Source organism: Hetaerina americana, unplaced genomic scaffold, assembly GCF_022747635.1.
Source record: "Hetaerina americana unplaced genomic scaffold, ioHetAmer1.1.p SCAF_2, whole genome shotgun sequence".
Taxonomy (NCBI): domain Eukaryota; kingdom Metazoa; phylum Arthropoda; class Insecta; order Odonata; family Calopterygidae; genus Hetaerina; species Hetaerina americana.
In genome coordinates, this window is record NW_027286763.1 from 63414935 (window position 1) to 63559113 (window position 144179).

Here is a 144179-nt window from a genome sequence, read left to right on the forward strand (position 1 = left end):
CCCAAAACTCGCTCCTACCCCCGTCCTTCACTCGGAGCCCTCCACCTTTTTGTCCAATTTAATCGCTTCATTCCATTATAAAAAGGCGCGACAGACAGGGGAGGTATTATATGCCGCCCGTTTTAACCTCCTTGGTCCGAATCCAAGTAAGTAGTCGTCCAGAGAGTGAGAGAGGGCCTGGTGGGGGGGGGAAATGGGCGGGTGTGCGTGTGTGTGGGGGGGCACAGGGGAGGGATAGGTTCGGTGGGTGGGCGGGCAAGGGTTGGGGTTGAGGGGGATGAGGAGTAGAAGGGAGGGGACAACAGCGGGGTCTCGGGGGAGGTATTAAAAATGTGTCTCGACTCAACGGGAGGGAGGCGAGAGAGGCGGGGGTTCATTTTTTGGAATGAGGAGAGGAATGAGAGAAAGGACTCTCAAAAAGGGGCTTTGTTTTGAAACAGATTTACGGAGGTATTCTCAAATAAATCCATTTATTCGGGAGGGAAATTTCTTCGTTGAAGGCGGGGGCGCGCTTCACGGTGTGGATTTCCTTTGGGTACCGCATGAATGTGGCTTGTGGGTCCACCGCCATTGAGAACCGAAAAAACACAGGGATGCTTTATTCGAGAGCGAGACGACGCGATTCCCTAAGGGCGCCTGAGAAAAACAATTAAAAAAATAAACGGCTTGCCTCGCCACAACTCGGGGTTCGTCTAACCCAAATTTATTCTGTTCGGAAGCCGTTTGTCGTGTCATCTATTTTCTACCCTCCCAAGTTTTGAAGCTCACGAATGGAAGGGAGCTTCCTTTTCCTCCCACATTGAAAACAAATGGCGAATGTGGCTTATTCAGTTATTTATTTTCTAGAATGCGGATCATTTTCTCTTTTACCTGGGCGGATATGCTCATGGACTGAGAAAAATAAAAGTATTATTTCAACGCGGATTACGAGAAGGCTTGGCCTAAAGGATAAAGTTGGATTTTTCCCGTTCATACCTGATCCTTTTACATCAATGAATAATTCCTTGGATTGGAGTGAAATCAAATAAATACAAGTATTTTACACATATATGGAAAATAAATTAGCTTCAGGTAGAAATGTATAAAGGATTTATATGCAAGTCTAATGAGTTTCGAAAAATTAATTGTTATCAAAAGATGGAACCGATATTTTCTCTTCAACATCGTTTAACAGCAACAAATACCTTGTAGAACTAGTCTCGTATTTCACAAAGTTAAAGAGCAAAATTGAATTTTGTGTGCTCATATTTTTTAAATGAGCCTGCCATCAAAATTAACTAACATAAATGTATAGGGTTATATTTGTAAAATTGACGAAAATGTTTCCACTGATTTTTGAAGAATTTATTTTGCGAATATTGAACGGCAGGGATTTGTGTAATATGAACTAAAATATATGAATAAGCTTGAATAAATGTCGAATTATTTCATGGAAAATATTAAGTATTAAAAAACTTGATGTTTTTGGGGATATTACCTGACACTGCCAACAATGCACAGTAGGATATTAGCGCATAGTAAGGATGAGTCATAAAGGAAGTAAATACTAATAAAAGCAAAGGCAAAATTTTTATGAATTTTACCATATGAAATACTTAAATATTAAAGCCTCTTTGATGCTTTATCCAGCTAGATTTACATTTCTAAATATGCACTCATTTTATTTCATATTACAATTTTGTTGAATAGTTTTAGTTGTCCGTCTTCATGATTAAAAATAAATATTACAAACCATTGATTTGAAATTTCCTTATATTTTTAAATTGAGCTACACAATGAAATCTATATGTAAAAAGCTCAACTTATAATTAACAGTAGCGCACATGATGCAAGTACCTATAAAAACATTTAAGCAATAAATGAATAACTTCTGATTAACAGAAACGTGTACATATTTTATAAACGGCATCATTATTTTAAAATCACTTCCATTTTATGTTTTCTCCGTGGCAAAATTTTTTATTGCAAGAAGGGTAATAACAACAGCAGTACTTATTAATTATGAAAACAATAAATTACTTAATACCATATTTCATCTTTCTTGAGAATAAATCAATTAGCTCAGCATAACAGAGCAATTTGTTACTGAGTACACAGTCCGACTGCTGACGGAGCGGCGGCTTTTAGGCCTCAAAATGTCTTTATTTTTTCTTTGTTTGTGCTTCTTTCTTTAAAATCTAAAACACGCTGAGTTTTATTGCCTTAATAAAAACATTTATCACTCGGTTATATTCGCACTGTACGTACACACCCACTCTTACATATATAAGGCTTAAATTAATTCTCATCGGTAAATAACTTAAATTTTTATATTTAAACCTATTAAATCATAAAAATTACTCTCTCCTACGACTAACTAATACGTGAATGAATATAAGAAAATACGGAAACCTCCCGAATTTAAAGTCTTCTATGTCATACTAATACTTTCTATTTAGTTATTATTCACACGGCGAGCCAGAAATTTCCTTTCATTTATGGCAAAAAATAGGTAAAATATCTTTTCAGGGATATATTTTTTAATGTTCCTACTGCGGTAATGGCAACCAAAAGCTCTTAAATTAAATATTATAATTATAAAATGCTAAGTAAAATATACTAAGATCTTTTTGCTCTTATTATTTTACTAAGTCTACACTTTTTTAATTCATGTTAACTACAGGCTGTATGACATTCGGAGTGGCTCGAGCTATTTTCGAAAAGGCAGAGGATGACAAGAAAAGGGAGATTCATTTAAGGTTGAATGAAGACTATTTTGTTCGAGCAAATATTCACCCAACTTCACAACTAACAGGAACGAATTTATTGAACACAATTCATGCCCACCATTACGATGCCCGGAAGTAATAAAAATGAGAATTTTCAGTCGCCTATTCCAATCCGAACCTCCTAAAAATCGGTCCATTAGCTTTATAATTAGCTAGCCATTAGGGAGAGGATGTAGGAAATATCCGAAAGATATATTTCGGAATACTACGAAAGATGGTCATTAATCAGTTGACTTCTTTTCCTTTTCCCTTGGTCCTCGTCGACAGATGCCGCGTCCAGGGAGTCGACGTGTGTAAAAATTTTGTCACACGGTTGTCAATTGCATGTAAAGATTTCAACACGAACCACGACGCCCGAGTGTCAGCGCGTGTCTTACTCGTGGCGAATGGCCCGTGAAATTGCTGATGGGGAATCCAGCTTTATTTATTCTTCCTCCCACTCATTTAGTGGGACAAGATGGCGTCACCTTCCTCGACGGACGTGGAAAGAGATTGAGTCTGAGGAGAGAAAGGATAAGTGGAGTGGTGGAGAGATTGACAGTGAGGTAAAGAGAAGGGAAGTCGCAGACGATAAAGGGTGGCGTGATAGGGAAACGAAGACAAGTAGGGAGTAGGAAGAGTAGAGCTGGATGATGTGGAACCGAGAGGTGACAGTCACTACGAGAGTCGGCGTCGAAGGTTTGTAACGACGACTTGAATGGCATAAGTTGAATGCTGTACTGCAAGTAAAGAAAGCAACTAGGAGTATCAAGTAAGTAAATCCTACATTTAAAACCGAATATAAAAGTTCATATTCAGCCAGATAAATTTTGTATTTTGCAGTAGATTTGCATACTTAAAATATGTTGTAATCTGTAATTTTCCATTTTATTTCTTCAATTATGCACCTCAACCGGTTTCAACACTTACTCGTCATCTTCAAGAAGGTTATAACAGATTGAAATCGATATTAAGTTCTGAAACAGATTGAGGAGTATAAACAAATAAAAAATATGTTGAACCGCATTATTTAAATTTAATATGAACTGAGAAAGTTCAATTACCTTTGATTAATTTCCAATCTGGCATGTCTTGTTTTTTAATAAAGTTTTACAGAACAATGGAATACTTGATTCTACAGAAAGGTTCCTTCATTACTATGGGGAATGTTACGCATACCACAATAGACATCGCAATAATACACAAATAAGTTAACGCACATCGTAAAGTAGCACTCATTCACGAGCACCAGAGTAATTGTTGAAATAGCATGTAAAATGGCAGTTCAAATATCAATACTTAGTTCAATATCTAATAGACTATACAGTATGCACGAGTACTCTTATCTTTATTAGATATTCGAAATGATAGTACAGAAATTACATAGCATTTTCCGCGAGAATATATTTTTCATTTCTGTCAATCAAAGAATATTTTCTCGTAGAACATACAATATCATTACAGCAACTACAGTACATTTCTGCATGACTGAACCATAAACAGTTTCTTTTATAAGATATTTGGGATTTAAGTTTACCATTTCTTTTGTTGCTCTCATTGTCCTCAAAGTTTCTGGAAATTCGTATAGAAAATCAAAGATAAATAATACTATACGAAGTTAAATTCTACAGAATAACTCCTTTGAATGTTGGTCGCCAAATTTTAGTAGTATATCAATCACATTATTAATTATTGCACTATACGTGCCACTCCAACAGGAACGATTCCCCACCCTAAGTAACACTAAGCAAGTGGTGTTCAAAGTCGGTACAAAGCATTGAAAACGAGCTCTCATACTTTTTTTGCGCATCACATCAACCACAGCCGAGATGTAAAAGTTAAGGAAGGCAACAATCTAACAGAGTTAAAACTAAATGGCAGTAAAGTACTGGTTGCATCACTGTTGGTTTCATTTTTTCGTGGCTGGTTTATTTTTCGGATTTTTTTTTCATCCTAGTGCGGTGCAACGATATCCCTACAACAATATCTCTCTGCTACTCTGACTTTCTTTATCTCATTTCTTTATGTTGTTGACAAAGCAACATAAGATGATTGCACCACGAAGGACTGAAAAATTGGTGACATTCAAGCAATCGAATGGAAATACATAGAGGCAAGGAGAAAATACGAGGATACAAGGAATAAAACTGAGGAAACCCGTTATAAAGTGTTGCGGAACCAAGTCAAGCGAAATGGCCTATAAAACTGGTGAATAAACATTTCTAAGAAAGAAATCGAAAATTCTTCAACGTCAAGATGCTAATGAAAGATTCTGATTTATTATGCAAGAGATGGAAGGAACACATTAAAGTGCCCTACCAAGAGTCCAAAACACTCTTAAAGTGACATAATTAAAGTAAAAATCTTGATTGAAGAAGACAATTTAGGCCCGTAATCACTAAGAAGCAAATTCGACAGGGCCGTTAAAAACTTGAGGAAAAAAAAGTCACCAGTTCACAAAATAAACGGGAGGCATAATCAAGGGGTCGGGGTCAAAGTGAAGGACGCCCTTTTTGGAGTAATCAAAGACAGCTAAGATAGTAGAAAAGTACCAGAGGAATATGATAGGAGTGTCGTGATTGTAATACCGAAGAATAGATAAATGTGAGGAGCACAAAATATTAAGCCTGTGATTTCATACGTCGAAAATACTTCCTCAGATAATTTTCTGAGAAATAGAAGGAAAGATAAAAGAAAGCCAGCCGTGGAAAAGCAATCGAAATTCAGAATAAAACCGAGGAATGAGAGAGTTGATACTTGGCTTGAAACTGTTGGCCTAAAAAATAAAACGTTAAATAACCCATTATATATGGTAATCGTGGACTTCGAGAAAGCTTTCGACAAACGCCAATTGGGACAAGAAGATCAAAATACTAGAAGCGCTCGAAATAAACTAAAACGACAGAATAATTATCCATTATCTCTGCAAAGGTGAATGGTGAAGTCATTAACATTTTCAGATCCACAGATGACATCGCAATAGTATCATAAATACGAGGAGGATCTGCAAGCTAATCTTAATGATTTGGACCGAAAACTTTGGAAATATAACATCAGCACGTATCAGAACCAAAAAATTAACTTCCTTGCATATGGAAGGGAGAAACTGAAGGTAAGTATCAAAATCCGAGGAATGGAACTAGAGAAAATGAATCCTTTATCTGCATGTACCTTGGCAGCAGTATAACTTGAGGTGGAAGCAGTTTAACCTACAACCAGCGAAGAATATTTCAAGATAGGAAAGCTTTCAAGAAAAAAGGCAATTACTAGGCTCAAAAAATCTAGGTTGCAAAAAAGGAAGCATTTCCTCATATTTATCGTATGGAGCATATGATTCCCCGGGTTTGAGGTGTGGAATACTGGAAAAGTGGAACGGCGAAGAATAGAAGCTTTTGAAATAAGGTGCTGGAGGAGAATGCTAATGATAAAATCGATTAAGTGAGGAACGAGGAGGTATATAAAAGAGCAAAAGATAAATAGACCATATGGAAACAAAGAAAAACTAGATTGGACACACCTTGAGGCAGCATTGATTACTTAGAAACATAATGGAAGAAGAAATAATGTGGATATCCCAGGAGGGATACCAAGAGACGAGTGCATAGGACAAATTAAGAAGGACGGGAAACACAAAAGCTATCAGGGGATGAGGGAATTAAAGCTGAATAGAAAAGAATGGAGGGCTGCAGTAAACAAATCTTTGGTTTGAAATACTGATGGTCATGGGTTTTCCATTGGCGTTCATACAAATATGTCTTGGTAAGTTTGTGATATTTATTAAAAAATGAAATGAGGCAAGAAAGGGGATAAAATAGGTCCTTTTTCAATCTAAATAACACCTAGTTTCAAGTTTTAGCCGAAAGATTTTGTTGGTAACTAGGTTTAGCTAAAACCATCTCAACCAGCTGAAAATATGTAGTAAGGCTGCACAAATAGGATTGCAATAAACGCTTTATTAAAGAAATAGAAGAGTAGAAGAGAAACAAGGAAATGAAGAATTTAATGGAGAAGCAATGACAAGTAAAAATTGCAGGTTATTTCCTGCAAAATATAACTGTATGGTAAATAGTAGAATTGTCAGGTAAATGATTCAATATTATTAAAAATTTAATGCGAAATATTCATATGTAAAAGCCAGCCGCATTCCAAATAATTAAAATACTTTTAGCACTATCGAAGTGTCAGCTTAGCGGTTGAAGTTTCGGCAGTGGTTTGCCAAGATAAAAGATTTGAGGGGAAATAAATGAACGAAAAACTTACCTGTTTGTTGGTACGAGCTAGTTCTTACAATAGAAATCCTCTCGGGTCTTTCAAAGGGTTAGTGCCTCCATTGCTGCCGACATTTCGATGAACGACACGGACACCGTCCTTAGGACTTCTGAATGCCGTATCGTCAATTTTCGTCCAATATATAGCATACAATCTTCGGTATCTTTTATACTCTTTCAATTTTACGACCATCTTTATTTTAACAGGCGACCGAGGAGAAATCTATTTTCCCCACAGGCTGCCTGCTATCTTCACATTATCTGCCTGACATATCCACAATATCCGGAAAAATCTCCAAAATAGTACGGAGATTCAGCATATTATTCGAAATACACGGTCGCGTTTGGTGGTATTCAATTGAAACGCTCAGTTCTTGCCGTGAGTGGCCATTGTTTCATGATACTCACCTAAACGCAAGGTCTGGGAAGCAAAAGGAGTGATCAAATAACGCATAGTTAACTTATGGTGGAGATATTAGCTTGCCATGCTCCCGCGTAGGTTCTCGTTGACCAGGAGAAAAAAGGAATTGGAGCTTATAAACTCACCCGCATGCAAAGCAAGAAAGTGAGCCCAGTATTTGCTGAGCAATCATCATTAACCATAACGGCTCCTTGATGGATTTCAATCAGTTTCTGTCACAGAGCTACAAAAAATGTTTGGGTTCCCTTAATTGGTTTTGTATTAAAAGGAAAAAAAGATGAAGGCATTGAAAATATAAAAATTAACAGTAATAATATTTTTTTAATGCCGATTGAAACTCAGATGATATTTTATAAGCAAAAGGTGTATTCTTCTTTTTAATACATTTATTTCTTTAAACTCATGAAAATACCATTTTTTTCATTAAACATAAAACATTTCTTTGGTACGTTATAGAAATTAAAGGCACCATAGCATTACTTCGTGTAATACAGGGCGTTTCTTATTGAGATAGATAAGGCATTACCTACAAACAAGTGACTGAGTCCAAGAATTTACTCAGTTTTAATTATTTACCGTCAAATTATGACCGTTGAAAATTGTTCACTGGTGTCCAACACTTTGAATGCATCTCGTTCACCTTTGTGTTTTTGACACCTGCTCCCCGCAAGCAAATCTTCATCCAATCAAGTAAAAGATACATGAAGCGGAGAAGAGGAAATATGAAAATTAATATCATCCTTCAATTTGTTAGCATAGGTGATGCAATCAGTAGTTCTCTTTACATGTAATGATACCTAAAATGTCACTACTTTTCCACTCTTTCACAATTTTATTCACCTCATACAATTTTAACCTACTCTATTGCACATGAACTTGGATCGGGATTACTTCCGACCTCTGGTATGTCTTAACGATTGACTCGTCGAAAGGATGCACAAGACACATTCAAATTTCAGTTCAGAATCCTGCACCCTATTCCTAAATTAGTTTCGTCGATTCCATTATGAAGAAACGTCATTAGCCTCGTGGTTCCATCAAAAACAAAACGATAGTTTTTTTGCGCCGGACTGGCAAGACGGCTCGTGGTCCACCCGCTTGTGTTGGTCCCTCCATTCCTCTGCGAAGGGGCTACCGTGGCGGGGTGTCCGCGTGGTGCCGCTGTGATCCCAAGGACGCCGAGGAAGCGGGGCTCCCGACGCCGCCGCCGCTTCCTCCAGACACTCCGCCCCCGCCGCTCCCACCCCCACTGATGCTCTCCACTATGAGGCTGAGACAGTCGAGGCTGGAGGCGGCGAGGGACGCAGACACCCCGCTATCGCCGTACTCCGCCGAAGACCTCCCGCCTGGGCTCCCGTCCTGCCCTTCGTCGCCACCACCTTGGGAAAGAGGAAAGAATGCCTGGTGTTAGAAGCAACGTATGCGGCGTGAAAACCTATATTTCACTGTGAAAATGAGGAGTAGATCAACAGCATGGGCAAATATCTGCGATGGTTTCAATGAATCCGTATAATAGTCTAAAATGTATAATGTTATAAAGTCACCAATTATACCCTTTTCCAATTCATTTCTATTCAATAACAGAAAAACTGTTACACTGCAGGATATGTATATGCATCTTGGAAAGCTTTAAATCCGATTAATTGGTAAATAGCGGTTTCTTAAGATTTTTTGCATGAACGCTATATCTTATGGATATTAACCTTTTCCATTTCCAAAAGAAAGAATTCCTAATTCATTAACTTAACGTCCCATTGACGTGACAGAAGAGCGGCGGTCATTTTAATTGCAATATCAAATTTTATATTAAGCACCTTATGTATCATATTCCTTAAGATATCATTTCCGTTCAACGTTTGCAATTTATCTCCTTTTCATTATTGTTAAATGCTTGTAATGTTTTCATTTGATTAATACTGATTGTCATCCGCAGTATGCAAAATAACACTCTTGTTATGCGGTTTATTTCATTTGACTAATTAATGAATATTGCGTGTGAAGATCATTTATGCCTAAAATTGCCATTTATTCCTAAATTGTAAAAAGAATACTCTGAAGAAAACAGAGAAGAAACATATATAAACCCATCGTCCTTCAGAAGCTCAATATGCCATCTCATTTGAATTTGAAGGGAGAATAATTTGAAGCATAATAAACCATGTTTCGCTATTTCGCTGGGTTTGAAGCTGAGAAACCAGGTTGAAAGTCCTTGTTTTTACTAATGCGTGCTTACACGCGTAATTTAGGAAATGTGAAACTTTACTAACTCGTATTGCTACCATTCTATTTCAATATGTTTATTTAATATGCACTAAAGTATACTATAGCAGATAACCTATTCACTTCCACTTGTGAGTCACGGTAGATGGTGTGGATTTACCCTATCCTCGGAAACCATAATTCAACCACCAACCTTTTTCCCAAATATCCCTCCGTTACTTTCAGACGTCCCGCGTAACTTATCAGATCTTCTCTTATCAACCAATCCACTCATTCATTATCTCCCCGCCCCGTTCCAAAGACACTCCCATGCCCTGCAATAAACTTAGATGCAAAAAAATGCCCAATTTTCAAAAACCAAATCCCATCCCTCTCCCACCCGCTGTTTAACCAACCACAATAAACGGCTAACATGCTACCTTAATGTTCTTCCGTCATTTTTCAACGAACCGCCAATCTATAATATGCATAAACTGATATCCACTAAACCCTTATCTAAACCTTCCGAAACCAACAAGTCCACACCAACAGCCTGCAATTGACCCAAATGTGAAGCATGTCCTATCTTCACCAACACTTATTTCTCATCTAAACTCACCATCTTTCTCCCATCTTATTCTACTTATCTATTCACCTCCCGCAATGCATTTTACCAACAGAATTACATGCTCGACCCCTCCTACGTTGGCAGACGGCGTATGCATGGCATATGCATCACACTTCTCAACATTCGCATTTAAATCACCGCGCCTACTGCAACCCTTCTTCCGCATCTGTCTCTCTGGCAGCCCACAGACATGATACCCACTATCAAAACTCTCGTGAACATATAATGTCAGTTACATTGCAGGTCTTATGGACAGGGGATGTTTACGCTTTTATTTAGAGAAGATTGGGTTTCAATAATTTGAAATTGCAGCTAATCTCCTGTAAATTGGCGGGAAAATGCTGGAGGTTGGCCGAATGCTTGTAAAAATATGATGAAAGTTGGAGGAAAGATGGAAAGTATATTTAATAACAAAAATCGGAGCGTTTGTGAAAATTGTGCCACACATTTTTCTTGTATAATCTGATTTCGCTTTTTCGACTTTTATCGAAATCTTTGGAGTTTGTTACTCTGGAGACTGTCTGAAGCTAAAGCAGCGTACCGATGGATGCAGTCCGGTGACATCACTTGGGCAACATCCCAGCATTCGTAGTTCCTCGCGGTGATTTCGTACTAGTGAAATTTTTCAGCAAGAAATGAATTCTAACATATATATTTTTCGTCTACCGTTGGAGCGACTTCAGATTTATCATCCAGGCCCTGCATTTCTTGGATTAAGACAATTATTAAATTTAGACAACGTCCCACGTTCACTATTTCTGTAAACTAAAGTTCTGTTTGATAGGAAATAGTAAAAATCATAAATTATACCTTTATGTAAATGGTCGGCGAATCAGATGGGACATAAGAGTTTCGGATAATTTATTTTTTCTAGCATAACGGGGAAAATACTGGGTTAAACACTGTCAGACAGGCTTTAAAGTTAAAATTGAACAAAACATATGGGTGGGCATTGAGAATTATTATTGCCTGGAAGGATATATAAGTAATTTAGAAACAAGAGTATGATAGACGAAAGTCTATCATGTTTACGTATGTTGTTTTGGAGTAGACACTAGACAGGGTAAGGAAAGCTAGAAAAGGTTTTAGGGAAAATGCATTAATGAAAGCTTACTAAATTCCATAAAATCGCTGTATGAAAATGAAAGTAGTAGATAAAAAGATAGATAGAGGTCTTTATTTGGGCGAAATAAGGACCATATGGAGCCTTATTCCATCTAACCCAACGTCATATACGTGAATATAAGAATTAATGAGGGTTTGAATAACTATTTGGTCATGAAAAATGATGCGAAGCAAGGTCGAATAATGTACATATGGATGATACATTGGGTTAATGGATAAATATTTGAAATTTTGCTGGCTCAAGAGGTGAGTGATGGGGTGGTGGCGGCAGGGTAACGTACTCGCCTGCCAATCTAGAGGTCGTGCCAATCTAGAGGTTCAATTCCTTGGATTTGGGTGTTTATAATTTTGTCTATTGTGATATGCATAAACTAAAAACTCCAATGCAAGGGCCAAAAAGTGCTATTTTTCGGATTAATATCAAAATAAATTAAAAGCAATAAATAAAAAAGGGGGGGAACAGAACGAGAATGACATGGAAAGTAAATACGTCTAAATGAAATTCCACATGCTTTTAAAAACTTATCGAGTTTACGTTATTCTAAAAATCACGAGGTTAGCCTATCACTTCACTACGCTGAAGCTGGGTGAGGTATTACTTCGAAAGTTAAATAATGGAATAATGTATGCCATTATGCGCGCCGAAAGTCTAAATTTAGCGCATATAAGTAGAAGATAGCTTTCAGAACTGAATGTAGGTCAGCCGGGCGACTATCATTGGAAAGACGTGTAGAATGTTTCATCAGTGATTTGAATTTATATCTCTATGAAGCTCATATCGGAGATTAACGAAAGTCATTCTTAGATCCTAGGGTCTATCTTTCATTTTTTTAAGCGTGAGAAACTTTTCTTACCTCTCGCAAATTAGAGAAACACTCTCCTACGCTCCGTTTCATCGTCTCCACATAATACAGGTAATTTTGAGGTAATTATTTCCCGACTAGGTCGCTGGTGGGCGCCATCGCAATGGCCGGCGGCAACACCGGAATCCTCCGCTCTGACCGGGCGAAGTCATCGACAATTTGCGCGGGAGCACCAGAGGATGTGAATGATGGGGGTGGTGGCGGTTTGAGTTGACAGAGTGGAGGGGAGAGAGAGGACTGGCAGACAGGGAGTGGGGATGAAATCGCGATACCGTGAGGGAAGGAAATTGAGGGGAAGGGAGGAAAGGAGGCGAGAGTGACGGATGAGAGGAGAGAGGGAACGGGAAGGGGTCGAGGCCAAGTCTTCACTCACCCTTAATAACGTGAGCCGAAATCCGAAACTCAAGATGTCGTTAAGAGAGAGAGGGAGGGGGAAAAGGGAAGGAAGAGGTGGATGAGGACTATCTTAAAATAAACATGACCGCGCCTCATGGCTTTTCCCTCGAGAAAAAGAGAATTAGGGCCTACATTTCTTTCCAGCTCTCTTTAAAAAAACAAAATCACTCCCAGCCCAACTCTATCATCACCCCATCCACTTGTATAATTATTTCATTCAGATCTTCCTCAAAATAATTGCAGTTCAACAGATAAGCGGCTAGATATCTTCGGTGAATTGAAAATTGAAGTGGAACTTCCCTCAATCAGATCGGCTTGGAGATACGTGTATATTATATTGTTGGTGCGATGATTCGGACACTAATGAAAATGGAAGTTTCTAGAAACGGTTACATTATTGCTGATATGCTGATGTAATGTGAGTTGACAAAGAACAGAGCTCCATGGAGCGGAGTGTGTTGAAAATTCGGACATGTTAATAATAAATTGCCACCTGTACGCAGGATATCTTTCCATTTATTAACCTCTCTTCCAAACATGAAATAATTTTTCACTGATGTAAAAAACTTTGTACACGTATTACTAGGACATAAAAATGCCAAAATGCGGACAAAGTTAACCTACTGGATATAAAGCCCTCTTACCCGCCGAGAGCTTGTACTCGTTAAAATACATGAGCGCTCTCTGGAGTGGCTGTGCGCCTGACACCAACCCTTCAAGCTAAGCTTCCTTTGAAGCTCCCACTCTTGCATCTCCTTGATCTCATTTCATGATAATCGACCCTGGATCCTCCCCGGTCAACCATATTTTGAATAAAATCACCGAAAAAATACTACCCTCATCCCTCTTTCGAACCCTGCCCACCCCGCCTAATTCCCATTCTCCCGGCCATAATCCATTTTCATCTCCGACCCTCTCGGCCAATAACAGCCCCCATTCACCGCAACTCCCGTATTCATTCCGGCGTCTCCGCCCGCCTTTCAACAATTTCCCTTTCCACCACCACCTTCCCCAAACCACTTCCCTCAATCTTTTGGCTCCTTATCCGTCCTTCCCTAAATATTCAGCCTCGTCCTCTGGCCATTGTGGCATTCAATATCTTTCCCCTGCCATGGAAACAGACTCACCTTTCATCTCCCCTGATGCATCTCTCTCTCTTCCCCTTCATGTTCTCTTCCCCTTCATGCTCCATCTCATAAATCCCTTCCTTTCGTCATTTCTTGCTCTCTCTGTCAACCTCAGCCTCTTCCCTCCCAATCTCTCGTGCCTCAATATCCCCTCCTACTCGTTTACGTCGCGGCCGATCTTCTCAGAGACTGCCGTCTTACGGATCGATTGGCCAACATCTCGCTCTCGCACTCATGGTAGCTTTGAAGTTTTTCTACGCGTGGGGCATTTTGTCAATCATCGTTTCTCTGAGGATGCTGCAAGGTCTTCAGAAATGATCTCGTAAATCCTAGTCCCTCCCAGTTTCCGCAGGGGGTGATAAATGTTGAACAACAAAATGCTGTATACACAAAAATGTAAACTCAAACGGTACCCAAATATATATGCAATGTCATCTTAGCGAAAACCCTCGATTAAAGGTAGCTATGCATGGGATTTTCATAGGCCGTCCTCCCCAAGCGTCTTTATATATTTTTCACACCTATTAGTTATCATGAAAAATCATTCGTCAAACTTTCGTACAGCTTTATGGCGGGTAACTCCCATATACTTAAAAGAAAACGGCAATTCATCATTGTAGCAGTAGCGTTTTTAATTACGTAATGATTTCATGTATAAGTTATTACGTAGCGTATTTTTTCCTACCTCGGTTTGGGCAAGTTTCGCGCAGGGGATAATTAGATCACAGGTCAAAAACAGCTGATTAACATATCCGCATTAATCAATAGGAATTAAAGAAGAACGTGTTGATTAGAGAAGCCAGTGGGTTTAGCGGAATTATCACTACGCTGCAAGCAACGCGGGATTCAAAACATAGTCGCGTTTGAAAACAGTTCCTTGCGGAGTGCGGAGGGGTACCTCCTGAGGTTGCCAAGTTTCTAGATTGCAGGATTAGTTGGCCGTACGGACTGAACGATAGCGTGCTTGCCACTTACGCAATTTTTTGTCGAGGACGTCACCGGGATGTTGGGCGAGAGAGGTGTAACGGAGAAGGAAGGGATTTCATTTCGACTAGAAACCGCCGCACGACAAGAGTCTAAAACCGAAAATAGGCGTATAAATCACCTCCTCAATACGTACTCGATTTTGGCCGCGAATTCTCGTCATGTCATCGCCCTCGATGCAAGCCCTCCCGTGAAGGACTGGATGGATGGACGGACGCGTCACACCCAAGCTCTTGCATGGAAACGGTCCCGCGTATTCCGTGTCCCCTCCATTCCATGTTCCTTTTATTTTCTCTCACCAAACTTCTCCGAATAATACTCAACGGTTCCTTCGAAATGAAAAACATGCGGGATAACTCGCCCGGGCTCGGTTCCTCCCTTTTCCATCCCGCGACATCTTTTCCCTCTCCTTCATTCTCGTCTTTCCTCGAGCTCTCTCGCTCCACATCACTTCCGTGCCCTTTCTCTAAAACCCTCCTACTCCGCACCGGCTACCTTTTCTTCTCCCCATTCGTTCTTTTTTCTTTTTTTTCCTCCAACGGCCAAGGATTCAAACGCCCACACTCACATGTGCACGAGGATATTTTGATCTGAAAGCTATTTTATTTAGTTATTTTTTTAAATTTGCTTTCCCACCTCCGCTGAATTTTTTTCCATCCTCAGACCCGAATCCAATGGATTCAGAGATTTAACGCATCTGTGACACTCGTTACAACGCCGCCAAGGTTGTCTCGTCTACCCTTGAGCCCGTCTGTCAGAGCGGAGTTGCATCAAATTGTATTGAATTACTCAGAGAAGAATTTCTCTTTGGTCTTGAGATGTTTCGGTGTGTCGCTCCCGTTGCCAATTTTATCCAATTGTAAATACTCCTCGGCGAATCTATGCATGGATTGGAAATTAAATGTCTCTTCCTCAGAGGATAATTGTTCTATTAGATAATGAATGAAGAGGATTCATTTCATCAATCTAATGAAAAATATGCGTAATAAACAATCATAAATATAGAGAAGCTGGAGTATTTTTTATTGTGGAAGTAATATTAAAACATTACATCTCCTGAGGGTGAAACCAAACAAACATGCAGGTTTGTTAAAATAAATGTGGGTAGTTTGCTAATTACTAAATTAGAAAAATACAATTTAAAGGTAGTTACAACTTATTATTTGCTCCGAATATCAAGTATACTTACCACTGACTTTTGTATATCGGTTGACCATAGTTCAACGAAGAACGTTCAAGAAAAATGCTAAAAATATTTTGGATATTTAGACAGGTGTTTAGCTGATGAATCCATAGAAAGTTAAGTATTGGTAAATTGGAATACTTCCGAAAACTTATTTTTTAATGTGCATATTTTACGGAAACTTTGATTCATTCCTTTTCATTGTAAATGTTTGTATTTAGTTACAATTTTAAACTCGATCAATAATCGTTGGCTTCAAAATCAGATTCAGCCGGCAGTTCTTATAATTTATATTTAATGAACTCACTCGTAACGTACTACAACCACAAACTGTGGGATTACACACTTTATTTCTTACATTTAAGATTGTTTACCATTTTTGAAACTCCTGAAATTTAAAATTTGTGTTCTTACTGAGGGCATCCGCAAATGTAACGTTGGGCAGCTATTAAAACTACGAAGGTTTTTCTATTCATAAAAGTAAGGCAAATTCACTATTGTTATTCATCAAAGAATGGCCGATCCTTGAAATGAGGTAATTTGCGACGTTGATAGCAGAATAAGAAATATACTCATAATTTCACATTAAGTGTAATGAATATATTTCCTTGCGACCAGTGTGGAGAAAATTAAATGAAGCACATTTTTCGACTCGCAGCACAATATCCCGAAAGATTTTCAAACGAGTTGACTAATTAGTGGTGCAGTCATGGAAGCACAGGTGAGAGTAAAGAATAGTGACCAAATATATGCTGACGGGATTCCTTCTTTTATGTAAGTAGCCAAAAGTATATTTGGGACTATAATTTTATACCATTCACTTTAATCGAAGGCACGAGCCGAGCGAGAAAGAGAGAGAGAGAGGGTAGCAAAAAACATTCCCTACTGACGCGCCTAAAATATTTATTAATAGACGTGGTGAGCGGATTAATTCACCCACTCGATTCGCTTTTGTAATTCCCCCGGAACGCTCCGGGGGACATTAATGGAGGGGGACAAGTGAAAACCGGAAGCATATTTTGCACTCGCCTCATCGCTCTCATCCGAGGTTATCAATCGAAGACCGAAGGGTCACCTGTTACAAATCCTTCCTCAGCATTCTCCTAACCCTCCTCCTTCCTTTATTTCAAATCTTTCACCACCTATTCATCCCACCCTTTCTCTCTCCAACCTCTCTTTTGCGTGTGTTTTACCCTTATCACGTCTTCTTCCACGGAAATCTAAACCACCCCATCGTCCGTCGCGCCTAAAATAATTTTAAAATATCTTCGACATCGACCGATGGCTTATGCATATACGAGCTCGTAAATCCATTTTAGCAGTGCATTGGTACGATATGAACAAAAAGGACTGGTCAAAGTATTTGAAAGCCCAATAATAACAGAGGCACACAGCGAAACACAATAGGGGTATTCTGCAGTAGAACTACTCTCCTGCTGTAAAGTATTACCCTGAGGTGAAAAATGGAGTTTCTCAATTCAGCATGTTACAAAAGAAAGCTGCTTGTTCCCTTGAAAATTGTAATTAAAGAGATGAGAGCGTCGTAATATTTTTGGAAATATTTGTTTGAAATTCTTTAGAAACGGTGAGTTCACAATCATAGCGTGATGAGTCCAATTAATAAAGGACATACTGTATGACTAAATGCTGATACTTAGAGAAAATGATAATTTTACTGAGGAGTTGGCAGGCAAAAATAAGTCAATGGCAGTAGAATGCCGGGCGAGACTACACGTAGGAATAGGAAATTGATGTCACCTCGCTCAGTCCTCGATCATTAGCATTAGAAAATAACAAGTACAACCACTACGGCTGCTTGAATGTAAAATGCACTTAATGCTCTTGAATGATGTAATCAACAGCAATATTAATGACATATGAAGGAAATCTCCAGCAACATGATCCTGTGGTGATTAGCGGAGTGTTTATGTATATATTTGTGTATCTCTTTAAAAACATTTCTTGAATACAATGATTCATTATAATGTACATACAGTACCTTAACACTTCCTTTTATCTCCATCGTTTTTCAATTTTAATTTGAGTCATTATCAAGTATTGGTGGGTCGCGGTAGTCCAGTGGGCAGAGCGTTGGACTACTGACCGGAGGGTCCCGTGTTCGATTTCCGGGCAAGGCACTCTGGGCACCTGCAGCTCCACCCAAGCTAAAGTGATTTTTCGGGTACCAGGTCTTCTTGGGAAACCATAACCGGCACAGGGAAAGGAACTGGCCCCCCTACCCTGATGTGTGAATTTTCACACGCCATATAGGGCTTAGTACTGGGTGATCTCTACCATCACCTACTAAACCGACCTTCGGGTTGATTACGGTGTTTATGGTTTTTTATCAAGTATTGAATACACATTTGTATGACTTTAAATAGCATAAACCTCTCTTAAAACTTCACTCTAGGCGTAGAAATTCCACAAAAGAAAATGTTTTATTGCATGCTTGTCAAACAGCTAAAACTTGAAAAATAGCAGGAAAACCACAAGGAAAACCAAACCCTGGCTAGGGGTGTAAAGTGTAGAAGAGTCATGATCAAATTTTAAGCGGTGAGATATATGACCGAAACTTTTAATGTGAAAATGAAAAAGTGATGTAAACCGTTCTTAAAGATTAATAAAAACCCCACCGATTAATGATTATTTTGAGTAAAATTGTGAACCCAGTTATAACCGAGCTCCTATTCATTTCGATTTTATTGTTTAGTTTTTTAAGTGTTGCTAGAGCTAGAAAGAGAAATTATGAAAGTGTTTCGAAGCGACACCGACATTTCCTTCTTTCTCGTGAAGGTATTTTGTGAAGTGTAAGAAATAACAGTTGGATATTAATGGAAAAACGATAATACGGCAAATCTATTTTTTGGTGACTTTGGTAACTTTTTTCATTTGACATATTCTACTTTACGCATAAAAATGTCATACATCATTTTCCTTCCTCCACCACATTATGCTTTACTCACGCGCCAAGTCGCATCGTCATGGCAAACATCGGGTGTGTCCTTACTTCTTTGGCATACGGAGATGAGGCCACGTTTTTCCCCCACCTTTGTAGTACGCAGTACTGGTTTATTGAGAAAATCTATATAATCCAGAAAATTGAATGAAAGACAATGATTTCACCTGTTAAATTGAAAAAAATGAGGCACGGTTAATTGAGTTTGGTATTCTTCCCACATAAGAGTAACGGTTTTTTTGACCCACATTAGATGGTGATTACAATTCAACATTATAGGCGTGTAATATTAAACCAAAGATACAGTCGTTACGAAAGATATGTAAAAAACAGTGGAGTGTATTTCACATGGAGAAGAGAAACTTGGGTCTTGTGAAAAACCTTTTATATCAATGTATGTAGACCGCATGATGCCTCAAAAACTTTCAAATTAAGAAAAAATGATTAATCTTTTCCATGTTAATTTCAAGATAGAATGAGTGTTGGCACGAAAGAATTTTAGGAAATATTGTCCCTCTTATTAAATATCACTTTGATAATGAGTATTAATCATTAATATTACAGTACGAAGATTGGTTGTTTGCCGCCTACTAATGATTCCTTTTTAATGCTGAATGTCTTAGCCTAGTTCATGACAGAAATTCTGTCTAATATCCTTAAATAAAAAAGTGATATCTCCAGATATGATTAAGCTGTCTGATTTTTTCTCTAATCATGCTCAGTGGTCACTTCTTCCACTGTTAATCTCTGTACTAATTCAATTCTTATTTTACATCCATTTCATCTCCAGCACCCACCTCCTTATGAATAAAGTTAGTTAAATAAAATTGATGTTCAGTTGGTTTATCATAATGAATTTATTTTATAACACAATTTTGAGATTCTAGAATCCTATGCGAATGCCAAAAATAAATTAAATCTCCTTATTCATAGTTTATCTTCAGCAAATACTTTATGCTTAAAGAGATTTATTCATTTTTGCAATCGTGGAAATGTACGGAACAACAACTGTCTGGTGACATAATGAGCAGGTAAGAAGCAAGCATATGCCGGTTTATTATATCCTGGATTTTAATAACGAAGTATATATATGAATAATACAGTGTTAATATCTCTCAAAAATGATGAAAATAATTTGGAAATTAATGCATGTAATAGGTAAGACGGTCACCAGGAATAATTTTAAAAGGAATTATATACTTAGAGAATATTTTATGAGCATAGAATTTTTCAGGACACATTGAAAATATAATTCATGAGGTTACAAAACATTTCATTATTTTACTCATGGAGCGCATCTTATGGCCCGCGAGGCACTTGGACCGCGATTAGCCTCTGTTGGCTTATTTCCAGGTGCCATAGAGGCCGAACCACTAGATTATACCCAGCAATAATATCCTAGGTGGGACTTGAACCCACTACCTATAGTTTAACACGCTGAAACGTTCGTCATCCGACTGAATCGTGCGGAAATATCAAAATAAAATGGACTGTAAATTATCATTCATACGGATGATTCGACAGAAAAGTTTATTTCTGGCACTACTGTTGGTACTTGTGTTCCAACGGTTCCACACGATTCCTTCTGTGATGTCTAACTCGCTCAGTTTCCTTCTATTTTATTGCCGTTCCATTCACCTCTATCTTACTCCCAGGCCCACCGCGCCCCCGCGTTAGGAATGACGAAATGAGGTTGAAACGGATCTATTTTTTTCAAGAATGTAGTCTCTTCCTATCTCATTCCTCTCCTACACACACGCACACACACACACACACACATTTACACGCTTTCATCCGTCGACTCTTTCCACCCTCGGCCATCTCTCCCTCGTTCCATCCTCTCGCGCCGAATTTTCGTCCTCACCCTCCTTCCCGCCCCTGCCCACTCCGCCTCGGCCAGGGAGTCGAAAAATTCCCCCTCTTCCCCTCCCCGACCTTTATGCCCGCGGAGACAGATTTAGAAGGGGAGAGGAGACCGTTGCCTTCCGTCCGTGGGTGGTCGTCGTACCTCTGTGCGATACGCTTTTGATTATCTCCTTCGGAGCTCCTCTCTCGCCCTCTGCCTGTCACTGTGGGTCCCAGTGCCTGTTACATTATCCTAAATTCCCGCGTAATCCTCTTATCGACTCTTCTTGCCCCCCCTTCAGATACCCCTTAATCACTCTATCCTGTAACCCTCACCTCCATTCCTCTGAAGCCCGTTTCTTTCGCAACTGCTCCCTTCGAATTCTCGATCCGTAAGTTGTCATCGGGAGTAATAATGAGAGAATGTTTTATGGGATGGAGCTGGAAGCAGTGAGACTGGGCCCAAAGGGAAAGCACAAATGCTCTCTCTGGAGGAGCTGTTATTTAACCTAACGCTAATCCAAAAGTAATTCCGTTTTACTGATTATAATTATAAGCAGGTATTAAAAATAAGAAAAAAAATTTATTGTTACATAATAATAATAATAATTGTTATGTGACCTTTTAAGGTAGGTTTGTAGATGGCCATATACTGAACATCGCTGCACTCCTTAATTGCGCCTAACAGGACAACCTGACAACCCAATGTGTTTAAATTCCTAACCCCAAACTCTTCTGTAACTCGTATTTCCTACATAATTTTATTATTGAAGATAAATTATTTGATAAATATATATTTTACAGCAAAAGTCAAAAAAGTCAATTTTTATTGAAATAAGCATTAATTCCACGAACTTGCGCAAAAAGGGCCCTAAGGATTTTCTGACTTAATGAAAAAAAACGGTTTTTTAATTCATTCCGCCCGTAATAATTTACGGCGCCATGGATTCGGTTCCGCGGTTAGCAAATGAAATTATATTTTCCATAGTATATGATATTATTATATCCATCTCGATTTTAATGGTTGAAAAACATTTTCAGTGACACTTCTCTGTTTTTAATTTATCAATAGAAGGGAGTGATTTATTCATTGACCAGGACGCCGTTTCCCGTACTAAGAATCTAGAATGCTTTGCCGGGCATTAGCCGATTCCCTATTAATTTCAAGTTCATTTAAAACCGAAAGAATTATTTAGGATTTTACTATTACGATAACTATGAAAACCATGGCGAGAAATTTATTCGAATATTACTCTTAAAATATATCTTTCCAATCAATACATAGTTCATTAATTCGCTTAATTGAAAATATATATTTTGAAGCATACGAGGTTTATATGATATGTATCGGCGACAATTTTTTCCTGACGTGTGCATTAAGTCCTGAATTCAGACCGTCGGTTAAGAGTGCGCATGATCACTGATCGCATTGATATTGATAAGATGACAGTGCACACCATTATCACTGAACATTGGTGATGCGAAAGATATGCGATACATTCGTCCCAAAGGACTTGACGGACGACCAAGAGCAGAGTAGTGTGTCTGCTAGAGAAGACCTTCTGCAACGTCATCGCGACGATTCCCGATCCCCCTTACATGTATTTTACAGTCCTTATTCTCCCCCTTACAGTCCCGACAGTCCTCCCCGTTACAGTCCCGACTTGGCACCAGAATACTATTTCCTGCTTCGAAAAGTGAAATCCTCCTTCAAAGAGCACCGCCAATGGACCTTAAGTGCCCTCAAAGAAGCTTGCACGCTTACCCTTAAGGACCTTCCGGAATCCGCCTGCCAGGAATCCTTCCGAGTCGTGGAAAAGCCACTGGCAGAAGTGTATCAGCGCTGAAGGGATGTACTTAAAAGATTTTTTTTCGAATCATGAAACTTGTCCCGGGAATTATTATACAAACCACGTACAGGTATTCAAAAGTCAAGGCCATCCTCCAGTCCTGGCTTGATACAGTTCATACACCTTTACATTCCATATCCCTTCATTCAAATTCCGACGACACTGATGGCAAACATGTACTTCGCAAGTCCGTATTCAACTGATTTAGCATATCATCATTCTTCTAAGTTTTTAATAAACATAGTTTTGTTTTTAAACTAAACGGTCCTTAGACCGTTTAGCTTAAACACTAGCTCCCAGTTGGACGATAAAGACGTTTTGTGATATTTTGTAGTTTTCATTTTCTCGATTTATTTTTTTGAAATGAGATCGCCTGTTAAAACTAACATTAAATTTCTCATGCTTAACGCAGTAATCAATGTAGAAAACTACGAGCAGAAACATAATGCATCTACCATTATAGTATATGATTACAAGTATATTTAAGCTGAAGGAATCGTACTAAAAAATAAATAAAGAAAGACAAATAAGTTTCAGTTACAAGGTATAGAGAATTTATTTCTAAGCGCATGATTCTCGAGGTGATGTAGCAGAAGGAAACTTGTCCGAATAAAATGACGCAGTTTCCGTGAGACAAGTAAATTTGTCGCTCTCTTGCCTGCGAAGAAAGAGCATGACAACCAACGCTAGTTTTAAGCGAAGAAACGGATGCCGCCGAGGTTATCTTTGGATAGGGATAAGTAAGCCATTTAGCATTGGATTAACGAAGGATAAAGTCAAATAAAAAACATTCTTTTTGGAATCACTTCTTAGACTATGAGCAGAATTATTCAGGGTAAGATAATGTGCACTTAAACAGACAATTTTCAATATAAATTGAAGAGTTTTACGGTCAAATATAATTGAATATAGATACAACAGAATCTATTGAGTAAATAGAGCCAAAATAAAATACGGAAAATTTAGTGGTCACTATTTCCTGAAAAAGTGATGAAAAACATTCTAGAAATTCAGACTGAGCACTTCAAGTTTAGTGATGGACTAACTTTTATTTATGTATATATGTGTATACGTCTAAATATATAAAAACCACAAACTCAATAATCAACCAGAAGTTCGGTTCGGTAGGCGTGTTCACCCAGGACTAAGCCCATTGGCGTGTGAAATTCATACATTAGGGAAGGTGGACCAGTTCCTTTCCGTGCCGGCTATGGTTTTCCAAGAAGATCTAGTATCCGAAAAATCATACAGCTTGGGTGGAGCTCAGGGTGCCCAGAGTGCCGTGCCCGGGAATCGAACCCGGGCCTTCCAGTAGTAATCCAACTCCAGGCGTGTAATCAAACGCTCTACCCCTGACTACCTCGTCCCCCATATATATACATACATATATATATACATATATATATATATATATATATATATATATATATATACCATTCTTCTAACACCTGGGTCGTGGTAGTCCAGGGGTAGAGCGTTGGACTGCTGACCGGAGGGGCCCAGGCCGGATTCCGGGTTCTCCGGTTCAAGGCACTCTGGGCACCTGTAATTCCACCCAAGCTCAGTAATTTTTCGGGTACCAGATCTTTCTGGGAAACCATAACTGGCACAGGGAAAGGAACTGGCCGCCCTACCCTTATGTGATGTTTTTATAGTTATTATATAAATATATATTATTAATTATTATATATAATTCCTACCCTACCCTGATGTGATGTTTTTATAGTTATTATATAATTACATATTATTAATTATAATATATAATATAATTACATATATACAAACACACATATATATATATTTTTTATGAGGGAGAGAGCCGACTTCTATTTCTTGTGAAAGGTTGCTTGGACCACCGAAAATTCGAAACCGAGTGTCCCTTTTCTCTCTTGGTATGTTTCTGTGTTTTTGTCTTTGTTCACTAGGGCTTACTTCATACACACACACACACACACACACACACACACACACACATATATATATATATATATATATATATATATATATATATATATATATATATATATATATATATATATATATATATGTATATATATATACATACATACATATATACACACATGAATGCTTCATGTTTGTTGAAAACAATTAAAATAAATTTTTATAAAATAAACAATATAGATTTTCTCTAGGCAATCACTGTTTCTTGATTTATACGAAAGCTATTCCTTCTCATTTTTGATAATCAAATTTTAACGGTAATATACCATTACTACTTTCATTTTCTTATTTTAAAACTTATTTCACCTTTTATTCATATAAATAAAAAAATATTAACAAATTTAATCACTATCGATTTCAAGGGAGATTAGAGTGATTTTCTCCTTCGTCCCATTCATAATTTTTTTTCCTATTCATTATTATATTATTTCTATTCATTATTATATTATTGCTATTCATCATAATAATATTCAAAATATACATTGTATCTACAATAGTTTTAATGTACAGACATTATTTTCTCAAAGGTAAGTAACTGAAACCCATTTATTAAGGTCAAGCATTGCTTTTCGGTACAGCCAGCCTCACTGTAATATTCATGGACAACAGCCAATACTTCGTTTTATTTTTTTATCAAAAAGCATTGTAGCTCTTAAAATTTTAAGACGAAGATAAATGTTTGCAGTTGCTTCGAAAGCTTTCCTTTGACTTTATTGTTTTTTCGTTGAAAATGGATTAAAATTTCTCTCAAACCTATCAACTTGTGAGAACAGTATTAGTATTGTGCTCCTCCAATTACTCTTTTCCATTTCGAGTTTCTGGCTCTCATTTACCTCCAAAGAAACCCACTCCGCTCTCATTAGTATTTCTTTTCAAACCGATTCAATTTTTCGTTCATCTCCCCGACGAGAAATCTCTTGCACACATATCCAGCCTTCAGAAAAAAATCCCACGCTCTGAAAGCGAACGAGGTCGCACACGGCGTAATGGGGTCTGGAAATAATTTTTGAGCAGTGCCAAGTGATTCCAGATATTTCTCTCCCCGCTCCTCTTCGGATGGGAATAAAATAACGCCAGCATAACTGTCAAAAGCAAATTGCGCTGTTGTAATGTTCCTCCTCGTTCCCTCCCGCCAGTTCACTTCCTTAACAACATTCTTCTACCGCCTCATTAGCAAAGACTAAATCGGATGCACTTAGCCTCAGGCAAATATATGTACTTCGAGCTCAAGTAAATCTGTCCGATGTGCGTCTTAGGATGTTGCTTTGAGATAAATTCAGTCCCTAGTTACCTTGTACAACCAAACACGCTAAATTCTAACGCCGTAATTTGAATGCATACGGAGGAAGAATATTAATGTTAGTTCTGTTATTCATTATTAAAAATACATCTTCGTTACCTTAATGAAGCACCCTCGAATTTTCTCATAAAGGTAATGAAATCTAGGGAGTTTATTAGAGCTTAAGTTACATGGAGATTGATACCCATTTCCACCTTATTTTTATTAATTAATTCCATTTAAACTTTTCACATGATAAATTATTTAAATATATGCTGATTAACAATGAAAAACGATGGATTCAAAGCATTAAATGTTGAATTTAATTCTTTGAACATCAGCAAAAGAAGTAACATCAATTTTCTTGTCACTCAAAATTATCTCATGCTCTAAGTTTAAACGCAACTTCACAAGCATCGGGAATGGAATTAAACCAAAGTATGGATGCACGAAAACTAAATGATGAGAGTATTTGGCTTATCGGAATATCATGCTTAGGATAATATGCATTATAAATCGTTTTTTTAAGGATTTAATTATTAGATCACTTTTCAATTTGTTTTATTCAACGGATTAGACAATGTGCTTATGAACAAGATTCATTACTAAGAAAAATATTAAATATTCTAGATAATTTTTAAATAACTGGACCTAAAATATTCGTATGTTAATTATTGTACCTGCACTCATAGTTGAACTAGCTCAATCACTAACATTGTTTCGCTCATCAGTCACTGAATTCATCGGTATTAAATTCCCTTAATTACTCTCGAGTCTATGCGCTCAGGAAATTTCATGGGGCATTATCATACATCATCGCTCTGAAATCTCACATCAATTTCATCGCTCCCTTTTAGCTTCGAAACTGTGCATCATTTCTCTCGTCCGTCACGCTGCCAACTGCTACCCCCCTGCACCGCTCTCCTGCAGGGTACCAAGGAAATAAGCGAGAGTATTAAGTAATGACTAAGGCATGCTCCAATAAGTTTCCGAAAAAAATAGAACCCTTCGAAGATACGTGAGGACTCCCCTTATTTTAAAGGGGTCGCTCCGGAGAACATTTTTTAATTGGAAATAAGCCCGATTCCGAGATTCGGAGACCGGAGTCATATTTTGCATCAAAATAATCATGCGCGTGTTCTTGAGCGATGACTTTACAGGCAGATGTAATAAACGGAAATGGAAAGAAACTGAAATCCTTGTCTTTTCTACTTTAATCCACGATTTATTAACAAAGCCCTACCTAAAACGAGCATACATTTTAAAATAAAAATTACATTTCATGCTATTCCAAAACTCCACTCAACTCCAGGATGGTGTAAAATCATGTTGCTCCAGCTAATAAAAAAATAAAAATGGACAAGAAAATCGTTCATACGATCCATATATACTTGATTTCTCTTTTTACAATGCTTTTTGCACGCATTTCGGCGATTAAGACCAATACACTTCTCCTTTCACGGACGCTTTCGACACAATTCAAGTTACAGCAATCGCTTACGCTCCGTCCCTTTTTAAGTTTTACTCTTTCGCTGTCTTCTACTCTCATTCCCTTTGGGATATGTTATTATTGCCATCATTACGGGGCGACTCGGCTAAGATGGGACCCACATGTTGCGAATGGATGCAACACTGCCGGTACCACTTCTGCCGTGCACTCATCCGTTGGCTGTCACGGGTGATGTCTAGTCACGGCCATTAACGTTTCCCCTACCCCCACCCCCTCCTCCTTCCCTCTCTCCGCCATCATCCTCCACCCTCTATTCCCTCGACTACCGAATGAAAAAGCACTCCTATCTCCCCTCCCCGCAGCCCCCGATACTTTATTCTGGGCTTCGAGGTACAAGTGGGGCGTTTATCCCCTTACTCAACGGCTCTCTTATTCCGAAACCCTTAAAGGATTCCTTCAGGTGATTGAAGGGATATGTCCTATATGTTGAATGACTAGCAAACCTTACTTCTTGAAAAGGTCGGAAAACTCAAGCCAATAATAAAAACTGTATAAATGAATGCTTTGAGATATTTTAAATCGGTGAAATTAATTTTTTTTAATGATAACAGCAGAGATCGGTATGGGTGGAAAGAGTTTCTGCTTCTTGATTTTTGCCTTTTTTATATTCGTGAAATGTTTTCATATAGCACTGTGTCGGTAATGTAATTATTTAGGTACCTCTGACAAACAAAATTTTTGAAAACTATTCCGTTTCAGATAAACTCTATTTTCATGTTTCTACAGCAATTTAGGGGTTTCGCAATGCAACTTAAAACTTATAGGATAACAAATCACATTTTTTAACCCAAAGGGCGATACAGTGAAGTAAAGCAAAAAGCACTCCTTATTATATAAATAGGTTTTTCGCTGGTCATTCACAAAACTAAGGGTCAACCTTTGCAGAATAACCGCAACAACAGCATGTGAATAAGATTGTTGAAAACGTTGAACACAAAAATGAAATATTAAGTGCAATTTAAAAATAAGAAATTTATTCTTTTGGTTTAGGGGAATTAAGACTGAGTTATGTAAAATGTATAAAATGTAGCGTCTCTTATTTCAGACCGAGAGATCCTCTGGCTTATTAGTATTATATATTATTATTCAGCATTGTTTAACCTCACGGCAATAGACGGGTGTCATAGAATTTGAACCCGGTGAAAATAGGCATCTGTGAAGACAAGTTTTGCAAAATCACAACTGGAAACCCCCAACTATGTTTACTGGACTGCTAATAGGAGAATCAAAGGATCTTTCATAAGGTGAGACTAATGGAAATAAAAGTAAAAACGAATTATTCGTAGCATATGTTTTAACGTACCCACGCTATCCGTTGAAGGAGTGCTGAATTGAAAACAGAGGCTTGCATTTTAGAAGAGAATCGCCTAAATTCAATTCGTCCCAACCTTTTAAAAGCTATGATGAAGCTCACGGTGCAGCAATTGGGTGTCATTTAATGCCTCTTTCCTACCATAAACAGGTAGTGTTGGAGAAAATAAAGAATTAGTAAATTTAGAAGCACAACTCAAAAAGAGACTATTAGCATGGGTGATTAGCATCGCATTTATGGATGGGAACAGGAATATGAAGAGTCAACTTAAATGTTGAAATCCAATTATTATTACAAATAATCTTTTGGGAAATAACAGTTTTGTTTTATCAACCGAGACTTTGCATGGACTTGGAAAATTTCTTTAAAATGCTTGTAATTTTTTAAAAATTGCTGTCAGCTGTTAAAACTTCTAAAAAGAAGGCCAATGAACTTGAAAGTTATTCCAAAGCTGAAATATTTAAGACCAAGTATACCCTATATTTTAGAAAATTCCCGAAACGATCATGATGAATATAAGAACTGCTGCCTTACTTTAGCGAATTTATGAATTTACTGTTTATGTATAGTCAACCAAAGGTAACAAAAAATACCAATGAGATTTTTTTATCAACTGCTTTTTAGATTTACTGACTCACTAAAATACTTATTTTCACCACCTGCATTGTTCTAGACCGTTCCGTTTGAAAGAGATGACATTACGGCATTATGTAAATTCTCAGCATTTGCAAGAGGCTGATTTATCTCATAAAAATATTTGAAAAACTTGTTTGATGTCAGGCTTCTGCATGGTGATATAAAGTCATTTGTAGTCTCACCTTGGAGGAAATATTTTATTCATTTAAAAATTAACTTCCAGATTTAAAAGGAAATAACCCAGCAATTTCTCTTAGTGTTTATATCGTACATGTATGTATTCGGTAATATCTGTGGTAATTAGAAACTAAATTGATCCGACCGGAAACTCCTTTTTTTTTTTTTTTTTTTTTTTTTTTGTTTACATTGAAATTAGAACAAATTCAGGTGGGACCAAGAGATAACTAGGGGAAATGAAATTTACAGAAAGGCATTTCATCAGTTTCAAATTTTTCGCTTATTTATATTTGATTAAAAAATAAATGCGCATATTTAGAAAGTGTGCAGTAATAATTGTATTTTTAAAAGTTCTAGATGCTACTTATTTGTCAAAAATTTCTCTATTAGACATTTATAAAACTTTCTTAAGCCTTTATTAAGGGGATCGAGATGGTGCGGGGGCTAACTTAGTGGCTTCCCACCCTGAGGGCGCGGGTTCAAATCCCGGCGGTGTGGAATATTTTTCAGAGGTATCTCGATCCCTACTTGAGGTGCTTTGTGGAGGGCACTTTGAGTGAGTACGGCGTCCGTCGGATGGGACGTTAAGCTGCGGACCCCTTGGCGCCTTTCGTAAAGTGTAGGCTAATGCCGACGCCGGGTTTCTCTCCACCCTTCATCCTTTCCTGTCCATCCCCTATGGCGCAAATGACCTTAGCTGTCGGTCGCCTCCCCTCAAAACTACTACTACTACTGCCTTTATTAAGCCTTTCACAAAGTCACCACGATCATAAAATGTGTGAACTCGATTATGGCTGCAGACAAATTTTCGGTGAAAATCTATAACCTTAACATTGTTCATGGCCTATTTTCCAAAAAAATGTTACTACACCAATGAATAAGTAATTTAAAAAAGCCAACGATAATTCATTGCTGGAAGAATAGCTAATAACTTGATTTTTTAGTTTAAAAGTAGAACAGGTAAATAACAATTGCATTTTATCCACTAGAAAAATAACTTGCAAGTGAGCATTTAGAAAATGGGTCTTTCTCGTCCTTGGAAGTACATGAAAAATATATACGAGGTCTGTTCAAAAAGTACCGCGAATTTTGAATTTTGGCGAGTTACGTATATTTGATTTTCGATTTTTTTGTGGCGTTATGTTGGTACTTATGTCTCTCAGTCATGCCAAAAAGTTTGACCATTTTCAATGTTCAGTTGATTGCTGACAGCTCTTTTACTTGGACATGTTTTGGCTTGTCTTCGATTTTTGGCTGTTTCAAAAAATGGATCAAAGAATCTTTATCAAATTTTGTGTAAAAAACGAAATTACGTGCGCGGACGCATTCCGAATGTTGACTGTGGCATATGAAGACCTACCTTGGACCGAAGCAACGTTTATCGGAGGTACAAAATGTTCTCAGAGGGTCTAGAAGATGTGAAGGACGAAGAGCATGCCGGATGCCCGAGTACGTCCACAACAAACGAAAACATTGATGAAGTGAAGAAAATAGTAGTGGCCAATCATCGAATCACCGTTAGAGAAGTTACTGAGGACCTAAACATATCGATTGGTTCGTGCCATTCGATTTTTACCAATAACACGGGTCGCCGCGAAATTCGTAACAAAATTGCTCAATTTCGATCAAAAACAGAAACGCATTAAGATTCCTAATCAGGTGTTTGACTCTATCCGCGACGGCAAAAATTTGCTCCAGAGGGTCATAACTGGTGACGAATTATAGGTTTATGGTTATGACGGGGAAACTAAAGCTCAATCGTCCTTAGCGAAGCTGCAGCACGAGCCAAGGCCGAAAAAAACGCGCTCTAGCAATAAATAATTTCAGTTGAGAGAAAGATTATTGCCTAAGATGGATTAGGAATACTTACAACATGCTTAAAATATATGACTTCATTGAAAAAAAATATTTCGATTGGATTCATAAAACCAAACAAAAATATCCAACAAAATTGGCAAAATAACACAGAAATTCCTTCAATTACAGACCATAAATGTGAGTGAACCAAAACATTGCAGATGATCACCATTATTACAAGGGTAAAGCAAGTAATGGGAAAAGTTTCGGAAAAGTAAATATTTCAGTTATGCTACGATGACTCAAAATTCTTCAAAGGACATCCCTTGAGCGTCAATACACTTTTGCCAGCGGCTTTTCCAAGACTCGAAGTTACCTGGAACACAGATAATGGAAATTCCTTAGGGATAAGCGTGCAAGCTTCTTTGTCGGCACTTAGGGTCCATTGATGGCGTTCTTTGAGGATGGATTCCACTTTTTGTATTTGGAAATAGTCTGATGGAGCCCATTCAGGAGTGTAAGGGGGTTGGGGAATCGTCGTGTCGCGTTGCAAATGATCTTACCTCCCATTGGGGGGTATAACCTTCGTGTTGAAGGTCACACCCTCCACCACTGAGCCTGCGCGGTGGCGGGAGCGCGCTGTGACGTATGGTCACGTCTGGAAAAATTGTCCCTGATACTTTTTCTACAAACCTTGTATGACGACTGATAATTATATGAGAATGTACAAGAAAAATATGATATTAAAAATAAGTAATTTGTAACTAATAATTAAAAATTAACATGCGAAGTAATTTACAAGTTACGGGTTTGGAACTGACATTACAACATGGTTCTCACAGCAATAATTTCATTTTATTTCTTTATTCTAGCCACCCCTAGTAATTAATATGAATAATCAGAATTTGATCATATTTCTTATCTCGAACATGCTTAACATTTACTAGAACTTCATTGGAGAATTAATACCATGTTCATTAAGCCGTAATTACCATGGTTTTCGCCATGGATCAATTAACTATGTCTCTAACACGAAGTAGCACCCACCATTCTTTGTCTCGTTTCTCTAACGCCTATTCCTACAACCTCGGAACAGACTCATGAATCCAATAATGGCTTGAAGTAAAAATTATTTTGAAGGTAGTTAAGAGTTCAATGAGACCTTATGCAATGGCTAATTAGGGATGAAGAGATATTTGTAGAGTACTGTGAGGAGAGAAAACCGAAAATGTGATCCTCAATTTTATATTTTAGGACGATATAACAGATAATATAGAATAGAATTCTAGATGGTCAAATAGCGTACCATTCATCTCGTTCCCTCTGACTTCATATATCCATTCACATTATAAAACTTTATTTGCTATATTAATAGTAATATATCCACCGGGGGACTTGGTAGTCCTGTATGTGGACAGCGGTGCACTAATTAGGCACACGGATTCGAACCCCTCCATACATACCTTCCATTGAGAAAGGTGCATGTACCATCAGCATTGATGACTCTCATTTGTTCCTCCCTTTTGTGTATTATCTATTTATTGTTTTCCACTTCACATATATCATGCCTGTGCCTTTGAGCTATTAAATATGAAAATGATACAATTATAATGACTACTGATGAGGGAGAAAAAATAGAATTCTATTTCCACAAATTATTTTATTTCTCTCACGATTCAAACTGTAAAAGTTTCTAACTTAAAACATTTACAAATTTATTTTCCTATTTAAAATATAACTAAAACTTTAAATTTTCAATTATTTTGTTCTTAACCATAAATTAGCCACACCAAAAGAATTTGTTTACGCAATGCCGATAATTCCTCAAATTTTGGGAATTTTTATGATCGGAGGAGTTGGATGTAGTAGGTGAGTGGTGACTTTTGGAGGAGACTCCACCCGGAAAAAGTAGTTTGTGGGCTGACAGGATTTAGCTCTATGAGTCGAATATGTGGAAGGATGAAAAAAATTGAAAAATAAAACAACCGGAAGTGACTCGTATACTATTCCTTATTAATGTTGATGTTTTCGTACACTAAGGATTCCTTTTAAGACATATTTATGAATGAAAAACATTCAAAATCGTTTTTTTTATAAAAAAAGCGATTCAATAACATACGCATTGAGCTCAGGGTCCTATGATGTCGTCATTTCGAAAGTTATGCCTATGAATTATTCCATTTTTTTTCAAAAGATTTTTTCCCTTAGCGTGTCCCTCTCCACTCGTATCTTGGTGCTTAGTTAGTTTTAAGGAATATTTTCGCGTACGACTTCAACTTAATCTTTCACCACCGGATTTGTCCTTCCGTCATCTCCTCTTCATTCTTGGCATTAACTTTGATTTAACAAATGTTTCCATTAAGAAGAGAGTGTAGGAAATTCTAACAGTTAATACATTTAGTTGGCAGTGTGCCAATCTATTCGCTGAACGTTTTTCAAAACTTTCGGAAATTATATTATGCTACTCAAATATACTCCACATGTGCTAAGTAGTAAAATAAATCATTCTTCCCCAAATCCTCCCTTATTAGAATTATTGAGCCTATTTAAGAAGGATTCCGGGAGGTTTTATAGCGTCCGTGAGTTCACATAAAAAAATTCTAAATTTATTCGGTTTCTGTATTTATATTTCTCTCCTTTTTCGTATTTTTAGTTTTTGGTATCACATAAATGCTAAATTCATAGCTAAATTTGATTTGTTTTTCTTATAACTTTAATACTATATACTTATGTATTCCCAAGCCTTTTCGGGCTCATGCAAATATGGTAACTTAGTTGAAGCAACGATGTATTTCACGAAATAAAGGAAATCTTATTATACCTTTTTGAAGTGAAATACAATTAATTTCATCCGGCAATTTACGTTATCTATTTTCTTAACGAAATTCATCCCATTGCACGCATTATTTTGCTTGGGTTGAATACGCCTTAGAAAATTAATTTTCTTACGATCCCATTTCATTAAATAAAGAATATATATGTTATTAGTTCTATGCATAAAGTACACATTGTTTGTATAAAAAGTATCGGGAAAAGTTTCCGAAAAATAAATTTATATTAGGTATTGTTACAATGTCTCAAAGTTCTTCAAAGTGTATCCCTTGAGCGTCAAAATTTTTTCGCCGGCGGCTGTTCCATGACTCGATGGCTCTCTGGAAGGAGAATATCGGGAGGTTCTGTTTGCACAGTCAGCTTATCAATGCCAATATGATCTGCGATCATGCGCACAGTTAACCGACGGTCTGAAGTCAGCACATCCCATACACGTCGCGAAAAAATTGTAACCGATATTTTCTGTGCTAACCTTGTATACTGCATCTTTCAAAAAGAACAAAAATTGTGAGTCTGAATTAGCTCAACATTTCCGACTTGGAAAAATTAAATTCATGCATCCTCGCACAATAAAATATTCCTTTCGTCAAGCACAACTACTTTTAAAATGCGTAAAGTGAGCGGCTTTTAATTTCTACTCTTAAGAAGACAACATAACTATCGTGGAATATGAAATTCCCTCTGCTGTTTGATTTGCGATCCTCGGTTTGTTTACCCTCCGCTTCATTTTCCGCGTTATTACTTCTCAACATTTTCCCCTCTCTCTCTCTTTCGAATTATCGTCATTCCTCCCCCTACCTCTCTCAGTCCTACCCATTCTCCATTCGAACGAACCCACCTCATCCCCTACCTCACCTCCTCCCCTTTCTTCTACCTTCTCCCTTTCCCATTTCCACACGTGTTACCCGGAGGAACCCGCAGTCTGGCTCGAAATGCCGGTTTGTTTGATAGCGCGAGCGAGCAGCGATATCATCAACAAGTGAACACCGAAATAACAGCGTGGAACACGTCCAAAGTGCCCCCACATTTTTCCAATGAACCCCCCTCTTCCTCTCTCATTTCTCTCCTCGCCTCCTTTTTCGAAATAGCTGACAGCGCGACGCTCTGTCCCGTCGTAATGATTTCCCTTGCCAGCCGATTCGTACGCATATGCCCGCGGCGGATGGGTGGAGCCGGGGTGGAGAGGTAGTAGAGGGGGGAGAGATGGGCAGTTTGGTTGTGGAATTGGAACAGGGTTGTGGTGGTGCTTCCCACTCCAGGGCTTTTACTTCCAATTTGATCATTTAACTAATAACCATTGATATGGGTGGCCTATTTTAAGGGCTTACTATCGCCTAAACTCAAGGTTAACGATGGCCTTACCACTGTGCATGTGGAAATTTAACGCGTGATTGTAGAAGTTCAACTATGATTTACTACCGAAATAGGCGTTTCATTCAGCGAATCTAGAAAATGACAAAAACGTATTTCAAAAGTAATTAATATAACAAGTAATATTCCAAAGAGTAAAAACGGCACCATAAAACAGATACATTAGAATTATGCGATTGAATTGCCTAAAATTATGCACTCTTATTTATTAAACTCAATTTCTTAGGTATTTTTTTAACTTTCTATTATAATGTGGTAAAAATGTTGTTTATTATAAAAAATAACAATTTTCGAAAGGCCCAAGGTACCGCTAAATATAAGGCAGTAAAACTATCGTTATGTTCAGTTCTTTTGAGAAACATGTATTTTGTAACAGACTATTCTAGTGTCGTAAGCAAAGTGAATTTTATGCTCTTTAAAAACAGTCAAATGATTTTTTAAGCGTTGTTTTATAGCATTAAACTTTAACTTATTCCAGATTCGCTCATCTTATACCAAAAATCTGTTAAATATTTTCAAAAATTCGAGCCTTTATCGTCATGAATGATGGAAGTCATTTAAGTTAAAATACACACTAGTTGATACACTGTTATCTTAACGACATATTCAACGACTTCTCCCGTAAGATGGGGAAGAAATATTTTTATATCCTAAAAGGCAGCTGGTACATTACGTTGGTGCGTGTGTTTTCTCAGTAAGGGATTCTCTACGAAGTGATAGATGCATCAGAGCATCCCATAAATTTACCGATAATAGCCCTTCACCACGAAAGCATAGGGTTCTTCAAAGAAAACATTTGGTGTCAAACTTGAGCTCTCGGCTGCCAATATTTTCCTCCTTTGGTATTGCTTACTCTTCGCGGATATGCTTGTGCAAGCTTTCGAAGGAAAAAAATCGAATTATTCACTTTTAATATCCCTTTACACTACTGTTTATGTGTTCCTAAATATATAATTCAGTCACCTAGGATACAAAGCTAAGAAAATATCGAAGTATACCCAAAAGGCTTCTTCCATGAAGTATATACTAAACAATTAATATTATTGCACGTATTGATTTTTATAGCATATAAATTGCAACAATATTGAAAAAGTGTTCTTCCTTGCATTGAGAATAGTGATTGTGCCACAGAAATATCAAAAAAACCATAATGTTGTCTCTTTATTTTGTGTTTCTTCGCTTTACTTGCTTTTTAACTAACTTTTTATACACTTTAGTGAACATTTTCGTGGATATATATATATATATATATATATATACGAATATATATATATGCATATATATATACGAATATATATATATATGCATATATATATATATATATATATATATATATATATATATATGCATATATATATATATATATATATATGCATATATATATATATATATCGATTATACGAAAACACTCACACGAGCAGTATAATATTGGGACGGGTAAATTGTTTAAGCTTTCGGCATTCTCAAGTAAGTCTTACTTGAAGAAGGCCAAAAGCTTAAAAAATTTACCGTGTGAGTGTCCTTTTAAGTCTTGCTCTTTCATTTGTGCTCTATTGTGCCGTCCCAATATTTATATATATAAATATATATATATATATATATATATATATATATATATATATGTATATGTATATGTATATGTGTATATATTCACAAACCATTAACACAGTAATCAACCCGGAGGTCGGTTTGGTAGGTGATGGTTCACCCAGTACTAAGCCCGACGGCGTGTGAAATTCACACATCAGCATGCCCGAAGGAGCTGGATGTACCACCCCTGGACTACCGCGACCCACATAGATGCTATAGGACATCAAAAGTCGAAATAAATATATAGTGTTTCTTTTCTTTATCTTAATGTAATTTCTCATTTTGAACGAATTGCCACTAAATATCATAAAAATCAAATCAATATAGTCAGGCCTCAAAACGTTTACCGTCAAACCGGTAATAATATTTCCGCTTTATTACCTTGATAAGCTCTTCTAAAAGGAATTTTATTTCGACTTTTCCGAACTGATTATCCAAAAAAAAGGTGTTCGCTTGATACCAATTGGCTGCAAAAAATTAATTCTGAATGCGGCTATGAGTCAGCGGTTCATATTTGCATCGGAAAATATGCGTCGCCGCCTTTTACAATAATTAGAAGTCTCAGCATGAAAGCCTCGCTTTCATGGAATCAAACTATGCTATATGACAAGATGAATTGTGGAAAAATGAGATATACTGAGATGCATCATCATCTATAAGCCCCAGAAGATACTTTGACGATACAATACAGGAAATACACAGGTTCAATTTGTTCGCAAATGCTGGAAATGTATTATACTATGTTTTTTTCAATTCCTTCTTGTTTATATCTATCAATTTGATATCAAAGCCACCGTTCGAAGAGCTTTGAACCATACTGATGCCACACCTTCATCATCAATACCTATGCTTCTGGATATATATCCAAAGCTGGTGTTGAAACGTTTTTTTAAAGTTCAATTGAAAACTTTGTAAATGAAACATAAACTAATATGCAAAAATTGCATTTACTTTAAAAATAGGTAAAGCGTGACACGGAATCATTATCTAAAACTCAAAATATTCAGTCATCATAATGTCATTTCCTTGTTATCAATGTCAAAGTTTCCAACTTATTTTAAACCAAAATTTGGCAAAAATAAAGCGCCTAGAAATATCCAGGAAAAATTCATAAGTTGTATAAGCATGCATTTTGAAAATAAAAATGCATGAAATGACATTACAGCAATATACGATATAATAGTTTTTGGATGTTGCCCTGTAGCAATGTCCGAGTCGTATTTAATAATAAGTTGAAATTTCACCAGAAGAAGGGCGAAGCCGTTTAGTATTTTTTAATGGTATTTTGAGAATATTAAAAAGGTTAATGCCTAGAGTTTGATACCATCGGAGATGAGAGGAGCCAAAGATATATTTGATGAATAGCATAAAAGATTTATAAAAAGAATCAACCTGAATTCGAATCACTGTGAGGCACTGAGATGAGTGAGTGGATCTCCGTGCGTAAAGGAAGGAGAAGAGTAGGAAAACGAGCAGATTTTCCTGTTCCAACTTTCGAATCATTCATCTCCTCCTGCAACTCGCACTCATTCCATCCCTTGGACATCCCTCCCATATTCCCACCACCCCTTCCTCCTCTTCCCTCTTCGTTTTTCCCCATAATTCTTCTTCCTCCACCCCTCCCACCGACGACCCCGCAAACGAATCCACTCTCCTCTTCTCCCCTGTAAAACCTCCTGGTCCCCCTCTCGCTAATTATGAGACGGCTAGGAAGGATACTTCGGTTTCGTCCACTTCCAGCTCCTCCGGGATGTCGCCACTTGGCTTTGGAATGTGGACCGCAAGAGACGCAATCACAATTTGTTTTTCTTCTGCAATCGATCCCGCTCTCATTATCTTCTCCCCTCAGCTCCATCATCTTCATATTTATACTTTTTCTTTCCAAAACTCACAGGAACATCGTGAATGATAATGATAAAGGTGTAAATTAGGAATTGCTGCTCAGCCTTTTGATTATCCTAGGTGAACAACCTCAAGAGAAGTTTTTCCGCTGGGATTTTCTTAATCATGCCAATTGTATGGAAAAGATTGAGAAGTGATTTTGACACTCCTTAAAGACTCCTCCTCCCTCCCGGCAGAGTTTATTGCCGAAGTGGAATAAAATTAAACTAAAAGTGTCAATAGTTATCAATAGACTGAAATGGTGATGACAAAATAATTTGGAGGTCATCGACAACACCCATGTTTGACTGACTTGACAAAAATTAGCAAACAACTATTAAGGGGATTGGTAATGGGATTCAGAATCTAATATCATTCCTAAATGCAGCAATGTTGCCTATCTTTCTACTTTATTCTATTCATGTTTCACACAGATTCACAAATGTGTCACCACGTTTTGTTTCCTAACCGCCTACGATATTTCAAGTTTGAATCGATATCTTCGACTTCATAGCCAACTCTCAGCCCTTTGCGCTATAGAAGGTTGCGCGAAGGACTGTTAGTCGGTATCAGTGAATAATATGCTAAATGTTTTATTTTAAGGATGATGATCCAGCCTATTATGTACAAATCCATGAATTCTGAAATAATTCTCCATTTCAATCCAGCAATTTTTGAGAATGAGGCCTATTTATCGTTCAAATTTATGGCGGCATAACATAAAAACTGATAGGGAAAGCATTTACCCCAATCTTCCCAGAGGAATCCAGTACCATATTTAAATTCGAACAAACGGATGGGTGCTCTAAAGTTGTTTCAGGTTATGGAACTCTCTTCCAGGATAAAGTACAATATATTAAATGATTAAAGCCATCCAATATTTTGGTTTGAAAACTAAGGGGAATCAAAATCTATTACTTGAAAATTCACGTGGGGTCTTTGCCCAAATGGACATTTTTTCCACTTGAAACCTTTTCCGGGACAAATATTTTACATTTGCAATGAGATTCGTAATCGGCGATAAGAAAAATTACCCTTGAATGAGGCTGATGAATGTTAACTCCGTGAACGGAATAAGTTATAATTTCAAGAATTATAATAAACCAATAACTCTTTATAGCATCATCAGAATTTAGTTTCTCAAATCTATGGGATGATCAGTACAATGTAGGGGAATTAAATTTAAAAAAATTTATTTAAAATTCAGAATTTTTATTTTTCAAACTTCTTCTAAGCATATGCTAAGAAAACTAGGAGACAAGATAAAATGAAAATTTATGGATTCCAGCATCTTAAATAATAAGCAAATCGTAAATACATATAATGGAAATGCGAAAGAAGAAAATAGAAGATAGGCTGAGTTAGTTTTTATTCTTTGCTTTAATAAATTCGCCCTCACCAACGTTTTGTAATTCCAAGCCTGGAATTACGTACAGTAACAAGTTTGGCAAAAATTTAAGCTTAACAGATACGACCGAAACTATTTTCAAGAAACCTCTTTGCCCTACACGAAGACGCAAATATAAATTTTCTTCAATTCAATTGGACTTTCCATAAAATATTTTGTCTTCAACCCCGGAAAGTGTTGAAGAAAATCTTGAATATGCCTGTGTTGTTTTCTGGACTCTGTAAGTTCGGGAAAACCCTTAGTGTGGGTGGGAATGTGAGGGTAGGAAATTCGTGACGTTTAGAAGCGAAAAAAAACTGAAATACGGCGGATAAAGGAGAGAGAGGGGGAGGGATAGTCGGCACGCGGAGCATGTAAGTATTCGGACTGGTGAAGACTGGATAGGACGGCGGGAAGCAATTAAAATTCCGAAAGGCAAGGAAAAATACACCATCCACCCATTATGATGTCAACTTTTGCTTATCTCCCTCCCTCCTTCTGCCACATCTCCCAGCTTTCCTCCGGCACAATATGGACTTGCATACCCCTGCGTTCCTGGTCTTTCTCATCCTCCCCATCCCTCCACTGTATTCCTTGTTATGCGAACCGAATTAGGCTTCACGTAACCTGTGTCGGCCTTAGAATGATTTATGTTTAGTTTTATATATAGTTCTTTCTAGCAAATAACTCAGTCAACAAACGGCTACTGTCCTCATCTCCAATGTAACATAAAACCATAGACTTTCTTCTGCTATTTCAGGCTTAACTTCATGAAAGTCTTTATTACCCATAATAAAAAGACTACTTCTCCGCAGATTTAATCTGCGGAGCAGATACCTAAGTTCAGGATTGAGAAGTAATTTTAACAAACTTTGTTTATTGTTAAAAAATATGTAATATGTGTACACGATGAATAAACCAATTCATAGTTATTGGGAGAATTACTATTTCTTTGGCTCTCTGGATGCACTACAATGCTGTTGCCTCATATAAAAATTGAAATCTACATTAATAAACGAAGAATCAACCGATGAAAACTTTTTGCGATAATGATGTACAGCATTCTTCAGTTCATTAAAAATTAAAATCCTTCATAGCGACCTCAAATGCGCTCTATACTAACCCCATATGCCCTAAATTTCCGGCATAACTTAAAAACCATATTAAAGCGACAAAGCGATTTCGTCAATGATTTCGTCGAAGTAACCCGGAAGTGTTGAATAAAAAACTTGTAGGGCAACAAAAAATATAAGAACACATAAAAAGAACACTTATTTCTTAACAATTTCGACGGAATTCAGCTCCGTCTTCCTCGGAAGAAACAGTAGTACTGAGTAACAGTAGTACAGTAGTACTACACCAGTACTACTGTTTCTTCCAAAGAAGACGGAGCTAAATTCCATCGAAATCATTAAGAAATAACGTGTGAGTGTTCTTTTCATGTGTTCTTATATTGTTTGTTGCTCTCCAAGTTTATATATATATATATATATATATATATATATATATATACTATACATATATATATACATATATATATATATATATATATATATATATATATATATATATATATATATATATATATATATAAACCAGAACATGTATCATTTATAATAATAAGAAATAATAATGGGAACACTACTTCTTTAAGACTAATTGAAATGCAATGCGACCCGTATATCTATACTTTACTACAAATATCTTATTTTGAAAATCCATGATAACATACTGGCAATTATGAGCACAATTTCCCCATTTAATATCCCGAGTAATATTTTAAATTTAATGATAACGAAAAACAAACGAGGTTCTCCTTGAAATCCTATTATTTTTTATGAAGTGACCCATCATGCACACAATAATTATAAGAAAAATTTCTGTGTTCAGAATGATGTAATCACCTCCAAATTTATCATATGAGAAAAATTCCAAGCAGTTCTTCCTTCACGGTCCCATCAAAGTTCCCTTCCCTCCAACTTTCCTCACACCCTTTGTCCATTTAAAACAAATATCCTCCATTAGCCTCCCTTTTATTTGACTCTTTGCCCCCTTTGACCCCTTCCCTCGTACTCGACGCGCTCCAACTTTTTTACCACCCCCAATTACCTACTTTCTCGAAGAGCCGAGAAAAAAGTGCCTTCCGTTTAATATGAAAGTGACAAGTTAAGCGGGATAATTGTGACTTGCCGAACTGTTATTTTTGATTTCATTTTTCAGCCAAAAACTTTCCCTCTTCATTAAAAAATGTTTCAAAATGAGTGTAGGATCCTGGGTATTGATGTTTCTTACTTTATGGCAACGTAGCAATCACTAACTTGTGGTTATTGTATTAAACATTCTATTCATAATTTTCAAATAAATTGGGGTTGAACAAGGAATTTTCATATGGTGTGAATTATATCCATTGCTACCAAAAACACAACAGTATTCATTTGCCATTAAATTAAAACAATTCTTGCATTTTATGCTCTGATCTGAAACTTCTGTATCGCATGCATTTTCACAAATAGCTACTCTTGTTAGCATTTTTGTTCGATTTGTTTGTACTACTAAGGTGATGTGCTACACAGAATTGGAGTAAATAATTTAAGAGTACCTTATTATACGTATTCACGATCACTCCATCCCATATTTTCTTACGCTTAACTTGGTGCAAATCTCAAAATGGCCTTCATTCTGAAATTGATTCTCTTGATATTAAGCCAAGCTAAAATTCAGATCGAGATCACTCAATATACAATACAAATTGACCATCATAAGAATTTTAAAATTTGAATGTTTATGTTTTACTCACTCATTTGAAGTTCCTGTTATTAAAGGTTGCTTGAAAATATAAAAGTGTTAATTTCAAATAATGACTCAACTCCTCAGAATTATAATTTTCTTCGTACTTCATGGCTAACGGGAAAATAATTCAATTGAATAAAATAAAAATTCATGGTGGTAGCAAGACAGAACTGCTTTACCATATTTCATGCCATAGCTATTCCTTATTTAAGCTAATTTTGCAGCATTTAATTGCTTAAACTCAATGTATTTAGACTTCTAAATTTTAATTCTCATTTAGCATGACATGAAGCGATGAAAGGAAGGAAAAGAGAAAATTAAAAGCATCATACAGTATACCCACCAAACGTGCGAGTCAAAATTGATCGAAGGAACCCACGTCCTAATTCTTTCTTTATAAGATACAACGCGCATCAGTAAAGCCCTATACTTTTAGAGAACTACAAACGGAAGAGAATAACTTTAACAGTACAAAAGCATCCGTCTCCTTTCTATTTTCAAAATGTAATCATTATTCACGCAGTATCCAGGAACCACTAGTTTCACTAACTCTCAGAAGATTGGTGAATACCGTGTTCCATTATACCGCGATTGAGATTTAGAATGCGGGTAAGGAGATTAAAGCTGGAAGGCCCCAAAACTTCCTTCTCTAGCCCCTTGCGAAGTTAAAATCTCGTAAAGAGCAAGAGTTTATGGGGGGGAGGATGGGAAGGCGTTGCGTGTTTTATCATCCCCTTCGGAGAGCATCTTGGGTGTCGCTAATGGAATCGGGAGTGCGCTTATATAAAAAGAAGCATTCTAGGAACCGAGGAGTGCGGTGCCCTTAGCTGCCGCTGAGCGAAACCAAAAAAAGATGCCAGACTTGGAGGATGGGATGAAGGAATGGGACCTGGAGTTTTTGAAGCGTGCAGGAAAATTATACCTAATTTGAAAGACTCCGGGATTTCGATGTCACAAAATAGATGAAAGATCAAAGGAAATGCGAAAAATATTCTAACGATGATTCAGGCTTTGCAGTCCAAAAAAGACATTTCTATGCCATAATGTATGCATGTAATGCCATACATGCATATGTTTAAATGCTACAGTTTTTCTTTGATGAGGTACATATTGAGGTATGAATCTACGGTACTCACCATAATTTGCTCGAAAATTTTGCCATCACATTGTTTATAAATGACTTTTCTTCCAGATTACACATGAAATTGGAGTTTTAGTGACCGAAAAAATTATTACACTAGATTACCTTCAGTAATGATCTCTCCCTATAATAAATAGATCTATTTTTACATTTTAAATTTTTGATATGTGATAGCCATGAAACCATGATGATTACTTTTAGGTCTAATGGAGAATATGACTGGACCAGAAAAAGAATACATGATAACTAGATCAATTACAATGAAGTTTTTTGCATACATTTTTACTCTCATGTATTATTATTATTCCTTGCTATTTTATAATTCATTACTTTTGTGCGATAAAACTATTTATATGCGTTATATGTTTCTATAAAACTATTTATATGCGATAAATAAAATTCAACTGAATAAATTCTAATAAATATTTTCCGATCTTCAATTCATTTTGCCAATTGGGGAGAACACAGCTGACATAATTGAATCTTAGAAATTAGAAAGCATAGATTATGCATGAATCAGAAACACATGAAGCAAATATATAAGTCGTCAGATTGCAGTAGCAGGACCATATTTTTTGAGACGCTGAATCGGGGAAAATCAAGCGCGCCGAGATGAATGCATTTATGTGAAACTAGCAGGGTGGAAGCCATGCAATTTCAAAGGATAGCTGAGTGGCTATTGATTGAGGAAGACAAATAAATTCATGAAAAATTGACTTAAATTGAAACTTTCATATTTTCGATTAAAAATAGTTAGTAATTAAAGCTTTTAGAATGAACCTGCCTACAGTGTCGTATTTATGTAAAAAACGTAATTGGAGCACGCTTGCTCTTGAATGGCTTTAATTAATGAGACAAACTACGCAAAGAAGCAGACAAATATGAGATAAACAACATGAAATTCTGTGATGTATTCATCCTTCATTGTCTCTGAAATTTCACTCTGTACACCTTTGATTTCCTCCTCCCCGTTCATTAATTTTAATGGGGCTGAAAATGAAACTATGGAATCTTTTTACAACCCCCGAATGATAGAGAGATGATGCCAACGGGGCATGTATCCAGGGACCCGGTTCCTACAGCACACACTCTGAGGAACCTCAAATGGAGGTAGTTCTTAGCCCAGAAGGTGTCAAATGGAGGTAGTTCTTAGCCCAGAAGGTGTTTTACGTCAAATAGATCTTTCGCACATCTACATTGGTAAGGCATTAAATAAATGGTAAAATGTTTCGAGAGAGCTGCAGATATTGCCGAGTAATTTATAAAATTTTCATTTAATGGCCGCAGAATAGAGGTAATTGATATTTAATAATCCAGAAATGCATCATATTCTTCTAATTACTAATTGAAGTGACCTTTTATGCTTAATAGCTAGAGTAAGAGATGAACTATCACTGTAGTTGTATACTTTGTGTGGACCCATTAATTCATGAAATAAATGATGAATTTGAGTGACAATTTTTTCCAGCACCACCTTAGAAACCATGACTTAACTCAAGGAAACAATCATTTTGCTGTTCCTTTAAAACTCTTTTTTTGTGGCAAACGTTTCGTGGTTGCCAAGGATATTAAACGTGGAGTGCTGAGAAAACAGCCAAATGTCTTATGCACTCATACAGCTAGAATAGAGGCACAGTAAAGTGCTGTGATATGTATATATGTGTTGTTTTATGTTACAGAGTCCGTACAATAAGTATCGTGACTGCCTCGCTGTAACCTCAACGGAGCGATGGATGGGGGTCCGACCGGTCGATTCGATAGAGGGGTCAGCCACTACTCTGGCGCACTTTAGTTTAGTCTACTCCGGGCAAGCGTTGAGACAGGAGGTGAATTTTGGTTACGTGTGATTGTTTGTGGCGTTGTCGCGCCAGCATAGAGCGCTCTGTCGAGCAACGTTACGCTGTGAAGGTTTGCGTTAAACTGGGGAAATCCGCGTCAGAGACCCTTGAACTCACTAAAAAGGCTTATGGGGATGATGCCTTAAATCGCACAAGAGTTTTTGAGCGGCGAAAAATGTTTAAGGAAGGTCGGGCGTCCGACGCGGAGCTCGTCGCTGACGAGCACCGCGTCGGACGCCCGACGACCGCTCGAATCAATGCTCAGGTGGCTTAAGTGAAAAGGGTTTTGGACTCTGACGGGCGTTTAACCATCACCCTTATCGTGAGGAGACCGGCCTTTCAGTCGGAAGCGTCCACATTGTAACAGAGGATCTTGCGATGAGGAAAGCGTGCGTGAAGCTGGTGCTGAAAGTCTTGAGCGAGGAACAAAAACTGTCGCGGGAGGAAATTTCGCAAGAAATTTTGGGCGTCCAGGAATATGATGATTTTCTCGAAAACGTTATTACCTCAAAGGATAGCTCAAAAGGAACTCAAAGGATATCGGTTCGACTCCATCGAGGAGGTTCAAGTGGCGACGACAGAGGCTCTCAACAGTATTCCGGAAACCGATTTCCAGCGGGCTTTTGACGAGTGGTTGACGTGAACTAAGTATGTCGAAGCAGGAGGAATGTATTTGTAAGATTATTAAGTAATTATAATGATAACTGCAATAAATTTTGATTTTTGGAACCAGTTCCGATACTTATTATACGGACCCTGTGTATTAAAAATTGACCACAGGTAACTATCTTACTGAGGATTTTGATGGCAGTTATCTTTGTCCTAATTATTAACTTGTCCTCGTATTTTGAAGAATTCTAAGTATCGAGGAAAAATCTCAATACTGCCGCAAAATGATGCGAAGTTACCAAGGTTCTTAGATAAAAAAGTAATAACTCAAAAGGAGGAAATAAGCGACCAGTATAATCAATTATCAATCATTAAATTAATTTTGGCGATAAAAATTACTAATATACTAAGTATTCTGCACGCCCCAAATTCCGATTAATTCAGATAAATATTTCATTTGTTGCATCAACCCCGTGCGAACACCGTAGATTTTGCTTGTGATGGTCATGAAAGATATATTGCACTCGGAATAATGGTACCAATAACAGCAAAGGCAGGGCAAAGATGCGCGAGTTCAGCGAGCTTTCATCATCAGAAGACGATAGTGCAAAGGGACTGTTGAAAGCCATGATGGCACTTTCGGAAGCTCTTATAAAAAAACTTTTCGTCCGAATACCATTTGTACGTTGTATGAAATGAAAAAAAGGAACGGTCCAACATTCCCCTCTACGGGTCTTCCAGCACCAACTGTGTTCCACTTGCGTCATCGCAGCCGTGGCGCGCATCCGGAAGAGGACGCCGGAAGCATTGCGTCATCACTCTCACTCTTGGGGTGGGAGTGGAAGAAAGGCGGATTGGGAGACTCGAAGGAAAGTGGTGGGATAAGCGGCGGTGGTGTTTAGATTTCAAACGAGGATCGGGGTGGGAATTAACGGTAAGGGCGGATGAATTTTTGGATCGAACGGTACCTTCGCACGACTCCAAAGAATCCACGAAGTCGCGTCCTAAACTTTTGGCAACAAAAATACTATTCCAAAGAAGATCGAGTCTCCGGTATCCTTACAGCTGTTCTAACGATTGCTTTCTCATTTCTTCATAATAAATATTTTTTCTGAGTAGTGAGGATATGACGGTTACCCCTTCTCAACAGAATATATCTTTTCCAACTTGAATAATTTTTAAATAGTTTGTGTGTGTGCATGCGTACATATTTTATTTCCATATATTTTAAATAAAATTGAGATCGTAAATATCGGTTACTGAATGAGCATTTCTCCCCTTCCTAACGGTATTTCACGTTATTTACAATAAGATAAAGCGGTTTGAATGAGAGTAGCACTAGAGGCAATGAAACATTGAAACAAAATATAAATAAGCTCTAAAATTTATCTTTAAGCAAAATTTAATTGGATAAATTGAATAATTTCCCTGCATTTCCCATTTGATTATTCAAGCAATAGATACACCACTAAATAATGTGGAATGAATATCTGGTTGACAAATAATAGTGCACGCTACACCACTAAAATATAGTGTGCTATGATATTAGTTTGACCTTAAGAAAAGACATTTATAAAATATCAGGCATAGTATTTTTCACATATGGTGCCCAAAAATGAAATAACATAATTTATTTAGGAATAGACAGAATCTCAATCACAACAGAAACGAAAAATAAACTGGTGAATATTTGGAACATTCAATCTAAACTAATTGCCATAAGGCTAAATAAGAATCGTAATTCTTCAATTCACTTGCATAAACATATTGTGTGAGCAAGAAATGACATTTAAGTGCATATAAGAATACAGTATTTTGCCATTTGTTGTACGATATTTGTAATTTAAGTTTGCCGTGACTTACCGGAAAACCGAGAAAAGTGGTTGTGAAGTCGATCAGCGAGAAACAGGGCGGATGATGCTGCGGCTGCTGCGGAGCCCACCTGGAATATTAAGAAAAACATAAAAAATCTGTCCACCGTAATAAAAATGTTTACGATGGTCTTAAGTAAATCACAATTCATTTATTAAAATTAGTGTGTTCTTGAGGCAAATAAGAATATGCATGAATTAGTTCACCCATATAATATAGACGTATCAGTAGGAACATTTCTATTGTATTAATGGAATTTCGACAATTTTACAATTAACACTTTTTTTAAGTTCCTGTTTTCTGGATACCTATAGGTTTGAAACTATTATATGAATCAATATTAGTATAAAAAACGTAATATCTATGCATTTCATGAACCGGCATTTTTATTTCTTAAATGAAAAATTCTCGTCACTGAGATCCCAGACACTTCGAAGAAAAAACTGTTTTCCTTGATTTAAATCACTGTTTTCTACGAACACTCCCAGCCTTAAGATCCAAGGCTATATTCTTTTCATGTTTTGGTTTTGATATATCGTCGCTTCCAAGCCATCCCAGTTAAGTCAACAAACACTGGTATATGCTTCACCACTCTTCAGTCCAACAGCAGCGTAAACACTCCGTACCGTATACGGATCGTGTTTTTCCTTTTTTTGGTCACTGTAAAAAGGCCAGTTTTTATAGTGAATCGAAAGAAAATGTGATTTAGTGTAGTGAGGCAAAATATTTAGCGTAAAGTTGTTGTTTATTTCATTATCGCAATTATAATATCTCCAATTTGCTGATCTCTATGACTTATGTTTATTAAAAATAGAAAAAAACTCTCCCATTAGTGGCGAATTAAACCGAATTAAACGTATGTTATTCACACTGCTACTATTTAATCATGAGGAGGAAAAACATTACAACTTTTTTCAACTTGCAATTATATTTTCAACTTGTAATATCAACTTATCGACAAAGCAAAGTGTAATTTCCCTTATAGAAAGCTACAGATTACCTTTGAGGCTCGCACACATTTTTTTAAACATCACAATAAATTACCAAACTGAAGCTCTAGCAGATGTAGTGAATAATGAAAATCATCGTTTCTTGCTCAATGGCACAAACGAATGATTCCTCAAATATTTAAAAAAAAATCTTATTGGTAGAATTAATTTAAAATCAATGGAGTAGACTAGAACAGCATTAACGGCAATTAAATGAACAAAATTCCCTGGTGCATGACAGTTTAGCACTATTGATCTAACATACTAATATGTTACTTAAAAAAGATTCAAGTACATTTTTAAAATAATCAAGCTCTCGCATGACATACCTCGCGGTAGTATTTAAAAATCAAAAAGTAGAAGATTGTTTTCTTTAAACTGTTCCATTTTACTTATTTATTCACTCCGGATCCATGGCACCATGGCCAACGGACCAGCGCATGCGTCGGTAGGTGAACGCCACGGAGGAATCAAGCGAAATATCCTCCACCGCCAACGCATTCACCTTCCCAGATTTGTGAGATATTCAAATAAATGTCCGCCAACATTTCCTTTCCTTGTTTTGCCGCACTTTAGTTAGTCGACAAGGTGGCCCCCAACTCCCTTTCCTCTTTCAAAATTTTATATCCCCACTGACACGTCCGACCATTTGGCACTTATCCCTCTCCTCTTTGATTCTCTACTTTATTGGCTAACATTTTTCCCCCTCTTGTCTCTCTCTCACAACCATTCCTCTTCCGACCGCTTTTCCGACGTCCCCATTCCCCCCATTCCTCTTGCTTTATTTTTCTCTGTTCTCCGTCCTCGACTCTCCCTCTTCGAGTCTTCCCTCCCACTCGTCTTCGGATCTTCATTTTTCCTCCCGCACCCACGCACGTTTTTTTTATTTATTTACGACCTCTCCCAAATCCTCTTTCTCCTTTTTTACTCAGACAAATATTTTTGAATAGACTTCGTTGCTCGGAAAAGCCTTCACGCAACAAGTAAATTTTCCTCCGCACTCTTTATCTTTAGGAAATAAAGCCGTGTTTCTTCGGACCGCGAATATGCCTGTCTGACTTCATGCAAGTCCACCTCTACATGCATTCGGGTGCCTCATCAAAGGGTCAAATTGAAATAAAGAGGAGTGTTCAGGTGATATATAACTATCATTGATGATATAATTTTCCTATGAATGAGGTGCTTAAATATATGCAACGAAATCGCGGTATTTTTAAAACTTAGTATTATATAATTCAAACCATAACGCTCTAATGAGATCCATTATTCGTCATTAGTATTTTTTATATACAAGGGGGTACATTTTATAACTAAATAAAACTCTTGAAATATATATTTTATGCACATTCATGGCGAATACTATTTGTCTCGAGCTATAAGAATAAGAGCAGGAAAACATCTCATTTAAATGAAATTATGTTAACTTTATTTACCCTCATTTAACGTAAATATCCAGTGGATGCTATGATTTCACTTGAATTTTGTCCTCATAAGTATTGTAAAATTAATTCAGGCCATTATGTAACATCTAAGCTTGCGTAAAAACATAAGTGAGTATAAGTATGACAATACGAGTATAGCAAAATTGTTTTCTATTTAACGAAGTAATTTATTTTAGAGAAGTATGGCACACTATAAGCAATCGCGGTATGTATTAGAAAATATTAAAATTCGATGCCAAAAGCAGTCTTTTGCTCGGAGTAATACTCTACCGGTTCTACATTACGAATATAGTTATTGCAAATTTTTTTCGAAATGTGAATTAGAATTTACTTCACCTAGAATAATTCATCCCGTGATGTATGTACACCTGTTTTGATTTTACTCCGCTCCTATGATTCCTACACGTAATCACTCCATAGTATAATTTCCCATGCATTCCTCCTGATTTCTTTCCCTGGATTATTTTGCATATCTCCTTCCGTCATAGCCACAACCCCACAACTCCTTCGCTTAATCATTTTACTCCTTTCTCATTCTCCACCTGCTTGCCTCGAGACATGACGCTCTCCCCTTAATTCCTATCTCTCCTTCCAAACAACCTCCAAAACCGCGCTGGAAACACGGGTATAGCTCATCCTAGTCTTTTTTCCTTTGATGCACTCCCTCCTACTCGCCTTTCCAAACGATCCATCCTCCATCCAACGATTTCTATTCCCACCAGTCCACCCAGTAACCCGGCTACAAATCCACCTATACTTCCTCTCACGATTTCAATATGATTTACCTATCCCACCCCGTCTCCATTCTTCAGAGATGGTAAGGGTATATCAATATCCACTCTCCCCTCCGCCTCCACCCAATCATTTTGGACTCTAATTAACTGACTCAGGGTCCCTAATCCTCCCACGTCGTTTATCAAACCGTCCTCTTTCAAAGCATTATCATGATACAATTATGACTGATTTAAATATAAAAAATTAAGTTATAAATTTAATTTATTTATAAATAAATGAAACTGAGTGGTAATGTCGTTCCTTTGAATTCAAAATCTTATACCCTGCGTCAATGGAGTTTATAAGTTGCGTGGAGTGGCTTCCTCTGCACGATAATGTTCATCGAAACGTCATCGGATACGCTCGGATGTGTGAAGATCCACCTCTTCAATTGATTATTACGTCTTAATTGGTAGTTCAATGGTTAGAGCATCTGCTCGGTAAGTTAAAAGTCCTTGATTCAAGTCCCGGTAAAGAAAACATTTATTTTTGGAATGCGCACACTTCCACCTATCCCACCAAATCTACCATTTACGTGTTTCTATTCATTTTCTCTATATTATTATCTGTATGAATTTGTTTTCGCAGTTTGGCGGGTTTTTGTGAAGAGATCGATATGGCCCTGTAATGATGATAATATGATATTTTTACATTTTCCAGAGCTTTAAACTGCCAACAAAATGGAATTAGATAAAAATATTCTTGAATGAGCATGCAAAAAATTGGGACCTAGTTAAGAAGACGGCATCGAGGAGTGGTCGAGCAATACTAGAATATCACGTCTATGCGGAGTCAGGCGCTCATAACATCGCAACGGAAATTTTGCTCGATATTTCCACCGGCAATTATCAAGCAAGGTCGGCAAGTTTATTTTTATTTAAACTCTTCCATCCCGTCTCTAGACCTGAAGGGGACACGTGATGGAACAGGGGCTATCCACTCAAGTGCCAACGAGGAAACGGTCTTCACCGCGAGCTTCTCTTTTCATCCACCCCATTGTGGGAGCCATCTTTCCACTGCCACATCGAATGACGCCGAGTCTCCCAGTTTGTATAACACCCAACCATCCAAATAGGGGAGCCACCTGTCCACGATTAATAAAACCTCTTTAAAAGTTTTCCCTCTCTTTCTTCCCACTTCCTTTCCCTCCTCCTCGCCCTTAACTCCTAGTCTCCATTCACAGACCGCCGTTATATAAAAAAAACTTTCCTTTTCATCCCCGCCGCAAACTCCTTCCCTGTCCTACTCCCCTCTTGTTCAACAACCCTATCCAGATGGGGGATTCCCCACTCCCCACGCTCCATAGCCATCCCTCCCCTCCTTCCTCGCTCCAAAATTCCAGCAGCGATCCAATGCTCTGGAGCTCATTCATTAGTGAGCGCGATTTGTATAATCCACGGGAATTACGTGTATCAAGTTTTATCAGGTTTTTTTCCACAATTGTTGATTTGTCATAATTCTTGAGTTATTTGAACTACTGTTAGGTTGCTTGTTTATGAGAGGAAGACAATTTACTATCAGTTCACTCGACTTCTCACATTTTAGCGTAGTGGATAGGTTTCATTGGTAAACTAGCACACTTCTATTTCGAGGGAGGTGGCTAATTTAATGTACAACGGGCATTAAAAAGGTTAATTAATGAGCTCACCATAAAATGATTGATAAACATTCTTTTGAGACCTGGGACTTAATCGACTTTTCATGAAAATGCTTCATTTGACTGAGCGAGAGGAAAACATCGCTCAGGAAATCATCAGTCACACTTCTCAAAAATTGTATGGCATTTTTAGGAAAGATCAAGGTGGACAGAGGTTCTATAAACAAAAACCAAAATTAACCAGAATATAGGACTAAAATAATCAAAGAGGAAGCCATGCATATAAAAAATATGAACTTCTCCCTTGCCATTGAATAAACACGACACGTAATGAAATATCTCTCCAAGATATTTTATGGCAACGCGTGATCACGTCTCTTAAAAGACTCGCATGCTCTTATGTTTCAATGTCTGCATAGATAAAGAACATCGATGCCAAACAGATAGAGGAAACCCAATAGAAATTAGTTTTCTTTAAATTTTTTTAGGCCTCTTACGAAACCTTTTACGAGAATTCAGGTACCAGAGTGACTAAATTAACCTTAAAGTTGAAGATATCCTAAATCTGTAATATATTTTTTACCTACAGTACAGTAACAAGTATATTGGGCATGAGAATGTTTTTGCCTAAAAATATAATCGTAAATTATAATCGTTTTTCAAATACTCTGTTGTTATTTTGAACTCTCATTTTTGCTTATGGCCAAAATTATCTTGAATAAAAACATTTTCCAAGCAATTTGTAGTTTCACGTATTCTTGTTTACACGTGTAAATAATGCTCCGAGAAAGTAAGTGAAATAAATTGAGTAGGAGAGAGGTAATTTTTGGAGCGGCAGCTGCAGTATCATTCACGTAGGTTTCATGGTTGTAAATACATAATTGAGTGGGCATACTATTGATGAAATATGCTCTTATGAATGTGAAGGGCTTCGTACAATGTACAGAATGGAACATAATGATGAAGATAGCAAATAAATCCACAGATAACGAAGTGGAAAATCTCTACTTATCAACAAAAGATTACCATATTGACGAAGTGGAAATTATATATCGATATATATATATATATATATATATATAATATATTACATTATACATGTTATAAACATGAACCAGTGACGAAATACTGGACCAAAAAGAGGAGAGCAGAATATTAAAAACCTAAAGCGCTGAGGGATAGGAAAAATGTGCCACAGGATACTGAGAGATGAAATCATCAGAAATGTTTCAAAAACAAAATGAGAAAGGTTGAAGGTACTGTACGAAGAAGTGCAACGTGATTTTGTTCAAGGGAAAGTTAAAGCATCTTACTGAACAGTTAGACACCATTTTAATGAACAAGGGTCATATATCAATGTCATTCGCGATGCAACGATGAGATTCTTACTAAAGATGAATAAAAGCAAAGAGAAGGAAAGAGCATTTGTAAAATCTTTATAAACGGAAACTAAGGCATCAATTATTACTGGAAAAAGAGGATACTATTGACAATAATGAAAATAAAACATACCCTGAAGTCTAAATTAAACGCCGGGATAAAGGAATAAGAGCAAACAAGGGAACAGAGTTGTACGATATTCCCTTGAAATTAATTAATAATTTAGAAAATAAGAGTCTGATAAAGTTATCCAACAAAATATGCCATACATGTTTTGGAGAAAAATATCAATTGACTTAAATAAGAAAGTAGTCGTCACTCTACAAAAATAGAAATATGCAGAAAAATATGAAATCTTCAGAACGATCAGTCTATCGACCCATACCTCGGAGATTTGTAATGGAATAATAAACTGAAAAAACGAGAAAAAAGAGGAGCAGTATTGAAGAGAGGACAAATATGAATTTAGAAGAGTTAGAGGCACAAGGGAAGCTATTCTCAACCTTAGCACCATCGTAGTTAAGACTATATAGAAGGAACAACCGACCTATTTCGCATTCCTTGATCTTAAGAAGGTCTATGAAAATATAGACTGGAATATGGTGCTAGGTTTCCTAAAGGATATTTTCATGAAAAACGAAGACGGATAATTGATACGCGCTCCACAAAGAGATTAGAGAGAAGTTATTTAATGCCGTAACATCAGGGAAGAAACTAAAATGAAGAAAAGAGTAAGGAATTATTATTTTTATATTTATTGATATTATTATATTTATTATATGCAATGCTAATTACAGACAATTGAGAATACCGAGGAAAATATGAGAACTAGTGTACGAAGTCAAGAAGAAAGGATAGGGAAGCTGTGATTTTCGGACGACAGAACTTTACTGTCAAAGAAGAAAGAAGATCTTCCTAGCAAATAATGAAAGAGGATGAAAAACACGGCCTCAACTGAAATGAGTTTAAATCTGAGGTAATGATGTACAGTCGAAATTTGGAAGAAATTCTCCAAGTAAAACTAGTTCAGGAGACAACAAATATGTGGAAAAGTTTTGCTATTTGAAATAAAACACATTGCTAGCAACGTAATAAGGTACCGGATTATATTAAGCCGAACATACCTAGCAAATTAGGCTTTCTGTCAGAAGTCGTACCCACTAATGATATACAATACCAGCATTGACATTAGGAAGTAATTCGTTAAGATATATATGGAATCCACTATTTTAAGGATTTAAAACTTGGACGATATGAGCAGCAGGGACGATAAGAATGGAGCATAAAGATGAAGACAGAGTAACAAAAGAAGAATTTTCTTGAAGAATAGATAAAAAGAAAAGCCTGCTTAGGACATTTATAACAAGTAGAGGGATATTAATTTCTAAAAGAAAATATAATGATATCCAGGGGTCGATACGGATACTTATTTAGAAGTACATGTGAATCCTACTGGTTTCTACGATTATCGAGCTGTCTGCGCTTAGTTTTCTTCGCTAACCCATCAAACCTATGTGCTGTAAATCTCTGTGAGCTATGCCATAAAAGTTATGTCCATGTCTCAGATATAATTTATTAGAACGGTGAAGTTAGCGTTTACGATTACTGTGCTGCTCGTCATTGTTGTGTGAACAGGATCACTCTTCATCCAACCACAGTTTTCTTAGGCACTTGGCAAAGGAATATGGCAAATCATTTGCTTAAAGAATCGCACAGAATACTCCTTAAACTTTTCTTATGTAATATAATATGCATTTAAACTATCATAATCGGGAAAAATCAGTTTGCCATATATCTCGTACATCTAATGTTAATAATTTTATGCGAGTTGTAACAAACAAATTAAAAAAATAATAGTGTCAGAATTTTTAACGGTGTGCTTAGCAGTCCGGTGGCTACCACCATTCACTCAGCCATCGCTCGTAAGATTGAATGTACCACACAGGAAGTATTACATTATAAACTGGCGGGATGAAAACATTCTATATATATATACTTGTAATATGAATATTCAAAATTGCCAAAACAGTGTCAGGATGGCCGAGCGGTCTAAGGCGCCAGACTCAAGGTGAATCTTGCTCGTCATACGAGCTGATTGGGGTTTCTGGTCCTCGATTGAGGGCGTGGGTTCGAATCCCACTTCTGACAAACTTTTTGTTGGCCCCCATGGGTCGCGGGTTGGATTTCTATGTGAGTTTTCCTCCATCTATGGTGGGCGTTTGTATTTTGTCTTCAAAAATAAGTTTTAGGGCTCGAATGGAAAATTGGAGGACGAAAAAAATATACGACGAAGTTATTGTATAAAGTGAGACGAAGGGACGAAGGGGACGTTGTGGGACGAAGTTCTTCGGTAAGGTATTTCCAGGGTACTCATAGCCGTTCTAGTGATATGACAATGAAATAATTCTATGACATTCAAGCATCCGCACTCACCGATTGCCGCATTTTGCAGTGGCAATCTTTGTTGCACGATTGGAGCTGAAATAGTGTACAATTATTCGTCGTTTATTTGTTTTTTCTTCCTCCCAATTTTCCATTGAAGCCCTAAAAGTTATTTTTGAAGACAAAGTTGCTAAAAGCTAAAACCTAGATGGAGGAATGCTCACATACGGGGAAGCGAACCCGCGACCTCTTAAGTTGGTAGGCGAAAACTCTATGCCGCCGACAAAATCTTGTCAGAAGTGGGATTCGAACCCACGCCCCCGTTTGGGGACCAGTAACCTCAAACAACTCGCAAATATCGATCAAGTATTGCCTTGAGTCTGGCGCCTTAGACCGCTCGGCCATCCTGACATTGGTAATGAAAAGCGTATACTCTAAAGCAATATTTGTTTGGTAATTTTGATAATTCAAATTACAAGTACATAGAATAGTATTCTTATCCCGCTGGCTCATCATGTGATACTTCCTGTTTTGTACAGTTTAAACTTACAAACGATGGATGAGCGAATGAATGGTGATAGCCACTGGGCTAGGGCCACCGTTAAAAATTCCTGCTTAGTATTATTTTTTGTACAATTCTTAGAACTATTCAAATCAATACAACGGAAGATCCCCAATGGTTGAGGGACCCGACAAGTTTAAAATATGGGAGCAATCAGAAGTCAAACAGAAAGAAAAATTGACGAAGAGTAGTCCAACGACTCGCGCCCTACGCCGTCCTGAACATGGCGGTCGGTGCGCATAAGGAGGCGCCGCCCTCGTGGCGATGGCGCCGGCCTCAAACACCAGGCGGGTAGGTGGCGAAAGGAGGTGGCGAGAGACGAGGTGTGCGCCGCGCCGGCGACCTCAACACTCCCCGTCCCCCGTTAGCCCCACCCGCCCCCCATCGCTGGTACCACTCGTTCTCTCTATCGCAACACCTCCACTCCACCCACCCCCTCCGCTCCACAGCCTCCCACCCCAAACCCTCCCTCCCGTCCCCACCGTTACAAGCGAAGCCTCGTCCTCCCTTCCCCTTTTCATACTCCCTCCCGGTGTTCCCTCCTCCTCCTGTCTACCCAAGCCCTTATTCCCCCCTCTCGCCCTCGCCACTAGTTCCCGCTTCAACTGAGCCGCTTCGATTGGACGGCTCTCCTGACTGTGGATGGGTGGGAGGCAATTCGTTGGTGTATGTTTACGAGAATATTGGCACGCTTATTTTGCCCTGGGAGGGAGGGTTCCAAAACGTTGATTTGGTCGAAATGGGCTGAGAGAGAAGAGGAAGGATATGACCTTGCGCTTTCCGAAGAGCCTGCAACGCCAGATATTATCATAATATAAGGGATACAATACGCGCATATCCCGGAGACAGAAACGTTGACACTTTTTTCGAGTTCATCAAAGAATTCGTTCTCTAATTCCTTTGCTAATCTTTTCAATTTTCATGCTTCGAAGTAGTTTACCAGCAAGCTGTAGTTGAACCTGGAAGAAAAGAATATAAATTCCAGGGCCTTATGAGTATTTCTGTTTTGTAGATTTGGGAAATGGTGTCGTGCTGGGTAATACTCTCAACAGGCAACCCGTAGATCTTAGGTATACGTACGAATCCCACCACAGGAGTGGATTTCATGACGTTCCGAAACTTTATATTTCTGTAAGAATAGTCGATATTTCCAATATACGAAATTTTGAGCGGTGAAGTCTGACGACTATCTTTAAGTTGAATGCTATCTCATTAAATTGAACTATATGTAACTGTAAATATTTATTATGCTCGAATGAACATGTTTAGGTTAAATATCTACTTAGGAATGATGAAAATTGTTGCATTAGCACATGAAATTGTTGTAATTAAATGTACATCGATTTCAAAATTTCCAATACTGCAAGAAAATAAAATCTGTATAGACTCCATCCGAATAAAAGTTAAGGCAATATATCATGACAGTAATTATTTCATTTCACCTGTATTAACAAATGCTAATTTTAAGAATCCCTTTATTTTATTTTTAATCCCTAAGCTAGTAAAATTATTCCTGGGGCGAAGTTAGGTAGATTAATTTCCTCCCTGTTCCTCTCTCTTCTTTTCTCTCAAAAGAATTCGCAGTTCCCTTGACATTTTTATTGTTCGGGAATCAGGACACCACTCCTCCAGAGTCTTTGATGATGTCGACGAATGAGGAATGCAATAATTTTGTTTCTTCAAGAGTTAATCTTTCTACGCATTCTCGTCTCCTCAACCAATTATACGCAGTAATTAATGTCAAGTGAGCATTACTCAACCTGAAACCACGGCTTTTGCGCCGTCTGATAAACCTTGCACCTAATTGCCCGTTTAATTTACAACTGCCGTCTTTATATCCATTAAAAGCCCCCTGCCTACTTCCCGTGCAGCGACTCTTAATCATTCACCATTCCTTCATTTGCATTGAAATTCGTTCTGAGAAGAACTTATGACCTAAAATTATGTCAGCTATATTTAGCTTAATGCACTGTTGCGTCTGCATGAGGTTATATTTCTTTCCTTGTTGTTCTGCCTCGTGCCGTAGTGTGCCTTGATCATTGAACTGATGTCTGACAAAAGATGAAGACGCATTTTCATTACTTCATTTACCTTTGAAATATTTCTAAAGTAAATATTTTTGAAAACATTCAAGTAGTATGTACGGAGAAAATGCACATTTTTCCAAAACATAACTTAGCATTTGGAAGAGAGGAAAATAGACATCTACCATAATATGTTTATGCTATCACTTAAAATTTATATTATATTTTTTAACGTAATAAAAATAAAATGTCCTTATTCATTGAATTACACTTAATGGAATGAAAATTGAAACTTGGTGAAAAAAGCGACACACCGGAAGATTCCAATCTGCTTAATGTTGGACGTTCGTAATGATAAACATAATTATATACCCAAAGGTCGGTTTGGTAGGTGATGATTGAGTTCACCCAGTACTAAGACCGACGGCGTGTGAAATTCACACATCAGGGTAGGGGGGCCAGTTTCTTTCCCTGTGCCGGTTATGCTTTCCCAGGAAGATCTGGTATCCGAAAAATCACATAGATGGGGCTGCAGGTGCTCCGAGAGGCTTGCCCGGGAATCGAATTCCGGCACTTAGTAGTCCAAAGCTCAACCCCTGGAATACCGCGAACCATCACTGTCCGTAATTATATATGCTACCTATAAAATTCCTGGTTAATCTTTTCAGTCCCATCCCAGTCAGAATTATATTAAGAATATGCTATTGAAAGTAATAATGCTGACCTTGTGATACGCTATTATAAAGGCTAAAATATTAAGCAAAATATCTTTAGGCCAACGTAGCGATACCGATATTTAAATATATATTACACAATTAACTCACTCATTCCTATTTGATGAGAATAAAGTTCACTTTATTAGTTGTTTAAGAGGTAAATGTACTAAAAGTACATGAACCGAATGAAGAAGTTTCACCCTTGATAAAAGTCATTTTTCCGGTATGTTGAAGTGATAGCGAAAGTAATATTTTACCCGACTCTTCGGTACCCAAATATACCCATTCATTGGGTTGGTGACAGTGTGCGACAACCTTTACTCGAAGTTCACGAATCGATCACTTGTAAATATAATACGTCTAAATATATTGTTAACGTAATAATAAAAACGTTTGTAAAGGTTGAATCTAAATTTTATTCTTGTCATTATCGCAGGTAACAGTCCATAAGGAGAGTAGGCAACCTTCTGCATTTATTTTTCCAGTAGAGACAGATGGGTAATACAGTAGGTAAAATTTTTCAGTGAGAATGGAGAATGGGAAATACCTGGCTTTGACATTTTCGTAAAGAATTCTCTTAACGAAGGGCACAACATATTTAATTAATATACCATTCCATTGGTAGAGTTTGAAGCTCTCACACTGCAGCTATGTGCGATTCTGAATGGTATTAGAAAAGCTACTGGATCTAGCTCTTCCATAAGGATAAATGCAATGGAGCATATGATATTATGTTCACTGTAACTGAGGGAACAGGCACGGAATGTCATACTGTGGCAATCGAAATATGTTTTATGTTAAAAACTTGCGAGTTTATCAATGGGTTCTGAAGAAGGCATTTTTTTCATGCACCTATGGGCATTTTGTACCCGTCAGCGCGTCCTTAATGACCTTTACATCATTAAAGGCGTCGCAAAAGAACCGTAGGTAAGAACCCGGTCTATAAAAAGAATTGGTTTGTGAAAGAATATAAGTTCCTACGCTTTCAGCAGCTAATAAAATTTACGAACAGAATTTGATTCATTTTACGTCATTTATCCAAAGAATAGCTTCGTTTGAGACATACGATACTACCTAAGGTAGTCACATAATTGTAGTCTTGAATACAGAATTCCTACAAATTATCTTAACGCTAATGATTTTCTGGAAACTATTGGCACAGATTTGTCTTTCCAGTCAATTTCTGCCTCATAGGACACACTCGCGGGATAGAACCGGTACTTATTCACGAGTAATTTCCCAAGGTATCACCGTAAAGATGCACCTTCGGCAAATTCTTCCATCAAAATGTTTCTTTTGCAGCATTTAATGAATCACAAAATACTTTTTAAACCGTTAAAAACACCACAATTTATTTCAATGGTATCGGGCTCAAGCTTGAAAACATTTATTTTGAGGAATAAAATAAACTTTGCAAAATTCTCATAAACGTTTTTATTTTTACGGTACTACCGGTTATATCACATAGGTGACATCTTCAGGCACAATTCTCTAAAAGAACGTGTTAATATATATGAGTAAAGGCTCCGAGAGAAAGAAGGGGGGGAAGAGGTGAGGGATGATTGGTCGTGGTTCCGAGGATGTGGGGTACGGAGGAAGGGGGAGTTAGGATAGGAGGGTAAGATAGGTGGGGGAAGCTTGAGGTGAAGAAGCTCTTTTTTGGTGAATTTTACAAATTTTGCCTTATTTCTCACAATAGTTTATATTTCTGGAATAATTCTTAAATATAGATGCCATTTTTTATTCTGGTCTCATAAAATGTACAGTTTAAGGTGATCATAGACTACGGCGATTTAATTTATATCCACTCATACTTGAAGGTATCACCTTTCCCACGCACGTGCGAGTAAAAATCTAACTACCCGGAAAATGCTCCCGGTTCAACAAATCCCCGAATAATCCGTTCTCCAGAGCCAAACTCTCTTACCCCCTCCCATGGGAAACCTCACTTTCCACCTTTCCACCCCTTCCTTCCACCCCCTGGTCGTTCTCAGAAAGACCGACGGAGGGTGGGTGTATGAAGAGAGATGGAGAAAGAGAAAGGGGCTCCCTGAACTAGCGGGGGCGTGTTGAGGCGAGGAGGGGTTTAAGGTGTCTCGGGGAGTGAGACGTGGGGTCAGGCCCCCCGGCCGACGGGGGAGGGGGGAGTGTCTCCATGCGCGTGGGGCGGCCGGGTGTGTGTGTGGCGTGCGGAGATAGGAGTGGGGTCGAAATCGGTGCAAGGGTCGGGAGCCTTTGTGAAGGCTGCCGCCTCCTAGCTAGCTACTTGGAATCCCTTGGGGGGTTCCGAAGAGGCCTTCGGCGATGGGAACCGATGGAAGGAGGTGGGGTTAGTTGAGAAGGACGGAGAGGGAAAGGGATGGTAAGAGTAGGGTTTTAGAGGACGCGAGGGGGATGGGATCACGGCCGTGCACAGGATTCCGGATGTGAAAAGTCAAAACAAGGGTCTTTGATTTAAAGTGCCCGTCTCCCGCGGAGAGGACGCTCCTCACTCTCTTCCTTAAGCACCCTCCCGGGGAAGTGCGAGGGTCTCTTTTCTCTGTGTTTTCAGCGCACCCACTCATCTCCCCATTTCTCGTTCCCGGCCCTAAAATGTGTACCGAGGTAGTGGCTTTATAGTTAAGAGTCGCACCACCGTTGAGTTCATTTGCGACATCAGGATGGTTGGAAACTTTCTGGGGTTCGGAGGGAGGCGAAAAATGTAGTATATTTCCTATCTTGTTAAAAAAGTATTTGTTAATGATGGCATATGGGGAAAATGGGGATGATCTAGAAACAACATGGTGAATGAAAAAGTTTCTTACTTATAAAAATGCGTACTTATATCACGTTGTTATTCCCCATAGAAATAGACAACAGCATAGCAGTTGAGATATGTTATTTCTGCGAGTCTTTGTGTGCTTTGATATAGCTAATAATTCTTCACGCAATAAAAAAGCATGTGATTGGTTGGAAAAGAAAATAATTTGTTCTGCCACAAATATTTTACTATTCACCACTTTTTTTTTCTTTTCCCTTATGAATCGCTTCCAAAGAGTGACGCCTCAAACCATTCTATGTCATTGGTTATTTTATTTCATTAAAATAACTTGTGAACTATATTTAACAATTTAATTAAACTGAAGAACTGGTAAATGGAAACATAAACAATTTATAAGAGGGAGTTTCAGTGAGCTAGAAAAGGAATTAAAAACCCGTTACCATTTATTATATAGCCCCCAGTCGGTTATTTCTTAATCCGCTTCAAGGCGCTGTGTCCGCGAAAACATTCAGAATTACCGCCTTCAACCACATAATTATATCTTGTTTTGTTGATTAGTTACGAACGTTTATGTGAAGGGGTGGTTGTGGAGTACGCCAAAAAACCAAATCCGCAGGAATGAGCTCTTTGAAGGAGCAGTGTATGTACCAAGGCTTATGGTAAGGATGATATGAACGTACCGCATGTTATGAATGGTTTACCCGGTTCAAAAAGGGACGACAATCAGTGGAAGACGACGAGCGTTCCGGAACACTATCAACATCAACTGATGACCACATCGAGAAATTGAACAATCTCATTTGTGCAAATCGACGTTTGGCTGTCAAGGAACTTGCAGAGGAGTGTGGTATCTTGATTTGTATGTGCTATGAAATCTTAACTGAAAAAGTGAGGATAAATAAGTCGCCGCCTAAATCGTGCCTCGCCTGATGACGGTAGACCAGAGACAACAACGAGTTCAAGTCTGTCAGATACTGTTTGATCGAGCTGAAGAGGATAAAACCCTCTTGCCCAGGATCATAACAGGTAATGAGTCATGAAATTATGAACGAAAATTCAAAGGAAAAGCTAATAAGCCTTTCAGAAGAAGCTTTCCAGGACTGTTTAAAAAAGTGGAAACATCGTTGGGATAAGTGTGTACGTTGAGGAGGAGACTACTAGGAGACTACTACGGGCACCCTGATCAATAATTTATTAATGAAGTATTTTTTTGCAATAAAAACATTCGGAAAGTTTTAGAACAGACCTTATAAGTACATAAATGAGGATGGCGTTGTAAATTATAAAAATAGCACACATTATATGGTTATTATGGACAGTACTCAAAAGAATCTTTTTACCAAGGACGCCGAAGGTAAGTTAGTGTAAGGAGAACAGGGAATAGAGAAAACAAAATGAATCTTTAGCATTGTTTGTAAGAGATTGAAGAAAGATTATGCACAAATGTTATAGAAATATGGTAGAATATTAGGGGAAAGTATGTAAGCAACATTATAGTTTAATGGAAAAAAATTCAAAAATTGTCCGGCGGCGACAATAAAAATACAGAGCCAAACTTTAATAAATAATAAGAATGAAGAAAGTGCTATCTATAGGTAATTGTAAGCAATTAATCAACAAATCATTTTTAGCAAAGATAAGAAGAAAATTCTTCGGAAACAATTACAGGAAAAAAACGTTACCATAGTCTGTTACACAAGAAATCGAAAAAGGAAAACAGGTGAGTAATTAAAAAGATGAATTACAAGGAGTGATATGAACAAAAATAGTAATTAAAACGTGGAAGGAAATGAACTGATTGCAGGATATTATATAAAGCTGAGATATTAAAACCAAATATTTGAGGATTTACCTACATTATGACTTCGAAGCATTAATGGTAACTCAGAATCTCTCAAATTTGAACGATATGCCATAAAATAACAATAGTTTAATGCCAAGTTTAATGAAAAAATACTGGATGTTTTGATTTGAGAAGTGCGAAACGATAACAAAGTAATGCCTGAAAGGGCAGTTAAATATTTTCTGCGTCAAAAAACCATAACACTTCTGAAAGTATGTAGTTAGTAATCTTAATCAGCAGCAGCCGTTGCAAGTGAAACTTGTTTGGTCCAATTACGGCAACGACAGAGGTGTAACATAGCGAGTATTTCGCTGAATTGAAATTTTGCTTTCACTGGAAAAATCCATACGCGAGATTTGTGTAATGCTACTGTAGGCTAATCCGGAGTCTGCTTTTCCTTATAGCCAAGGTAACATATTGTTTAAAACGTTTAAAGAGATGAGGACATTGATTGAAAAGGAAGGTACACCCATAGCTGAACGCGCTACTCTGGGGCAAGACAGCAGCAGCAATGGTAGCAGTGGTGTCCATTACAAATGGACACCACTGTTGTCATTGTGAGAAAAGATCGTCAAATAATATAAAGAGTAACTTCAGATGTATTGGCATTTTTGCTGGGTGCTACCCACAGAAACATGAATTTTTATTTGATACACGTATGTGCACGGTATGTTCCACGAACCCAGTGTGACATTACGAATGTTTCCCAAAAATCAATGCGAATTGTTTTCCCCATTCTTACTATAATAAAAAAACAGCCCCAAGTGGTTTTTTAACTGTTCTCTAACAAGAAGCAACATATCAATGGAGATGGTTTTTCATTATCAGAATCTAAACAGGCTCAATTATGCTTTAAACTGTAACGGCTTCCGCTGATACAATACTGGAATCAAATTAATGCAACTTTTACCACGTACAATATACAAATTAAACTAACATTATATCGTGAATTTATTGTAAACGAATTATAATGTGCATCACGCAATAGCAATAATTCGCGTAAAAATTCATTTTTATTGAACCATATTAGTATTATGATAAAAATCGAAACGTTACATAGGTTTGAAAATATGTCGATAGAATGGGAATGAACGATAACCCCTTATCCCAAAGACTTGCTTTTCAGACACAATAATCATGTCGACAGACCGATGAATATTTTCCTACACGGTGGAGAGGTTCAAGTTGGACTTTCACGATCTCTTCATAAAAAAGTACTACTTACAGTTCAAGCATATTTGTAATATACATAGAGGTTATCAAGCTTAAACGCACCCTATTCAGCTAATCACTACAAATTTTAATGGAGTTCATATGTAGCATGTCGCTATATTTTAAAAACTTTTGCAATATACTTAGACAGATATCACTTCCCGATTTATCTTCCTATCATCTAATTACCATCTTTCTCTCTAATTTCCATCTCTAATTAGCATCTTCTAATCAATTCTCGCCCGTGCTGGATAGTTAATTTTTCAGTAAAATTGAATGAAAAAGCACTTATTACAGGAAATTTAAATATTCATTGAAATGAAATCGAATATGAAAACTAAGAGGACCTTTTAAGGTGCCATTGAGAAACCCAAATAGCGCTCATTCTCACTGCATGATACTTTTGGAATTTATGCTACACATTGAGCATTTTTAAAAATACTTACTGATTCATTCTTCAAACCGAGTGCATCGCAAGCCCCCGAATCAGTGTAGAATCCCGAAAAATCTAAATAGCAAAAACACTAATCGAAACGAAAACCTTCAACCAACGTTCCCATTCTATATACAAAGTTCATCTGCATGTGTACTGTTTTGGGAGGGAACATTTAAGGGGAAATATTAGGAAGACGAGAACAAATTGGGAGAAAAACTGTTGGAATACGAAAGAGCGCTACCATTCTACCATTTGTGAAATAGTAGAAAACAGGGTGTCATGGATGACTGCTAAAAGAAAATCCTAGGACTGATAAACTGACTTTAGATACAGTTATCATTCTAAAGGTTGGTTTCTTATCCGAGAAAAGAGCTGACCTATTTCTAAACCCAGCGGTAAATCAGTGTTCCTTTCCCTGTGTCGCCTGTGGTTTCTTAGAAAGATCTGGTCCCCCCTAAAAATTACATAGTTGGGGTGAAGATAAGTTGTCAGAAGCTAAGATCTGAATGGCCTTGACTACCCGGGTCCCAGTCTGAAAACTTACTCCGAAAAAATTAAAATATTTTTTATTCTATAGTTTATCAATTGGTATTTAAATGCACTCCAGCCTGTTTTCAATCTTTATTTGAATGTAAATTATGTTGTAAGCTGTGAGAACCTATTTATTACCATGAGTTATATGAATATTTAATTTACAATTTTGAATTAGAAACCTTATCTACAAAAATATGCGAAAAATGGCTCAATGATTTTGTTACCTTAGATTTAAAACCAATGATACAGTTGACCCGTAGACAAAGACTCGGAAGGATAAAACACAATCACTACGAGGGAAAATAACATCGCCTGGAGTTTTTGTGCGTGCTTACATCCTCCTTTCAAAAATCTTCCACACGTGGAGGAAAAAATGCATCAGAAATGGACAAAAATAACATATATTTTGGTCCTCACCGACTGTTAATTTATTTATAAGTTCCAAGTTTTGGAATTCCTCCCCTCTTCGCTCGGATAAAATTTGCGCGTCATTTGTCAAAATTTCGTGTCTCTCTTTCGCTTTTTTCATCCCTATCCTTGTCATCTGCCACCCTCTCGCATTGGCCGACGAAATTTCCTCCCGTCTTCAAGCCATCTCATGTTTCTCCACCTCTCACTCATACTCCCGCCAACATTTGCCTTTCTCCCACCTCCCACCGTCTTTATTCTTAACTTTTCCCTTCTCAATTACAGTCCTCTTTGTGACCACTTTCATCCTCACTCTCCTGTCAGTTAGAGGGGGGACAGGAAGGAGGAAAATCCTATTTCCTGACCAACCAATCCAACTCGTGTATGCTTTTTTTCATCAATTGGTCTTAAGATTGGCTTTAAGGCGCTTGCACGTGATGAATATAATTATAGTTTACTACGGTGATCGCTAAAAGTTGCTTGCTCTCTTGAATTATGCAATGCCATACCTCCATCCCTTCATTTGGTAAATAACTCTTTAAAAACTTTATAAATGTAATGTAATATTTGAAGATCAATGTGAGTGAAAATAAGGCAGGACCATGATCTAACCCTATATAAGATTTCAATAATTTTAAAGGCAAAGTTAACGGCTCCTGAACCCTTATTTATTATTTGATTGCCTTTAATCATCGATAAACATATTATTTACCTATTTTTTACTTCTTTTTGAAATTTTTAGAAAATAAACCTGATATTGTAACACGTAACTTTTTCACTAATAATATTGACTTTGTTAGTTTTGAGTGATATTTAAATGTAACGATACGATGGCCTTCCCCTCTTATCGCATAGCTTCTCCGATTTTATTTAATCTGAACTAACATTTGGTTCACAGCCGTATCATTTATCATAATTAGTAAACTCCGTCGTATGGTACAAAATGAAAATATTTTGCTGTATTTCGGTATTATGTTACCTTCTGTCTGAGAATAGGAGGTGAAAAATCCTGCCTGTTGGGTAGATCAATGTCTTAGGAAAATTAAGAGTAAGGAAATTCCATAGAAAGAGAAATAAAGAGTGTGTTAGATGGATCATGTAGGGAAGCAGAAATAATTATGTACGTAGGAAGGAAATTTTGATAGATAATGCGGATCTTTATTGGAAAATAGTGATTATACTATTCTGAAAGTAATTTTACCCGAAGTAATTTTACCAGCTTGTGGCTAGCGATGCTTCAATGATGTGAAGAGTCAACCACTTAGGCAACGCAAAATACCTGTAATTGGTAAAACAAAGTATTTTGGGAAAGGCAGACAATCAATATATGTCAGGGGAGATCTTAACTCTTCAGAACTTAATTCAGTAAAATGCACAAATATATAAGGGTAACAATTAATGTATTAAAAGTTACTTTAATGATGTGTAAATATGTATTATCAAATTTTAATCATATTTAAAACCTCTTATATTCATCACTAATAGTTTTAGTCCATTAATATATTTGTTTAGCTTATTATAAAGGGAAACATGAATTAAGGAAGGAGAGATCTTCACTCATCCGTACCAATTATGAATCGCATCCATAATAAAAAGCTTTTAAAATCTTAACTCGCAAAACTGATATTTTTCTTTCAAATCTGATCATATTTATCATGTTCATTGGAGGTAGATTTTTCGGGAATATAAATAACTCCATGAGTATATTTTAAGCGCAAAATATATCGGCTGATTATGGTTACCCAATGAATGGCAAACAAATGACGCTTTCTAGTGACCTACTAGGCAAAATTTGCATATTCCAACCCGATGTTGGAGAGTCATGGGATTGAAGTAGCTTCAACATTTACAGTCATATGGATGGCTAAAATGAGGAAAATTCAAAACTCCTCAATACCAATGCCTCATTAAAGATCTTAACCAAGTCGTATTGCACATGACCTGCTGGAACTATTGAGTTCCATTGGATGCGCTCTCGTTGGCAAATCTGACAGTACCGGGTTCCAATCCCACTCTGAGAAAGGAAGTTTGACGATTATGGTACACATTTTTAATGGCATTGTCGTATGATACGAGTATGTTAACTATCAGCGCATACTTATATAATAATAACTGCAAAAATTATGGCTGGCTGCGTCATTATCAGTCATTTTTCAGGTTAACTAATACCCTTGGAGCACTCTAAATGGTATAGAAAATCCTTGTAGGGTCATTATTGTCCACCGACCGTCATCGTAATATAAAATTAATAAATATTATTTTATAAAGAATAGTTGTCCTCAAATATTGTGCAACAATAATGGGCTATCGGCAAGTCATCTCCACTTACGACTCCGCTTAAGTGTAACTTTTCATAATACCTTTTGGGAAAATCTCCTGCTATCCTTCCTCTTAAACATCAAAGCGATTTTTTGACACATTTTTATGCAGATCCAAATTAAGGGCAGCTCTGCCATTAAGTCGTGTAACTGATCAAATGTGACCACATGAATTTACCGTGATATTACTTAGTTCACTTAAATATGCGCACTCTAGTGACTTTTACGTGAGAGGGATATAGGGAAAGAAGCATTTCTCTGCCGGCCATACCTCATCTCTAATCTATCCTAGACTATATTTAAGGAATAAAATATGTTGCAAAAATCTTTCATGCTTTAATGCATGTAGATTTTATGCAATCAATTTGTAGTAAATTTTACACCATTTGCAAAAAAATACTTAATGAGCGTAATGCGGTGTCAAGCGTATGCATGTGCCCTTTGACGTCATAATCTACAGTAAAAATGAAAGAGACATTTTGTTGTGAGCAAAATTAAACTGACAGATTTTTTTCTCTATCTACCATGTAGATGTTTCATGGAAGATTTAATCGATTCAAAGTTTACAAAGTCAGACCAAAGAAAGGGTTTCCGCTATTGGAGTTTAAGTTCACTTATTTATCTTGTAAAATCCCTAATGGGGGCTTTTGAAACACGGGAAAAAATAAATACAAGGTGGAAGACACGTGGAAAGTAATAGGGCGCGAATTGAGGGCGATTGGTGTAGGAAAAAAAGTAACAGTGTCCAGGGTTGGGTGGGGGGCAAGGTAAGTGAGACGACGATGTCTGGAAGGAGATAGAGAATTTTGGTGGAATCGTGGGGGAGCGAGGTTCGTCGGTAAGGGATGGGACATTTTGGAACGAGGGACTGACATAGGGGCTTTAAGGATGGGTTGAGGGAAAGACTCGGTTAGAGGATGGTGAGAGAAAGTCGCGTGGAGTCGAGAGAAGTCGGGATTCAAGACAGAGCAGTAAAAAGGAACTCTCAACTCCCCCTTTTATCCCTTCACTCGTCCTCTCTCTCTCTCTCTCTTCGTCGAGCTAATCTCTGTCATCGCCGTTGACATTTTCATAGGCTTTCAAAACGCTCTCCTCTTACTCATCTCCTCCCTTCCACTACGCCTCCTCCCGTCACTCGTAACAATTTTCCAACTTCTAGTGGAAGGGGGAGCGGCCTATAAAAATGACGTCATGACGGAGGGGTTTATCTATAGGTATCTACCGGTCGCAGCCATGAAAGTTGGCAATAAGAGTCGTGAGAGATCCCAAATGCTTTTATTTTTGATGACGTTGGTAAATACTTTTGTCCTACATGTCCTTTCCCCCTTTAGATTATCAGGTAGACGGAAAAAATTCGATACAAGCATAGTTGAAAGTCCCGCCATGGAAATGACATGGGATGTGCTAATACCAGATTTAAACTGCAATGTGATTGCAATGGGATCCTTAAGCATTGATAAACTTTGCCCTTAAATCGCTTCCTATTGAATATTAAGTGACCAGATTTTTCAAACAACTTGAGCTATTTCCATTCCATTTACTCTTTAAAACCTTTCTTAATTTAAATAGTATATATATCGTTGTATACTGAAGGTAGAGGTTATAACTTAAAAATACGAAATATTCTTTAAATAGCACAGTAATTAACATAGTTTGGCTAATTTATAAAAACAATAGCCGAAAAATCTTCACTCGTAGACTCAATCGTCAATCAGATTGCAATTCTCGGTCCACTTCTTGAACGATTTCACCAGTGTGAATACTCTGCCTGCCAATACGATCATCATCATGAACATTTTTGCGGCCATTTTTGAAGTCTTGACACAATATTTTTAACCTTTGTTTAACTGGCTACTATAGGTGCATAAACTAGGGGCAACTCCCGCTGGATCTGAGCAGCTGATGATCCTTTAGCACACAAAACTCTAATCACTGCTCGTATTTCACAACTGGTACTGATATATTTTCCCTGCGAAAATACTGCGCAAAAACAGACGGTCATTTTGTGCACTCGGCTACCTTTCCAACGGCCAACCTTTTTTATGCCACTCACTCCCGTCTCTATCGTCATTCCCGTTCTTTGCTTCTCCTTCACGCTCCCGTATTCTAAAGCCAAACGTCTTGACTCTTTCTGTGACGGATGCCATCTATAGATTTCTCACGCAAAAAACATAAGTTATGAGGTTTGGTTCATTAGGCGCCTCATAACTTGATAATGGAATATGAATACCAGATGGGGAATTTTAAATGATATTCATACGTCTCACTAATATCTGGGTAATGATAGACCGAGTTCAGCTGACAAAATGATGGCATAGATTGACTCTGTACTTATATTTTTGATAACTCATGGATAAATTACATGGTTTAGAAGGAAAGTTATGTGAGGGTAGATAATGGAATGGAGAATTCGATCTCCTTTGCCACACATATATGCTGGTATCTCATAGCGAATATCATTATGGAATCGTCATCACGTGACCATCTCCCCTCCATCAACACAAAAGCCATCAGCGATGGGTGGCCGGCAGACGGCGATGTCTGGGGTGACTCGGGGGGGGGGGGGGGTGAAAAAGGACCCATGCGACTAAGGAACGGTTAAAAAGTGAGGATACGGCTGGAATGGACGGGAGCTGGGCAAGGGATGCGCCCGAAGGGGAGTCTGCATTGTGGCGGAGTGGGAAGGAGGGAAGGGAGGGAAGGGAGGGGAGGGAGAGTGGTCGTGAGAGAGGGGAAGAGGGTGAAGAAGGGACGCACTCCCTATCCCCTTTAGTGGGTTCAAACATGTGCGACCCACGTGGAGAAGGGTTGCTCGCCTCTCTCTGCTTGTGTGGGAACGGGCAAGTTACGCGTTATGGGGAGAGTGAGTGTGTGCAGGAGAGGAGGGGGTGTGGAGTGGTGGTCGGGGAAGGGTCTTTGGGAGAGTGTCTAGAGATGTTCGTAATAAAGTGGATACATTTGAGTACATGAGGCGGATGAACTGGAATACTATGTTGGGGAAGCTAGTTGATAACCAAGGATAACACACCCATATTTTTCCGAATGAAGTGCCAATTCCTTCAGTTCGATGTACGGAGCCATTTAGCTAATATAATTTATTGTTTAAAAAAAATATTCCCCTCGGTTATACTTTGGATTCATTCAAGTGCGTAATAGTTTCAGCTGCATAATAATCTTACCTTGCATCACACTTGATTTTTGCACTGCTTCCATATTCGAATATCCGCGTATAAGGTATTAACTTTTTTAAGGAACACATGATTTGCTATTCATCGAAATAATCACGCGAAGGTTTTGCGTTGTCATTCGCAAGTTACAGCCACAGTTAATAAATGACTAAATGCACAGACTAAATACACAAACTAAATGCTACTATATCTGCAGTTAGATGAGTATTGCTATATGTCCTGTGCTCTCACACTTTACTCAAATGAGATGGGCTAATTTATATTTGAAAGATTAGAAAAAAATAAATTGGTGGCTTCCAGGCAACAAGTATGCCGTATTTTAAGGCTTTGGTATCACTGGATAGATCTCTGTTAATAAGAGATAGTCGAAGACTTCTCCCGACTGCTGATTGCTCACGATCACTTACTAGAGATCGCTCACTTCATTACCAGTCACTCGCTGGTGATTGAAACACATGGTTATGCATTTTGAATAGAGAAACCAAGGTTAAAAACTCGAAAGTTGGCTTGCTGAGGCTCTTATGATACTAAAACAAGCGGGATGGGAAATTCACCTAAGTATAGGGGGTGAGTTCATTTCCATATGCCCCCTGTGGTTTCCCAGGATGACCTGGTTCCCGAAAAACCAAAGAGATCGCGTGAACTGATAGTGCCCAAAGGCGTGATGCTCTATGCTCAAATTAGGGTAATCCGGCAAGTTTCCCAGCACTGTACCTACTGGCATACCACGAATCATTTGAAGATATGGTGATTATTACAGTTGCTACCCATAATATTTTTATACTGCTAATGTATTTATAATGAGGATATTTAAATATCCAAATCATTGTAGTTAAAAATGCTTGACGAGTCAGAGATATTATTAAGAGTGTACATCTAAACAAAAAGTGCATGAAAGATGTGCATTTTTTATCTTATTTGCATCTGATTTTAAAAAAATTTGGCAACGAAAATCTATCATTTTCTGAAAATCAGACAAAAAACAAAATCCCTATACCAGTATCTCAAAAATTACATTCTTCTAATTATTTAGTTGGAAAAAACGTGGTAGTTCTTTTAGTGTATTCCAACCTTTAATGGGTTTTCCATGTCAAAAACCACTTGAGCCAATTTTCGAACTCTCATGCGGCAGATTCACCCTATTAAAAAGTATTCACGGCTTATTTCAAGAAGAATGTTAACAAAAATTGTCGAATTGTAACATAGGATATCAACTAGCTATCTATAAACAGGTGAAAAACTTTGCAGCTTTAATAACAGTGCCAAGTGTTTACTCAAGGGAAGAACAGGGTAAAACGAACTTTATATTTGGAGGCCACAGATATGTATCAAGTGTGAGGTGATTTTAATCATTTCTCCTCATCAGGGATTTTGCGTAGTAATTCTAGCAAATTATTTTCAATCTAACATACATGCACTCGACGATTTTATTCAACACCCTTAATTGATTATCTTCCATTGTATATGCATCACAAAGAACTTCTATAAATTATCGTACTGAGTCTCCTAGATTTATCATTCTTCCCTATTACCTCATTTTATTTTTTAGTATCAATATTTATTCACATCTTCTAATGGCCATGCTCCATATTCATGATGATGTTTCTGCATCTCTAAGGAGCCGAATGATCACAAATTGGGATAATATTTTCAGTCTTTAGTATTAAATTTAGACTGATGTAAGACCATATGTTTTCAAAACCATCCCCTTCCTAGAGATGGTGCCAAAGGGATTCCTATGCATCTCGCAAGCAGGAAGTTGCACCCTCATTGCATCGCTCGCAGTTCAGTTACGAGAAAGAAAGTCGAAGGGAAAAAACACAAGGATAGCAAGGACATCATCGTTTCGTGTGGCGTCTTAATCTATGTCCTATCTTTCACAAGACCGGCTAGATACGGAACGAGTTTTTACCAGTCGTTTCCCCTTCGGCGCCAGAATATTTTTTTCCACTTGTCACCATGTGCCAGCCATTCATGAATTCTTATGTTTCTGGATAGGTGGCCCTGAGATAGTTCATTCATTCTGCCATGCATCGTAGTCTCTTTTATCCAACTGAAACAATTTTTCCTCAGTATCCGATTTTATAGCTTAGGAATTTCTCAACAAATTTAGTCAAAAGAAAAAATAACGACGGTAAATATGAAATATAAGAATCGTACATGACTTCGTTTTTAAATAGGTAAAATGAATGATATCCATATCATTCCTTTTGAAATTAAATGGAATTTTTGTCAATCTAAAAATTTACCTATGTTATAATACCATTACACACGTAGTTTTAATGGCATGATATAAGTATAAAATATTTTTATATCTATGTTATATTTTAAACCCACAGTTTAGAGGGAATCATTGTTCAACTATTACATAATACACATTACACATATGAGGTCACTTGGAGGAACATAAGTCATCATATTTACATGATTCCTATAATTTTGGATAATAAACAAGAAGGCAATTGTGGAAAGGGGGAGTGTCTGTTAAATCAAATGGTGACAATATTTTTATTTTGCTAAATTATTTATAAAGAGTACATAGACGCCGCTAGCTAATAATAGCTAATACGCAGTTTATTTAGAAATGCATATAGTGCCTACATTTAAATAAGAAACTTTAACTTCCACTGAAAGTACCTTAAAATAGATAAATGAGATAAAGAACAACATTGAGATAAGTAAGCTACCTACCGTGAACAAAACCATCCTTGCTATACTCCAGCAATATGTTGTGATACATATTTCATTTTGGTGAACTTTATAAGGTGGTATCACATGTTATATGAACTTCTCACTAGAAAGAGGAGTATTTCAAACCCGTGGCAGCGGTGAACTCGGCACTAACCGAGGAGAGAACAATTTCAGCTTCTATTCAAAAGGGAGGAAACAAGTCTTGGAGAAGCGGTGATATCAAACGCTCAATTGGTATTCCAAGACAAAATAACTGTCAAAGTGTCGAACCTCTTCTTTCCACGTCCGGTCTTGGAACGGAGCCCACGGCTAGTCCGGCGACCCAACCTCACCTCGAAGCCACACGAACTGACTTTCATCTTCGTGCCCCCATCCTCTCTTCTTCGCGTGTCTGTGACCCTTTAGCTCTCATCCCTGACTAAATTATGTCCTCTCCCTCGGTACTCCGAATCCCTTGGCCCCACTTGACGTCTTCACCCCCCACCTCTCGGGCTCGCCATCTCCCGAGCTAACACCATCTCACCTCCCCCAACCCTCAACCATTTTCTGCTCCTTTTCCATCTCGGCAGCCTTCTAAAATTCCCATTTCCCCACCTTCTCACTGCCTTTCCCACCCCCTCCCTAACGTAGATTTCCCCACACGACTCCTTCCACCCTCCCGCCCCAAACCTCTCCCTCTCTACCCTTGCAACGGAGACCTTTTGATCACCTCTCTTGCTCGGAGAGAGAAAAGAGATACGTCTTGTTTCTCGCTTTACTTCCCATCTCTATTCTTGAACTCTGTCTGTCGCGAGCGGCGGAACACACCGACACGCGAAGGTGGGGAGATTCCGGGGTAGAAGGGATGGTGGAGATGGGGGGAGGCTGGAAGGCGGGGAATGGGTTGGCAGGGAAGGGAGGATGAGGAGAAAGAGGGAGGGAATAAAAGAGAGTATTGAGGATGGAAAATCGACGAGTCCCGACCGATAAGATGAGGGATCGCTTCCCCCTGGTAAAATCTTCCTCGACCTGACGTATTTTATCGCTCCGAGCTATTATTTCTCCCCCGACCTCTACCACGTCCCCTCCAAAGTGACAAATCGTGGACGCGAATAACTCCGCTTGGCATTTCCGTGGTACCGCCTTACTCCCCAACTCCTCACCTCCCTCCCTCACCACCTCCTCCCGTGGACCCGCTGTGAAGGGGGGAGACGGGAGACATCGCCGAGATCGAGGAAGACTCTGGCTTTCGATAGCCTCGTGGTCACGTGCGCGCTCCTTCGGTGGAGCGTTCAGGTGCCCGATAACCGAGGTGTGTTGGGCAACCCTTATCTCGGATGCTCGGTGAAATGGATGAGACATGGAAGCATGCGCTAAAGGTTTCTGGCAACTCTCCGAAAACTGCCCCGACTTAATTAGGTTGTTAAGCTAGGCTCTGAATGACTTGTCATGCATTCATCTTGGTATAATATTAATCCAAACCCTCAGAGGACGTCTTTTCAGACAATTCAAACTATATTTAAAGCCAGTGGGCGTTTTAATTCACAAGACCTACGTATTTACCATATTGAGGGTGAAATAATTTAGGAAGCTATTTTTTCACATTCAATTCTCAATGGAGTCATAAGCTGGCGTTGACTTTGCATGTCCACTGTAAAAACCCCTAAATATTAATCGTTTCAGGCATAACTTTAAGAAATCGTTCTATGATGAAAAATGTCGAAATAAAACTTTGTAAATCTACTGGAAAAATAAATTTAATACTACCTAGGTGTCACTGCGGTGCAGCATCATCAGGATGCACCGCAGGGAAACCTAGAAAACCTAGGTCACATTTAAGGTTATTTTTCAAGTGGATTTACAAAGTTTTACTTTGACATTAATCACTCCTATGTATAAAAAAATTAAAATAATGGAGTGTCACTTTTTCAAAATACCTTCACGCCACAATGTTATGATTTACAGACATAAAGCCGAGTCAATTACCTGGAACATAGAAAAAATACTTAAACTATTTCTATTTTATAGATGCTTTTCTCATCGATAATATATCTTAAATATAAAAATTTTAATGAATAAAATGCACAGTTGAGAAGATAACGAATTTAGCAATTGAAAAATTTTTGTAACTATTGGTTAATTATGGAAAGAGGTAAAATTGATGAAGGCTAATGGAAATGCATTTTTAGATTTGCCACATATTCCATTTATCTATTATATTTTTCAGATGTGAAAAAAAGAAACGGAATTTTTGATGTGTGAATAACCAATTTTATTCCAATTCCCATTCATGTCATATTCTTAAATATTTTTTAAAATTAAAATTTAATAACTCATTACTTGACTACTTCAAACTTATGGTGGTGAGAATAAAATTGTAATCAAATATTTATACTTTTAATTAATATATTCATCAATGAAATGAAAAAAGAGATAAGAAATAGAGCCATTAGCAATACATCTACTTCAACTTAAGTCAACTCTTTTTTCATGAAATAAATCTCAAATTATGTGATGTGTTGCAGAAGGAAAACCCTAGTAAAATACTTTTGCGCAATATAAATAACTGAACATGGTCTCAGTACACAAATTTTATTATAAGGGTCTTATACAATGGTATGGAATTAACGTGATTAATGTTTAATAACTAACTGATGGGAAAATTCACCTCTGTTTTATTTTCCACAACTTGGTATTTCCATTTAGTTACTCCTGAGACCATTGGATCACTAGCTATTGCTTTTCAAAATTACCGACGAAAATTACACCTAGCATAGAAAATTTTAGGTATTGCATAAACATATTTTAGTAAGTAAAATTATATATAATTACTTCGCATATTATAATTATTTATTAGCTATTGAAGGCTAGCAACTATAAGATATGATAAATGAGAAAATACAACATTATAATTAAAATTCAATGGAGGATACCACGCCTTATCATCTTTAAGCAGGTGACACTGCAAATATTAGAAATATATCCAAAATATAGATAAACAATGGGCGCAACGCGAATTTTGTGATGAACTTTTCTCTCTAATCCACGCCAATCCCGACTTCATGTTCACGGTGTGATTATCTTTCTTTATGCACAAAATATTATTTATTAATATCAGCAAGTAAGAAATAAGAGGAACGAGAGGCCTTTTTAAGTTGTTTATCAACATATTTATGGGGAAAATATTTGACTATGTTGCCAAATTAAGCAGAGAACAAGGCAGCATTTGTAATTTAAATCTGGAAACTATTTAATCATAAATCGATTGTCCCATAATATTCTTCAAAAAACTTTAATTTCGCATTTTATGCTAATAGGAATTATCTTGGAATAAGTCCTCTTTTTAGATGAACTACTATATGTAATGACATCGTGTCACTCTCAGAGAGAGAGAGAGAGAAAGATCTAGAGATCCCATTCCATCTGCGTATCACTGGGGTCGGGCAACTGAAGCTGGTTCTTTTCATTGCCAAGCACGGCTCCAAGATGCCTCAACTTCACATTGACATCTGGTGTTTACATCAAAAAGATCGCCTATTCATCTCTTTCCCTCCATTTCCCTTCAGTTTGCATGGAGGAGTATAAACCGACGAGAGAAGAGGGAGAGAGGGAGTGAGGGAAAGGGAGGATATTATCGCTTAGCATCCCGAACTGAAGGCATCCTTCCACTCCTTCCGTTTGAGACAAGTGGGGGAAGCGAACGGGCAAGAGGGGAGAGAGAGTTAGCAAAAGGAGGAGACGATGCGTTATTTTCTCTTTTTTGTTTCATCTCAGTTTCCGCACTGCATACGTTTGTGAGCGCTCGAGCGGACCGAGAGGATGAGTAAGAGGGAGGGAGAGAGAGAGAGAGAGCAGGAGAAAGGAAAAAGGATGTTGAGGGAAAAAACTAATGACGCTTTCAAAGATCACGAATATCATTCCCATCTCGCTTTTTTCTGCACGCTTTTTTTCCGACTCCCGCCGCCTTTCACGTATCCGAGCGTCGAAGTCTCCCAGGGCGACAGGGGGGAGAGGGTGGAAGAAATCCTCGGATGGCGGGAGGGTAAAAATTTGGAAAGACTCAGGGAGGGGTGGGATTCACCGATATGTGTGGACGATTAAGTACTCGGAAAGTTTTATGGGACTTCAGGAGGACAGAAGGAGAGATCTCCACGTCTTCCCACTTTTCAAACCTCTTCCCCACATCCCTCTCTCACGCCGAACCAGAAGGCCTGTGCTCCGAGTGCTTCGAGCGGTCACCACTCCTGCATCTATCCCTCCGTGACCTTCCTTCATTTCCGAAAACCACAGGTTTGAAATGTTAATGGTGCTTGAGAACCTAGAGTGTAGGAGGACATGGGTCCGGCGATGGATGCATGAGGCAAACGGTCGAGAATACCCATTCGTTTGGCAAAGCTTCATTGGAGAAACTACTGATGGATCGATTTTTGCTCCTCGGTGGTCTCGAAGCCGAGGCATTTTTGATTTGAATGCATTGAGGAATGACTCTGGGTCAAGCTTGATTGGCAAGTGATGCGCTATTTCAAACAGATACTCTCGAAATCCAACTGGAGTTTTAGTCGCAAGATATTATTTGACAGTTCGCGCGGCATATTTAAAAAGTTATCTTTTAAGAGAACAAAATAAAAACATGATGCAAAGAATGATTCAAAATTTAGATGCTAACTGCTCCTATCGTAAATGAAGTCCATCGCAAAAAATAAATTAATTTATATTCAGTACGAGATTATTTTGGATTTAAATATAAATTATTTCCCATAGGCCTTAGTGTTCAGGTTCATTCTGGGCAGTTTATTTAGTCTAACATTCAAGGTAAGGAGTTTACGGTGACCTGACAGTATTAAGTTAGAATCAAAAATGCAATTGAGAAAGGACCATCCCAAATCCGAAGAAAGAGTGAATTTTGCACAATGTGCAATAAATGCTTCTGAGGAAAACTGTATTTCGATGGATTGCTGATACAAATCTTATTCTTAAGTCACTATCTATTAGATGCGCCGTATGAAGTACCGTATAACCAACCGTTATGATAATTGGTAGTGTGATTTGTGATTACGTTTTCTAGTATTTTATGTTAGGGGAATTCAAATTCTCGTGTGAACGAACGTGATTTCCTCTACCATTGAGTTAATGAAAGGTGCTAGAGTTGACAATCTCATCCACTAAGCTCTCTGTTAGGGAGTTTAAGTTTCGTTATTCTCGTTGTTCATGTAAGCATTATAGTGCCTGATTAATTAGGCGATAACACACTCGCCTACCAACCCAATGGCCGTATGTTCGAAACTCACTTCTTGGGTTTGAGTTCCGTTACCTCTAATGGTTCAGACCTGTGCTGATAAGCTAAACGGCATCATAAGGGTTGCACGGAACACCAGATGTGTGCGGGTAGGGACAAATAAAATGTGGTGGTGCAAATATCTCCCAGTGTAAATTCCATAGGATTTTTATGCTATTTTGGCTATAGTCATACATGATATCTTTGTGATTTCTGAGGGACTGAATCTTTACATTTACTTGAAAATGGTTCACTAACTTCAAACAACTCGGTAAAAACTGAGTTTTTACCGAGTTGTTTGAAGTAGGTGAACCATTTTCATCACAGTTACTTGAAACTTCATTATTTGAACTAATTATTTGTTTCTCCAGTGTTATGCAGAAAAATTATAAAATAGAGCAAATAGGTTGTTAGTGATTACAAAACGAGACATAAATTCAATTGGCTCATCCACAAATTGACTTGATAGATCTTTTCAGCAAATAACGTTGGCGCTACCAGGTAAGTTCCTTCTCATACTTTCTTCCGTTTACTCTAATTTTAACCATTGGCTATTGCGTAATGACTGACCTCATTTAATTCAAATTTTCTACGATTTAAACAAAGGAATTCCTATAAATGTGGAAAAAAATAGGGAAATCCATTGCGAGACACTTATGATAATGAGAAATAATTTCAAAGAGTGATTCCATGCTTTCAAAATAATTTGTTCATAGATATTTATGATGTTCAGTTCACAGTTGGTGTTTGTTTTCTCAATAGACCATCTGATATGTTAGGCGTTTCTTGACAAAGATTCTAATGCATAAAACGTCCGTTACATCATAAGGAATTCAAGTAAATGCATTAAATTCCTTAGATCTGTTTAAAAATACATTGCATGTATTTTTAAACTTATACATTAATGATTATTAGAAATGTATATAAATTACGACGCACAGAAAATGCTTACATAAGCAATGAATTGAAACGTCGACTTCTGAAATTTAGCCCGCCAAAAATCTTAAGCTCGCCTGTTACTTCAAGCACTGAGATGTGTTAACACACACTTTTCGCCCAAAAGGATTCCCAGAGACCGTCCCCCATGACTTCCTCAGTGATTTATGTGCCAAGTCACTGAGGAAAACTTCGTCTCTCTCTCTCTGTCCTTTTCTCCCTTGTTTTGTCGACCTACTCACCGCCTCACTGCCTGGGAAACTGCTTGATCTCACTCAGTCGCCACAATGGCACAACACTTGCGAAAATTCCCGGCATTCCATGGACACTAGAACTTTTTCTTGATACGTTCACAAAAAATCACCAATCCTCCTTCAAAATTATTTTCATTATATCTATCATATAAGAGACTATTAATCAATTCCACCCCATTTCATCTCATCATAATCTAGCAGAGGAGGTGTGGCATGAAAGGGGCATATCTTCTTTCGGAATGCAAAATGATCACCTTTTCATATGGAAAAGGAGGACCGTAAAGTTTCATTCACAGTACAATAAAGAGCAATTATGGTTACCCTATAATTATAAAAACGTGAACAGTAATTATTTACTTTAAATGCAGAAGTGGGAATCGACATGAATGATCTAACATGCGCCGCATTTACAAACGGAATACTGAATATGAATAATATACATTTTCAGGGAAATTATATTAACACGCGGAAAACATGCATTTTATTTAATTAATATATGAGTAGATCAGAATATTAAAGTTTAAAATACAAAATAAATGCTTATAAATAATCCTCTTCAAACTTACGAAGTTGATATTTAAGACGACAGTATATGATAAAATTCATAAAAGAATGTGTGGGCTTGGAATGCACTATAGTATACAGTACAAAAAGCATAAAGGTATGGAACGGCATGGCAAGGCATAGGCATGTTTGAAAAAGCCAAGCATAAAATTTTTACTGCAGTTTATATTAGTTCAAAGCTAACGCAAATATATCCATGCCTACTATTACTGCAAGTTTTCATTGACTTTAAAGAATATTTTAATTGAAAGGCGAAGAGGTTATATAAATGTTAAGGCCCTATAGTGTGTAATAACTGGCGAGGTATATTTTTTCACATAATAAATTTAAAATATTTTTTGTGAAATGGAAACTTTAGCATTGTGGCATAGCATTGTAGTGGTCATAGAATTGGATGCAAAGGGAATATGGAAACTTTAGACTAGAAAAATTAAACTATTGCTTGAATTAATGATCATTTATCCTACCATCAGCTTGTGCTCGTTAAATAAGTCCTTTAGGAGTTGAAGCCATGGTAAAAGAAATGGAAAAAGTCTGGGAAGTTAAGAGAAATGCACCGCGAGAAACATCAAGTAGGTAAGAATATATTCATTGCAATAACTTATCTATCCCGGAAGTCTGAGAATATATTTATTTAAGTTCTTATACTTTTATAAAAAAGAGAATCAAAGTATTTATTTTTGGTGATTCAACAAATGTAATTTTTCAATCAACGAAATTGGTAATGATTTAACAAAATTTGCATTATTTTACCATTTATATACTGTAATGCATTAAATTCTAGCAATCAGAGTATATCAGGTGACAGATAAGAAAAAGAAATAAATCATTCTTTAAAAGCAATTGCATTGAATATCATTATTTAATTTTTTTATTTTTGCATTAAACGCTCAATAAATGTTTGGAGAAAATTATTTTAGCATGGAATTGATATTTATGGTGATTGTCTGTGAGATTAGGATTCCTGTAACAATTCAATCAAATAATTGGTTCTTGAAAGACAGCACATTCACAGGCATATTGGCCAGGTAGTTAGGAGTTTTAGAAAATATGGCTTTTGATTTATAATCACAGGAATAAAGCTGTTTCAGCAAAGAACGGAATGAGTAACTGATCAAGAGTATACTCGTTGCCATTTACTGGCTTATTTGACTTGGTACCTGTTTTAAACGTCACCATTTCCCAATATTTCTGTGTTTTTGCAGTAAAGTTGCGGGTCATTTAAATATCAAACCTTTTCAGCATCATTCTCAACTAAGGAAGACGTTTCCGATCACTTCCAATAAATTTTGAAAATATATACACGCATGACTTCTTTAGAACACAGGAGTATTTTATTTCATCGCTCAGTATGGTCTTAATTTTTAATAAAATGTTCAGGAAATGTTTAATAAAATGTACAACTTGAGGCTAAAAGCATTAGATACTCACGAATAAGGATAAAATTTACTTCCTATATTAAAAGTGAAAATCAATTGAAAAAGGGTAAAAAATAGATTTTTGGTAAGAATGGAAATTTTTTGGTTTTGAATGGAAATATAGGTTGAATATTTTGATAAATTGAAAAAATGTTAACAAAATTTTGTGATAAGAGGGTGGAAGGAGTGACGATATGAGCTGAGGCATTGGCAAATCCCATCGCCAAAATATGGAATAAAAAAGTTCTAGATCATTGATGAACTCCAATCGGAGAGGAGATGCTAGGTGTTTTCATGTTGGTCGTGAAATATATCATTGGTGTCCGAACTATTCCGGATCATAAAGTCACAAAGGGCTCCCCTGAAAGTTTTGGGTTATAATTCACCCAGAGGGGTCAGAACCACCATGAGACCGAGCCAAATTCTCGGTTGTCACTCGTCTACACTCTCACCCATTAGACATTCGAGTGAGCGAGAAGATTTTCAGTATTTCGAAATGGGCACCTTCCTGACACACGGTACTCTCAAACAATACTACTGACAAATTAGGAGTTAAAAAAAAGCTATGTGATCCTTATCATGATATAAAACTTCATTATTGAATTCTAATTCAAAATGGCCGCGAAAGGAATTTAGGAGCAGACAAAGCCTATGAAAACCTCTGACTCACACACAAATAGTAAGTGTCATCTTGTTCTTTTTATTCATGCATCTTAGTGTGATATTTGATTATCTGTTGTTTCTTGTAGATTATGTTTTAGCTAATATAGTCCATACTCTTGACTCCTTGTTACATTATCATTCATTCATTAATTCATTTATTCAACCTGAATTTCCCGTAAGATTCAGGCATAACACACGGAAAGCGAAGCCGTGCGACAAAAAATGCACTTTAATTTCCTGAGGGTTATTATAAAAGAAGTACATAGTAATGATCCCTCAATTTTTATTTTTCACGACGCGTTTGAACGCATACACATGCATGCCATTATCAGGTACAAAACAAATTAAGACGTCCAGAGTGAGGTATTGATGCTTCAATTGTTCGAAACATTTCTGAAATTCATTTATCGAGATGTCCTATAGGCCTTCTAGCGATTTTTGCTTTATCTCCTCCACAGGGTTAAAACGCTTTCCTTCCATATCCCTTTTGAGTCTGGGGAACAAAAAGAAGTCACAGGGGGCTAAATCCAGTGAGTAGGGGGGGTGGGCAATTGACGTCATACCGTTTTTTGTCAAAAACTGCATCACGGAGAGGGTGGTATTACCCGGCGCGTTATCATGATGGAAGAGCCAGTCGCCTGTGGGCTAAATATCTGCTCTTTTGAACTCCATGGCACTCCAGACAAGTCATAGAGTTGATAAATGGTTCTGCGACGGTCTTCACGAATGAGGGCATTGATTTTGTCGACGTTTTCGTCAGTTCTTGATGTTGAAGGACGGCCAGAACGGGGTTGGTATTCAATTGATATTTCACCATTTTTAAATTTTGTAAACCACTCGTAGACTCTGGTTTTGCATAGGGCAGCTTCCCCATAAGCAGACTTGAGCATTACAATAGTTTCCTCGGCCGGTTTTCCCAACAGAAAACAAAATTTCACTGCAGCGCGTTGCTCTTGATGATCCGCCATCACGTTTTTCGCCGAAATGAAAAAAGTTGTTTTACTGGAACAGCTCTCACGGACGGATCGATCCAGTCACAGTGACGGCGCTGTGCATACTGACGCAGGTGGCGTAAGCCTGACGTACGACTGATCGAGCAAAGGCTTTCCCCGCTCTCGCTCCCCAACCCAATTCCCGTTACTTTTGGGTCCCCCCTCGTATTTCGGTACAGTAAAATATGGATGGTTATTTTTCTAACTTTTGCGAGCCATCTGACAGATTTCTCAATTCTAACAAATTTTTTTCCCAAAATCGTGCATTATGAATCTAAAGGTAGAAAACTCGATTTCCCAGATCAATTGTAAATTGTGCAAGAGACTTACATGAGACATACTGCTTTTTTTTAATACTTGGTTGACTTTGTCAATAATTCTCTCCTCTCAGCGTTAATCTTATAGACTGTGTTATACACAGTGTTAACCTGTATTCCTCAAGTTTAAACCATTCCTACTCACGCCACCTCCCCCAGTCCCTTTCCAATCCTTTCCATCACTCCCGAAACAGACTCCATGCAATCCCGCACGCGCAGATTTGCAAAAGATAAACGAGTATCTCACCGTGGATTTTTAAAATTGTACTGTACTTGAGGATGATGAATAATCATTGAAACACTTCTTACGGAATAAATATATCTGGAAAATAACAATTTTATTATTCTGAATTGCGGTTAATTTCAAAATATAGAGGCTGCCGCTATTATTTATATTTAAGAAGGCCAGGTTCTATTCTTGACGCATCAATTGTGTCATGAAGTTTTTCCACGAATAAATGGGATTAAATTGCCTTTAGATGGATTTCCCGAGACACCACATGGGCATTTGAACTCAAGCCTCCACTGAATAGTTATATTTACTGAAATACTATGCTGATCATTTATTATTGCACATAAATTCACAGGCAAATTTTTTAGAGAAAAATTTGAAGTAATGCCTCCAATATTGGGCATCCCTAAAACTCTGGTTCCTCTTATGTAGACAATATAAACTGCTGGTTCTAACATCCTTGGTTGCAAGCGGGCTTCCGAGAAACATTTTGTGTCAATACTTATTTAACTTCGAGACAAAATATGTCGATCGCAGAGTTACATTTCGCGTTCAGCGATCAGCTTTCCCTTGCAGTTTTCCTCAGCGCAAACAGATACATTAGCGACGAATATTATTTCTTCGAGCAGATTTCATTTTAAGTTCCATCGGTTCCGGGGATGTAAGCATGTGCAGTGCTTGAGGGGAGTGCGCGAAAACTCACATTCCAAGCGCATCATCCAGCAGACAAAGTATACTCTAGGTGTGGGTCGTGAAAGACGCAATGGAAGAGGAGGAAGGAGGGAATCAAGTGGGCGTGGAGGGGGAGGGTGAATAGAAGAAGAGAGGGAGATAAAATGAGGAAGAGAGGGGACGGCGGCGATGGGGGGGGGGGTAGGGAGGGATGGCATTCTAGCGTGCCCTCCCTTAATCCACTCATTCCCGTTCCCGCTCACCTGGCTCCATTCCAGTCACCCCGACTAAGAATATCTGCGTTTAATCGGTGGGAATATGCTCCTCCTCGAAGCAGGAGTCTGGGAGAAGGATATGGAGAGTGGAAGAGAGAGAGTGGGGGGGGATTCGGGTAGGAGGGAATTGAGTGTGTTGAAGGGGGAAATGCGTGGGTTCGGAAAATGTTTCTACTATGAGCCGAGGGAGGGGGGATGGAGGTTGAGGGAATGCTCGGGTGAGGGAGGGGACTTATTTGTTTTCCCTGCTTCCCCCCCTTCACTACTCCACCCGACGGATTTACTTAAACGCATTATGGCAACTAAAGCGCTCGCGACTCCTGTTCGCGTTGAGTGGGCGTTGAGCGATGATCAGGGGTGCGTCGCCGTGCCGCTGTCCTCGCTGGGGCTTCGTCTCTTGGACCCGGTGATTGTGTCGACTTAGTGCCTCCATTGCCTTTCTGAACTCCGGAGTTGCGCCGCGACGCGCTCGTTACTTTCCGCTTGCCCTGCTTGTTGCGGAGTTGTGTTTGGTTGTTCCGATTGTTGCCCCGAGAGCAGTATGCGTGTATCCAGGTTCCCAGTATTCCTACCCGTCTGCTCGCTAAAGATACTTAATCCAAGCGCAAGTGAAAACAAATGTGGTGGAAAAGTGAATACGAAACAAGTTATCCTAAAAGTTTTTGGAAACTATGATGACATAAACTCTTTTCGGTTGTGATATGTTCTTTTGAATATCATTGGAATAGGCATCCTCTTCCTAATTTATGAGATAATTAGTACCATTACCATCAAGTAAAACTACTAAAAGCGCAGTGAAAATGAATAGCTATGACAGAAGAATGAATTATCTTAGATAAGATGAATGAAATGGGTTAGTTGACGCGTGATGCGTTGTATAATACAGTATAGGACGTTTCCCGGTCAATGAAGATTAAGGTAATTACAATACTAAGTTATTTATTATCGAAAGCGTCCTTAAAGCCTCTTTAAATGTTAATTTTATTTAAAAAGCACCCCCAATTGACGTCAAAAATAGGGTGGATCTTTAATGCTCCCACATTAATGATTTTTTATTTCAATTGGATTCCTTGCTCGTAGAGTCACTGTAAAAAATTTATAATTGAGATTATTTTGATTCTAAAAAATCTCCAAAGTACTTGCAAATTGATTGCTCATAAGCAATTCGGTTCCCAAATAAACGTAGCCTAGTGAATCAATCAGTCTAACAAAGTGGTGTCTAATATCCTTTCATAAACAGTAAGCTAACTTAAATTTTACGAGAGTATCTCCAACAATAAGCTCATTCCTATATATATTAACGTAACAAATTAACTATCCATATCAAACGGCAGAGATATCTACCTGAAGGAGTTTTCGAAATAACTGCCTATTTCTGCAACGCATAGATTTGAGAGACTGCTCGGGCTCGGAATTATTGGCTGGAAATAATATTATTGTTATGAACGTGTATTCTTAAATCTACTTATATTTCCCATTATTTAATTCAAACGGCAAACAAGAGCCGACAATAAAGAAAATAAATCGTTCGCAATGCATCTCTTTCATGAAGGGCCATTGGAACCGATGGCAAAACCTGCAGCAATATATGTATAAACTCTTAAAAAAACCACTCATTTTCAGACCATGGAAAATTATAACCGTCAACAGTGTATAGAAAACAAGCATATTATTATGAAAATAACGCTTAACATATTCGACGAAGGAAGTTTTATTGATTTGCTATAAATTAATTCAATATTGAGGAAGTAATCGTTGCTTGGGTTTTAATAGTCTTGTTTTCAATTCACAATAATCTTCCACGTATGTCTATTGCCGATTTGGAAATACCTTAGCGAACAGAATGCTACCTCACTTGTTCCCATTTGCCCCTCTGCAATTTATTATGCCGAAGTGAGAGATGAATTTCAGCTGACAAATGACGACGGACGACTGCTCTCGGAAATGTCGAAAATTCCCCGCGCGGAAGGCCGAAATCAATTAATGGTCTTTTGATCTCAAAATGTTCGGGTTTCGGTAGTTTGGCATCCAAAACATACACAATGAAATTCCTTGTTTAGGTCATGTAGTGAGCGTTTCCATAATAGGGAATTCCGAAAGCATCAAAATACTTACAAAATATTATTGATTTACCAAAAAATTGAACAAGGAGTCGAAGGTGAATGAATGAAACAATTCAAATCAAAACCAATTTATGATTTTTTTTAAACTTGTGCATTTGATTAAAGTCAATGCCTACGGCTCCAGATGTTTTATTAAAGAAAAATTAAGGTCTTCAGTGAATCTATATACATATACATATATACACACACACACACACACACACACACACACACACACACACATATATATATATATATATATATATATATATATTATATATATATATATATATGTGTGTGTGTGTGTGTGTGTGTGTGTGTATGGTGTAAACACACTCAATTCTGAATCCTATGACGATGGTCATGCCGTCGAAACGTCAAAACTACATTTGTGAGTGTTTCTATGTTTAAAAATCTATATCTGTGTTTTTATATATTTGCGTGTTGCCGAAGAGTGTTCCATTTCGGAGATGTATGTATATGTATACATATATTTATGTATATATATATATAGTTATTTATTTATATTTTAATTTAATCTTTTACCGATTACTTTCAGGTAATATTTAACGGATTAACTTATTATAATTGTGAGGAGAATCTTATTTGGCAACAAAAATCATAGCAAACAGTGATTTTATTATTTTTGTTGAGATTTTATATCGTGTGGAGGAGTGAAGAAATCCTATTATGGGTGTTTTTTTCACTCCTTCAGATCTCAATTAATCCGCATGGTGTCTTTATGCTTATATGATTTAAATATGAATTAATCATAAAAACGGCAGCTTCATTGTTCACCATTTGGTGAGCTTATTTATTAATACTTTGTATTTCATTTGAAATTAAGTGCCAAGCTAGACTTACATAGTTTCTCGGTGGGGTCTTCTGATGATAGCCTGGTAATTTGATTAAGGGTTGTTTACTCACTTTTAAATAAATTAAGCAATTTGATTTCATCACTGAAGGGTTCTGATTTCTCAATGGCCTCTATATTTACAGCCTAAATCACATCTCGAAACGTCTTATTATAGGAATACCTTGAAGAAAGTGGAAATAACCATTATAATTTAAACTCTTTACCCTTTTCCCACTGACTACATGTAGCGGAAAATGCAGCGAACAATTTTGTCTTGGTCCCAAATGTAAATGCGACCTGGCACAGCCGAAAAAGCGAGAGGACTTCTCCCACTGCTTATTTAGTGGGGGACGATGTCATATCGTTCAAATTACCCTCGTTTCCATTCTGGCACCGTGCTGAACAAACAAAAAGATGGATCTCGATTCGTTCCCACCGGACAGGCGGCGGCGATTAAAACTCTTATGAGATCCCCTCCGTCCGCTTCGTTTCTTCTCGCCGTCCGCCTCCTCATCTCGTCTGCTCCCCCACCCCCGAGATACTCTCCCTCTTCCCAACCCTCTCCTCACGCCCCCGTCCCATCTGGTCCGCAAAGACGACGGGACCGTGGTCCCGCCGTCAATTCGCGGAGCTCCTTTCTCCCTCGCATTGCTCGGCTGCATCCTTTACTCTTGGTGGCTGCGACCTCGTGTCCCAAAGGCGATAGTCCAGGTTGGGACCCGGCGTGGAGTTTTTTTTCGGTGACATTAGCATTCCTGCTTACGTTGTCCCTTGAATATAACGGTTGACCTGCGACCTTCGCGTTTGTTGAGACTGGAGTAATTTAGTAAATACATGTCTCTCTGTTCTACGCTCACTGGGTATTTTCAGCTCTAATGACTCCTAATTGCTCGTTTTACGCAAAACGGCAATTTTCCCCAGTAGTATTATTGCTACCTCCGCTTGCGCACGAAGTGACGTAAGTGGATTCCAGGAGGATTAGAAGGGTGAACAGTTCGGTGGGATTGCGATCATACTATAGATCTTCACTCTACGTGCGCGCGTTTCCTGTATCGTTATTAACATGTCCGTTAAACAGAAATCAATAGCCATTCGTAAACTTTCCGTGGTGATAACGCCGAACGAATAATATCCGTGATCACGTCCCTGGCGAAACAAGTTGCAAATCGCGTCGACACCCAAACCTTTTCACCTTCCTAACAACTCTCCTATTCTCCCCGTCCGAAGCGGGAAGCTTAGCTCATGTGGTGATTTTCGCGAGGGTAAATAATCTGTTGGTGCGAGTGTACTTGGCCATTTTGATAGTGATCAGAGAAAGGGTGTTATGTGGCAGGGGTGGAGGGGGTAAGAAGGATGGATTCCTCTCCCGCTAACCACCCGCAATGCTGAGGCTGGAACTTCAATGAGTGAACGCCTTTGTTTTCCGAGGCAAATGCCAATGACGGCACATATCGGAACGAGTTCTGACACCGTCTTCCGCACAAATCCCATTCGCACACTCCCACACAGTGCATTATCTCGTTTTCGTCGTGGGAAAATCCGTTTGCGGGCACAAATGAATGAATGAACGAAAGAAGCGGCAGACACACATGCGGACTTTTTATCAATGGACTTCCGACCCACATCGCGCGGAGGAAATTGTGATGAACTGTGACCGAATGAGGTCATCACGCGAGAGAGCCGTCACACACACATACTCATTGACAGCTCAAGTGGCCACTAATTGTGGGAATATGTCGCAAAATATGATATGGGATGTACCAAAAGTCGACCTCTGTGATGGCCGAGTAAGGTCCGCCTCTGGTTTTACAAGATCCCGAGTCCTGGGTTCAAGTCCCTATCGTAATGGTGTACGAGATTACATTTAGAAAGTGATTATTCTAAAAGTGACTATTCTAAAAGTAGCTTATATATATTATTTGCATGTATTATATGTATTATTTGTTGAAAAATGCGAGTGATGTGTGAAGATGCGATGAAATAAGGGTCATCCTGAATTTGGGATAATGGTAATGAATCACCGTGGGCTATCCCGAGGGTTGGTTTACAGCAGATCTCCAAACTATTCTCTTCCCTAGCAACCTTTTCATTCCCTCACTTCTTTGAAACTGGAGATGTGGAGGCCGACAAAGGACAAATAATCACGCGAAATATTAAGGGTTGTTTAATGTTATTTAAATTATTATTGATAAAATGGTGTTTCAAGGAACAGGGGTATCCTAAAACGCACGGCTCTTGTGAATCTGAATTTGAGCTCTCACCCCTTATCACTTAACCGGCTACATAAATGAATTTCGAGTACCGGTCAAGTGTAGAGGAGACGGGTGGAGTCCACTGGTGAAAGGAAGAACGCTATCCGCCTCGAGGACTCGAATACTTCGGGTGTGAGACGGAGAGTGAGCCCGGGAATCGAGTATTTGAAAATCCATGCACTCAGATTTTGATAAAACTTGATTGTGAAAATGTTGATTTCCATGTGTCCTTTGAGATTCACCAAGCTAACATAGCAACCAATTGGCTAATTCATTCTTATCATGAGATATATCCTCAATGAAATTATTCATAATACTATCTTTTATAATTACAACGCTTGTTATCGCAGTCTAACTCTTGTATTTTGCAACTACCAGGCTTGATTTGTATAACCTTTCGTTCCAAGAAGGTCACGCTACACAGACGGGAGGATTAATCTATCAATGAACGGTTAACCATATTGGAAATGCGTCATAACTCTCTTTGATTCTTGGCACTTGAATATAGAGTTGATAAACTGAGTTCTAAGCAAGATACAGTGATGAAATTGAAGTCTATGCCCCAACTGGGCATGCTGAGCCTAATCTTTGAGGAGAAACTTTGAATTTTCCCGCTTAAAACACTGAACGAAATTAAAATTATCTTAAACTCTTCGGTCATTACCAAGTTTTATTGAATAGTTACATCATTATGCCAAATGTAGTAAAATCTTCTAGGATAGTGAAGGAAAAATCTCCCTTAAGCCTTACTGGAAAACACTCAGCAGCACAAGAAATTTTGTCCTTGATCTAAAATGCCTGGACTGACTATTTTTCAAATCGTGACTCTTAATGTATACATTGCGCATTCGAAATTTTCATGTTAATCTTCCAAAGGCAGGTGGGGAAAATAGACTATAAATCACTATGAATTAATTAATATTCATATAAACTGTTTTCGATGTTATAAAATATTTTAAAAATCTCGTCTACCTACTATCTTTCTTCTGAATGTAAAAGCTCACGCCATGATGGCAATAAAGGGTGAATCAAAGTAAATTATTCATTAAGTCCATGTGAGCTTATTCATTACCACTCCGAAACGATTTCAATCATCGTTTCCGAGCGGCAATGAATCCAGAACGGTTTCAATCATCAATATCGATACACTTAAAAATGGTTGTTACTTTGTGGCTAACAAAGATGAGTACCATTTTGGACCACTGGATTATGTCAAAGAGGCCATGACGAGGTGCCTGAACGAAGGTTCTGCTGATGGCTTACGGTAAGCATACCACAGCTGGCGGAAGCACTCGCATTCGTTTGTTGGTGCATACGGGAGCTATTATGAAGAGTTTTGGTAATTTGTACTTTGATATGCAATCAATTTTTTCCCCTTATTTATTTTACTTATGTATGGGACAGACTTTGTATCTTAGCTCCTCCTAAGGAACCACCATCTGACATTCATCACAACAATAAGACCCTCTTCAATTCACCATGCCTCCCTCATCTCTTCATTTTGTTCGTCATGCTTAGCCTATTCCTATCCCTTCCTTGCTTGCCTAACATTCTCCCCTGTAGATTGCATTAATTTTATTTCATGGATATTGGAAAACAAAAATATTTAAATTTCATTTGGAACCTTATTAATTCGGAAGATTATTAGCATTACTTCGTATACTTGTATTATCGCTCGCAAAGTATGCTACAGTTTAGATTATAAAATTCTCACTTATAATAATCCTGCTTATACCATTAACTTTTAAATCCCCGATATTTCATATGATAGGAATGTTTACTCTTCCATTGGTTGGGGCTGAGCAAAAACTTTGTAATCCCTTTGTTTTTTCTGAGCAAGGTTGGTTATCTCGCAAGAGTAAACGCGTCCCAATATTACACCTCTACTTCGAAACGGCAGCCTGAAAAGAGACCATTCCCGTTTTGAAAGGAGAAGAAATTCGTCCGCGCTCTTCTGAGTTCGGAATGCGACGATCGTGAATCCGTGTACTTACACCGTCGAGGATGGACGGCCACTCGTGGAATCTGTTGGGGGGGGGGAGCAGGGGAAACAATGCAAATGCCTCTCCGAAACCCGACGAGGCAGGAGGGGGCTGTCACTTCGAGGGGAATGGGGAAGGGAAGTGCTGCATCTCCCGAGCAGGCATTTAGCGGTGATCAAAGCATAGAATCCCAATCCGCTGACCCCAAGGGCCAGAGAATTCTATTAATCTCCCCCATCCCCTCGCAACGCCAACGCGTCTCTCGTCGTGGCGATCCATCAAATCCAGTTCACTCCGCTCGACCCGCCCGGATCGAAGCTTGGATGCCGAATATGACTGCGGGGCTAAATGCATGCTCTTTATACACCGCTGACCCATGGCTCTGGCCGAAGTGCTAAGTGGAACAAGCTGTAAACCGCTGGTTCTAATTATGTTTATGGATGCCGCGCACGGTGAAAGCGTGAAACGGGAACAGGAGTGAATTAATAAAGCGAGTTATAATTATACAATTTCGTCCAGGGATCAGACATTCAACACTCTAAAATTAAAGTCGTGATCATTTTTTCATCAAGATCTGGGCAATTTCAGTTAATTTTCATTAATATTGTTGCTGAAGTGAATTAGAGACATTTTCTAAGAAACTAATATTTTGACAAAGCAATGAAAACCTGCAGGATTATAGGAATTTTATGTTTTTATTATTGTATTAATGAATCACATAGTAAATTTAATTAAAATAAAGGGCTGAGTGTTCTGTTACCTACGACTTATTTTTCCAATTGGTACTTGTTGGGGTACCTAATTAATATGTATTTATTAGCTCGAGTTTTTCGCCAGCGTTGATTTCATGCTCACATTATATGTTTTCACTTGGTAAATCACGCTTGCACTTTATTTTACGAGTTTGAACTTCTAAGTTTCGAAGTCACCAACGCGGGTAATGTCGTAAGAATTTCTTAATACTTAGGAGTAGATTAATGTGTCTTGACAGCTTCCATTTAAATAGGAATTCGACAGGATTATGCCATTAAAAATATTGTTATCAAAATTATTCTGGCCTACTCTGAGGAATCTGTATCAGTTATGACGTATATTGACGGTAAATCTCGTTAAGTCAATCGTAGGTTTGTCTCTTGATGATAACGTAGTTTTCATGTTGCAATAAGAAATGAAACTAGGATATTAAAATGGTATTAAATCATTATAAAATTCGACAAAAAATTATTTAAGGCGCTTCAAAAATTGAAAAAAACTTTCCTCACATAGGTATTTAATATGAATTCATCCATATCGTAATTTATTTCTGTATCACAAATTGCGGCCACGTATCTGCGACCCAGCTCCAATGTTTCGTAGATGTGGCAGGAATCTCATTATGCTGCATTCCTTATCGTAAAATCCAAATAATGGCTTAAGTGTTTTCGTTTACGATCTTGTATAATGGTAATGACGAGATTACGTTATAAAAATATTGTGCACATAATAAACAAGATAAAAATAGTATGCATGACATTCGATACAATTCAATCGAACAGCTAAGTAATTGTGGTCCTTAACTTTCAGCTATTTACATTTCTTTCTATGAAATAAATATTTTCGAGAAATTAACTCGATTAAATTATATTAATTCTTAATATTGGGAGTCTAATTACTAAAAACAGACTTTCATGGCCTATGAAAGCCATTAGTACTCATCATAGTGGGCTGATGATAATTTAAACATTTTGCGTAACGGTATTTCCATCTTCAATGCTCATAATTAACACTTATTTGAATTAGACAACATTTTTATCCGCTTTCTTTCTCTATTGTTATTACCTAAAATTCTATCTCCACTTGCTTGCTTCTTTCTCCATATGAAAAATTGAAAATCCCTCCAACCTCTGTCAATATCGTAACTTGATGGCAACCCTTTCGAACCAATTAAATTTACATCGTAACCTCAAATAACTTTCCAAATTGTTCTAAACTGACAGTTCTTTCCTGTTTAACGAACGACTTTTCTGCTCAAATCTATTAGGCAATGCTATTAGTACTACGCCCTTTTTCATTCAAAACGATTCGAAATTGTGTTTACCATTCAATATAATAAATTAATTTTATCGCAGTTAATATTTGACTGACTTCCCTATCTATTGAGATACTCATTTTTTCCACTCCATATGAATTACCCCGACTCCACAAACATGAGGAATGGACCTTGGATATCCTTTGTTTAGCAATGCTGGTAAACTTTTGTTCAAATTATTAAATAAGCTGCCTAACAACCATCGTCTTTGCTTCCAGTACTCTCCATACTCTCTTGCTCTATCTACAGATTATTCTGAAAAGTACAAACGTTAAGCTCTGACCCTTTACCATTACTCTGCCCCTAACCGCGCATTTATATTTTTCCATTCTCTCTCGCCCGCATACTCTTCTTTATGATGCTCAGTAGGTATCTCAGTGCTGCTTATGAAACAATACCTAACCCCTCAGTAAACTTCTAACATGTGTAACAAGTACTTAAAGTTTGAATATTTTTTCCCTGTAAAAATGCTCAAAATCCAAGTAATGAGCATAGAAATCAGTCATACCACAATTCACCTGAAATTGACGAAGGGCGTGAGCTGGCACATACCTAAACCGGCAGGGCACTCACCGAAAATTCCTGATGTTGATGTCGCAAACCCTCGTCCACGCCATCCCTTTGTCTATTGCATCCGCCCTGTGTCCCGCCGCCGCCCCTGAGCAGTCCTTCCAAGGACTCGATGTACTCGATGGCACTGCGGAGGATTTCGACCTTGGGAAGGCGCTGGCTAGGGTTGGAGCAGGTTCTCCGCTTCAGTGATTCAAAGGCTTCGTTAACCTAGAGGATTTTCAAAAGACAATATTTATTATGAAATAAATATATTTCTTCAACTCAATCCATAACCACCAAATTGAAATTGTCAGTGCAATGGAGAGCGGGGTATCTAGTTAGCACATTATTATAAATTTAGCTAAGACCTATAAATTCAAAAGAGTTCTCTAAAGAAGATAGATATTCATAAAATTTTTACTATTTATTGCGGTAAATACTTCCCCTTTGCAGCAAACCAACTCGAAACCGATGAATAGGTTTGTGGTTATTGAATGAAGAATATAAACTTCGGAGAAATTTATTTTTCACGGGTGATTCATACATTTAGATTGCGGTTATGATGAAATATAATTGAATTATTCGATATTAGAACTTTATTAAATAAGACATCATTTCTATTGTATTTTAGATTGTGAATACTATGTTTACCGTAATTAAAAAACTCTTTCAGTAACTGAGAGCCTCTTGACAATAATAAAAAAAATTAGTTATAAGAAGGCATATTAATTTTTAAAATGGTACAACAAAAGCCTGATAGCTCTACCGATAGGACATTTATGTAACCATAAACTGGAGGCCTGGGATTAATTATTGGTGGATTTGGTAGCCTTAGCTTCGTCAAAGCCAGGTAAATTTTCTCTTATCATATCTACGAGGAAAGCAACACTCTGTACAGGGATAGAATCTGAATACCATACCCTGATATTGAAAATTCACCTGCCGTAGCGCTTAGTATTAGGTGAGTTCTATTTTTGCCTGTCAGCCACATCGGTTTGGTTACTTGTCTTTGGGCAGTATAGAAATCAACAAGGTAGTTTAATTTTATGATTCTTTTAAAAAAATGACGAAATGAGAGACAAGTCTTGTCCTTCATATCGCTGCATATATTAAAGAAATCATGGAATCTACTAAATTTTGACACCAAATGACGCTCTGCAGCAATGCTTTTTTTTGGCCGGAGAGTGAATATTTACCTAATGCATACAAAAATTGATGTATTTTTTCCTTGAAAAATATAGGATTCAGAGAGTGCTGCGGTTGTTTTTAAAGATTTAGAAAATATTGTATTTGTCCTGTCATATTTAAAATTGGTTGAAAAAGCCATACAATTTAAATTTAGTTATATAGCTATCGCCTTAATCCACACGGTCTGGGAAGATCAGCTACATTACATTTACATGAAAATATTTTTGGGCACATTATTAATTTAAAAATTATTTGAGACAATTTTATTTTAATTTTGCCATAGCAGCTGAATATAAATTCAGAGAATAAGTGCAGAAGTGATATGCTGATTTTGTTTTCCACAACCGAAATTAAGACCCACAAACCCATTTGAACATTTCATTTATAAGACGTTGTCCATGTCAACTATCATTTAACTCTGAGTTCTGCTCAACAGGACCCTCATCAGCTCTTTAATTAAGAATCTCAATTAATATCTAGTATATAATTAGTTTCATTTCATCATAATCATGTAACAATGAATGATTTTTTCACTTTTTTCTTTTACTTCCAAACATTTTATATGGTGACAATTAATTTTTTTAGACACGACTTCTCTCAGTAAAAATGCTTCAGCTTTTTATTTATTTATATTACTGAAGTAACCAAAGCTATGAGCATTTTCTTTGATGATAGTTTTACCCTTTAAAAAGTTGACTAATTTTTTTGGTATTTAAATTCTAGGAAACATGCTCTATGTATGGCCACTCATTCTGCTGAAGGTCGTATGCTTTGTCTGGATCATTTCAAACTGTTCCAATCAATAGTAAAACATTCTGTTTCATGAGGTGCGTAAATTACGCTACGATGTGTTTTTGAATCTTTTTTACAGGAAATGAAACATACACATAAAACCAATTATATACAATTACAAAAAATCATCTCATATCGATATTACTTGTGGTAACATGATATGCTGGTGTTTCAGTCTTTTTTGTTTAAAATTTTATTTTTTTAAAGTAATTCTAAATTTTAAAAATATATATATTATTTATATATATGTATATATATGTATATATATGTATATATATATATATATATATATATATTACTTAATTGTTTATTCTTAAAGTGTATTTAATACCATGCCGCCATCCGCCCCAGGATAAACAGCTAACATGATAAAGAGTAAAGTAACTTTAAATATTAAAATATGCGTTTATATTAAATAATAATTAGATTATTACAATAATACGAGGGTCATCCGGAAAGTAGTACCCGTTCGTGCCGCATGAAGTGCTGACGACGCGAGTAGCCGCTGGACGAGGTCAGATAGCTTCAGTGGCTTGTCTGCCTTCTCTGAGCCAAGTTGCGTGACGCTAGCATTGCCTGTGTTGTTTCTGTGATTGTTTACAATGTTTAAAAAAATTGAGAACGCCGCCAGTTGTGAAGTGAGGACAGTGATTAAATTCCTCGATGCAAGAAACGTTCGCCCATGTGATATTCATCGCCAATTAAAGGTGTATGGAGACAATGTAATGGACGAGTCGTCTGTTCGGCGGTGGTGTCGCAACTTCAACATGGGGAGGGGGAACACACACGACGATGAGCGTTCGGAGAGACCGTCTGTCATTACAGACCAACTGGTGAGCTCAGTTGACGAATTCGTGAGGAACGATCGGCGCGTCACAATTGATGACATCTGTGAGCATTTTCCCAATGTTTCTCGAACAATTGTTCATGAAATTGTTAAACACCATCTGCATTATGCAAAAATTTGTGCAAGATGGGTCCCTCGCGTATCTCAATGAGCTGGCGGCGAAGGACTATGCAGCAGGAATACAGAAACTTGTCACACGTTATGACAAATGCCTTAATTTGCTTGGAGATTATGTTGAGAAGTAGTTTAAAGTATCCTCTTTCAAATAAAATTTTTTATGTTTGTTAATATTTACTTTTGTGTCTTTATTTCACGAACGGGTTTTACTTTCCGGATGACCCTCGTATATAGGAAATTTTTTTATATCTCAATTCAGAAGACACCAGAAATTGGGAAACATGATGTTGCTTTGAAGTGCTCGTTTCAATTTAAATTTATACCAGATAACAACATCTCTACATATAGAGAATACATGATTCTTGAAGTTTTCATTTAGAATTAAGGTACGAGCTGAGGTCCATCCGGTGGACTCCAGTAGCAATATTTGAATTTGAAAAGAAAAATTTTATAAGGGGCAACTAATTCAAAAATGGATTTTTGGATTGCCTTTTGCTTCCTCACATTTAACCTTTTAAAAATGCTGTAAAAATATTAAATTGACTATTTGTAAAATCAAAGTGTAAGACAACATAATACAGGGTATTGGCAGCGTATAAGATCTATAGCGATGTGAGAAACAAAGGAAATTATTTGAGAGAGTGATAACGAACATCGCATATGAAGCAATTACTGATCTTAATTGGCTGTCAAATGTTTTGCTTGAGACAAGTGTAACTTTTGAAAATATTCATTTTCATTGAGACGTATTAACCAGAGGAAATGATCGCTCTTTTGCCGAAAAAGTGAATGTGACTCCATTGAATACCTTTCTGAGCCTCCGCCTCTCCCTCAGTGTGGCTGCCCTCCTCCTGTCCACAGTCACCGTCTTCTTCTTGCACGCCTTGCACGCCCACAGCAGGCATCGCCGCGGGGCTCCGTCCGCTCCCATGGCGCCGTGCTGGTGGCCGTCGCCGTGGCCCTCTCCCGACCCCTGGGGGGGCATCAGGAGCCCGGGTGGAGCCAGCACGTGCGGAAAGTGGGTCCCCTCTTCTTCTTCGTCCTCGTCGTCGTCCTCATCCTCGTCCTCGTCCTCCTCCTCCGACTCCTCCGTCTCCCTCCTCTCGCACTCCACTTTCCGACCCCCGGCCACTCTCCTGGGTCCCGGGGCCCCCCGTCCTCCCCTACCGCTCCCCGACCTGGCGCCTCCACCGCCTGCGACGATGCCAATCTCACCGCCACTCGCCGTGCTGACCCCACTGCTGCTACAGCTGCTACTCCCCGGGCTAAGGGCGGCCGGATCCTCGTGAGGCCCCTGGCTAACACCGATTGAGTGCCCCTGGTCGTGGTGGTGCTGCTCTTGGTGATGTCGGTGGTGCTGATGGTGCTGCGGCTGAAGTTGGTGGTAATGTGCGGCGTAGTGAGCGAAGGGGTCTCCTCCGACGACCGGGCCCGCCATCACGTTCCCCGGGGCCCCGTCTACCCGACCCGGGCCCTCGACCATTCCGTAGTGGCAATTCCTCCTCGACTCCGAGCTCATCATCATGGTCATCATCTTCGGTGTTCCCTTACTCCTCTTCCGCCCCAAACGCACGGTCCTAACTCCTCGGCTGCTTCAATCCCCTCGCCGCCGCTCTCCCCCAAGGCGGCAAACGGTCTGCCCCGAGAACACGTGGTGCTCTGCCGGTGATACGGGTGACAGCGGCGGCATCACATGGCGAAGGGAATCATGATCTCAATCCTCGCCGGGATCCCGCGGATTCTGTCTATTCGTGGCCGATTGTGTAGGTGTTTATTTTTTGCCGAATTACCGAGCGAGGTAGAAACGAAAGGATGGCTCGTCCTCAGAACTGCGTCTCTAATACGACAACTTCAGTGACTGAATTTAGCCACAAATACCGATGTTAGTGTTTGATTTCCCTGGAGCCTTTGCCTACTAGTTTTTTGCGCTCCGAATACCAAGAGCCACGCACTCTCAGAGGCTCGGATAAGCCCGAAGCTAGGTTCGGGCTATCAAAATTTCAGGCTGTCGAACTGCTATATTTCCCTCCGAACCCTTTACTTTATCACCCTGGGTAATCTTTATGAGAGTCAAAGTGGACAGGTTGGATGATCGTTGCCGATTAATGTTCCGCGCCTCCAGCTTGAACCACGCGGTCTCCTCACTCGGTCGTCCTTGCACTCACTCTTGCAGCCTCGTCCTCAACGGAAAGTCAGCCGGCATCCACGCCGAAAACACTTCCCCACACACGGATTCCCGGGAAAGAGAGAGAGGGGAGGAATGTGGGGAACCCCTGGGGGGTTGACGATGCTCCCAAGCTGCTACACACGCCCTTTCTCCACTCCACCCACTGGAGATGTGCACTACTGTCTGCTCGTCTCTCTCCTTTCCCTCCTCCCTCTCTATCCGAATTGGCTTCTTGTGGCGGTATAGCGCTCCACTTCTTTCTCTCTCTCTCTCCCTTTAGTCTCCTCCTCTGTCTTCCCTCCCTCTTTCTCTCCCGCTCCCCTCCCCAAGAAGCGACGAGCCAGGTCCACGACGAAGACACGGTCGTGTGTCTCCGTCCCTCCTTCCCCGACCCTCTCCCTTCACGACCCCCTCCACCCGAGATCCAACCCCCACCACTCCCTCATTAGTCCTCAGCCACGCCTCCTGCAACCCTCTCTCTCGTTCCTCCTCCCCATTTTCTTCCTCTTCCCACAGTCTCCCTAGCACCCCGCCGGGTACTTATATCTGTCCCCGCTGTATCCCCTAAAGCCCCCTCTCTCCCTCCCCCGCGAAACCGTGGAGAGGTGGGGCAGCGGGGGGGGGGCGAAGAAGAAGAAGAGGTGGACGATTCCTACCTCTCACTCCGATTCCCGCACTCGATCCCCTCCCTTTCCGCTCCGCGGCCGCCCCCACGCCACCGGCGAGACGGACAGCTTAGTGCACGCACGAGGAGGGAGATGATTTTGGTACGTAGGACGTATTGCGCGATTCAGAATTTCTGGTCCCACTAGACTCGCCGGCGGCGTCCACTCACTTGTTCCATATCCTTTGTTGGTAGGATGGTGGGTGGGGAGAATAAATCGTGAGACTAGCATTTGAAGAGCGGAGACTGAATGGACGGCGATGACTGTGAACTCAGTTATAACGGGTTGATGCATTGTTCCGTCAAATATCCTGCGTATATTCGTCAAATGGCGAAAGCGTATTTATCATTTCATTCGAAAGATTTAGGCGAAAACAAAATTTGCCAAAGTTTTCACGTCTCAATACAAACTCATCTGGATTAATTTGAGCACAATGAAAATAGAAGCTAAAAAGGTGTTACCTTTTCAGCATTAATCAGCCAAAATAATTTCCAGGGCTAGTTAATTTAACAAATGTTTACAAAGTACCTAATACCTTACAAGCAATTCATTTAACATTTTAGAATACTTTTATCATAGGAAGATTCCGTATAAATATGTATTATCAATATTTTTAATGATAAAGTTATTAATTCGCTGCTTTCTTTCTTATAAAAAAGTTGCAACAAAATGAATTTTATAAAAGAGCCGATATAATGTTTGTTATTCTGGAAGATGCTGTGTTGATTTATCTTTCCCATGTACTTCGAATCATTAAAAATTTTCTAATGCACCATCGGTTAATAAACACAAAATATTATTTGCTGATCATCATATAATTAAAATTCCTCAATGTTCAGAAGATTATCAATGATCCAAAAGAATGCATATATGCGATTAAATTATAACAGTCAACGATCATGCGGATCACACGATTAAGGAAATGCTTGCAAAGATACTTGGTATCATTTGGAGGGGAAATATTTGAGCACAATATTTAAGAATAGCTATTATTTCGCGTTGGATAAATCGTAAGTGTGAGAAAAACTTCTATGACCGCAGAGAAAGTGCCACACAATTTACGTCAATACTTGGTTTGGAGGTAATAAGTACAGAAAAATTGCGTATGCCATCTAAACTACGTACTATATAATTTATGAGTGGCATGAGTTTCTTTTAACTCAGATACATAGGCACATTTCTATCCTCATTAAAAATAGATAAAAATTAAAAAAAAAATAAATTTCATTATAATTTTTTTAGGAACAGCGTGTTCAATTCGCACAGTATCTCTGAAGGGAATGCAGCCTCAGACCATACTTTAATTTCAATGAAGTGTAGCATCCAATTGAAAAAGATAAAGCATGGAAGACGGTTCAGGAAATTGGATTTGGAAGCTTTAATAGCAACGACACCTAAGAAGTATCAGCAGGTTTAAGAGAAAATCTGGAGTGATGGCTGGGAGCTGGAGAAAAATTAGAGCGTAAACAGGGATATCGAAATCTGCAAATGAAATTATAAGAACTGTGATTAGAAAAAGGGCGAGGAACCCATGCATTAGAGATGATATGATTATAAAGATCGAAAAGAGAAGGAAATGGAAGAATTTGAATGAGAGAAGATGCAAGATACGTATACTGTTCAAAGTACGAGTATATGTGGAGGCAATTGTTTAAGAATCTTGAAAAGAACTGGAGATAGGAATGAAATTCGATGGACAATTCATAAAATCAATTAGGTTTAAGGTTGATCAAACTTCAGTTTTTCAGCTAGCCAAGGCGTTGCAAACTCTGCTGAAGGCAATGAAAATTCAGTGCCATAGATATGGGTTGAGAATAAATTCAAATAACACCAAGATCACGCAGTTTTCGAGAAAGCGAAAGGCTAAGTTGAACGTTAAAATTGGAGAGCAAATACCAAAGAAGGAAGAAGAGTTTACACATCTCCGAAGTGTGTTGGACCAAAATGGTCGAAGTAGTAGGGATGTAAGGAGAAGAATTGCATTACGCAAAGAGGCTTTCTCAAGGAAGAGGGAATTGATGACAGAGACGTTGGGTAAGAATGTTAAGAAAAGGCTCGTTAAAACTTTGAAATGGAGCGTAGTGTTGTTCGGCGTCAAATATGGTCATTGAAGCAGGATAATAGAGATATGATTTTTGAAATGCAATCATTGAATGACTTTTATTAAAGATGTACAATTATATTGGAGGTTTTTCAACGTAGATGTGAAGAGGGATAATGGTTTCCTTTTAATGCTTCAAAATCCTATTTATAAAACTATCTTTTCTATTTAATTTTTTCGTATCGGGCACTGCACGCCATTATTACTAAATTATCAAATGAATTAACAATAGTTCCCGGGAAATCATGCGAAGTAAACACGCTTAGTCGTCAACCTCAATACCATATTAATGAACAAATAATAACGCTTCCTTTTGGTATTGATTTCATCCACGACCCGTTTTAGTGTACTACATCATCTTCAGCTAACAGGCAACAGAACATATACATACTATTTTTTGAGTAATCCTAAGACCCGGCTATTGTAATCTCCTTTATTCGGGAATAAGTATTTTTTTAATGAGATTAATGGTTTTCATATTCGCGCGATAAATCGTTATAGGGAATCTTTCATCTATGAAGATTTATGTTTTTAAGTGCAGATTTCAGACTATTATTGTTGCGATTTCCGATTAATGAAAGGCCTATGAGACAAAAAAGTTTTATTCGCATTTCAATATATGAGCAAAGGTAATTTATGATATCTTTCTTGATCATATATGTTTTGGGGCTACAAAGTATACCCCTGGCAAGATATTGCATACAAATCCTTTTTCATAGCCATAACATATACGAGTAGGTAAACGGTTCGTGATTAGTAAATCAATTATTATTTTAATTATTATTGAAACGGAATTTCACGATTAAGCCATCACTTCCATCCATCTTTAGTTATGCAAAGACGATGATGCGTTCACTAGGCATGATAGATATTATGCCAATCACCAAGAGCCTCATTTAGGCTTCATTTTATGTAAGTAATCTTGCACAAGTAATTAAATTTAAATTTCTTTAACATTCCCCTGGCATTCCATGCTTGAATTACATTATTTTTGCCGCCTATCGTAGAGCAGACAACATGTCAACACACCTGCTCAGCCATACATGACAGGAATTTTGGTTAGGTTTCCGGATGAACAAAATTTAGTAAGCAAGTCAGACAAGAAGTTTCGTTATTACTGGACACACTAGAATATCAGTGTAATATCTATGGTCTCAAAATCAATGTAAAAAATAAAGGATGTGAGATTTTTTATAAATAGGTTGGCTTAATCAAGCATTTGAAATGAAGAAAAAAACGAGAGTAGGAGGAGCACTTTACTTGCCTTGTGAATTTTTTGCACTGAGATGGTCAAAGCAGTAACGGCATTATTTATTTATTTGGGATAAATTGCTGTTAGGCGATAAGCCGGGTGGCAATGACATGATATAACAAACAGTAGTCATTCTTAAAACATATCACAGTGTCATTAAATAGTCGCCATTAAATAGTGTCATTTAACAATCCCATCATGTATACCTTTTGCATTCACGCCTAAATGATTTAATGCTTTTGGGTAAGGGCTTAAAGAGTTCATCAGGCAGCTGGTTCCACTCTTTGATTCCCATATTTAGGAAGAATCATTCCGTTAGGAAAAAAAGGCTCTCGCAAGGAGAACGGAATTGATGGCAGGGATTTTGAGTAAGAATGTTTTGAAAAGTATTGTTAAAACGTTTATACGGAGCGTGGTTTGATACAAGATTATTTGTAGGAATACATAGGATACTTTTGAAATAAGGGTATTAGATAAGGATAGAAAAGATAAAATGGAAGGAAAGGAAAAATAGGGAAGAGGTACTATACATGGTGGGAGAGGAGAGAGAAATCCAAAGTTGAGTGAATAACAAAGAAAGGAGGAAAGCTGGATCGAAAGCATTCTCATCGGCGATGGAATTTAGAATACAGTGATAAAACGGTGGACGTTAGGCAAACGAAAAACGGAAGGCAAAGGAAAGGCAAGTTGAACGGAATAAAAGAGGTAACATGTTCATGCGCCCTCTATTAGGAAATACCAGAGTAGGATCTCAGAAAAAACTAATATATTCGATAGGATAAACCAAATCATCTGCACCAAGGAAGACTTTAAGGAAGATTTCGAGTAAGTAATAAAAACGGGGAAAGAGAAAGCCCTGGTAGTAAGCTCTGGCAGAAATAATATGAAAAGGGTATTGCTGAATGGAACCAATAGGAATAACATACATGAAGTTGACAAATAGATTTGCAATATATATTTTATATACAGAAGGAAAATAATTCGATAGCTTAGTACGAAAATAGCGCTGTCACCATTTGTAAAACATTAGGGAAAGAGATATCCGGCGTTCGTAGCAAAAGGGTGAGATGGAGCAGCATTTGTTTTATTTTGAGTCATCGTGCAAGTAAGAGCACATGTTTTCAAATAGTAATTTGAAAATTGATGAAAAAGTTCACAAATTAACATAGGCTGTCACTCAGAGGGAGGGATTCTACCGAGAGAGGTGCCTTACGTGATTTGAAGTAGAACATTAAGTCAATAGCCGAACGTTGTAGCCATAAGACATTAGCGCTGCCGTAATAAGAGTTCTGCTCAAAAAGTGTCGCGAACTTTGCATTTTCGCGGGTTACGTATATTTGGTTTCCGATTTTTTTTGTGGCGTTATGCTGGTACATATGTCTCTCACTTATGCCGAAAATTTTGGCCATTTTGAATGCTCATCTGATTTTTGACTGCTGTTTTACATAGACGAGTTTTGGCTTGTCTTCGATTTTAGTCTGTTGCAAAAAATGGATCAAAGAATCTGTGAATCCTGAGACGGGTCGCCGCGAAATTGGTACCAAAATTGCTCAATTTCGACAAAAAACAGCAACGCATTAACATTGCTAATTAGGTCATGCGACGACCCAAATTTGCTCCAGAGGGTCATAACAGGTGACGAATCATGGGTTTATGGTTATGACGTTGAAAATGCCAAACTCCGAATCATCCCAATAGAAGCTGCAGCACGAACCAAGACCGATAAAAGCGTGGCGTGACCGAAAAAAAAGGGGCGTGGTGCATCATGAGTTCTTGTGACAGGGTAAAACGGTAACTAAGGAATATTACCTGCAATTTGTACACAATTTTTGCGAAGCAACCCCCCCCCCCATAAACGCCTGGATTTGTGGAATAACGGAAATTGGCTCTTGCACCATGACAAAGCCCCTGCTCACACATAGTTACTTGTGCGCGAATATTTGGCCAAAAACTACACACTAATGATGCCGCAGCCACAGTAATCCAATCCCCAGATCTGGTCCCCAGTAACTTTATCTTGTTCCCGAAAATGAAGAGGCCTATGAAAGGACCGCGCTACGCCACGATTGACGACAAATAGACTACATCAAAGGAGGAACTGAACAAGATCACAAAAAATGATTTTTGAATTGCTTCGACTATTGGAAAAAATGTTGGGTAAAGTATATAATATCTGATGAGGATTACTTTGAAGGGTACAAAATAGATATTCATGAATAAATAAATAATTTTTGAAAAACACAAAAGTTGCGATACCTTTTGAACAGACCTCGTACTTTATAATATTGAAAATAAATGAAAATACTTATGTTTCTTTATTTTAATTGGCATAATTTTGATTATGAAAAGAGAAACCTTTGTGGAATGTATTCTGAAGGCACTTTTTAAAATATATACAATATCTGCTAGCTCGTGCACTTTCAGTCGACGATCATCCAGTACCACTTTGTGGATTTTCTTCACCGTTTCTGGAGTCGTCACCTGATTTGTTCGACCAATGCGATGCTCGTCTTGATGGCTCGTACGGCTACGTTTAAACTCTGCTGCCCAATATATTGGGAAGCAGAGTTGTATCTATCTATTGTAAACGAAGGAGCAGACTCACCCAGAGTAGAACCCAGTTCAGCTCTTGTATTGGTTGGGCTGAGGGATTTAAAATTAAAGTATTGTTTCATAAGCAAAATAACGAAGACCAATTTTCTCCATTTTCACAAATTCACTGAAAACGTTCACTATTGATGGCTGCCAAACAAATACTAAGCAAGGTGGTGTCTTCAAACTTGAAACATATACTTTTTAGATTTTGTACTTTCTACTACAGTGATATTTTAAAAATAGCTCCCGCCATCTCTAGATCAGGCCGGGTATTTCTTGTACCACCCCAGTAATGGACAGCCACCTCGTACCCTCAGACATAAAATACTAAGCTAAACTTAACGGGAATCCCCAACCACATATCATACAAGACGGTAATGACAGGAAAACATTTCTTAAATTCAGCAGGATAATGGAAATGCATAAACAACGAAAATTACTGCGATGATAGATAAAGAAAGATATACAGCGACAAAAATTCGAGCCCTGTAAGAAGATGAAGTGCTGCGGAGAGGGAAGTATGCAGAAAGAAGGAAACTAAAATCATGCTTGAGAGAGCATACCTCAGGAGGATTTGAATAGTGGCAGAGGTTAGTATTTCACTATAATTCTTGAGATATTACGAAGAAAAATTAAATGCCCACAAACGACTGTATGTGGAAACCGTGGAATAGGAGCCCTTTAATCTGGTGGAACAAATGTTTTGATTTATAGGAGAGTTTGTACTAGAGTTACCACCATAGAAGAATGATCAATCAGCTCTACAAGAACCATATCAACATAATATTATTGATGCAAAATAAAAGAAAAATGTAATCTAAACAAAATGACAATCTGAAAAATAAACCTCCGCGCATGCAGAAGAGATGTGTTTTTGTGACAAGAAAAAAAATTAAAATACATGAATGAACTATCACTCAACTTGGAAAAAGCGTGCCATACAATAGATGAAATCTAAATAAGAATATTATATGTATGTATGTATATATATATAATGATACGTATATCGCGGTAGTCATGGGGGTAGAGCGTTGGACTCCCGACCGGAGGGGCTCGGGTTCGATTCCCGTGCAAGATACTCTGGGAAATCTGCAGCTCCACCCAAGATATGTGATTTTTCGGGTACCAGATCTTCCTTGGAAACCATAATTGGGACAGGGAAAGGAACTGGCCCCCCTACCCTGATGTGTGAATTTCACACGCTGTGGGGCTTAGTGGGGTGAATTCTACAATCACCTACCAACCCTTCGGGTTAATTACTGATCATATTTTAATTACAAATGCTTTAGGATTCGCCATGAAAATATATGTAACATTTATTGTGTAGGCAAATATATTTTTGTATAGAGGAAGTTGGGTGGGAAAGGCAAAAGAAAGGAGTTAAGTATGAATCAAGAAGTATGCAAAAAGTCAGACGAAGGAAGGGGTTTATTTTCGGAGATGTAGATTTGCAGGTGTGACTGTAGCATGCGCTCACATCCAACGCAAACTTATGTCTTCCCACACATAATATGCCTTTCCATACCTCACATTAATATCAATAAAAATAAATATCTATCCTCCAGTTGGAATTCTTCTAATAAATAAATTTGGGCGGCCACACACCTACTGATTCAATTAATACATAAAGAGTTTGGAAAAAATGGAATAGTTTGATGGTTTCAGCCTCTACCTTCTAAATATTTATCACCAGGGAATTTAGAAAGTAAAATTCGCAAATATTTTCGTCAAAAGTTTTCGTGAAAAATTACAAAGTTTACTTATACAGTAAGAATGATACAGGTTAACTCGATGAGGTAAAAAATAAAGGTTACACGGTCCATTAGTTTTTAATTGTGGAGATAGGTACGATACGCCAGCATTGTTCTTTACGTTTTCCTAATTTACTGAGGTTGAAATTCCTACGGAATTTTTTTACGCTTCCATAGGGCTAGTCACCCAAGAGAGACTTTACTAAGCCTTTCCCGATCTCATAAATCTCCGCTCGCGCTCAACCCTTTCATACCGGCGCTTCCATATTCCGTTCATCCAATGGGCGTCTTTCTCGCCTGCGCTCCAATCCCAGCCCTTCCCCTTCCTCGCCTCCCGCCCAACTCCTACCGCCCCCGCAATCCGTCGCCAGTCGCCACGCCCATCTTCCCTCCTCCGTTCTCTCCCCTTCAGCCGTCGGTTGGCTTCTGTCAACATCGGCTACTGCGTTCAGCTCCGGATAGGAGCTACCTCCTGCCGTGTCCTCGTCCCCTAATGCCGCGGGATGTCCGACTGTGAAGACGTCACAACAACGTTTGGCCCCCTCATTCTTCAGGCGTGATCGTCGCGGATTATTTTCCAATGCATTAAGCCAATTTTGTGCGGAAACAAGAATTTTCGTGAATAATATTTTTTAAAAAATACATGATTATTTTCAACAACCCCCATATAATACGTCCCTGAGTAGCTTCTATTGCAATATTATTCCACTGTTACGAAGGTATGAAGTTCATTGACTGACTGTCCGTCCGTGGGACAGTGCTAGCTGGTCGTATGGGGAATAAATCTTAGAGGGCAGTGCAGTAGAGAATGGTTATAGTACCCTAAGAAATTGAAGTAAAATTTATGTTTTATCTTTAATGCCTATGTTCGTCATGCCTGAAACGCCAGTTTCCATAAAAGTACATCAGTCATAGTCGTGAACCATTAGCAACATACCATTTTTAGTCATATCGTAAATTGAGATTTCGGCCGCGGAATGTAGTGTATTAATTGAATAGATGGCGATTAGATGGCGAGTAGACGAATTTTCCCATCGAATTTTCCTTTTTAAGTCCAACGATAAGGAGATCATGTGATTATTGGCTATAACATTTTATGTTACTCTGGACCGTTGAACGTCTCTTTTTGTGTCTCTGAAGGACGAGCTGAAGACATTGTCAGGAGGTCATCTCTTCGTAACAGTATTTTCATATAAAAGGAACTTAAAGGGAGCTTTTTGCATTCAGGTCGGACTGGATTCCGTCTGCATTCACCCAATTCATAGGGAAGACGGAAACAAAACAAGCTTTTTCGTCATTGAAAAAATAATTAATTAAAGAATTAAAGGAATAGGAAATATTTTTTCATTTGTTGAAAAATGAGGAGAAAGTAACGAAAATTTCGTTTTTAGTAACGTTACACACGAAAAACGGCACAATATTCCACCATTGTTTAAATCAACTATGCCACATCGGAATATGTCATTAAATAGTGTGTTAAAATAAATTTTCCATTCTATTGTTTTACTATTATCCTATTTTTAAGGTTATTTTGCAACGAACCACGGATGAATAACCACGAAAATACTACGACATTTTTCATTATCAATCGATTTGTGAATGAGAATTTCAAATATTCGCGGCATATGAATATCCTGTCGTGGATACTTCACGTCTTAACAGAGGGCGCTCAAATATAGTGTTGAGAGAGTCATCTTCCAGCTTTAAGCTGAACTTCAACGTGATCTTGTGTGGTGTCGTTTTTTTCTTTAAAAAAAGCGGGAATTTCAATGCTGAAAACTATCCGTTGCTCTGTTTTGCCCATTACAGACGGAGTATAAGTTACTTTACGGCAAATTCATATAAAAATAGGCGCCGCTTTCATATTTCATAGACACTTGTTATTATTATAGACAAAAAGAAAATACTAGAAAAAGAAAATATTTCCATTAAGGATGCGCAGGTAAATTGAAAGTATTTTAATTTATATCATTTATACTATATTTATATATTTTAAAATAGCCGTAAAAATAACATACTTTCATTGAAAATATATTTGAAATAAAATCTAAATTACAAATGAGCTAAGATAAGTGAAAGAAAACGATAATTGATTCTAGCAATATGTACCCGAATGAGGAATTCAGAGAAATCATTCTTGGATTTCAAAAAGTACTTATAATGATATTGAAAAATACATCAACATGAATTGTGATAAAAAACTGCAGATAGTGAAAAGAGAATTAAATATATAATTGATAAATTTCAAATCATTAAATCAAGAACACAATGTATTTTTCCACTGTTCTTTATTTTGGCACTGATAGTTTCAACGCTTAGACATCATCAAGAGGTACAAATTAGTCTATATATATATATATATATATATATATATATATATATATATATATATATATATATATATATATATATATATGTGTGTGTATATATATATATATATATATATATATATATATATATATATATATATATATATATACTACCTTGATCAAAAATTTCCCGGAATTTATTCAGAAAATTAAAAATACAAGTTTATTCATCTAAATCTATATTGTCCCCTTCAAAGTAATCCCCATCGACTGCAACACACTTATGCCAGCGCTTGATCCAATCCTCGAAACATTTTTTTTATTCGGTTTTCGGTATGTCCATCAGTGCTTCCTGCGATTTTTCCATTACTTCCTCTCGGCTGCTAAAACGCGTTCCCCGTAATGGTTTTTTAACTCGATTGAACAGAAAGAAGTCACAGGGAGCCAAATCAGGTGAATTCGGTGGCTGTTGGATGGTATTTGTTGCATTTTTCGTCAAAAAATTACGAATAATGATAGCACTGTGCGACGGTGCGTTATCATGGTGCAAAATCCACGAGTTTTCTGCCCACATTTCTGGTCTCTTTCGGCGAATTGCTTCACGCAAACGTCTCATAACGCCCAAATAATACTCTTTGTTTACTGTCTGGCCTTCTGGCAAAAATTCATGATGCACTACACCGTTGTAATCCATGAAAACCGTCAGCATTGCCTTCTTTTTTGACTGAAAACGACGTGGTTTTTTTGGTCTCGGCTCATTTGGTGAACGCCATTCACTTGCCTGATGTCTGGATTGCGTGTCGTACTCATAAACCCACGTCTCGTCTCCAGTAATGATCCTTTTGATGAATGTGGGATCGGATTCAGCCTCGCAAATCATGTCTTTTGCGACGTCAACACGGTCTCTTTTTTGCATGAAATTGAGGTCTTTTGGCATGCTACACGACGGAAACCCAAATCATTAACCACAATGTCTTGGGCGGATCCATAGGCAATGTTCAAGTCCTCCGCTATTTCTCTGATGGTTAATTTGCGGTTATTGACCAACATTTCTTTTACTTTATCAATTTTTTCACCGACTTTCGATGTCGATGGTCTGCCACTGCGTTCATCATCTTCGATTGACTCACGACCACTTCTGAACCGCTCGTGCCACTGGTAAACGACCGTTTTTTTTAGAGAATCGTTGCCGAAACACTTTTCCAACATTTCCAACGTCCGTGCGCCACTAAATCCGTTTTTTACGCAAAATTTAATACAAGTTCGTTGTTGCAAATTTAAATCCATTTCTGCAATTGTAAAAAATCGCCAACACACACAGAGATAGATGTACTCTTGGCTACGTAACTTTTGCAAATGTCAAGTTATGACACTAAGATTTAAAGGGAATATCAACAACAGATGTACCAATTTAACAAAAAACAGAACTCAAATCGGAACGATGGGAGCGCCACACGGTGGTTATTCCGGGAACTTTTTGATCAAGGTAGTATATATATATAAATCTTCAAAAAAGAACGCGACGACACAAATGTGTAAAAACTTCCATTAAATCCTTTATACACAGAAACACAGGGAAAGGACAATCACGTCACTAATCTGAAGATGATGGCCGTACTGTTTAAACCACAACTAGATATGCGATTGCCCTTTCTCTGATTTTATGTGCATAAATGTTTTAAATGAAGTTTTTACATATGTATGCGTATCATAAATAGTTAAAGTAGCTAATTATTATATATATTACTCTTTTTCAGCGAAATAAAAAGAAGTTAATATGTTTCCTAGCGTTATAATCATCATCATAATCAACGAAAACCATATCTTCATCTACATATTCATCATGATAATGTTTATATTCTTGATTTAGCCTTACTTTGGTTAGGATATGTGCGGTTCTTTGACAAGCTGTCACATTGAAAATGTTTACATGTTATTCTCTTGTTCTTCTGGATAATAGACTAACAAAAGAGATAACCAGAACAGAGATAACGATGTGCAGAACGATGAATATAACGACAAACTGGATTGATGGATGAGCGTCCAATTTTGAAATTTATATTTAGAATTCAAAAAAGATTGATGACAAAGTTTTAAAGCTGAAAATGAAAAACATTTTTAAAAATCCGAAATTTCAGGGCTTTGGAAAATACGAAGATTATTTGGCTGTTTTTTCGTCTTTGGAAATACCTATCCCTCCGTGTGTTGATTGGTTAGCTGCTGGATCCATTTATTCATTAATATTTCATGCATGTGTTCCCTTCTCTTATACACCGATGAGTGTTTGCTCTCCCTCTAGCTGACCACGTCTTTATTTGTTCTCCATATTTTTTTTCGAGTAGGTTTTCAAAACGTTTACTCCTTGCATGGTAAGGTAGAAAGATAAAATATGAAAATAATACCTATATCATTAGATATCTGATCAAAACTCCTCTGATTACAAATAAAACGATCATTTAAACATTTACCGCCCAACATGGTCAATAAATATTGAATTGAAATATAATTTGTTTCAATATATTTAGATTTCCAACAAGGTAGGGACATTGATATTTTTCTCTATGTGTTTCATTTCCTATACAAGGATTTCTTTAGCCTCCTTTCCAAGAAATAACTCTATTGGCCTGAATTATGCGCTAGAGAATGCTTTGGGGATTGCTATTTTATGCTGTTTTCAGTGTTATGGTCTAAATGTGGGATTAGAATCCATAGAAATGATAAATATATTAGTCATCCTGAACTCTTTTTTATCTCCATAAATAAAAAATATTATTTTGTTTGCACTATTTTTACCCGGTAATGTCACACACCGTCATCTGAATATCATAGAATTGTGGTGGTATTTGAAGATCCAGTGAAACGAGCGAAGGCCAACTTCGTCTATCAAATTTAGCGTGAAACGAAGTGATTGGACAGAGTCTGTAGCTTGATCACATCTCAACGTTGAGAAAATATCAATGTCAATGTTTATGGTCCACCTACGTTTGCGGCACACAAGAGTGTCTGAGTTGTACAACATTTTGCATTAGTTTCAAAATTTTCAATTAAAAACCACTCTCAATCACACCCACAGTTTTCTTTACGAAACGTGAATTTCCATCCCAATATTTTCCAAAACCTTGATAAATAGAATGGTTTGAGGCGTGACTTTGTGGAAGCGATTCATATCGGAAAAGATATACTTAGTTATTCCACATATATTTTATTAAACATGACCCAGGTTTTGACTTACGAAGCCATCATCAGTCACCTGATGATGAATTTGTAAGTTGAAACCTAGGTCGTGTTTAATAAAATTTATGTGGAATAACTAAAGAAAATCTTTTTCGATTCCTAAACCTTATTTCACTAGCACACATGACTTTTCGTCACCGTTTCCCTCCGCGGCACGTAAAAAAATGTCTACGGGTCAGCCTGAGTAAGCCCCTTCCTCCCGTATTTGGCATGTTAATTTCTTTTGCGAGAAAAAAAAATTGTGACTATTTTAAATTGTATCAGGAATAGGAAAAAAAATATATTAAGACATTTTTAAGAATTTTCAAAATTACTGCTTAAACACCATAAACATATTTCCATGGGAAAAATCTCTCATACTAATAATGAGGCTATTTTAAATATTTTGAATGACTATAAATCAGCTCTAATGAATTTTATAACCTTCTCTTGACGGAAAAAAATCTTGTAAACCTTAATATGAGCATTACAGTCGTTATTAGAGCCGACCTACCAATCTTTTCTCCATGTTGTCCTAGTTTTCAACTTCTCGCTGAATATTAAGTGGCCATTTCCCCTAATAAGGATAGTACTTACTTGTGAACTACTTTGAGGGAATGGCAAATGAGCACAAAAGGCCGAGGAAGTTTTCAATATTTATGGAAAACCTTATACCGAATTAATGCTTCGCTACACTGTAAATTTTGTACTTTTACCTCAATGTTTTGAGACTAGTTAATATTTTTGGTGAAACGGAATACGAAATATTTGTTCCTAAAAATAATATTACAAGAACATATAAGTTTCTACATCAAGTCAAATATTATGCTACATACCTTCGAATGTGGATCGCGGTAGTCCAGGGGGTAGAGCGTTGGCCTGAGGGTCCCGGGATCGAATCCAGGGCAAGGCAATCTGGGCACCTGCAGCTCCCCCCAAGCTAAATGATTTTTCGGGCACCAGATCTTCCTGGGAAATCCATAATCGGCACAGGGAAAGGAACTGGCCCCCCCACCTTGATGTGTGAAATTCACACATTCAGTCGGGCTTAGAACTGGGTGAACTCTACCATCAACTGCCAAACCGAGCTTCAGGTTGATTACTGTGTTCATGGTTTTTCAAAACTTCGAATAAAACTTGAAATTAAAATCAACAGTTCCTTTGCCCGCATTCTCTCGCAGATTCTCTTTGCTCTAACGGGGCAACAAACCATCTGGAGCTGGGCGGAAGGTCGTCAATTAGCGATTTTAATTTTTATTTTCAATGTTTTGAAATTTTTTGTCTCATTTATCTGTCAGAATATGTAATTAAGATGCAAAAAAGTATGTTAAATATTTATCTTAGTTTTACTTATTAAATTAATAATCATTAAAATAAAATCAACTAGCAATATATACTAGATTGCAAAATCACGCATTGACCCCATTCAACTAGGTCATCTCAAACATTTTCCCTTCTGAGCTTAAAACATTATTGAGTTTATTTCATAGAAAATACCTAGTTAAAACCACTGAATATTAGGATACCCAAGGCCACATTGAACATAAATTGTGCCATTGACATAGAAACAAAATCAAATTATTAACCCTACGAGACCATGTTGACGGACTGAGAGGCTAAAGGGCATATAAATAAGTCTAACTTAAAACCGAAGACATCAATATTAGTAGTGTATGCCAATAATGAGTTATAATGGCTGTCTATTTGGCCATATTCGCGAATTTTCTAAATGTATCCATTCAAAGAGACTTACAGATACTTTAAAGGTATCTGTTTAACCTCGATTTAATGATTCACTCTATGTTTACTTACACCGAAATGCTTTCCACAAATTGATATTGTATTTGAGTGAGGAAAGCATAAATGATATGAAATGTCTAAAAGAATAGTCTTCCAAGCTCAAAATAAGCAATGAGAATCCATTTCCTAAATTCTCTGCGACATAATGACAAATTTTAAGACATGCATATGCCCCTATACATACCCCTTGGATAGCTCTTATGATCATATTTATTCATTTTTCAGTTGCTGGAAAATTTATTTTCCTTTGATAAAATTATTTCATAGGAACTAGCATGGTGAAAAATTAGACATATAAAACGAACAAATCGGTATTATTCTGTATGTGATTCCTCAGTGTGCAATGTATTCACTGATATTTTTATATCCTTAGAAATAGGGTGAATTAATGGATGTCATCGTTCTTGGATGCTTTATCCCTGTTTAAAATTCAGATATGCGTCTCACTACACGAAAGAAGTATGGCAGATATTTTTTTAAGGAAATTAGAATTAAGGCTGCATTAGTTGCCCATTGTGTATAAATCAGATGTTAACTTGGATCCCAAATTCAAATTCCTTTAGCTTTCTTTGGAGTACATGTATTCAGTATGAATTTCACCATTGTCATCCCAAATGGGATGACAATGGTTTTTTCTCTGTGTTAATTCAAACGGTGTCTCACGGTCCTACAAGCTACGTTATACATTCCCTGTTCCATCAAACGCATTACTTATTTGCACAGACTTATCATTAATTCTTCTCTAACTTCTCTCTCATTGTGATTGACCTATTTCACCACATTTTTGCCATACTGGACCTTTCTCAGTCCTTAAGCTGCTATTATTTCTTCCATAAGGTCCAATATTTCATCCGTGATGACGGAACAAAAGATCTGTAGCACTTTTCCACAAAAAAATAGCTTTTGGTCAGACGCGCGCTTCGATTCACTGAGTCATCAACAGGTACAAGATCTTGGTGACGCCTAAAATTAAATGCAATAAAGCTTTCGTTCAATGAAAACGAACAATAAATCTTTGGATTATAAAAAAATCCCTTCCTCAATATCAATCCGTGAAATCTTATTATCGAATATCCGTTATAAATCCATCCTTGACTCTATAACTTACAACATCTCTAATAGACTTTGCATCTTCATTTCGCATCTTAGTTTCTTGAATTCGAGATGATACTTCAATTTCGTCAAATTATGTTATCATAATTTAATATCTCGATATTTTCTGCCGAATAGCTAGTGGAGTTTTTGATTTGAGTTTTAAATTTCTGCCTCATATACAATTAGTCAAATTGGAAATATTCTTTAATCTGCCATTTACAAAGGGTATTGTCTTCTTGGTAGGTTGTGAAAGAGTGTGCAAGCTACCTAAGTTGTAGTGCCTACAAGAAGTTCCAAAACCGTCCTCCTTTTTATTTCATCTCCCTAGACCGTTACACCAACAATGTTTCTCTTTTCTATTGCTTATCTAACTATTGCTTTCCAGTCACCATGCATCATTGCACGTAGATGTCTTTCTCCCATTAGATTTTTCTATTACTTTGGGGGTGTCTTCGTACAACTCCTTTACTTCCTCATCATCTAAGCCTATCGTCGGCATTAACTTTTCCCAATACGGCATCTTTTTCATTTTGCTGCTATCTTCACCATTATAATTATTTCACTGTATTTCATTCATGTAGAAATATTCCCAAACCTCTGCTTTATAAAAAACGGAATTTTTCTTCTCCTAAGGAATATTATCTAATGAAATTATTAAATGAAGACGTTTTGTAATGTCTCAATCATAGGTTAATAGAAAGACTGCATACGACGATGCATGGAAACCGTAACTAGCAATATTTGCCACTGAAGAATATTGAATTAGATAAATTTTAATAAAGGTCATTATTATTTTTCTTCAGTTTTCAGTCTACTAGACTGGTTGGTATCGACTTTATTCCTGAATTGATATCTATCCTCTGCACTCGTTTTATTGGGGTTTTTGACGGGCAATCGACATATTCTATTATTTTCTTCATGTATTCCGATTTAAGTTGATATCTATAACCTTTTTAGGGATTTTACCCGGTATTTTATATTTTAGTCACTCTGAGTTCTAAAAATTGGGTTCAATCCATGTATTTCCTTTTCCTTTCACGGTCTACCAAAGTGTCCGCTCTACCTCAATTTTTTCGAAAACTTCATTGTTGGAGATTTGATCTGTCAAATGAATTTTTCATTACCACCTATTATAGCTAACACATAACATAGCTCACATACCTCCAGGAGTCTTCACCATACTGTTCCAATAATTCAAGTTTCGGAGCAATACATTAAAATCCTGCACTTGAAGTATTGGTGTTCTGAGGAATAGACAAACGTTGCTTGGCTTAAATGCCTCTTTTCTCTTCGTATCATTGCCACATTTATCGTCTAAGCTCTTTCTCACTTGCTTTTTCAGTAAGCTGTGATTTTACCGCCAAAATATGTATTTTCATGGACATATTAAAGTATATCGTCACAAGTGGTAACTTTTATTAATGCATTCCAAATTAAATTTCCTCACACTGAGCATCAAATTGAAATCATGTTTTTTATTAAAAAGAAAAAAATCAGACTTAAACTTTCGTGAAAAGACACCTGATTAAGTATATTTCCTAGGTGAGAGAGGGTGATTTAAGATCATATTTAAATAAGGATGAGCCGTACTTTCACTACAATTGGGACAGCATAAGTGAATTACGTAGTGATAGCTTGTGGGAATGAATAAGATGGTTTAATAAATGTATTACAATAAAAGATTATCAATTCAATGGTTTCAGGTACCAATACGTGGAAATTCGTGTTCTTAAAATAAGGGCCGCACACTATTTGTTCACTGAGTTTTATTCAAGTACAACTAATTTTAAGGGTTTTGCTTACCTGATGATTACGCTGAAACTTTGAAACTGAACTGAATACCCGAATGAAATCCAATGGCAAAATACATTGTGGTCCTTATTTTATGAAAGACTAATTAGTAACCATGTCCATTCTTATTTTCTCAATTTTATTGCGCAATATACCAAAAGCTTTTAATTGGCTGTCAAATTTGTAACTTATCCCCGATTCAAAACTTGTCCGACAATAATAGGAATTCCTCGTTAAATGAAATGGCTAATTTTTCCAGCTGAACTTCTATATGAGGCTTTTCCGCTTTTCGCTCTGTGTACCAACCTTGGCGTAAAGGCGATGGTAAATGGCGATGGAAGTTTCGTGAATTACTTCCACCAAGTTCGGTGCTGGAAACACCCTCAATAATTATTCGGATGATCAATGTACCTAATACCCATCCCATTTAGCCTCGCACTGAAGCTCAATATTTGCACAGCTGTCGGCCTATTTTATTTGTGATGCTTCTACGTCAGGCTCTCTAATCTTTTGTCTCCCCTGAAAACGTTGTTCTCGAAATTTATTAGGAATTTATTTCCAATCCTAAAATTTCCAATGAAGCCATTGTTTGGTCATGCTACGCTCTTCAGCATTTATATGCTGAAAAGAGCTCATATTTTTTTCCTTCGAGAATTATAAGGAAATGAGATAATGCTAACGTCAAGCGCAAAGGTTCACCCCTTCGTTTTTGCGGCCTTTGTATTGAGTGGCATACATTGGTGAATTTTGATAAATTCCCTATCGTGCCCAGACATTCATTATACGTATTAGTAATATATGACTGGATAATGATCTCAAATTGAATGTGAATAGGGAAAAATAAATAATGAAACTCTCTTTTATATAATTTTCCTTCAGAAAAGTTGCACAGGCAATATGAAAGGCAGAAAAACAGGTTCGATTACTTTTGTTTATAACTAAAAAGTAAAGGAAGACTAAATATTGTTCTCACAAATTCTTGCGGCAGTTTCAATAGTCAAGTAAATAAATGCTGCCATCAATTTCATGGTAAGGTCTATTGATTTTAAGTTGCATAATTAAACGAATGCAACTAATTGTTTAAGGAAAAATGTAGTATCGAAATCTTCCTTAAATTTTAGATTTTGTGTATTATTAAAACGCTTAGGGAAAGTAACTTCAAGAAATAATTCTTAATTTATATTCTAAAGGTCTTGTTATTAGTGTTGGAACAATTGACCCCATTACGTTTTATTAACAGAAAAGATTATTCTATTCTTTATATTATTACAATCTTAGTCTAATTGTGATTTAACACATATTGAGTCATTTTTCACAGTTACATGTATTAATTAAAATATTACTTGAAGGAATAATAGACTCATCCATACAATCACCCATCATCAATGCAATAAATACTCCGTCAAAATACGTTAAATTATTTGATACGATTTTATTAAATTTTAAACTATTTTCAACCTCCCCGAGATATATGTTTTTGAGCAACAATGATTACAATCATAATTGTTATTCATCCTAGGACTTGATTTACAAGTATAGATTTGGTCAAAACAGAATAATTAATTTCATATTAACAAATATGCTATAACAATACGTACCAGTTACACATTTAAATGTACATTTACCTATTGCAATCAGTTTGGCACGAGGTAATTTTGAAATTGTTTCACAGCAGAGATAACTTTTGTATTTATGCTTTTTCAAACACAAGCAAATTTACTTGAAAATTTAGGCTCATAATATTTGATTTTTGGAGTAAAGTTCTCTATTATGCATCATAACCCTTATTAGTAATCAACGTAGATGTAAACATGGCGTATGCGCGTATTTGTGAAACACTCATTAGCATCTTTTGTCTTGCGTAAGTCATTGTGAGTGGATACAAGAGAAAAAATGAATGCTGTTCATCAGGTATCAACGTAATGGAATTGTTACTAGTATCTAAGATAATTCTGCCGAGTAAACATTCTTCAATCTTAAACCTTGCCTATAATTCAAAAAGTACAATCTATTTGCTACATAGAATTCAGTTCCTACAATTACTTTCATTGGAAGTGTTTTTCTGAACAGATATTGTTTTATTTAAAAATAAATTATGCTAATAATTTGGATGAATTTATCTTGTTTTAATATAAGTTTTCTAAAGCTAGTTTATGAGCATACGTATTCCCATCTTCTCATTCTTTTTAAAGTTTTACGAAGCGTCGTCACTTATATTGCCATTTCCTAGATAGACGGATAGCTACCTTTCATTTTGCGATTCAATCATCTAAATCAATGAAGGTCTCGGTAGGCATCAAACAATAGATCCAAACAGGCGTCTTTTCATCGCCCCCGGTGAGGTGAGCTACAAACGAAGTCAAAACTTTGAGGTGGCCAAACCTAAAACCAACCCTGAAATTTTCAACTTCCTACCTGCAATGTTTCTTATTTCCTTATTAAGCAGGGGTCTTCTCACAACTCGCATTTCTATGTTGCTCGTCTCGGAACGTTCGCGCGAATATTTTCCCATGGAATACAAATTCCATTGCTGGAAAGGTTGGGCAAAGCACTATATTTCGTTCTTCACGGTCGTATATTTTCAAATAATTGGTTGTCATACCCTCCATAAGTATAATCAAGAAATATTTTTAGAGTTAATTAATGTAAATATATTTTAGCAATAAATAAAATTTTTCTATAAGTGTCAACCAATTAGAAAGACCGTCACTTTGTAAAACATTCTTGGCTTAATGGTCACGAAATCAAATGATGTAAAGCCAGTAATTTCTGACGTTGACTCGTAAAATATTATCATATCCAACCGGCTTAACAATACCTTGACTACATTTTTAATTATGATATAATTATAAATTTAATATATGAACAAATGAAAAGAAATTTTTCCATTTACACATATTAAAGGTGAGTGCATATAGATTACTAGTCCTCAAAATTTTCATTTCACCCCAAATAGATATCGACTTTAGCCTGCCTAATCTCATTCCCGTGTTAGACGCCATTTTGCTTGCCATGCTGGCATGCAACGATTACCGTTAGTTTTTCCCAGAGGTTCTTGGCATAGGTACATTTTAGATTAATTAAATCGGCGATTAGTAAGGTCAGCTTTTTAGATATAAGTAAATTCAAATTGTTTACGTGTATTTATTTAAAGATAAATATAAATATATTAAAAACGGCCTGAATTTTAAGAAAGGAAAATGTTGAAATAAAATTAATATTTTTCATTTTACTAAACGAATTAGCATGTGTAGTCTTTTAAAAATATTTTTTAACCGTTTTTCTGGAATTTATCAAGAAAGGCGTTCGGGATCATTATCTTATTCTGTCAAGCGGTTCGTGGGCATACGTATTTGTAGTTTAAATATATTTTTTCTTCTACTATTTAGCTATATCTTCCATTCCTTTACGTTTTCCCACCACGTACAACCAAATTTGATAGGTAGAGAGGAGTTTGGATGACAATTCTCTCTACTTTCATTGAATCAATTTAATTAAATTAAACATTTTTCCCCGTAATTCGTTATGATACAGACTTCATCTGATATTTGATATATTTTACCACTTATTTGAATTTAAATATTGAAATTTATTCTAATTACTCATTAGTTTATTATGCCATGTTAAATCCTCTATCCTATTCATGCAAGCATCACCCGATCGTCACGTATGAATTTAAATTCAAATCCACCACTGCCAAACTCTCTTAGTATTAATTGATTTTACTTACTTTCCTCCACATTTGTTCTTAATACTTAATAGTTCTATCCCATAATTAAAACTGTAACGGACATAATGAATGAAAAGGAACATATTTTTATCATTAGAGAAGCAAATATCCTGTTATATTTGAATGATTAAGTATTTGAACATGCACAAAGGACTTCTTCCAACTTCTGGAAGTTTGCGTAAAGATTTCTTAATGATCTCGGGAATTAATCTCGGTGATTCACGCCGTAACCACGGTCGGCGACTCGCCCAGGACTTGAACCACTGCCACAGACGCGTCCTTTGTTGACATGGGATTATTAAGCTACCTCAGGCTCCAGGCCCTCAGAGATTTGATTGGAGGCTGGAGGGGGTTTAGTGGTGCCGCAAAGCCCGTTCGTAAGTCCTTTCTAGCGTTGAGTATCTGATCTCAAGTCGCATGCGTGCCGGTGCTTGGCGTCGATCCGAGAGGGAGAGAGAAGACCCGAGCAAATACCGTCTCCCAAGCGCCCGTCGGCACACAGAAATAACGGCTCCAAGGGTCCAGCCCCACCCGCATAACAGAGATTGCGATACATCTCGGCCACACGAATCTTCCAGCTGAGGGTAAACGAGAGGGGGATTCCTAAGTTATTCATTCATATGCTTCTCGGATCTCGAGCTTGGTATGTTAAATAGGAAATCACGAGTGGCGAGATCAAACAGAACCTCTCGGATTATATCCAAGTAACCTTTGCGCAAAACGCCCCCTCTTCCCCGTCGAAATTGAATCGTGTTGGGAGAAAATTCGTCAAGGAAGAGAATATCATCTAGGCATAAAAAAAACACAATTCTCCAGTTGCATGCATAATACAAGCGCGCTCGACGAGACGAAAGAATCAGACACGCTCCTCGCTTTCGATCGGGTTTGTCAGCCACGTAGCCCTTAAGAGTAGAGGGGGGGATAATATTGAATGAGGAAATGGGAATATTTTAGAAAAAATGGAATTGAGTTACTTAAATTTGCCGAGAGCAAATTGTGTTTGTGAAAGCAGGATAATATAGGATGAGAGATTTTCAAATAAATATGAACGCAGGGAAGACTTAAGACTTTTAAGTTATAGAGTGAACAAATTTACTTGTAGAGTTATCATGGCTTTATACGGAATAGTATGGCCTCTAAATTAAAATGGCAGATTGAACCACCCATGATTCAATGAGAGAGTAGACTACTGTACTGATAAATTCAAGCACACCTTATTTCTTACTACGATACGTAATCATAACTAAATAGAATGCACCTAATCTTATCTTTTTAACTAAACAATTAAATTTAAAGCATTAATGAAACACGTTGATTATTGTACGATATTAGAGGTTATAACTAGAGGTAGATATTAGAGGATAGATACAATCACTCCTATAATAATAAAATATAAGAGCGAATGTATGTATGTTCAAATATATATTTTTAAATATGTATGACTGCATAATTACGTGTAAACTCATGGAGTTCTGATACACCCCATCAGACACCCTTTCGGTGTCTTGCGGAGAATTGTGTAAAAGAATATGATTCTTTTAATGGGTATCTGAATACACTACGTACGAGGGTAGGCTTAAAAATAAACACACATGCTTGTAGACCACGAATAAAGTTACCTTCAGAAGCCCTCGTGGTGGCATGTAGAAGTAACATTCCCCTCAACATGAATGCGTAGGTTTGAGGTCGTAACACCCATCCAGTGTATTTCGAGAAGCGGAAGTATGGAGACTTGTTCAAGTGCTATGTCAATGCGAGTCAAACAGCGTGCTTTTATCGGATTTTTAACTGCCGTAAAAGTGACTCCTACCGAGATTCATCGCCATTTAAAGGCTCTTTATGGTGACGCTGCTGTTGATAGGTCTTCTGCTAATCAATGGGTAGTAAAATTTCTGGTTGCGAGCCTGTAAAAAGTTCTGAAGACAACCATCCGCAAAAAAACTTCTTTTCACTGTTTTGGAATGCTCACCGAGTTTATTTGACCAATTTTCTGGAACGAGGAGCAACAGTATATTGTTTTCAGTATATACAGACTCTAAAATACCTCCAACGTCGAGTTTGTCGTGTTCAAGGCAGCCTGGCGCCAATAATCCTGCAACATGACAACGCTCGTCCACACACCTCGCGCGCAATTAGAGAGACTTCGAAACCTGAAATTTGAACCGATTCCACAGCATCCTAATTCCCTCATTCTTGCGCCTTGCGATTTTTATTTTTTCCTCAACTCAAGAGACCTCAAGGGTAATCATTACACCTCGGACGATGAGGTGAAGTCCTGGATTCGAGAAAAGTCGGAAGAGTTTTTCAGTGACGGAATTAAAAAAACTTGTTACACTTTGGGAGAAATGTATTAGCCTTAACGGGGACTAGATTGAAAAATAAATATATTAATTCGAAAATTAAGTATTGTACTTTCATGTAGAGTTATCCCGATCTTGCCATTTGTTTTTGTTATCGCTCTACAAGCATGTGTGCATTAATTCTCAGCCTACCCTAGTAAAACTCGGAAAGAACAAATTCCTAACCGGATAAAGAATTTTATCTAGCATCTTGGAATGTTTAACCATTGAACCCAAGGGAATTGTAATTTTTTTCCTCTATTCTCATAAAAGTTTTGATAGTATATAATATTTTCCATGAAATCTCCAAAATTTTCCCAAGGTAGTGTCTATTTATATGTGGCGAAAGATTTATTGATCATGCCTACATGATGGCCGGTCTTGTCGATAACGCCGTTAATTTTGGAAACCGTAATTCGGCTCAAAGGTCTCGGAGGTGGAGAGGGTGTTCTTTTCATAAAGTACTCTACATAAATGAATAAACTCATGTGCTTGGTGGAGCTCGTTGTTTATTCCCTCAGTTTTAATTCTCAATTTCCACTCAACAAAAAAATACGGCATCATGATTGTCTCATTTAATATTGAAAAGCTTCAAGAGGGTGCCCATTCATTCGTGTTCATTTCATTTTGTGACTTCAACCCTCAACCGATTCAAGCTTCATTTTCATCTCGTGGGATTTAAAACTACTGAAATTTTCAGGTAATGAATTATGCATACAATTTACACACTTTTTTATTTTCAAAATATGGCCGAGTGTTTTGCTTCAAACGGTAGGATACTGATCAAGTCGAACCTATGCCTGATTCATACTACTTGGATACTGCATGCCATGGATACTACTTTCATGCTGCGTTATTATATGAGCACACATCACATTTTGTTGGGTTTCAGCTACTGGGTTTATGTGCACAAGATTATTTCAACAATATAATGGAAAAGAACGAAATAGAAATTGATGCACTGATCGTGAATTTGGGTTTTCGTGCCTTGAAACTGGACATACTCGCGCATTTGAGTCATTTTCATGATATTTCATCCATGAGGCTTAAAATAAAATAATATACATTAATTTTAATAGAAATTCGGTGGAAATTCCGACATATTGCATTTTTTATTTAAAAAAAGATATTCTGAAAGCAATTAGTTGCTTGAAGCCTGACTTTATGGAATCGATTCATTTTATAATGAAAAACTAAAATTTGTAATTCCATGGAATTTTATTTGATCAGACCCGAGGCTCGACGTTCAATGTCATCATCGAATATTTTGTAGGTCAGTCCTCAATTTCAGTAGGTCAATTAGACAACCTGATGATGATGCTGGACGTCGAAAGCCGGGCCGGGTATTTTGATTACATTTTTGTGGAATCACAAAATTATAGATTTTCATTATAACATGACTTGAAAGCTTTGTCCGTATTTTTCATAGTCTCTTTGATTAATATTTATAACCACTCTCGACTGAATGACATACAATTACTTAGCCTCAACGACCACTTTTAATTTATTAATAGCATTATGCTGGAAAAGTTGTTTTTGTGGTATTTGTGTGTTGTGTTTACCAGTGCTCATAACAAATTGTTTTTAGAAATGAAATGGGCAGTAGATTTTCGTTTTGATATCTTTGAGTAGTTACCTAAAATGTTCAAGGAATAGGGGAATGAAATCACTTATATCAAGAAACAGTCAATTAAAAATACACTCCTCTGAAATGTCTCCCTGTTGCTGCATATTTATAATGTAAGGAAATATAACAGCAGTTTATTATTATTCCAATGCGCATTTACTACATAAACTAACACATAGCCCAATAAAGTGACAATATTGCAGTTTTGATTTTATAGGAAATGTTATGAGTATCAAAGCTATGAGTCCTGAGTTACCTATATGTACTTTTTCTCTCAGATTTCTCAAATTTCTAGATGTGGTATATCCTACAAATGTAATTCAAGGCTAGTCCTTTGCCTCAAAATTAACGAAAGGGACCAGGACAAGAACAATTTCTTTTCCTATTCCTCAGAAATTATGAAAGAAACCTATAAGATATAAATAATTAACGTTTTCTGGATTTGAATAATCCCAACTGGTACTCCAACTCTTATACCAATTAAAATTCTGAGATAAAATTGGTTAGAGAGTCGTTACCATCAAAACTGGCACTTATATCGATTTTATCCACTTTTGTGTACCGTATGACTTTATCCATTATGCTGTTTTCTGTGAGAAACACAGAGCCATAAGCTTTGCAATACAGATAGAAGAAAGAATTCCCGGAATCCAAGTGTGACTTATGCTATAACATAGAAAGTATCCTACCTTAATTATGTTATTCCGTTTAGAAAGATCCTACTCCTATTAATCATTAGTCTTTCCAGGTGCCGTGAAATTAACGAAAAAATTACTTAATTTTTTATATAAATTTCAGTATCTGAATTAGATAGTTCATCATCACCTTTCAATATGATTTCGGAAAAATAAACACTTTTAAAAAATATTACTGATTATTCTTCTCCTTCAGTTGCTACAACATTTTAAATTAGGGGTGAAAGCGCAATTGAAGAATCGAAGTATTTCTCCCAATCCTTTTTTTTACACTTTAATTATTTTGGTCTATATACATGCATTTTATGTTAAAAGGAATTATTATATATCTTAGGAGAAAATGTATACACACAAACTCATATACGATTGCGAGTAAACACAATGAAAAAAATTGCGCAGCTTATGCATATAGTATAATGGAATCACATTAGTCTCCTATGTGGAAAAGAGCACATATTCTATTAATTGGCGTTCAATTTGTCGGGAAAGAGTCGTATATAAATTAACAGATAAGATTGAATGAAAATACTGAGTCAGCGTCAGTATTTTTACTGATAATATCGTCTCATAATGAGTGATTGTAAATTCATAAAGGATCCTGTGCGGTCAGAAGATAATATTTTGGTTAAAGGTTAAGTTTAGTGGTATCAATATGGTGTAATCCGACCCAATTTTTCCTTGAGAACAGCGTATATAACCTTTAATATGCATAAAGTAAAACTATTACTAAGCATACTTATCTATGTGTGTTTGGGAATTGGAAATTTCTGCAAATCGGAACGAAGGCATTTAACTATGATTTCTCGTTCGCTTCAGGAGGAAAGTGTCAAACACAAGTTAATACCGCCTCTCGTTTTGTTGCACGCTACTTTCTTTTTTGCAAACAAGCAGTTTCGCTGAAGCAATTGAGCTGTCTTCACACACATTGATAGTGAACTTGCAGAGTGCAGGCTTCACCTGCTGCTTACGGAGATAAAGAATTCAAAGCATATCCACTTCCTTTCAATTCAACAATTTCAGAGTGTAAAAATTATTCATGTTGACCAGGATTTGAACCCGGATCCCTCGATGTCCGCGGTAGAGCTTCGCGTACGGCTGCGAATGCTTGTGACATTGTACGTACAATATTTCACCACAACATATTGTTCCTTTAAAGCCCCCAAAATTTCAGAGTTTAAGAGGAAACCTCAACAGCTTAACTGGCTATAGTCCTCGGCCGGATATCGAGGGATACGGGATCGAATCCTGATCAAGTTCAATAATTATTACACTCTGTAATTTTTTAATTAAAATGCATATTAGCGGATGACTCCGTTAAAAGCTACTGATGCGGCATCTCCCGCAGTTTCTCCCGCAATCTCCTTCCTGCTTCGTGAAGACATATTGGATACGCATGACCGAAAGTTGTCAAGCTTTTATTTACAAGAAATGTGAAAGTCACTATGTATTATTTCCTTGCGGTAAAATTTAGGTTGATTATTTGAAGGCAATTTTATTCCATATACATTCCTAGTATTTGAAGTTTGTGTAGTGTGAAATCTAATTTGGGGCAAAGATGCGGAGAGCGTCTGCAAGAACGCTGCAAACTAGTGAAAAATGTTAGCTACAAAATAGGTCACGCAGGACATATGGTGTATCCTTAGTTCCTTATTGCATAAATGTAATTTCGGGGAGCCTGTGATTTTATTTTTTTAAATTTATTTAGTTTAGTGCCTTGCAAGCCACCGCTAGGGTGCGTGGCAGGGGTTAATACACACCAAACTAATTTTGACCCGAATATGTCTACCCCTACCGCTGTCGGACAATGTTATTCTGATGCCTTATCGTTCTGGGAAAAATGGCATGCTAAATCTATCTGTTCGAACCTTGATCTCACTAATTTCATTGGCATCATCTCTCCTACCGTAATATGATGGGGGTAATAATACTTTTCAACATCATTGCTGAAGAAACGTCCTTCCAATTAATGCAAGAGGTTTAATCTGTAATTTTGAAATTTGTAACCTTCGCCTCGTGAGTGATACCCAGCCTAGCTGTTCTAATATTTAGGATACGCTGCTTAGTTTATCATAGAAACGATTAGTGACAAATCTAGCTCCTCTACGCCGCACACGATCCGATTCAGAAATAATCCAACTTCGCTAGGATCCTATATACGAGGGTCATCCGGAAAGTAGTACCCGTTCGTGAAATAAAGACACAAAAGTAAATATTAACAAACATAAAAAATTTTATTTGAAAGAGGATACTTTAAACTACTTCTCAACATAATCTCCAAGCAAATTAAGGCATTTGTCATAACGTGTGACAAGTTTCTGTATTCCTGCTGCATAGTCCTTCGCCGCCAGCTCATTGAGATACGCGAGGGACCCATCTTGCACAAATTTTTGCATAATGCAGATGGTGTTTAACAATTTCATGAACAATTGTTCGAGAAACATTGGGAAAATGCTCACAGATGTCATCAATTGTGACGCGCCGATCGTTCCTCACGAATTCGTCAACTGAGCTCACCAGTTGGTCTGTAATGACAGACGGTCTCCCCGAACGCTCATCGTCGTGTGTGTTCCCCCTCCCCATGTTGAAGTTGCGACACCACCGCCGAACAGACGACTCGTCCATTACATTGTCTCCATACACCTCCTTTAATTGGCGATGAATATCACATGGGCGAACGTTTCTTGCATTGAGGAATTTAATCACTGCCCTCACTTCACAACTGGCGGCGTTCTCAATTTTTTTAAACATTGTAAACAATCACAGAAACAACACAGGCAATACTAGCGTCACGCAACTTGGCTCAGAGAAGGCAGACAAGCCACTGAAGCTATCTGACCTCGTCCAGCGGCTACTCGCGTCGTCAGCACTTCATGCGGCACGAACGGGTACTACTTTCCGGATGACCCTCGTATTTGCAGCATATTCTAAATGAGGCCAGCGAAAGATATCATTTTTCTTTGAACTTTCCATCATATTAACCCAGTAATCTTCGAATAATCGTAATTTTTTGTTAACTTGTCCACATTTTCCCCGTATGTGTTTCAGCCAGGAGAAATCGTGAGTGAAGGTTACGCCTAGATATTTAATCGATTCTAGGCAATCCATTTCGGTGTTCCCCATGCAGTAGGCGTTCGGGATGGAATTAATTTTTCCAAAAATTCATCAATACGCACCATTTTTAATTTAATGTGATTGCCAAGTGTCGCACTATAATTGAATAGAATTAAGGCAATCTGATAAAGATGCTTTATTAATAGGATTCCGAATATCACAGTAAACCACCGTTACCTCGGAAAATAAACGTATCTTACAGGTGACAATGGAATCAATGCCGTTGATGTAAAGTAGGAATAAAAGAGGTCCGATGACACTTCCCTGGGGGAACACCTGAAGTAACGTCTACTGCATTTGAACCAACTCCATCCATTACTACTCTTTGAACCCGGCCATTCAAAAAGTCTTTTATCCAACCCCGGATATTTGTATCTATGCCATATGCTTCTAGCTTTGCAATTAGTTTACTATGAGGTAATTTGTCGAAGGCTTTCTTAAAATCTGGAAAAATCACGTCCACTGGAAAAATGCTTTCTCCCGAAATAAGAATATCATAAGCAAAAAGCGCAAGTCGAGCCTCGTAGGATCTACCTTTTCGGAAACCGTGCTGATTTTTCATTAATAACTCCTGTTTATCAAGGTGTCTCACGATCGAACTAGCAACTATATGTTCCATAACCTTGCACAATATTAATGTGAGGGCACAAAACTATGTCTGTAATCACCCGGCTGGTGCTTGTCTACGTTTTTAATAATGTTTTACGTTGGCCGTTTTACAATACTCGTACTATATGTTCCAAAACCTTGCACGAAATTGCGCAAGATGATTGTTGTTTTGCTGTTACCTCCTCCTCAAACAAACTCCCCACCTCAACTTCCTCCTGTGGAACACAATGGAAGTTCATAAGCCTTTCAGTGGTCAGCTTCTGGCTGTGTTCCTCCACAAACTCATCAATATCATTGTTATTCATCTCCAGTCCCAGGAACTTGGCCAAAGACAAAATCTCGTTGACTACATTCCCTATATCAGCTGTCTCAGATTCCTTAGAGGGGATTTCATCAACGCTCTCCAGTGATCAGTGAGAGCTACGAATAACCACGTAAAAAGTTATTACATACTATATCGTGTGCATTTTGATGAATGAATGTGTGGAAGGAACTAAATTATTATTTCATTCGTTCCTTCAAAGAAATTAACATAGAAGCAAAAATTTGATGAATAATACAGAATTATTTGATGAATTTCATGTAAAATTTAGCTTCGGCACTATTGCATGCTTGACGCATTAAACTATAATAAACTTTTTAAGATATAATGGAAGGAGGTCTATGACTCGGAATTAATATAGAAAGAAAGGTGAATGAAGATTTATTCATCATTCTCAGTATTTTTCTGAAATAATTTATCCGAGAAGGTACACGTAATTGTTCTCGGATGAAGCGTTTGAAACAGACAGGGAAAAGAGAGGCAAAATGAATCTATCAAAAGAGGAAAAAATTCCAATTAATATTAGATTTGTCTGTAGAAGCTGTTGGGGGTACCTTAATATGAAAAATAATGTTTGGAATAGATTTTAAAAGTTAATGGGATGACAAAGGGAAGTCATTAAAGGTAGACTATGGATATACGAGAAATATTAAATAAGAAATATGCACTTTAGAGAATTTTAACGAGTGTAATTATATGCTTTTTGAGCAGAAGGAAATATAAAAACGATCTTTATGCTTAGAATGCGAAAAAAAGTAATAATTCCAAGGTCTAGCCTTCGAGAATCTACGGTTCGTCCATCATTGGTCATTAGTGGGTAAAATAAAAATGTTTTGATTACTCTAGGTAGTAAAGACAAATAAGGTAATCCAGGTAACTTTTCTAACCGCCAAAACTACTACTGTAATTGGGGATGAAGTTAACCCTGTGATATGAGTTTAAGGAGGAAAGACTATAGTATCTAATGATCATTTATAATGCAAGAACACTCTGATGTAAGATAATTATGGTTATTATACTTGGTCATATATCGAATTAGTTGAAGCATTAATGATTGAAATTTGAATGATGGAAGGAATTTTCTTTTATTGACAATTTTCTATAATCGAAGGCGAGAAATTCCATGCTATTCATTGCTTTAATATTTTTGTGCATAAATAGTGATTTTCGATTTTAAAATCGGGCACAGTTTAGATATGTTAGTGCAAAGCATGTTTTCTCCGGGATCACTTTCCTAATCGTCTTTGACAAATCTAACTTATTTGAGAAAGAAAACTCCTATTTCCTTCGACAAATCCGGGAAGCTATCGTTCATAATTCAAGGAACATTCACAGAACAGCCTAAAAACTTCAACTGAAAAGAATGATGCACCTTTTTCAACACCTGGTAACGTCTCTTGCTTGGGGGGAGACGAAGAAATATCCCTATAATTGGACATTCAGTGATGCTCCTGTCAAACCTAAGAAGAGACTCAGTCTCCCTGAGCTCCTATACAAGTGCGCACCTTTTCATTCCTTGCCGTTTCTGGATCGTACAATACCTCCAAAATATCGTGAAGTGGAAGAAAACGTCTTAAAAAATTCCTGTAAATCGTGAGTTTCCATGACAACCATACAATATCGGTTAAAAGAATGTTCTTGATAATGTCAAAATTAGCTCGATTGTGACAGATCAATTTGTAGATAAAAGAAAGGAGCGTTAACGATATTATCTAAATTTACATTGATAATGGTAGATCACTATTAATAAATAAAGAAAGTTACCGAATCGGATGAAAGAAAAGTAAATTCACAGGAAGAATGATGATGCTTGCAAATGGTTATAAATATTATAGTGATTCTTTATAGCTTATAGTTTTTCTATTTGAGTACATTTATATAGGAACGAACAGCGCCGAGAGCCGTAATCTGTGCTGTTAGAAACGCTCCTTTATGTGAAATATTGGCTTAACTCTTAGTGCATCGAAATGATTGGGGAGAGAAAAAACGTGCTAATTCTAATAAAAATTGAATTTTTCTCCCCACTCTTATTATGCGTCCCCTGAACTTGTTCTCTGAGAAATTTTATTCACAATTTTTTGAAAACCTTGTTTCGTAAGTAACGAGCGCGCACATCACCATTAATCGCCTGGGGTGGCTAAATGTATTTTCACTAGGACGAATATCCTTCCCACCGAAAAAAAATAACGTAAAATGTTATAGACAAAATATTTTTGTATCTCATTAGCGAAAAAAATCCAAAGTGCATTTTCACTGACCCACAAAAAAGAGACTCACGCCCTACCATTTTGGATTGGAGAACATTTTGGGGTCAAGTCCGGCCCAAATTGCCGGGAAAAATCCAATATTCCACCACTTTTAAAGGCGAAACTTTCGCTCCGAAGAGAAAGGGGTGTCATTTGAACGAGGTCTCCGGTGCAAAAATTGATTCTAGGAAACGGTCCTAAGTCGGCAGCAAAAAAAATACAGCAACGGGTGTTATCGATCTCCCAATTTATTTGCAAACTCGAAATAAAAACAGGGTGATTACACATTTACGGACGGTGACGGCAGAGTTGACTTATCGCGAAGCGTTATTATTCACCCGATGGATCTTTCGTTTTCCTTTCCTTTCCTTCCACCACAGTGACCTTATTCCCCACCGCTGGCTCCTTTCCCCGCTTGTCTACCTTTTCCCCTCCCAGGAGGAAATCCCAAACTGAGCTGGCAAAAGAGCTAAAGGGAATTCGGGAAACAGGAAAAGGAGATGGTTATGTGGAGAAGGAGCAGTGGTGGAATTATAGGATAATATCTACCACTCATCTCCCACCAATGACGTTTTACTTTGCGAGAGATTCAAAAGTTCGGCTTATTAAAGGAAGTGCGAGAGAAATGTTGTCAGAAAGAGGGAAAGAGAAGAAGGGAAGGGGTAAGAGAGACGGAAAGAAAGAGAGGAAGGGGGAATGAAAAGGAAGAGAGAATTGCACCACTTCAAATGTGGCTTCTAAGGGTTGACTGTTTTCATTCGAGAAATTCCTCGCCTCGCCCTTCCGAGCGAAGGGGACGAGTAGGAGGACAAAGAGTGGGAGATATTGGATACGAATGGCTTTGAAGAGAGCCGAGGGGAAAAGGTGGCGAGGATGTGTGTGTGTGTGTGCTAGAGAGAGAGAGAGAGAGAGAGAGAGAGAGAGAGAGAGAGAGAGAGAGAGAGAGAGAGAGAGAGAGAGAGAGAGACAGACAGACAGAGACAGAGTTACCAATGGTTGTGTAGTGAGGAGAGGTAGGAAACGATGGAGGGAGGGAGGTAGTTGGAGGAAAGGGGAGGAATTGTTGGTGGGCGGAAGTGTCTAGGGGAAACAAATGGGAAAAAGAGGGAGGAGACGACGATAGTTGACTAAGGATACGAAAAGAAAACTACGGACGGGTCTGGAAAAAGACGAATTCCATTATGTTGGGGTGTGCGAGGATGCAACGTCGGAAAGCGACGAGACGTTAGCGGAGAGTAAATTGTAACTAGAAAGGGAGGAGGAGAGAGAGGCACTAAGTCTGAGTGGGAAATGATGGATGGCCTTTTGATTCTCGAACATGGAAATGCAAATGTGATCACTTTCTAATTAAACTTTTCGTCCACATGACAACACTTGACCCAAAGTAACAACATTTGCAAAATCATTTTGAAATTCTCGGTTCAGTCGCAAGGTTCGAGTCCATTCGAAACGTAAGATAGAAAGAAAAATGCACTTCGTATATCATCTAAGATATCTATGATACTTAGAGCAGACGCTCACAGAAAAGCAGACGGATATTAAAACAGCACTTGCGTCTTAACATGCAAGACAAAATCGTTGATGATCGAATAATTTTTCTCTTTATTATTCTGAAATTATATAAATTTTCTCTTAATTATTCTGAAAAACGAAAAATGTGTATTCAACATAACACGCGAAGAAAAAATATATGGTTAATATACATTAACTTGGTACCCTGTATACTACCACTTGGGTATAGCAGAGGGTGATTTCAAGCTAGGCATAGAACATAAGTATTAAGTTTCATTTAAATTTTAGTAACCGATAAAAATAAAAAATCTTTTATAAAATTCTTATAATCACGGTCCATCAATAATGGTGAAGATTTTAAAGATATTTTTCAGCTATCTTCAATGTGATAAAAATAAAGTTGCAATTCAACTTTTGAGAATAAATTTCTTCAGAGTTATTCAATTAGAATGATTGGTAGTTGCATACCTAGTTGTCTTTTAGAACTTTCTAAATATATTTATAATGCTCATATTTAAGAATGCTAAGACGGAAAATAACTAAAAGATTTGAGCGTCTCCAACTATTGCATTGTAAACTGAATTGAACCTAATTTAGGCCCATATAATTCTCCACCCAACAAAAAGTCGATTTTTAGACTTTTCTAACGTAAAATGGCGTGCGAATCGTGTCGATCCGATTATTCTAAGTACCGAGGCCAGTAATTTGTCCTTTCTGAATAGTGGCATCAGAAGCACCTAGGGTATACTGTACAAATTCTTAATAGTCCAGCAATCCTTATCGGTGACGGAGAAAATAATAAAAAAAAGAAATTCTAGTTTCTAATTCTTCCTAGATATCATTTTTTTTTTAGTTTCTTATTCTATATTTGCAGCAACATTTCAGTGAATTGGAAACTAGAAAGAAACAAAAAGACTGGAAAAAATCGGTGTCGGTCAGAGCTGATAACTATCCAACAAAAGACAATAAAGAATAATAAAATTACCATTCATGAGAGGAATAACGGTCAAAATCGACTGAATTATGAGAAAATACGGCTTATATACCGCCTTCAGACCTTGACATAAGATATTATGAGCACATTAAGATGCATTAAAGGGATGGGTTCCTTTGGAGACTGCAGGAAGTAACCAGAACCCATATCAAACATACCAGAAATGGAAAGTTAGAGGAAGAGGAACGACCATTGGAGCATGATTTGAAGAACACGAGAGAGCCATTAAGCAAGGGCACTGGTTATGATCCACTCTAATCGAGCATGCTGTAACAGATGGGCCTTAAATGGATATGAAGAGCATAGCGATGGTAGGAAGAGAGGAATATTACAAGACGAGGCTCATTTGGGAAGCTAATGAAACACCCTAGAAATTTCGCCGGGGACCAAGGACACGTTCATTAAACCACTGAGATCAGTCTTTCTTCTTTTATTTTTCCAGAAACTTCCAAAGAGTTTAACCCATGTCCTAGGTATATGAGGAAAAAATGGATGAATTCTCGGAATACTGATAAAATAATTTTTTCGTGGCCTTTGGTCAGCTGATAAAAAACCCTTGTGAAATTGAATTACATTTTGAGTAACAGGAAATGGTATCATTAGCGGCGCCTAACTAATGAATAGATTTACGGAATTTGTAGACAGTAATAACCAATAAACACTCATTTTTTTGTTCCATACCAGTCCCTGAGGTGGCGCGGTAACACCCTCCCCTGCCAACTCGGAAGCCGCGGGTACGACGGGGTACGCGGTTCGGTACGCGGGTACGAGTCGGTACGCGGGTTCCCGCCTAGGAGAATTTTCCTTCTCCTAAGGCTTGGATGTTTGTGATTGCCTTTACTGTATGTATGTATAGGGTTAACTGGAAAAAGAGATTATTGATTCTCAAACCCGCCACAATAAAATTCGTTAAATAAATAAATACTACGCAGTGAAAGACTAATAGAATATGGATGCTTGAAAAAGCTGTGAACATTACAGTGCTCTTAGGAAGCGGCTGTTAAATGTGTTTATTGTGCACCTGGTATTCAGTTACCCCTCTCTTCATTATAGTTTTTTTTCCAACGGTGGTCGAAGAACCAGCACTTACGCAATCATCAAACCCCAGGGCATATTTGGATTATCAATTGAGTTGTTTATCCAGAACGGTAAATGTGATTAAAAGCGTGAAATGAACTTTTGACTTTTTAATGTTCCACCCAAATTTATATTGAAAATCGACTATTTTTTCAGTATATAATTGCCATTTAACAAACTAATCAATCCAAGTTGGCTTGATAGGTAAAGGTAGAGTTCACATAATACTAAGGCTTGTGAAAACACATCAGGCTAGGAAGGTCAATCCATGTCCTATCGTTGTCAGTGGTTTCCCAGGAAGATCTAGTAAAATAAGATTCACTCTGCCGGGGTCAAAGGTGCGCAGAAGCGTAACCGAGAATCAAACCTATCGAGACCTACGATAATTATCCCAGCGTTTTACCCTATAGAGTGCCAGGCCCTAGCCAACATTATAAAGGGAAAATATCTCGCGTCCATTCGTGGATACGAGGGCTGCTCAGTAAGTAAATTCCGTTATACTATAAAAAATACATTGGAATAGATACATAAAGGTATTTTTGTAATCAGAAGGAAATCAGAAGATTTACCTGTAGGAGAAGTGAGGTGAGGGTATAAACTATTGAAGCACATAAAAGAAGATACCCAATACAAGTATTTTACCTAGCTAATGACATTTACCTTTTGAAACCATGGTCTGTTTCTTAAGATTTGTTGAGGAACATCACCAGCTACTTTGCTAACGGTACAATGAAATTATTCCACAAATTTTAATCTGAATCTATCCTTTATACCTATTTACACATTAAGAATATATTTGTTCTTCGCCTAAACTGTAATTTAACGGGATAAGTTTGACCTACCATTTGGCGTACATACTAAATTAGGTTTTTTCACTTTTCAATAATATACAGGTAAGATATGTTCCTTGAAAATGTGGTAGGATGAGTGAATAGACTTAAACGCCTTTCTTAACTATCGCTGTGCTTTCCAAATGGACGGAAGACCCGCATAAAACTACACAATAGAAATTCGTGCCCGAGCAAAAGCGGTGTTTTCCAATATTGGTAGCCAAATCTCCGACTAATTTGAATTATTAAAGAGTTTCTTCAGAAATTTCTTCCCAAATGACTTGCGGGAGGATGGGACAACTGGAGAGTTTTGCTAATGTGTCGGCCGCCATTAAGGTAACGATCCCCTGAGTGGTGGAGAAGAAAACAGGGAGAGCCGAAGCAATGGATGGATGCTGCTCTTCCAGAGGACGAATAAACGCTAAAAAAACGAGGGGTTATCTGTCATGGAGAGGATTGTCGAGATAAGAGATAACGAAATAGTTTTGGAAAGACGGGAAGGCTGGAAATGAGAAAGAATTGAGTATTGCGTGGGTTTGAGTGTTGAAGTGGAAGGGGAAACGAGGAGAGAAAAGGAAAAAAGCTTGAGAGGAGGAAATGCGAGGAGATTGGAAGGGCAGTGGTGTTAGAGGCATTGCTGGAAGGAAGAGAGTGGTGGAGCAGTACCGCTGAGAAGCTAAAGGGGGGGAAGGGAATTTCAGTGAGCAAAGGGAGACGTAGGGATGGGGTGATGGTGGCCGAAGAACCCGGCAGTTACGGCCTCATCGTCCGTTTGTCTCCGCCCTCTTTTCCGTTGTTTCCATGGGAAGACCTTTTGTGCGAGGGCGATAAAGGAAAGGCCATCTCCTACACTTTTCCGGAACTTATTCTATTCTGGAGACAAACTTCCTTTTCGCTTCCCTTTTCCCCGCCCCGTGTCCCCTCTTAATGTTTCCCGACCGCTTATTCCCTCCTCTCCGCCTTCCCTTTGGTCCTTTTGTGTGACAGGCGAAGAGTCAGCCACCCGTCGTCTCTCAGCGTCGGTCGATGTCGGGAATGCATGGCGAAAGCAATGAGATTTGTACTCAAGGTTGGTTCATGGAGCAGAAGACGGTATTTCCGGAAACCTGTATAACACAATTTTAGTCAAAATCGCAGCAGGCTGTCGCGATAAACCACTTCGCAAGCATTGCGATAAGATAATAGATCAGCGGTTCTATAGAGTGATTTATTCAGGCTAATATCATCAATTCGATATATTGATCCTAAAAAATAACTTTTCAGTTTCATTTTTTACAAAAATGAAAATCCTTACACAAAAGAATTGTCTTTGTAAACTTCCAGTTGGACAATTTTAATAAAAACGTCTGAAAATGTACAGAATTCCACTCAGTGTGATTAAAGTATAGCTGTTAGTTTAATATATCTGAGAAATAATAATAATTAACTTAAAGTGATAGTGTTGAGACAGTGAAATGTGATGGAGGCCCTGCTACTTGTATCGCACATTTCATTATGCAATTTTGTACATTGACAGCTGGTATGATAATGTTTGGATCAGTACGGATATGCACTTGAAAGATAGATAGATAGATAGTGGTCTTTATTTGGGCGAAATTGAGACCAAATGGTCCCTTCTTCCATTTAACCCATCGTCATATACATATAATATTAGCCATTTAAACTTACAGTTACATTCAAATCTAAACATAAACACATAGAGATAGACATAAATTCATTAATCCAAATTTGCACATCGAAAAGAAAAAAGTATATACATATATATAGACACACACATACACATACATACACATACACACACATATATACCTATATGCATACACATACACACACATATATACCTATATGCATACACATACATACACATATACATACATATCCACACACACATACATATACACACATAAAACATACATACATGCATTCATACACATGCATAAATACATACATAAGTACGCACATACACACCCATACATACATACATATACATATATAAATTAAGAATACTCCTTCAAATACTCAAATTAAATGACAGTGATGATAGAGTACAATAAAATGAGGAAAGTCTAAGCAAAGAATGAGGTTTGTGGGAAAAGCTAGGGAGAGCGTGGCATTGCTCAACTAGTAAAAACCCACGCAGGAAAAACACCCACGAAGAGAAGGGGGGTGTGAAAAACCTGCGAAAACCCTATTAATTAGAGGAAAGATACATGTACATTGTAACAATCATTTTTACAGAGTATACATATTATTAAGTTACTGAAATTGAAATGGAGAAATTAAATACATTGACAACACATGCGGAGTAATGAGAAGCGTGATGTTTCTAAAAATAATTACGCAAACTCCTACCGCTTGAGATGACAAAACAAAAAGCAGGGTAAAAAACAAAGTAGACACAGTGATCTGTATAACAGCTGAGTGGAATGACGGAGGGATACTGGTTAAGTTAAGTACCTGAGGAAAATGAACTTGTGAAGTGCTCTTCTAAATGTTGTTGTTGATGAAGAGTTTTTTTATGTCATCTGGGAGAGAGTTCCACAGACGGCATGCTGTAACATGAAAAGATTTGTGATAGATTTCCGTGCGATGGTGTGGGACAAGAAGTTTGTTATTACCCCTGGTATTTCTGTTGTGGATTGAGTTGATGAAGAGGAAGTTTTTGTATAGATAATTAGGGGTGTGCTTTGAAAGTATTCCGTAGAGAAGTGAAAGAATATGTAAATGCCTGCGGCCTTCTAGCTTTAACCAGGATATTCTACTAAATGAGTCGGAAATATGATCGTACTTCCTAAGATCACATATGAACCGCACACAGGAATTATGGGTCTTCTGGAGTTTGGTTTTTAGTTCGCCTGAAAGGTCTTGGTATACTACATCACAGTAATCAAAGTTGGGTATGAGAAGAGTGGACACAAGAAGCATCTTTAAGGAGGGGGGAGCAATGTGCTTTAACCTTTTCAGTGAATGCAGGGATGAGTTAATTTTTCTGCAGATAGCAATTGCATGATCAGTCCAAGATAATGTTTCATTTATGGTTAAGCCTAAATTATTTACTGTCTTTAGGTATGGTATGATAGATCCTTGCAATTTTAGTGGTGGTAGTTTATCAATACTTATTTTAGAATGTATTTTATGGTATCCAATTATGATGGACTGACTTTTGATTGGGTTTATTTTCAATAAATTTTTTATTCCCCATAGTGACAAAGCAGCCAGATCTGCATTAATTTCGTTTATAATTGTAGGTAGGTCTTGAAGGCGGGAATGGTGATATATTTGTAAATCATCGGCATAAAGGTGATGATTGCAATTTAAAATGCATTTACTAATATCGTTTATATACAGGGAAAAAAGCAAAGGTCCAAGAATGGATCCTTGTGGAACACCCCTGTGTATTTGAAGCCAGTTAGAGGATGAATTAGGTGTAGTCACACTTTGGAATCGGTTACTTAGGTATGAGCGAATCCACAGTAAAGACGAGGAAGAAAAATTCAGGTTTTGAAGTTTTGCTAAGAGAATATCTTTGTCAATAGAGTCGAAGGCTTTGGTTAAGTCTAGGAGAGTCATTATTGTCACCTCTTTGCGATCCATGGATAGTCGGATGTCATCTGTTATTTTAAGGAGAGCGGTAGCTGTGCTGTGAGAGGACCGAAAGCCAGATTGTAGAGGATCAAGTAAGTTATTTTCATTCAAAAACTTTGAAATTTGTTCGTGAATGAGTCTCTCGAATGCTTTTGATAAAGGAGGCAAGATGCTGATTGGTCTGTATTCAGCAATGTTAGTGGGTGTGGATTTTTTGGGGATGGGACGGACGAGGGCACGTTTCCAGAGGGAGGGATATGTTTCAGTTAAAATAGACCAATTAAAGATATGAGTTAAAACAGGAAGTACAATAGGAAGTAACTTTTGTATGAGAATAGCTGAAATTCCGTCTGCTCCATCTGAGGAGGACTTGATTTTTTTGAGGGCCTGGAGGACTTCCATTTGTGTGACGGGAGAAATTTTGAATGAGCTTCCAGCAGAAACTGGAGTTGGTTCAGAATTTTGCAAACTGTATATGTATTCATTTTTTGCATTAAAGTCGATTTCCGTCGGTGGGGTTGTGAATAAACGGTTTAGGTCGTCTGGAGAAATGTCAGCAGGTAGGGAGTGTTGATTTTTAGTTTTTCCGACACC

General features: G+C 37.6%; 2 protein-coding genes and 2 non-coding genes across 4 annotated transcripts in view; 1 reads left to right on the top strand and 3 right to left on the bottom strand.

Annotated features, from left to right (window-relative positions):
• Window positions 1-8567: 8567 nt before the first annotated feature.
• Window positions 8568-101703, bottom strand: nau (myogenic-determination protein nautilus). Its single transcript, XM_071585543.1, has 4 exons — window positions 100978-101703; window positions 97247-97453; window positions 48571-48649; window positions 8568-8815 (listed from the first exon to the last, which is right to left on the bottom strand). Exons 1-4 carry the CDS (start codon window positions 101701-101703, stop codon window positions 8568-8570), a joined length of 1260 nt encoding a protein of 419 aa, XP_071441644.1.
• On the top strand, window positions 56792-56909 carry TRNAL-CAA (transfer RNA leucine (anticodon CAA)). Its single transcript has 2 exons — window positions 56792-56829; window positions 56864-56909. It is a non-coding gene; the product is annotated as a tRNA-Leu (tRNA).
• TRNAL-CAA (transfer RNA leucine (anticodon CAA)) lies at window positions 57435-57554 on the bottom strand. Its single transcript has 2 exons — window positions 57517-57554; window positions 57435-57481 (listed from the first exon to the last, which is right to left on the bottom strand). It is a non-coding gene; the product is annotated as a tRNA-Leu (tRNA).
• Window positions 101704-133126: 31423 nt separating the features above from the next.
• LOC139688116 (uncharacterized protein-like) overlaps window positions 133127-144179 on the bottom strand; it is a 21101-nt gene continuing 10048 nt past the window's right edge. Inside the window, exon 2 of the mRNA XM_071585544.1 lies at window positions 133127-133396. Coding sequence (XP_071441645.1) covers window positions 133127-133396 — 270 coding nt within the window. The remainder of the gene's footprint in view (window positions 133397-144179) is intronic.

Excerpts from the sequence above, each read along its gene's own strand:
- nau (XM_071585543.1), bottom strand. The coding sequence starts at position 101,703 with ATGATGACCATGATGATGAGCTCGGAGTCGAGGAGGAATTGCCACTAC. Across the intron at positions 97,454-100,977 it reads AGAGGCGGAGGCTCAGAAAG|GTTAACGAAGCCTTTGAATC; the intron begins GTATTCAATGGA and ends AAAATCCTCTAG. Across the intron at positions 8,816-48,570 it reads CCACTTTTCTCGGTTTTCCG|GTGGTGGCGACGAAGGGCAG; the intron begins GTAAGTCACGGC and ends CTCTTTCCCAAG.